This window comes from Paramisgurnus dabryanus, chromosome 14 (genome assembly GCF_030506205.2).
Source record: "Paramisgurnus dabryanus chromosome 14, PD_genome_1.1, whole genome shotgun sequence".
NCBI classification, from domain to species: Eukaryota; Metazoa; Chordata; class Actinopteri; order Cypriniformes; family Cobitidae; genus Paramisgurnus; species Paramisgurnus dabryanus.
Window position 1 is genome coordinate 27,401,459 of NC_133350.1, and position 131,489 is coordinate 27,532,947.

A 131,489-nucleotide genomic window follows, 5' to 3' on the forward strand; every position below is an offset into this window, starting at 1 on the left:
CGTACTGGCGACCGATGAAGAAGATCTAGACGATATCGCGCTGCAGATTCACTTCACGCTCTTGCAAGCCTTCTGCTGCGATAACGACATCAACATCCTGCGGGTGTCCGGTCTAGGGCGCCTCGCGCAGGTGCTCGGCGAGTCCAGCACAGTTGACAACAGCGAGCCGAGAGACTTCCACTGCATCCTGGTCACTGTAAGTACAGACTCTTGTGATCATTTGCACGATGCATTCAAAGTCGCGATCTAAATACGACAGTGACTAACGTTTCATTTCTTGTGTTACGCAGAATTCTCAATGCCAACCACTGAAATGCCAGGCGTTGAAAGACGTGGGCAACTACTGCGTAGAGAGCCGCTGCAAAAACCAATGGATCCCTTATCTGTCCCTGCAAGAGCGCTGAACAATCTGCACAGCTGTCATGAAAGGATGAACGAGTCTTTCACTGAGAAAGAAAAGAATAGAATACGGGCTCGGCACCGGCCGCCGTTGACTAATACGTCACGTAACGGGGCTGAGAGAGAGAGAGATAGTGGATCTCTTGCTGTGCTAACGGTACATTCCACCCTGCCTCGTGTCCTCCGTGGGGGAAAAGTGGTCGTTTCGGTAGCGGAGGAACCCGAGCTGTAGGAACATGAACTGTACACGACAGCCCGTCGGCGCAAGCTGTGATGGAGAACTTGCATGCGGGTGGCGTGGGCGCGCGCGCCCCCCGGTTTCATACGTGCAATGGGATGGAAAGCGAGTGCACGTCAGTGTGTAAATCTACCTATGGTTCAATATCGCTGAGTGTGGGACTAACGTGCTTTGGAAATGAATGTTCCGTTTACGTACTGGACAACTATGAACTGCAGTAGCAATATGTTTATATATGCTACACGTGGACTTTATTGCACTGAGATATATACAGTGTTTGCAGAACACAATGAATTCAGCTATTGTTATGCATAGGCCTACTATTTCATTGTTTTAAGTTATTTACAGTAATTTAAATATAGAGTAATATATGCATTCATGCTCTTGTCAAATGCAACATTGTTTCAATAAATTATTGATTGAGAATTGGATACATCTGTCTGCTGTTTTGCTTGGGTTGGGGGGTGTACAGTTGGTGACAATGCCAAAAAAATGTATTTTATGGATCACATCAAAATTACACTCTGGTTTAGGTTATGCTAGTCAAAGTTGTAACATTTTATTCTGGACTGCGTGCAAGTGCATTGAAGATGTGGCAAGCAGGGTAAACGGATCACATAGTTTGCCAAAGGATAGTCTTAATATCCTCTTCTACTGGAATCGGCGTCATGTCCTTACAGATATACGACTGATTACGACAGCACTGATAGAAAACCAGAAGTTATTCATGTTCAGTTCTGTCTGTTTTGGCAAGCTCTACCCCTTCATAAACACACTAAAGACTAGAGCTGAGATAACCTCCGGAAAAACATACAAAATTCTCTGATTACATAATCCTTATAGTAACTTTTCAGCGAGTTATTATGGGTTATATTACAGGTGTCTCAATATTGCAACGGAATGTCCTGTACTTTGTTTATGCAACACAATCTATTATATAGCAGAAACATTGTGACCTACAATACACATATGGGCACAGTTTCTCTTGAGCAACCATGGGCTGTGTCTTGTTCAAGGACATGCACGTCATGAAAGGGCTTGAACCTCCAGGGCCTGGGTTACTAGCCCAAGGCTTTAACCATTAAGAAATCACTCCATTACAAAACCTTCACCACTGAGCTGTGTTTTTAGATATCTAGCTGCTGGTCAGGTTAGTATTGTATGGGCTACTCTGGTGCTCCTGTATAGCTTAGTGGTAGAGCATTGCGTTAACAGTGCAAAAGGTCATGGTTTGAACCCAGGGAACACATTGATAAAATGTATACTTTATAATCCACTGTAAGTCACTTTGGACAAAAGTGTGTGCCAAATGGGTAAATCTACTTTATGAGTCCGCATTAACATGTTATCAATAAAGTAAAGAGATAAGGCATATTTGGCGTGCTGGCGAAGGGGAGGTCTCCAGCCTGATCTCACGAGAATTCGTATATATTTTACGAGTTGGCTGATTCATATGAATTCATATGAAGTTTATCGTGCAAAAATGTAAATTCTCATAAAAAAACAACAACGAAACCCAACCCCTAACCCTGCACCTAACCCTAACGTCACAGGGGTCAAGGCAAATCATACAAAAACTTACGAATGTGGTTGTATGAATTAATACGAATTAGCCAACTCGTAAAATATGTACGAATTGTCGTGAGATAGCACTGGAGTGCTCCAAGCTCAGAATATTAGCTCGAACCCAGAGTACTCCCCCTCTTTAACTAAGATAGATACCAGCAGAGAGTGAGGCGATGGGGTGGAGGAGGGATGCTGCAAAAACTGTCACAGGACAGAGTTGTGGGACGGCCATAGATAAGACCTCTTCACGCTGATTGGTTGGATTACAAGACCATGCTTCTTCCAGAGTTGCTTTTAGTAAAAGCATGAAAACCTGACTTTTTCCATGTTTAAGTGCTATATTGGGTCCCCAGTGTTTCTATCAACCTAGAAAACGTGAAAAAACATCCCAGTAACTTTGTTTTGGTAAACCATTCTCTGCAGGCATGTGAAAAATTAGGTCATGTAGATTTTCGCTTGTTTTGTGAGGTAGGTAGCAAGTCGAATTACAATATAATACAGCCCCTTAATCTGCACTATACAACAACGGCACTACCTTTTAGTGCAGAGAGAAAGAGAAGAGAAAATAATTTACAGCACAATTGTGTTTCAATTTCAATAAACCACCATCATTGCAATCAGTGTTTGCATTTCATCTTATTTGCATTTTAAAGGACACACCCCAAAACCCCACATTTTTGGTTGCACCTACAAAATTATCTGTGGGGTATTTTGAGCTAAAAATTCACATACACACTCTTGGGAAACCAAAGACGTATTTTGCATCTTAAAAAAAAATTCATAATATGACCCCTTTAAATTACGTGCATTCAGAGAGGTGATGAACAGTTAATACAATATAACATAGGCATCTAAAACAAACATAGGTTTTAAAGTGAAGACCTCCATTTTACACTCGAATTTAATGAAAAATAAGTGAAAATATTAATTGCTTTGACATATCCTTTAAACATTTTTCTACATTTGCTGATATAACCAAACAGTGGAGCATTTAAAAATCTGAATTTTCTTTCTTGATCTGTGTGTGTATGAGAGATGACTACAGTCACTACAGCTCTAACAAAACATAACAGGTCGTATTGTACCAGCAACAGTCGATATGTAACTGTGAAACTCTATATTAAGGTAGACTTTTTTTCCTACAGCTAATAATAGACAGGAGTAGCCTAGATTAGTCTCCTTTGAGATAAAAGCGCTTTCTTGGGCATTCCCTGTGTTGATTGTGCGTCTGACGTAGGCCGTCTCCGATTACGCACTGGTATCCCGGAAACGTCATTGACCATTTTAGGGCAAATCTCACACGGTCGCGAGAACCCCGAGCAACGTATTCTCGCGAAACTTGCGGTAAATTTAATAAATTGTAATGTGATATAAACTCAATTACCATTGGTTCTAACCAAACCATGACATTAAATACCTGCTGAGTCGTGCCCAGCGCTCGCGCCGCCGGTATGCGTGGAATGCGGAAGTAGAAGCTCTGCTTCCATAGAAGTGCACGAGCTGTTTCCCACAAGCTGCTAGAATAGGTCAAGCTGTTGAGTCCTCGTCGTGATCAGGTATTTATACACAATAATGTGACATGCAGCTCTGTAATGTAAATCGGTACCGTGACATATACAAAACGTATGTGACAACTTGCCCCAACTATTTGGACACAAAATGAAATTGTTAACATCCTTAAAATATTTTGTAAAAGTTAAGATGATCAGAGGTGACATTGACACAATTGACAACATTGCAACGTATACTTTTTTGTATGTGTTATCTGCGGATTGATTTATGCAATGCTAATGCAACACTCTATAAAAAAAATAGCTTAAGAGTTGATCTTTGTGTGTGTGTGTTTACTAGTTTAACAACAAAAAATATGCTAAATATAAGTTTTTGGTTTATTAAAATAAAGGTAATGGTAATAAAAAGCAATGCAATTGATTATGAAACTATAGCTCTAAACTTTAGATATAGCACATTGGATAATATGCCCATGAGACAACTAGCCCCCACGTCCCACATTTAGAACAAAATATAACTTATAACCAAGCATGCAGTGCAAATTGCAGATGAGACAACAATGCACCCTATACAATAAATAACAGTAACTATAAATAAGAAGCATACACATTGTGCACATACAGTAAAAACTGTAGGTACCAAGATACACATCAAAAGGGCAGGGTTATACAACTCTGTAAGTTTGTCTTTGGTCATGCATCTCAAAACTGTTTCATCATGACCAATAGAGGACAATCTACACAGCAATGTACTTGAAACACCTACACAAATGGGCAGAAAAAGAAACTAGGTAGCTATTTAAAAAGCATTCATAGGCAGGGACTCCAGGCCCCTGCTGAAGTTTTCCCTTCCCATAAAGCCTTGATCTGTGTGAGCTGTTATGACTGTGTACCACCCAGTCTGTTTCTGTTTGACTCTGGTCTCTGAGGTCGTCAGGTACATTCAGCTTGGCAGTAGCAGCACTGCTCTCCACCCCCAACCACATAACCAGCCTGAGCACGACAAAAAAGCCTGGCAAGACGTGACTCTGACCAACTTTATGACCCATCCCACAGAGTAGACCAAATGAAACAGACAGTAAAACAGTAGCTTGTGAATTCTCGTGTTTTCATTGGACTGTAAGAGTCTTTAATCAGCACTTTATCTCACCACTATAAACACATTGCTCATGCTTAATTAAAGCTACCAATTACTAAGTTATAGCAGATGCTGACAGCGTGTTTTAAGAGGCTGTTTATACCTGGTATTAAGAGGCGTTTTGGTCGATTGTATCGCAAGTGGATGAGAGAGACCCATTTACATTTACACCTGGAATTTGTATCCAAATCAACTTTTGACCATTTCTTTCCTGATTTTCGGAGGGGGTGGTCTGAGGGCGAGTTCCCTTTGCTTATGAAGTTTATTTAACTAAGTTCGTGAGGAACATGGTCATCTAATCCAACCAGTCAATGCAAAGAAGTGTCTGTCCAGGACGGTCTCTGTCCCATGACTGTTATCGCAACATCCCTCCTCCACCCCATTACCTCACTCTCAGTTAGTTCATCTATCCCAGTTAAAGGACAAGTTGGGTTTTTTACACTTAAAGCCCTGTTTTCAGATTGTTTATGATGAAATAGAACGGTTTTGACTAAAATTTGGACATATGCGGCTGCCCCGAGAATTTTCGGGTGTTTGTTTTTCACCTCCCACCTCTATAATGGCTATATAGGTGCACAGGATCAATCCTTCCTAAAATGCATTAAACTTTCGTTTACAAAGATGTGAAACTCACAGAGTGGTCAGGGGTGTTCACTGATATGCTCACACAAAAATCGCTGCAAAAGAAGATATACAACAGCTGTTTTAGCATTCGTTGTAAACTTGTGGACCTATTTTTTCAAACGCCTTACACTCGTACATTCTTCCGCTTAGAGCTTGAATAATAAACACTCCAGCCCAGTTGGTGGCAATAATCCACCTTTGCCAATTGCAGGAATACAAACAAAGTTCCCGGCGCAGAGTATAGCGTACCTCACAGGACATCTAATACAAGTCAATGGAGTTGGAAAAAACTACGATAAAACCTGTTGGAAGCATCTTTTGCAGCGATTTTTGTGTGAGCATATCAGTGAACACCCCTGACCACTCGGTGAGTTTCACGTCTTTGTACACGAAAGTTTAATGCATTTTAGTGGGTTCTATTTCATCATAAACAATCTGAAAACAGGGCTTTAAGTGTAAAATACCGAACTTGTCCTTTAAAGAGGGGGGAGTATTCATGGTTTGTTTTAAAATTCTTCCCTCAGACAGCACACCAAATATGCTTTATCTGATTCCCTATTGATTACATGTTAATGCAAACTTGTGAATCGTTTAAACGCGAGCTGGAGAAATGATGGGTTTAAATTGATGCAAACTAGAGTTGCTGCTTGTGTTGCTAGTAATTAAACATGCTGCACAGAGTTTTGTACATTTATATGTAAGAGCTTTCTCAGATATTTCAGAGCTATTGATGAAATAAGCTTGAGTAACTTTAAATGCTTGCAAATAGAAAAAGTAAAGCATAAAGATCACGCTTAACACAGTGGGCTCGCACAAGAAGTGATGTCTGTTGGAAAAACATTGTGCTCGGTATATCACATTAGATCAATAGACGGGGAGTTGGTTGTCTTTTGTGGCTGCTCAATCACATTCGACCACATGCGCGTTTACACCACAAAAGCAATCCGGTCAAATGCATTTTCGAATGTGGTCTAAAGTGGAAGAGCTCAAAACATTTTACACCCCGTTTACACCTGTATTTAGTGTCGTCCACTTGTAATCCAATTAACCAAAACGCATCTTAATGCCTGGTGTAAAGTAACAAGGATATTGCTAAAAACTCATCAGGGTCAGTGACAAATATTGGTGTCCAAAAAAAGTTTGACAAATGCATGTGTCCAGTGCTAGTTTTGTTTAAGTCAGTAACTTATTCTTCATACATCGTAATTACATGTGGATCCTGATTTAAAGCATTATCAAATTTTTTTTTAAAGGTAAAACATATTCTTAAAAATGATGATGAATTTTCTTAAAGGTCACGTTCTTTATGATTCCATTTTTTTTAAACCATAGTTAGTGTGTAATGTTGCTATAATAGTGTAAATAATACCTGTAAAATGATAAAGCTTAAAGTTCACTGCAAGGCGATATATTTTCTTTAACACAGAACGGCCGGTTTAGACTACAGCCCTCTACTTCCTGCTTTAATGACGTCACTAGAACAGTTTTTTTTTTTACTTAACTCCGCCCACAGGAATACAGCAGTCACCAGCTAAGCTAACAGCAAGCTAAGCTGCCATCGAATCACAACACACTAAACAAGCTACACAATCAGAACTCGATACGTATTTCTGAAGGAGGGACTTTATAGAATAAGGAAGACATCAGTCCGTTTTTAGGACAGTGAAAACACAGTTAAAGGTATAGCGGAAGATTTTCTTTTTCCGGGTGGATCATCACGACTATGGGTCATCCCAGTTGTCAGTCATTCTGATGATATGTTGTTTTAAAGCCGTCGTATGTGCTCGTCCCTAGGTTCACTTACTGCGCATGCGCACTTTCAGGTGTATATGTGTGGTGGGCTACGGTTTCAGTCATTCATTGACGCTCGCGTTCTCATCGTGTGTTTTAAAAATGTCTGAGGGTCACAAGAGAAAAGTGTCTACGAATTGGATGACAAGAAGAGAAAGACCTATGAAGAAAGAAACAAGACCAGAGTGTTTTAGGGAGATTATTTCACAAACTGGCGTGCACTAAAAAGCACAAGTTGGGCTTCCCACACAAAGTTTTTACTCGACAGGTAAAGTTTGGCATGATATTTGAAGAAATCTGTTTAAAATCACTGCAAGTAAAAGTTGATGTAAGCTATGATTAGCGATGCTAGCCATAGCACAAGTCATGAACAATGTATGAGCCACAGACCACCCCCTCACAGTATTAAGGACAGAAGCGGTCGAAAGTGGACAAAAGAGACGGATTTAAATACCAGGTGTAAACGTAATGTGTCTCTCTCGTCCACTTGTGATCCGATCGATTAAAACACATCTTAATACCAAGTGTAAACAGCCCCCTTGTGACATAATTGCTTGTTTTTGTATTTTTGTCACATGACAACAAAAATCTTCAAATCATTCTTGTGATGTCATATGCTGATTAGTCTGCGCAGAGCCAGTTGAAGTCCAACACACCTAATGGCTTTGCACACGCCCGATATTTGTGACACTGTCTGTGAAATCCAGGCTAAAGAGATGAGATTATGAGCACCAAAAGACTAATTTCGAAAACATTTATCACAAATAAAATGACTTCTGGGAAAAAACCCAATAAAAATTGGATTTGGTAAAAAAACTTAAACTTTTGAAACATGTAAAACTGCATTTTTACAGGAAAAAGTCATCTTTTAAATTAAATGGATTTAAATAAAGAGATAAAAAATGTATGTTACATGCATTTACTTAACAGTATCTTGCTGTTGCTTCAACAACAAAGACCCTCCTGACTGGTTCTCGAAGGGTCTGGTGCAGGTCTCACAAGGAGTGAACTTGAATGCTTAAGGGCTTAACTGGCTAAGTGGTGTCTTTAAGGTCACTTTCTTCAGTCACGTTTAAACAGGGAGTGGGTAAGCTGTGGGAATACGTGCAATTGTGCAGCACAGCTGACCAGACAATAGCTAGCTGTGTGTCACTCGCAGCCTGGTGGAAAAACTGCGAGCGCCGTGCCCTATAGGCGTCAGACTGTAGCACAATAGCAGCGCACGTAAGTGGCTTTAAAGACTAAATACGCCTGACCGAGACTGTTGAGTGCAGTCGAAAGTACTGGTAAGTGTTGACGTCAAGCCAGAGAGAGAGAGAGAGAGAGCGGGGAGGGGGGCAGTAACAGAAACAGAGAGTCTTTTCTTCCCCCTGGCAATAGCCCTGCCTTATTTAAAGTTGCTGACTGTATTTAGTTTAGACAGAAAGGCTATTAATAGAACGGCCTGACGGAGTATTTTTAGCACAACGGGGCTATATTTATATCACGGGGAGTGGTGGCCTTGTAGATAAAATAAGGGGCTTCTTGATTCTGCAACGGACATAAAAACCCAAAACGGATTCTCTTGCCCCTCCTGTGGTTTTCCTGGATTGGCTCGTGACTTTTTGCCTTGATGCCGAGCCCGACAGAGTCTGTCTTTATTAAATTGTGTGCAGCGCTGGACAGCTGGAGCAGCGGTCGGGATAGACGGTAGACCGTGCGGGATGGCCACAATTATAGACTCGTTTTAAGCCCCCTACCACCCGGTTTACCCCCACTGTAACCACCCACTCCGCCCACACCCCTCTGCTCACCATATGAATCCATATTGGAGGGTTTCTTTATGTCTTTGATTCAGCAACTGCAGCTGTTGGCCAAGTGTATTCTTCTCAAAAAAAATTCATAAAATGAATGCACATATTTTTTTAGATTATTATTTTCAGATTATTTAAATTGAATCCTTCTGACATCTAAACGAAGCTTAATAGTGGAATTTTATGAGTGCAGAGGAGAGACGTACTGTATCAGTACAGAAGATGTTTCACATGTTTAAAATGCATGCAAGCAAAGTCTATTTTAGGGGCTGTTTACACTTGGTATTTAGATGTGTTTTCATCGATCGGATCACAAGTGGACGAGAGAGACACATCATGTTTACACCTTGTATTTAAATCTGTTTCTTTTGTCCACTTTCGACCGCTTCTGTCCTGAATACTGTGAGGGGATGGTCTGTGAGACGATGGGCGAGTCTCTCTGCTGTCATTCAAACGAGACCGGGAGTAATTATGAGTTTATATGGACGCAAACTAATAGTATGTCGGAGTCCACTGCTTGTTTAGCAAGTATACATGCTGCACAGAGTTTTGTACGTGTGTATGTAAGAGCTTTCTCTGAATTTTCAGCGCAATTGATGAAATAAGATCGCGCAGCTTTCACACGCTTTCAAAACGAAACTACGGAGATCAGCCTCTTTAGTTTTATCAATGAAAGGCTAAAAATAGCGCTGTTCACCGTGTGTTCACGCCAGAAGTCAAAAAAGACGTAAAACTTGTGTTTAATACCTCAGATTAGATAAATGGGCGGAGAGAAGGCATTCGTGTGTGGCTGTTCGAACGCATTCAACCACATTAGCGTTCCGCAACTCCAAAGCGATCCGATCGAAAGTGGTTTTGACTACCTCTGAATGTGGTTGAAAGTGGTTGAAAGTGGACGCGTTCAAAACGTTTTGAACACCGTTTACACCTGGCATTAACGTCATCCACTTGTGATCCGATCGACAAGTGTAAACAGCCTCATAGTAGATGAACTGTCAGAAAAAGTGGTCCAAAATATTCTCAAACTGTCACTGGGGCAGTACCCTATCAAAAACTAAACCTTTGCACAAATATAAGTACCTCAGAGTTACATATTGGTACCAAAAAGAGTGCTTACTAGTACATCAAAGGTACATATTAATATATACTAAATGTATGTCTGTACCTAAATATTAGGACCATTTGCCCCAGTGACAGCTTTGGACCATTTCTGACCATTTCTCTTAACAGTGTATAAAGTATATATATTATTTAGCAGTTGCTTTTCTCCGCACCACCTTAACTCGGTAGCGCATTGTGTTAGCAACGCAAAGATTATGGGTTTAAACCCAGGGATCACACATGCAGTAATGTTAAAAAATCTGTATAGCTTGAATTATAGGTTTTCACGGGTCCACTTAGATCTGAAAACCAGAGGTGCGATCTGAGGTCCAAGCGGGTTTGGGTGTTAAAGTTTCATGTGTGCTTCGGACACAGGTCGGGGACAATATTAGCGGCATCAGGTCTCCAGTAATTTAAATGTATGTGTTTTTACCGAATGGACCCGAGAAGACCCAAATTATCTTGCGTGTGTGCATCAAGTCCTTTTCTGCCCAGCTTGAGACCCATTGTCTGGCTGGCGGTAGGTAGTCAATCAATTTTGAATGCACATTTTTAGGGCTGCAACAACGAATTGATTAAATCTATAAAAATCGATTACTAAAGGAGTTGGCAACGAATTTCATAATCGATTCGTTGTGTTGCGTGACGCAGAGACGTTAATATATATATATATAAATTTTTCGCGGGAGTAGAAGACGCATTTTCTGTTTTCACAAGACGCATTTATGTGGCCAAATGTAAATGGAACAGTTTTAACAAATGAGATAGCTATCCGATCTGAGAAAACACATGAAGTCAAAAATAAAGGTACAAAGCTGTCACTGGGGCAGTACCCTTTATTAAAGTTCCTAATATGTGCCATTTAGGTACAAATATGTATCTTTGAACTGCCAATATGTACTTTTGAAGTACTAATATGCACTTTTGGGGTACAAAGGTGTACCTTTTTGAAAGGGTACTGTCCAGTGACAACTTTTGTACCTTTATTTCTGAGAGTGTACTCGTGTACTATCTTTTTGATCCCATCAGGAGAGGCTTCTTGATGGGAAATGCATCATAAAAAAGTATATTTGGCAGATGTAAAGCCTACATTTGTATTTTTTTGTGTTAGTCTTTTTATTTTATTTTATTATTATTTTAACAGTTCAGGTATGTTCAAGGAGCAACATGTTTGTGCAATTTCTAAAGATTTTAGTTCTGTTTTGAAGGGGTTGGAAATGAATGCTTTTCTTGTTTTTTGTTTTTTTATCTGATTCATCGATTAATCGAAAAATAATCGACATATTAATCGATTATTAAAATAATTGTTAGTTGCAGCCCTACACATTTTATTGGTTACCTTGTCGTCGTCAGATAACAAAGGAAAATAAATGGAGCACTGGGACCAAATTGGATGCGAGTCCAATGGGGTTTCTTTCCATGTGCAAACTGCACACATGTTGGTGCCATTTACATCCGGGTTCAAAAAATTGCTAATGGTTGGGGTCGGACTCAGGTCTACACTTAAAAAAATGCTGGGTTGTTTTTAACCCAGGGCTGGGTAACTATTGGACAGAACACATTGCTGGGTTAAAATGACCCAAATAATGGCCCAGCATTTCTTAAGTGTAATTTTCTCAGGTTTAGCTTGGGTCGGATCTTTAAAAAAAATTATTCATGCACATCGGGTTCGGATAAAAAGTGATTCGGGTCATTTCGGTTTGGGTACATTCCTTTGGCCCCGAGAAGACATCTAGCTTGAATGCAGAATAAGTTGCTTTGGAACAAAAGCATCTGCCAAAGGCATAACTGTAATGTACTTATAGTGCATTCAACTTTTTCATTTGATCAGTTGTGTTCCTGTGAACCAAATCCTTGACCTTGTTTTGCCAATGAATTTAAGCTATTTCTATTGACGATGCTGCAGGTTAAATCAGGCCAAACGTAATCTTCTGTTCCACTGACATTGATAATGTTGCCGTAAAGCCTCCTGTTTTAACCCTGCACTTCTGAGATCTTCTGAGGGCTGCTGCTAATTTGGGCCTTAATCTAAAAAGATCGGCCAGACGTGAACGCAAGCACTACCCAATCCTCATGACTCATCATGACCTCCTCCAGAGCTCAGTAACGCACTGCTGTTTGAAGTGCTAGACGATCCCAAGAGGAGACAAAATGATGCATCAGGTGTTGCGAAAGATGGCCTTTTCCAGAATCACTACCAAAATGGGCAACCACATCCGACTGAGATATTTATAGATAATAAACAGAATCGAATCTAAGCCAAGATTTTTTGCACGGTGTGCACTGACTCAGGAAAGAAATATTATAATATCTGGCACGGTTTCTGGATATTACAGTCAGGAAGGTTACTACTAAGTGTGAATCAGAGCGCATTAACATGGTAACAATTAAAGGAACCCTGGATCATGGGTGGTCTCATTTAGTCTTATGGGCACGGCCGAACCCGGAAAAATTAATTCTATTCTGTTTCAAGTCATTTACAGTGGGGAGATCAAGGGCAAGATTTCTCTCCTGGCAGAGCTTTTATTCAAAGCTTTAACAAGCACAACATGGCAACATTTTCTACTGGTAATTGAATTGTCTTTTATGACTTCACACTTCAGTCAGCCTTAAATATTTAGTATGTGTCTACGGTACTGCTACAGTTTAAGCTTTCAAGTATTTTTATGCAACAGACACCAAGTTTCCATGCATTTTATTTATTGTAAGAGTATTGCTATATTTTAAAGCGTATAGTATTTGCAAAATGCAGCATGAAGTTAAAGTTTTGACTTAAAAAACGTTTACATATAAAAATAAGTTAAAATTGATTAAAGTAAAATCAAAGTATATGTTGATATGACAAAAATGCTGCATTTTTACAATGCATGATCATTAAGAATACTGATCACATGCAGTATATTCTTCACACAATAAATAAACTTCAAGCTGTTCATATGCATGCAAGCATTTTATTCAGTATGTGGTTTCAGTATGTTTGAAGTTTGCAATGCTTCAGTGCTTACACAAAATGCACACTGTAAATGTGCATGCTGTCGTTTATGCATTGCATGCATGCATTTCCTCAGATATGGCATTAATATTTGCTATTGATGGGAAAAAGACAAAGACTACCAACAAATGCCCCACAACCCTTCTAATAAGCTATATGCATGCATCTTATGCATGTAAAAGAAAACGTACATTTGTCTACTATATATATATGAACTCTTTTGAAGTAACCCTAACCCTATCGCGCAAACACAGCATGCCTTCGTTCAGATAAACGACACAAATGTCGCGCAACCCAGGCGTCCTCTCTCGGCCCTCTCGTATGCTGAGATCTTTCTCACTTGACTGAAATTAACCAACAGTGGAATTTCACCTCAGGCTTCACTTGCACAACAGAAGCCATTGTTTGCCCCCATGTGCACGAGTCTTTGTTCGAGGTGGCAGTTAATTGAAAGGTACATGCAAAGCGGCAGGAAGCCTTTAATGACACAAGGCCTTCATGTGGACGTTTCAGAGTGAGGTTTACGCTCACGCCAACCGGTCTGACTGACCCGCGGAGTTGAAAGGAATTTTTAAATGCAGCTCATTTGAACTTCACCCGTCACAAACTGCAGCCACAGCAGAGAGCTGGTTGGAGGGGTTGGGTGGGCTGTGGAATGGGGCGAGAGAAGGAGACTGTGGGAGTTACAGGGTGTGGTGGTTAAAGTTGAACTGCAGAAACGAGTCTTTGTAAAGGGAGGACACAGAGACGGTTTCTGTTTGCTGTACCGATGCATAGCAAAGTGTTATTCATGATGCTTTTCAGATTAACTGTGCAGATTGAAAAAGAGACTGGATGTTAATGCATGGTGAAATGATAATTTTTTTAGTTAATAAATAATTAGTTTAGAAAAATCCAGTTACTTGAATGTAAAAAATATTTTATTCTTAAGCCCTCGGTATAGTCATTTTTTTATGCATACGTAAGCGTGCGCGCACAGTCGAATGCACAGCCTAGCAAAGCATAGTTCATTTGACTCATACACGTTCGACGCATGCGCATTGGGACAATTTGCAATATCGCTCGTGGCCTATACTACATACTCCTGTACACGCATGTGCGGTGTACACGTACAGTGTACGCAGAGTTTACAAAATCCGATGGTGTGCAGACAGCATGCGCGCATTCTTTAGATTACGAAAATTACGTCAAATGTGGACACTCGCCTACTCGTAAAAAATGGACCATACTTTGGCCTTTACATTCATTTACCTTTTTAACACACTAACACATTAAAGAAATGTATACTGGTTTTATACTGCCGTTGTGTTAAGGGCGGGACTGACTTTTGGACGATGCGGTGTTTAGGAAACCTGCTTGAAAGGTGTAATTATTTTTGAAATCTTGTTAGGTTACTCAAGTGACAGAAATTATACACGTCGTCTTCTGTGCATGTAAAATTTTCTTTGCAAATGAGTGCTGTGGATCAAAAAAGTGTCATGTTAGAGAGTTGGAGCTTTTCTCCTTGTGTCCAGTTGCATTCACACCATCCAGCTTACTTGACCTCAGCAAAGGTCATGCAATTGTGAAATATTCAGCTAATATTCAATAAAACTCTGAGTTGGAACTTCACATGCTAATCTTTTCTCAGAACTAGAAGCGTCTATACAGTTACTGTAAATGCCCGGCACAAAACGAACCACTAAATGCAGGATAAGCTTTTCTTTCAGAGAAAGAAGATGTCAGAATGACAAAACTGCAGCAAAGACAATTTATATGTTGCATTTCAATTGGTAGCTCGATGTGTCCAGAGTTTGTGAGTTATAATTACGATCAAAGAGTTCGAGCCCCCGACCTCAAGTGCTGGGTTGACTTAATGCAACTTACCGACACCAAAAATAGCAGCGACCCCATTGCCACGCGCACACACCCACTTGTTATCCCTATTTTCTGACCAACAAAGAGAAGATGGGAGGGGCAGTGTGTATGGTTTCGTATGGGGGGAATGAAGTGTAGCATTGGAAAGTGAGTCATTCAGTTGCCCCACAATTGCTCCTGCTACCCGAAACTCCAGTATGCAGAAACCAGAATGTAATACTTCAGAATATATTTAGCATATTTCCAGAGTCTTACGATTGAGAGACGCTCTCTCTTTAAGGTGAAGAAAAGAAACTGCAGAGTGCCGAACATTCCAGACAGGTTTACGTACAGCGGTCACGACTGGGAACCATGTTAATCTGCTTATTTATGGACACACACAGACACGAAAAGATTCCTGGCTTACTCACTAACACCACAGGCTCGGAAAAGTGTCTGGAGAGAAATTGCTCCCACCCGCGACCATCTCAACAGTAATAACCAGCTTGCTGCTGGAAATGAATAAACTTAACACATAGACGCTGATGATTGAAATGGGTTGTGCGGTGGAACGGCCTCAACAACGCAGTCGTCACCTCAGCGGTTCTAAGTGGAGAAATGTGGTGGGAGGGTCTGTATTTAAATCATAAACTCCAACCAGTACCCATCCCACAATCCACCCCAGGAAAAGGCGACATATTCCGAAAGCAGGAGTGTGTCTCCCTCATTGTCTATTTAAAATATGTCCATGCCTACATTTTGATCCCACATAAATGTCACAGCCTTTGAAATAAGTATAGAGCCACACGCTGAAACAATCAAATCTGACATTATGTTAACTAAAATATTTCTGAGAGTGACTCAAAAAAGAAAAAACAGTAACAAAAAGAGCAGTTGCTTTATTGAGATGTATGCATTTAGGTTATATTTCATTTGCTGATTGTAGATGTTATACCAACACTTATAGGTGTGGATACAGCATGCAAATGCAAATGCACAGCATTTTGGTCTTGTGGTCTTAATATAACAGCCACTGTAAGGAATGATCACAGGGTTGCCGACTAGGCATGTGGGTCACATTTCCAGGTGCCACAGACACCCAAGAACCCAAGTAGTATTTCAGTTAGATTTTAAATACTGTTCATAGTTTAGTTTTAGGGTACGTTTACCTGACAACAGCACATCAAAAGTATACAGATGTTGTCTAAATGATCCCATTCGCACAATCTGAGATTATGCATGCCAGGCCGGTAGTCAGCAATAGTGGGATTTCCATTCAAACGTGAAGCAAATCTTTTCAAAGTCTCTCCACCAATTTGTTTACACCAACAGTAAATAAAACAAGGCATGCTTAGAAAATGAAGACAGGACTGCATTTAATTACGATTGGCAAGTTATACATTTATTAGCAGTGCAACTTGTAATTGCAAAACTGAATGCTGTGTACAGAAGAAGAAATGCAAAATTTTTGATGCAAGGGCATTGCGACGACATTGAGCCCCATATATGGTAAAAACAACATCATGTTGTTGAAACAGCTAGACGATCAATCACGTGGTTTTAATGTTCACTACGTCAAAATTTGTTCGGCAAATACATGTCTGTCTCCCATTATTCGCATTTTACTCTTTTTCGCATAAGTCAAAAACCACCTCAAGTGAGCGTAAAAACTGTTTTGTGAATGAAATTTGGCGTTCCCATCACTCGTATCTTATGCAATACTAAAAAATGTGCATGAAATCGGGGTGATGAAAACCCAGCTAGTGTCACATGTAATATGCATACGCATACATGGTTTCACCGGTTTCATGAATTTGCATTTTTTGAGTTTACACAGGGGCCAGGCGGTATCGTTTTTAAACACTTGGACTATGAAACCAGTGTCCAATAGTTTCCATTTTCAGGCCCCTAAAACACAGTTGTGGTGTAAATAAAAAGCCAAAACAAGTTGTTTGTTCATTCTTCATTTGTTTTGTTTTTAGGATTATATTGGTACTTTGAAGTGTAATTAAGTCCATTCTGGGTTTAAATGAGAAAAGAAGTGTTTTCACAGACATGGGAACTAAATTCAAATCGAAAGACCTTTAAATGTATTCAGCGGTATTACTGCAAGTAACTGTGCATTTTCACATGAATGAGTTTCTTGCTTCCACAGAAAACAGAACTGAGACAGAAAATCCTTTGAACATCTGCACTGCAGTAACACTGATGGTCACTACCGTTTCACTCTCATCACCCAAAAGGGAGCTCATCACTTTCTGCGCTGATGTTTTGATCATTTACCAGCATGTAAAGGATTTTATCTTAAAAATCTTGCATGCACTTAGAGGGTTTTGCAGCAAGAGAGTCAAATTTGTTAAATACCATAAAGTGGCTGGTGAAAATAAGGCATTTCAGTAACTAACTAATAACCTTTTCATTGCCATCAAAGTGAAATTACTGAAACTAAACACGAGCCTGATAAAAAAGCGCTCATTTACAAGAAAACGTCAGGTGCACTTAGAGGGTTTTGCATTTGAACTCCTCAAATATAAATGCTCATGTCATGGTATAGCTGTACAAGCGGACCTGAACAGCCAGGTGTGACCAAATCTCTGCCCTCCCATTATTTAAAGAAGACATGCAGCTGTTGTCGTTTAACAGTGTCACTTTGCAATCACACCTGCTGCTGACCACACACATTCTCCAACACACACTCATCTCATAATGCAGCTCAGCAGAAACCCCACCAATGATCCACCATTACATAACCATGCATATACCAGACGTCAGCTTTCTCAAGTCTGCAGCATGTTTCCCACTGCAGCAGCACGCGTCACTTTAGGCAAAACGCGTTGCCATGCCAAGATGTTTTACATAGTAATCCTCATACACTTCCTTGGAATGAAAATGTAGCTTTTATAAGTGAATCATTATCAGGAACTGTTGCTCTTGTAAAACTCTTCAATTTTAAATATTGACTGATTCAGATCTTCCCGTGTGATTATTAACCATGGTTAATTTTCATAAGTTTTTTTTTTTAAAATCCATCTAGGAGCAGCAGAAAGTGCTTTGAATCAGAGTAGTACAGTACTGAATGCTCAGCAGCTTTGCTCCAGAGAGGGAATGACTCCTTATTACTTTCTTCCTCAGTTTGCCTTCCTGTCAGAGTTCTGCAAAGGTCACTAATCGGTTGGCTTGTGTGTGAATTTCCTTCCTGTCTTGAGAGTCTACTTGGCTGTGAGCACATACACCATCCCAGCAGCTGGCTTTTACTCATCCGATATCCCCCGATTTTCACCCAGACAACCACAGTGGCATCTGTTGTAGTGTGTTTGTTTGGTTTAACATGAACATTGTGTAGTACAAGCAAGGACAGCACTCGCAGTTCACTTGTTGGTGATTAAAAAACCTAGATTGTAAGTGATCTGCGAGTGCTGTCCTTGCTAATGCTACACAATATCACCATATTTGAGGGATTCGGCACCCAGTTCAAGCTAAAAGCTACTAAATTAGTAAGTTTGAGCGTGTTGTTTCATATATTAACATGAACATTAACATGAGCTAAACACTCTGGACTCATGAATTTCATGTGACATCATACAATGTGATTCGTACAAAACTGTGATTATTAGAAAAATTAATGAAGCTCAATGCCTAAATATAACATAACAAAAAGTAAATTGTACTAATGCTGCACACACACCAAATCACGTTCTTTGCTCTAGATTACTCGTAGGATTCAACTTCGTGTCACACTAATTTAAATATTTTCACCGAATATAGGTGAATATAGCGCGCGTTCGCAGCAATTGCGCCACCCAATACGGGTCATTTGCATCGCCCTGCGTGAATTCACATTTATTCGTGACTTTGCATTCAGTTTGTACCTACGTGCAGAAATAGTTACATTTCTTGTGTATGAACGAGATCGTATAAATTCATACGAATTAGCCACCTCATTAAACAGTAACGAATTTCTATGCAATTTTGTTATGCACCATCCTACACACCATTCTTGATAAAACTGATCCTCAAAGTTCACTGATATAACAACTGTTATGTTACATACAGTATATAAGCAGCAACTTCATTTGTCTCATGCTAATCACATTGGACATAACAACCAAATCCCTTTAGGGAAGTTGCGACAATATGCAGCCATGTTTGCAACGCCTCAGGGCAGTTATTTCAGTCATGCAAAATAATGTCCTATCTACTTTGTATGAGTAAGACAAATCTCTAAAATCACAATTAAACAACATGTTTCTAATCAACAATTAAACCTGAAAAATTTCTAACTAACAAATAAACTTAACAAATTAAGTTAAACAATTTATACTTGTTTTTATAAGTTATGTCAACTTATCACAAGTGAAAACTTAAAAAACTTGGTTGGATTTGCTTGCATAACCAAGTTGCTTGAACCTCAGGCTGCATTTTTTTTTTTTTTTACAGATCTCTGTCGCCATTGGGGCCATGTGGAGTGTTGCATTGTCCCCTATATAGTAATAGCACTGCTCAATGTTGTTATATCTTTGATGCGAAGTTTTTTGACCAAAGCTGAGAAAGTGGTACACTAATATGTATACTAAACGCAAAGATATACAAATATTATGAAAACAGATTGAATATTTTATAGATTTTTTAAAAATTGAACCGCAGTATACTTATAATCAGCATTGCTCCTGCTTTGTCCTTTATCTAATGCTACGTACACACCAACGCAGGTCATCGCGTTACTCGCTCTAGATTACTTAACTGTGTGTTTACACCAGACGCTAGTTCAGACGCTAGATTTGCCCGGGTAGATTACATACAAAGTCAATGCAAAGACGCGATCAGACGCGTCCTCGCGTGGGCCGATGCAAATGATGCGATATGGGCTGCGCGTTTGCCGCGAAAACACACGCTATTCGCCTCAAACGCGTTGAAAATATTCAACTCGAGCGAAAAATTCGCATTACATGAAGTTAAATCCCGCGAGTAATCTAGAGCAAGTAACGTGACGCCCCACGTTTGGTGTGTACGTAGCATAAGGCATTTAACTTTTTAAAATTTTTCGCTCGAGTTAAATATTTTATAGTGCGTGTGTTCGCGGCAAACACGCCACCCATATCACCTCATTCACATCGTCCCACGCGAGGACGTGTCTGATCGCGTCTTTGCATTGACTTTGTATGTAATCTACTCGCGCAAATCGTTGAACTCGCATCTGGTGTGAACCCACAGTTAGACGAATGCCGTTTAGCCTGCAGTGAATTCACAGCCAATGATAAACGCAAACAGACAGTTTTTTAGACATGCAAATGTTTAAATACAGTTTTCACAGCAGAAGTGTGCCTGTACGGCTTTACGGCTATGAATGCTGTCCAAGTATAGGCATCTCACAATGGACAAAGCCAATGTTGTAAACTGATTTGCTATATTTACTATACAAATTCCTCAAATTTCTTTTAAGGTACACAATAAAAACAGAAGATACAGTACACGGTGCATGTTTATTCAGATCGGTTCACAGATCCTGCCAAAACATTTCACAACAGATCATATTCCCAAAGATAATCATTCTGCCAGGAGAAACACAGCATTCCCACTGCATGCTGCAGAGTTACAAACATTCTGTTCTTGGTCCATGCTGTTATACACAATCTCCGAAAACAAACATTTAGGGCTGTTGTGAACTCCGAGCATTGACTCAATATTGGGTGTTAACTACAAAAACATCGAGACGTGCAGGAGGGAACTGACGCTCTGTCTGTCTGTTTGTTCATCCAGACGGGTGTGTATGAGTATAGGATGTTTCAGGCACAATGATAAAGAATGAAACATATTGAGATAATAACAGATAACTGAAGTGTCTAACTGGAACCTATTAACATTTTAGGGTGTTTCTTCAATTTAAGCCCCAGTTTTAGCAGATTCTTTAATGCAAACTTTTTGGCGTGCACCCCCCCCCCCCCAACCCGTGTAAGGTGCATCCCTTCATGCCCCATCCCCAACAAAGAAAATTCATGACATAAAACGAACTCAAACTTAGAATTTGAATAAAACAAAACATACAAAATGATACAATGTAGTGCTGTTGGTAAGTAGCCTTATTTTTCTGAGGTTTAATTACACAGAATTTATGATGAATTGTGTTACTTATTTTGTGACCCCCAAGGGCGGCCCCCCAGTTTGAGAACCATTTTTTAATGCAACACTAACTACATGCATGCTTCTGGTATTTAAACAAAAAAAAACATTTTTTGAAATGTGGTGGAGGTGATGTTTTGTATACTGAAAAAAAAGGTTGACATGTAAAGGTAAAGCATGGCTAATTTTTTCATTTTAATGCGAGTTTTATAAACCAAAAAAGCAACCCCATAGCACAACTGTTCTTTAGTGAAGCACCCCACTGTTTAGCCTGAGGGTAACTATTACATTTCGCAATAAATATGTATTTGCAAAATATTTGCATGTGTTTGCATGGATTTGCACGCTTCAGACAGTCAGACAACAGCCCGCCCATGTGCGTGTGTGACTCTCTCTGTCCGTCTGTCTGTCTCCTCCCAGTCTCCCAGACTTCAGCTCAGCCCTGCGACTCACTTTAGTGTCTGTCTCTTTCTCTTCCTTGTCGGCACACCCTGGTCTGCTGAGAAATTGGGCGAGAGAGAGAGAGAGAGAGAGAAAGGCGGAAGGAGAATAAGTGTTAAACATCACAAGGGTAGAGGGGAGAAAGAAAGTTTATCAGTCAGCCGGTGACTCACTACGGGAAAACCCAGGCACGCGTGCCAGGACTGCTAAGGGGCAAGACTTTCCAGACGGTGTAAACAGAATTTAGACAGTCCCGGTAAAAATAGACGACCCGTTATGATGGCCGTCTGATCCGTCTCATATAGTCTCGACACTGTTAATTACTTTCAGACATGATTTCCTGTGCTACAGACATCAGATCAGCATCCCGACTGGCTTGTATCGATTTCTCAAGTCTGTCTCAGTGAAAGTCCCCGACTAATATTTTGTAATGGTTCAACTCGGAAATCCCTGACAAATGTTTTCATGTTTCATTTGTGATGAGTCAAGGGCAAATTCACCAAACATTTATGGCACTTTTGCATGCTGTGTTCAGGCTTTATTAAAAAAACACCTGAATTTCTTTTTGACACACTTTATCTTTGCATGTGGTGTATTTAAGCAAATGTGTCTCATATTTATGCAAGTGCTACTTAATACATATACATTATTTAATTAAATTAATGATATCATGTTTAAAATACCACAAAATAAGAAGTCTGTGTACATTTTCTAGCTATCATGGCAGAATTATTTAATCAAATTTTGATGAAGAGCTTAATACCTGGGAATACTGGGTGGGAACTCTGGGCAATTGCTTCTTACAATGTGGCCGTTTGCAAGACACTTGGCGACAGGAACAATGAAAAACAACATAATTATGTCTTTATCTAGAAAAGCCTTCTGTGTGGTGTCCCCTTCCTGTAGAGCCCAAAAACTCTGCTTGGAATTTTGCCCAAGGGCTCCCCGTTTCTCAATACTTTGGCTGGCATTGGGATTAGGTGTGGGGCGGGCTTTATAGATAGAGACCAATCAGATAGCATGCTCCCCAGTGTATAAACCAATCAGATCAATATCTCACATGGAGACACAGAAAATTACTTGGTAGTCTTAAATTTTTTATTTAATCAAATTGGACATACAAGTCATATAAAGTGGAGTTCACCCACAAATGAAAAATCTGTCATTATTTACTTACCCTCAAGTTGTTGCAAGCATGTATAACTTTCTTTGTTCATGTCAGATCTGGGGGCACCATTCACTTCCATAGTATTATTTTCTTTCTCCTGCTTGATTACAAACAACTTAAGGGTAAGTAAATAATGACAGAATTTTCATTATTCGGTAGGGTGGCCATTCGTGCTAGTTCCGCCGGACACGTCCTGAACATGTTTTCTAGTGCGTTCTCCGGAAGTCGCGCTGGTCGACCGCATACGTCATCAAGGTTTAATATTTCGGGTTTAATTTCAGAAAAGCAACTGTTACATTTCAAGGTAAGAATGAAACTACAATGATTGTTTGTCTTAAAATAAATAAATCTTAATTTTCGAATGTATTTTAACTGAAATGTGAGAACCTCGATGACGTATGCGGTCGAGCAACGCGACTTCCGGAGAACGCACCCGAAAACATGTTCGGGAGGTGTCAGGCGAACTGGCACGAATGGCCACCCTATTATTCAGGAACTATCCCTTTAAAGGAAAACACCACAACCACAATTTTTTCAATATTTTACTATGTTCTTACCTCAGCTTAGATGAATGAATACATCCCTATCTTTTTTCAATGCATGCACTTTGTACAGCATGTCATGAATGTGTTAGCATTTAGCCTAGCCCCATTCATTCCTTAGGATCCAAACAGGGATGAATTTAGAAGCCACCAAACACTTCCATGTTTTCCCTATTTAAAGACTGTTACATGAGTAGGTACACGAGTAAGTATGGTGGCACAAAATAAAACTTTTGTTTGGAGCCATAGGAATGAATGGGGCTAGGCTAAATGCTAACACATTTAAGAAACGCTGTACAAAGATTAAAAGTGCACGCATTAAAAAAAAATAGGTATGTATTAATTCATCTATGTTTCCGGATCACATCATTTTTTATAGTGTGGACGTCTGCATCCACCATAGCAAACTCTTAACACTTAAAACAACTGCAGACTGCAAATTGAATTTAGCACCAATTTTAAGGGGTTTGCGCTCTTATTAATTATTTAGGACTCACTGTAAAAGAAAAATTAAACATGACGTTTAAACAACTTATTTATGCAAGTCAATTCAACCTACTGTTTTAAGTTTTGACTTGTGATAAGTTGACATAACTTAGAAAAACAAGTTGAAATTGTTCAACTTAATTTGTTATGGTCCAATTCACGTTTTTACATTTTCTTTGGTGTTTAAGTGTGTATTAGTACATGTTAACGATATGCAAAAGGTACACACCCCAAAGTAAACAATGACGCGAGATATCGTCTCCAACGTAAATCTCTTTTCTTGGACTACAACAAATACACGGATTGTAGGCAACAGTTTACTTCCTGGGATTGGTGATGTAGTAAAGACCGACATTATCATAATTCCTCCCACTTCTGACTCAGCCTGTAAGTTAACTCCTGTTAGCATTGCATTGTGACCGAATCTTTCAAACACTGTAAGGAGCGTCACATTTCCGGCTGACGTCAGAGGTATTCAGGCCAATCACAACGTTCAGATTAGCCGGCCAATCAGGGACACAGCGCTTTTCAAATTTAATTAGTTTAGTACAAAATCAGAGCGTTTGAGGATATCTGGAGCTACAAAATTTTACGGCATGTGGAAAGTAATGTTTTTAACCATAAACCACACGAACACATTTTAGCAATGAAATAGGTGCCCTTTAAGTTAAAATAACGATAAAATATATGTTGATATGATTTTACAGTATCATATAGAAATAATACAGATGCAACGTGCAATGCTATCAGTAGGCATAATTTATTTTTAGTGCATTGTCCCCTTAGTTAGTACCTAGATTCAAGATCATCTTGTCTTAGCTAAACACTGCAATTTCAGCAGTAATCTTGGATTGAAACTGACTGCAGCAGTGTCGTATTTCACAAGAGGCTCATCACCTCCCACAAACAACACCGGAGGCTTATGCAAGGAGCCAGTGACTAATGATTCATCAGCTTGTATTGGAGCTATTTTCACCAAAGAAGCACGCAAGCCTTAGCTGCATTGCTATCTAATTGGTCAAATAAATATATATCACAGGCCCTAATAATAGATGTGATGCTCACGTATGCTTTGACATAAGGCGATGCAAACTCATCAGACACATACAAAGAAAGAGAGAGAGAGAATGTCATTTATTCAGACTAATTATCTTTAATCATTTGGAAACCACAGTCACAAAGTAAAACACATTTCTTTAAAGATTTATGATTTCACAAAGGCCTTTGAGATCCTATATCTCTAAGAGATCAGACTTCTGGGTTTTGAGGTCAAGTTCTTTCCTAATGAATTTTCATCCTAATGGAGGGAAATGTTTGTGGAGATTTTGAAAACATTCCTTCCAGCTTCACGTTATTTTCCAGGATCCTTTGCTGATTTGTGTAGATCTTCTGCCTAAATAAACAAATGGGAGATATTCCAACAGGAGATTCAATGCATTTAATCTTTCTTCATTATACATTAGATGATCATCCAATATTTGCACCACCCATCCATCAGTAGTGACTCACGATCTTCTGATCCCTGTGATTGATTTCTAATCTCATTTCAGTGAGACTCTTCTGATATTCTGATGTGGTTAAAGATGAATAAGGTGAGTTATCTGGTGGTGGAGTTTTTTGCAATTTGCGACAATGAAAATTTCTTCCAGAGGACAAAAAAGTTCCGATTATCTTATTAACTCCTTCCAACTAAAACAAGATCCAACTTTAAGACTTTGTTCTTTTGCTGTTGCGGTGAAAAAAGTTACAAAACAAATACCAACAAACAGCCGCTGAGGAGATCCAAACCCTTGCATACCTCTTAGAGATAGTAATTTAAAAATGAGTCAGTTTAATAGGAATAGAAAGCTCATAAAGCCAATAAAAAAGCCCTCAATGATCTGAATTGTGAAATGGTCTGACTAATGTTGTTCACACGAGGTTCCTAGCTCTTATCAAATTGAATCTGCTAACATCAAGCCATGATGCGCAGCCAGAGTGCTCGCAACTACAAATTACTTACCAGCATGGGCTGGATTGTTGGCACAAAAAAAGTCTGATTTTCTCAGTTCTGGCCCCAAGGACAGATCACAAGAACCCTTTGAAATGTCTGAAGTGTCAGATAGAAGTTGTCACTGAGTCATGTTTATGAATATATTCAATGCAGCTGCTGGTGCATGAGTAAATGTGTGTGCAGTATATGGGGAGTGTATGTTCAAAGAAACATGAAAGAGAGACCCCTGTACGTTTCCCTCTGGTTTCCTGTAAGTCGCAGGTGTGAGTCACGTGAGAGTCAGATGTCTGATTTAGAGTTCGTGTAGACCGACTGTTAAGATCACAAAGGCAGGATAACTGCTTACAACCCGCCAGAGAAATGAGTTGTAAATAATCATCCTGCTTCTTTATGATAATCATTTAGTAAAAATAGTTTTTGTTTTTACATGTCAGCTATCCTGGGGTGTTGACAGTGCATGATGCCGCTGGTGTACTGAGTGTCAGCATATTTTTTATGTAGTTGCAGAGGTGTTTTGGGTGGTTGAAAGTAAACTACTAGGTAGATACTAAGCTGCTCTGAGTCATTATAGGGTGTTGCTATGTGGTTGCTAATGTGTTCTGGTTGGTCCTAAGGTCTTGCTGTGTTTGCTAAGAGTTCTGGGTGGTCCTAGGGTGTTACTTTGTGGTTGCTAGGGTGTTGCTATGTGGTTGCTAAGCTGTTCTGGTTGGTCCTAAGGTCTTGCTGTGTTTGCTAAGAGTTCTGGGTGGTCCTAGGGTTTAACTTTGTGTGTTGCTATGTGGTTGCTAAGGTGATCTGTCTGGTTCTAAGATATTGTGTTGCAAAGGTGTTCTGGCTGATTGTAGGGCGTTTCTATGTGGTTGCTAAGGTGTTCTGAGCGCTCCTAGGGTATTGTTGTTTTTGCTAAATGTTCTGGGTTGTTCTAAGGTGTTGCTATGTGGTTGCTAAGCTGTTCTGGTTGATCCTAAGGTCTTGCTGTGTTTGCTAAGAGTTCTGGGTGGTCCTAGGGTGTTACTATGTGGTTGCTAGGGTGTTGCTATGAGGTTGCCAAGGTGATCTGTCTGGTTCTAAGATATTGTTAGATCTTGCTAATGTGTTGCTATGTGGTTGCTAAGGTGTTCTGAGTGGTCCTAGGGTCTTGCTGTGTTTGCTAAGAGTTCTGGGTGGTCCTAGGGTGTTACTATGTGGTTGCTAGGGTGTTGCTATGAGGTTGCTAAGGTGATCTGTCTGGTTCTAAGATATTGTTAGATCTTGCTAATGTGTTGCTATGTGGTTGCTAAGGTGTTCTGAGTGGTCCTAGGGTCCACTAGTTTTTGCTAAATGTTCTGGGTTGTTCTAGGGTGTTGCTATGTGGTTGCTAAGCTGTTCTGGTTGATCCTAAGGTCTTGCTGTGTTTGCTACGAGTTCTGGGTGGTCCTAGGGTGTTACTATGTGGTTGCTAGGGTGTTGCTATGTGATCTGTCTGGTTCTAAGATATTGTTAGATCTTGCTAATGTGTTCCAAAGGTGTTCTGGCTGATTGTAGGGCGTTTCTATGTGGTTGCTAAGGTGTTCTGAGTAGTCCTGTGGTCTTGCTGTGTTCTTGGTCATTCTAGGGTGTTGCTATGTGGTTACTTAGGTGTTGTGGGTGGTTGCAAGGGTGCTGCTATGTGGTTCTAGGGTGTTACTATGTTGTTGCTAAGGTGATCTGTCTGGTTCTAAGGTGTTGTTAGATCTTGCTAGTGTATTGCAAAGATGTTCTGTTTTATGTGGTTGCTAAGGTGTTCTGAGTAGTCCTAGGGTCTTGCTGTGTTTGCTAAATGTTCTTGGTCATTCTAGGGGGTTTCTATGTTGTTACTTAGGTGTTCTGGGTGGATGCTGAGTGGTCCTTGCTGTGTTTGCTAAATGTTCTGGGCCATCAAGGGTGTTGCTATGTGGTTGCTTAGGTGTTCTGGATGGTTCTAGGGTGTTGCTATGTGGTTGCTATGGTGCTACTATGTGGTTGCTAGGGTGTTGCTATGTGGTTGCTAAGGTGATCTGTCTGGTTCTAAGATATTGTTAGATCTTGCTAATGTGTTGCAAAGGTGTTCTGGCTAATTGTAGGGCGTTTCTATGTGGTTGCTAAGGTGTTCTGAGTAGTCCTATGGTCTTGCTGTGTTTGCTAAATGTTCGTAGTCATTCTAGGGTGTTGCTATGTGGTTGCTAGGGTGCTGCTATGTGGTTCTAGGGTGTTATTATGTGGTTGCTAAGGTGATCTGTCTGGTTCTAAGGTGTTGTTAGATCTTGCTAGTGTGTTGCAAATATGTTCTGTTGTATGTGGTTGCTAAGGTGTTCTGAGTGGTCCTTGCTGTGTTTACTAAATGTTCTGGGCCATCAAGGGTGTTGCTATGTGGTTGCTATGGTGCTACTATGTGGTTGCTAAGGTGATCTGTCTGGTTCTAAGGTGTTGTTAGATCTTGCTAGTGTGTTGCAAAGATGTTCTGTTGTATGTGGTTGCTAAGGTGTTCTGAGTAGTCCTAGGGTCTTGCTGTGTTTGCTAAATGTTCTTGGTCATTCTAGGGTGTTTCTATGTGGTTACTTAGGTGTTCTGGATGGTTCTAGGGTGTTGCTATGTGGTTGCTATGGTACTACTATGTGGTTGCTAGGGTGTTGCTATGTGGTTGCTAAGGTGATCTGTCTGGTTCTAAGGTGTTGTTAGATCTTGCTAGTGTTTTGCAAAGATGTTCTGTTGTATGTGGTTGCTGAGGTGTTCTGAGTGGTCCTAGGGTCTTGCTGTGTTTGCTAAATGTTCTGGGCCAACAAGGGTGTTGCTAAGTGGTTGCATAGGTGTTCTGGATGGTTCTAGGGTGTTGCTATGTGGTTGCTATGGTACTACTATGTGGTTGCTATGTGGTTGCTTAGGTGATCTGTCTGGTTCTAAGGTGTTGTTAGATCTTGCTAGTGTATTGCAAAGATGTTCTGTTGTATGTGGTTGCTAAGGTGTTCTGAGTGGTTCTAAGGTGTTGTTAGATCTTGCTAGTGTGTTCCAAAGATGTTCTGTTGTATGTGGTTGCTAAGGTTTTCTGAGTGGTTCTAAGGTGTTGTTAGATCTTGCTAGTGTGTTCCAAAGATGTTCTGTTGTATGTGGTTGCTAAGGTGTTCTGAGTGGTTCTAAGGTGTTGTTAGATCTTGCTAGTGTGTTCCAAAGATGTTCTGTTGTATGTGGTTGCTAAGGTGTTCTGAGTGGTTCTAAGGTGTTGTTAGATCTTGCTAGTGTGTTCCAAAGATGTTCTGTTGTATGTGGTTGCTAAGGTGTTCTGAGTGGTCCTAGGGTCTTGCTGTTTTTGCTAAATGTTCTGGGTTGTTCTAGGGTGTTGCTTTGTAGTTGCTAAGGTGTTCTGGGTGGTTCTAGAGCAGTGGCTCTCAACTCCAGTCCTCGAGCCCCCCCTCCCAGAACATTTTAGGTCTCTCCATATATAAAACACCTGATGCAGTTCATCAGCTTGTTAGTGTGTTAATTAAGGAAACATTTCAAACATTCTGGCAGGAGCCTGATGAGTGGATTCAGGTGTTTCATATAAGGAGCCCGAGGACTGGAGTTGAGAACCAGTGTTCTAGAGTGTTACTATGTGGTTGCTAGGGTGTTGCTACGTGGTAGCAAATATGTTCTGGCTAATTGTAGAGTGTTTCTATGTGGTTTCCAATGTGTTCTGGGTGGTCCTAGGGTGTTGTTTTGTTGTTGCGATGGCATTCTTAACATGTTGTCAGCTCTTGTTAGGATGTTTTGAGTGGTCTGGTTGCTAAGATGTTTTGAGTGGTCCTAGCATGTTGTTATTTGTTTGCTAAGGTGAACTGGGTAAATCCAGGGTGTTGCTAGCTCCTGCCAGGATGTTTCAGGTGGTTGCCAGGACAATGCAGTTTCTAGGGTTTTCTTAGTTATTTTCTGGGTGCTTAACGGGGTTGCTAAGATGCTCGAAATGGTTGTAAGCACATTGCTAGGCACCTGCTATAGCAGTGGCTCCTAAACGTTTTAGCGTGGATTCCCCCCCGTGTAGGGTGCATTCCTTGGCGGACCCTCCCAAAAAAACTTACTGACATAAAACAATCTTAAACTTAATGAATTTAAATTCAACAAAACATATTAAATGATACAATGTATGATACTCCCCAGTTTGAGATCCATTTTGTTAACAGTATTCTGGGTGGTTGCAAGGTGAATACGCCCATCCCTGTCTCTATGATACCCTGGTCTTTAGATATGTCTACATTCTCTCCTTCATTGTTACAGTTTTTCTACAGGTGCTCTAAAAATTAACAGCACTCATTTGTTTGATGTCATTGATGTCTGTTGCACAAACAGTTTGTGTTACACACCAAAGTTAAACACTTGAGGATTGTACAAATCCCTAGCCCAGCATACAAGCAACACTAATGGCTACCTTAGCAAACAAAAGACAAAAAGACAAAGCATACTATACGAAAAGCCTACAATCATCAGTATTTATCATTATAAGATAACTACTGATGACTGAGTTGATGTACAGTATAAATATAGCTGCAATTTTGACTTTGACTGATGTCTGATTAATGTGTGTTAAAGGTCAAACTCTTTGAGCTCAGCTGCTCACGATGTACTCTGTAATTGGCAGTACAATCTCATTAGTAACGTTTATACGACAGGTATTCAGGTGTGGTAAGAGGGAGTGTTCGGGTAAGGTAGATTCATTTATATATATATCTAGAACCTTGCGTGGATAAAGACACGCCAGAGGCTCGCGTTCCTTTTGGGCAATAGCAACAAGGCAACATTCTCTTTGCAAAACCTGTTCATAAACAGCAGATTTTGACACTTGAGAACAGCTGCAGGTCATGAAAGGTGAGAAGTCACACTACAGTACGCTGTTGTTTTCTCTCATCTCCACTGTGAATCTTGGAAAAAGATGTAGTGACGGGCAGCTGCAGTAGAAAAACAGAGGAATTACTTAATACTGTATTGGTCAGATATTAGGTACTGTTAGCTTAGGAGACCTATATGGTATTAACTTTATCACGATTGTTTCCCCAAAAACACAGAAGGAAAATAGAAACAAACTGTAGCATATGGTATGAGTACAAAGTTATAAATTTAATGTGCATGGCATGAAGAATTTCTTAAGAAATGTTTGCATATTTTTGGGTTTTGGCAAATCTGAAAACACGCAGTTGGTTGCAATTCTTAAACTCTTGAAACGTGTCTATTTGCCATCCATTTAATTTATTAGTGTCTATGAGACACAATTGATTCTTTTATGTACCATAGTTTCTATTTGCACTCCTTTGAACAGACCTTTATCCATTCAAAACATCAATGATGGAGTGCCTCTTAAATGTCTGGCTGCGTTTGAATCAGAGTAATAATTTGGCGGAGCTGTCAAGCACTGCAAACTAACATTCATGATCAATCTATAACCAAATTAATCTGCAACCGAAACCTGTTTATATAAAGAAAGTACATTCCTGTTCCCGAGCCCAGGATCCTGGTACAAATGTTGAGTCACCATGGCGATCCGCTAAAGTACACCTGTAGGAGGATCCCGAGGCCAAACCCATGCACGCAAAAAGGAGATTTGTAAGCTTCACACATACACACCTTCATTTATAACTGTCATCCGTCGAGAATGCTGAGCACGCGATCTGTGTTTTGATCAAAGCGTTTGGCTAATAGGACTGAAGAATAAACGTCAGTATAATACGCTTAAACAAACAATACTGCCACAGGTGCTTCTTAATGAATGAGAGCTTGACTGACTCACAGGCTACACGATCCCAATGCAATCCAAAAGTTCTTCAGTCACAAAACCCAGATCAGAGGGTCTCTGCCCACACCTCTGCTAACCACAGACTGCTCGCTGAGAAGATGAAAAAGTTTTCCTGAAAAGTTTTTATTCATGCATACAAAAGTTTGGTAAATGCTCACCTGGCAATGAGTAAATCTGGCTTTGAATCAAATGAAAGGACATTTGAAGATCTAGCCAACAGAAGATCTAAGTAACCATCACAGATCGACCTCCTGGCTGAAAATCAAACCACGCTTGAGAAATACCACCTGTGACATTATAGTAAAAACTTAAAAGATACAAAATGTGTTTATTACCAAAATGTATCGGTCTATATGCGCTTTCTATTTTAGATGTTGGAAATAAACTTGCATTATGGATGTGACAAGAACACAAGTTTCTGGGAAACAACACACTTTGTAGAAAATCTTTTTAAAAGGCACAAACCAGAAGCAATAATACCCAACAAATGGTCTTTAAAGAACATACAATATTCATTCTTGTGCTAATGTATGAGAAAGAAACAACTATATCTGAGATATTAGTGTGGTTAAAACTTTAAAAACGTATTTTTTTCATAGTATTTAAATTTTGCACGGAACTGCCATCTTATTTAAATGGCTTCACATGGTATAAACTTGGGGTCATTTGCACGACACCATTTTAGACTAAACATGAAAATGTGTAATGCGGATTTGTCCCTAATACAACACAATGACATTTTTGGGGACCTGAAAATGCAACCCAATCTCAAGGAAATTCGTGGTAGAGTCACAAAGTATTTGATTTATTTATTCGTATTCATGGACACGATTTTCCTCTTCTTTTTTCGTGTCATTCTTGAGCAAGAATATATTTTTCGTGTCACTTAGCACAAATTTCTATAAATTGTTTTTCGTGTAATTTTATATATTGGTTTCTCTTTTTCATCTTTTTTTAACATTGGGGTTAGAACGTTACATTTCAGACATCCTAACCCAAACCTCTAACTGAATAGCCTGGCTCCGCCCTCCTACGTGCTTCCGCTTAATTTTGATTTCGCTTCAGTACTACGTCTGGGTCTGCTGTGTAGAGTTTCGCAAAAATCTGCAGGTCCAATCAGCGAACAGATGGGGGTGGATAAGAAGAATGACGTTGAGGTCGTGCGTCAGTTTGAGTTGTAGTTCAGTAATGGCAGCAGAGAAAGACGTGAGAAAAGCTATTCGGTCCGTTGTTGCAAAACTGCCGAATATACAGAAGTTAAAGCCGGAGCAAGAACAATGTTTGCTAAGTTTTGTTTGTCTGATCATTTGGACTTGTTGTTTCTGGCCGGTTTTGGCGCATGATATACGTCACGACCACACGTTAGCGATTGGCTATGGCAGATCCTGAGTGACTCTGGGCAGATCCAATAGTTTTAAACTTCAACAATGGACCCTCCTTAACGGAAGTAACGCTTTGCAATGGAGCGTGGCCAGACTCTCTGTAGAAATGAAATGAATGTACGAGAGTCTGGTTGGACCAGGCTACTAACTGTAACCCAAAGCGACAATAGTTTAAAACTACTGGAAAAACTTAGTGCGAAAGACACTTTTTTTAGAAACCAATATAAAAATGACATCCTAACCCCAAATCCAAATGGGGTAGCACACCGGACGAGAAGCGCCGCGTATAGGACAACTCAGAGGTATCGTGGTCCCCTGCTGATATTTTGTCTTCATTTACGGCAGCTTTATAAACTATTTTTTTTTTTTTTAAGTGTTCTATGTATTGTTATTTTGAAACTGAAACATAGCAAATTTTGACATTGACACTTCTCTTATCCAAAAATAGACAAAATATGTTTGCTGTAATCCAGTAATGAAGTTACAAAAGAAAAAATAACAATTTTGACTTTACTAGCAGAACAAATTCCCATCTGCCATATGGAAGCGATCTCTCTCTCTCTCTCTCTCTCTCTCTCGCTCTCTCTTTCTGTCTTTGCACTGACAATTATCACACATAAGCATATTGTAATGCAAGAGATTAAGGATTCACATTTTATGTGACTATCAATGAATTTCTGATGTGAATTTTCAGTGAAATACATATAAGCAAAACATAAGCAGCCTATATACTTAGTAACTAACCATATACATTCTCAACTTTTTTTCTGAGATCCTTAAAAAATTTGAAATCCATCTATAAAAAAGGGATATGTGCAAAGACTAGTTTAATAGTTTTAATTCACTGTTATTAAATGTACTTTAAATACAACGTTACCAAGGACAGTGTGCAGCAGAGCAGGCAGACTAGATCAGAGCGCTAACAGTAGCCGTTAGCCATGCAGATAATATATCAGTACTCAGTTAACGCTATTTAACAGTATTTACATCACATAACTACAAATATAAACTATTACAGTTATAACGAAGGCACTGTAATAATAAACATTTGAAAAATGCTTTTACTGTGGGGAGAGCCTGCATATTAAGGCCCTGTGGACATTTTGGTCTCATGGCCTCAAATTGCGCGTGCTTGCTTAGTCTGAGAGTCCGTAGGGTGTCCCATCGGTCATTTTTACACTCCAAAGTGTGCTCATCAGCCCCCCCTTTGAACCAGTAATGCGGTCTTCAGCAAAGCCAGCACTGCAGCAGACTTTGTGCACTTTACCAACCCAGAAGTCCTAGCGAAAGATAAATCAGACCAATCAGACGACGGAAGGGAGGAGTTCACACTGATTGGCAACTTCTCTTCCTACTTCCGGCTTGACGTTCGAGTCTGTCCCAAAATACAACTTCGGTGCACCCTCTTGGACTCGTGCCAAGGGTCCCTAGGGTCTGCACTACTTGATGTCATCAAAGTGTGGACTCTGAGGGGGACCACAAGTCCGGAGTGTGCCATTTGGGACAGTGCATAATTTGCCTTCAGTTTCAATCTCTCAATCGTTTTCACTTGAGTGGGGGACGGGAGAGTTTAAAGCTGATTGCGCCACCTAGTGTACTGGATGAATTCATTTTACAGATCTGAAAAGATTCGGGGCTTTTGACAAAACAGTCAGGCTTGAGCCCCAGAAGCCACCTCCTCGCTCTGCCCTGCTCTGTGGCATGACAGGAATTCACAGGTGCCACCGGTGTGTGTACATTCATAGAAAATAATGTGTTTTGTTTTTTGATTCTTGGTACTACTCGGCGCTGTGCTTCTCGTACGGTTTAAAAACCTATGCATAAAATTTTTTGAAATGCCTTGAGGTAGGGTTAGAAAATGTTTACACCCTCATCATCTCTGTGTAAATGACAAAAACACGAATTAGTCAAAACTGTGATGTCGTGTGCATGCGTATTACGTGATCATACAAAATGTGACATCGGCAAATGCGGAAAATGCTAAGAAAAACTTGCCTGCTTTTAGTACATATATAATGTGAAGTGCAAGTGCGTTATTCACTGACGCTACCCAAGCTGGCTATGTACTCCGGTAAGAGAGTTGCTGCAATCTTGGTATTAATTTAACAGATTTATTGACCTCCCATTCTAGCAAACAAATTCAGTGCTTTGTGTTTGTGTGAGTGTGGTTTTGTTCTCAATAATGCACAAAGCAACACAACAGAATGCTATACAAATAACATGCAACTTAGGACCAGCTGTAATTGTTTTGCAGCAAACTACAGTATAAAGTAAAATGGCGAAGTTGCTTATGTGCGCAAATGCGTGAGTCTAAGGAGTGACGTCAGCTCATCAGTCCAGCAGGGAGTTTTCCACATATAACATACATTTTGCCATTGCATTGGACACTATGGCACTGTTTGTATCTGGTATTAAGACACTGGCGGATCTGGCGAAATCTGTTGGTCCCCTGAAGGGCCCCTGTCTTGTCAGTCATTGCTGATTTACATCAAAGCACTCCATTTCCTGCGGCGGGTTCGTCGTTTGAAAATCAACCTGCAATGGTTTCTGTCTCAGAGAATGTGCCAGAGAATTGCACATCATACTTGCACATCAACCCTAACCTCTCTTTGTTCAAAAATCCTAGATCCGCCACTGATTTAAGATCTGATTACAAGTGATGTGACCCGCACATAAAAAAAAAAACATTCTGACTGCTTGTGATTAGATCTTAAGGGGAACTTTCTATGTCACACTTTTACCAAACTTAACCTCAACACAAACCTGTTTGGTTTATACTTGAAGTGTTTCATTAATTATAATTAGGGTGATTTGGATTGGCAGCATTTGTTTATTTTGAGTAGCTGTGGTTTGCAAAACAATACTTGAACAGTGTCTCCCAGACAGTGACATCAGCCATTTCAGGTCCAAGGCCTGGTCCCATTAAGCCCACCTTTACTTCAGTGGAAGCTTGTGGAACCAGGCCAGATTGTCCATCAGCTCCAGCAGCATCATGGTGTCTGTGGAAAAGGGATTACAGGGAAGAGACAGCTGAGAGCAGGTGATCAAGGCCTGCAGCAATGACTTGTGTATGTGTGAGGACAGGAATGAGAGACACACAGGAACTGAGCTGGGGGGAGATTTGATTCTCTCTCCTGTGATCTGTTCTCCTCCCACTTGATCTCCTTCACGTCCTGTGCTTTAATAAGAAGGAACAGGAAGTGAGTGCCGACACTGGGGGCTATGAGGGTCACAGAGCAGATCTGCTCACCTCCTCCTGACCTCCAAACACATACAGGACACACAAGAGAATCTGCAGCCTTCACACTGCACTGTGACACAGAAAACTCACAGATGGGATCATTACTTTTCTTAGACATCAATGAAAGTAAATGGAAAGCAAATGAAAACGTTTGCTCAAGCATCTAAGATTTTTCTTCTGAGAAAAAGACCTAGACCTAGAAATCTTGCAAACGTCTTTATTTCAGAGGAGATCTCTGAACTCAGATGTGCAAAGTCTGCAATCGAAAGTCAATATTGTTGAAGATTTCAATGTCAAACTTTTCTCATCAAATTCTGATTATTTTACCTATGCAATCTATATAATTTTTACAGCTCCATATTCTTAATACATTTTCTCATTTGTTTCTATTTTCTTCTAAGCAATTTCAGAAGAAACATCTGAGACTAAAGGCCGAAGTATAGTTTATTTTTATGTGTCGGGGACCAGTGTCCGCGTACAGTGCGCGTTGGGTAATTTTTGTCATCAGAAGAACAGTGTACAGTGTACAGAAATACAGTGAACGCTGACAAAAATTGATGAAAATTGCCGCAATTTAAAAATTAAAACATTTTTATACCACACGTACATTGCAAGTGTGGGTCACACATGCACCAACAGGAGACTGTATTTTGTAACCCAGGGGATGCATTGCATTTTGTCACAATGCGCATGCGTCAAACCTCTGTGGAAACGTACAAGTCAAATAAACTATACTTTCCAAGGCTGCATGTTGCAAGACATACAAAAAAAAAAACATACAAAGACTCAGGGTTTTCCACAGCACTTTGCAGTTCAGGCGGCCCGCCTAAGCTGGGGAACCCTACCGCCTTAAAGGGATAATTCAGCCAAAAATGATATTAAACCCATGATTTAATCATCCCCAAGCTGTTCGAGATGCATATGTCCATCGTTTTTCAGACAAACACATTTTCAGTTATTTTAGAAAATGTTTGAGATCTTTCAGTTAATTAAATGTGAAGTTACTGGGTCCACGACCTTCAAGTCCAAAAAATGTGCATCCATCCTTCACAAAATAAATCCAAACGGCTCCAGGATGAAGGAAATATCCATAGGATGTAGAAATATCCATATTTAAAACTCTATAAACCAAAATAACTCCTTCCAGTAGCGCCGCCATCTTAGACTCCTCTGTATTCAGGAGAGAGTATTAGCGTAGTGTACGCACTTTTCTTAGTGACGTATGACAAATTCAGAGAGCAGCAGCAGAGAAACCTTCGTACGCTGCGTAAAGCTCTGATCTTGAATGCGGACGTGACTAAGATGGCTGCATGACCGGATGTGAGTTATTTTCGTTTATAAAGTTTTAAATGTGGATATTTCTACAACGAAACTGCGCGGATTACCCTCAGCAGGCCTTTGTTTATCATACTAGAGCCGTTTGGATTTATTCTGTGAAGGATGGATGCACATTTTTTGGACTTGAAGGTCGTGGACCCCATAAATTCACATTTGATTAACTGAAAGATCTAAAACATTTTCTAAAATAACTGAAAATGTCATTGTCTGAAAAATTATGGACATATGTATCTCGGACGGCTTCGGGGTGAGTAAATCATGGGTTTAATATCATTTTTGGCCGAACTATACCTTTAACTAAGTCGTCCAAAAAAAAATGTGTGCACAAAAGGCCATCAAGTGCATCTCGGAGAATAGCGCAGGCGCGCTTAACACCGCGAGCGGGCATGTGTGCTACACAACTGAAACGAGAGAAAGAAAGAGACGTGGTCCACCGTCGCTGTCTGAAGAAGGTCATGTGCGTATTGACCATCTGGCAATTCTGGCAAATGCCAGATGGGCCGGGCCATTTTTTGAGATTTTTTCTACATATAGAGAGGTTACGCAGACAGTAGTGAACTGGTCATCTGGAGCACCGAGAGTTTTCCCGGTGGGCCGCATGGCAATGTGGGCCGGTTTGCTTTAACGCACGTATAGAGTTATAGATTAATGACAATAACGATTACAACACTGTGTTTTTTATTTAGACCCACTTGTAACTCGCTGCTGTCATTGCCGCCTCCTTCAAAACACACAGTCGCTTAGTTTAATCGATCTAACAGCACACATCAGTGTCAAAAAGTTGACAAATCAAAATTAAAGTTTTTGATCACATAGGCCGCATTAAACGACTCCCAGCCAATCGAATTACACGACCTAGCAAGAAGTCGGTGTTTCTTAAGACAAACGCATATTCCAGCCAATCACATTATAGAGCTGAGAAGATTTCCAACCAAATAAATGAAAGAAGGCGGGAGTTTATGTTCACTATGTTTGAGCGTTTGTATAGTGCTTTACACATGAATACATATTGTTTCAAAGCTATTTTAAAGAAAATGTGTCCTTATATTAAAAAAATACAGATAATTAGCAAACCCAGAGATGCAAACTACTTAACTTTAGGTGAATTTTGCAATTTTAATAATAAAAAAATGAAATTTAGATTATTTGCCATGTAATGCTAATATCGCAAAAATACTTCAAATAAGGATGGGAGAATTTACGAGAGGCCAGAACTGTTATCACATATAATAAAATGGCTTAACTTGTTTGTTAATACAATGTATATTTTATATTTAGTATTTAATAAATAATTGTTAAATGTAGTACAGAGTCTGTAGTCTATCGCACAAAGAAGCGGAAAGGCAAACCCTACCATCTTAACTAACACATTTTCTGCGGGAAACCCTGAAGATTATACTCCAGGCTTAAGACTATGTTTACACAACAACCATGTACTAAAAATAGAAATGTTTTTTTCACCTACTGACTACAACGTTATCAAAATGATCAGTGGAAACGACTAAAAACGTTGTGTTATGCTAGTAGTTGCCGATGCCACACGATAAAATGTCAGCATTTTCACAAATTTGCTTTTTAGTAGTTTACACAAAAATGATAATAGTGTCGTTTTAAAAAACATGCACTTCGAAACCTGTTTACAAAAGTGTGTTTTCATGCCCACAAAATGCCATTGAGTAAATAAATGGACTAAACAAAAAAAGTTTTCTTTATTGATACTCAATGAAACAAAATGTAAGAACTCCTAGAAAAACATGACAAATAAAGTTTTTTGTGGAGTGTACAGAGCATTGTGTTTGAATCGACATCCACGCATGTATTAGAGTGCATTCGCGGTACATTACATCAGTATGTGTGTTTTCTAGGAATTTAACCGATGACCTTTGCACTTGTAACGTAATGAAGCTAAAGGAATTAACTTTATCTAATAACGCAACTGGGCAGATAATGCATCAGGCGTTAGGCACCAGAAAACCCTTGTAAATGGCACTGATTAAGATTCCACAGGTGTGCCAAAAACGTGTCCACCTAGCGACGCATGCAAACACAGCTAAGACAGGTGAACACAGTGTAATATTAATTGCAACATTATTAAGACCAAAACTAGCCCATTGCGAAACCAGCACATGGACAGCAGCACATGCAAACCACTTTCACAAGGATAAAGTAGCCTGCTGTGATTGCAGGGTGTGGGAATAGTGTGCAGTAGGGAAGGGGTGGAAGCAGTACATACTTTTCTCTTGAGTATCACATGCTGATCTCTGTTGCGAGTTTGGCTTGATTTATAAAGACAATGGTTTGCATTATGTGAACAACAAGACGTAAATGTACAGATCATCGACTTTCCCATTGCACATGCCATCAATTTCAGCGGACACACGCAGGACTCTGTTTCACACACGCTCACTTTTCCAGCTGTTGTGAGCAATGGTGAAGAACCAAAGGAAGGGTTTCCCAGGGCTGTCAGCAGTTTTTCTTCAGCTGATATAAATCACCCTCCTAACTACAGTATGTCCCTTATCACACACCACACACACACTGACACGTGAGAAAGTACAGGGACAAAGGTACTGCAAGGATACACACTCATCATTATGGGCAGCAATAAAGGGAACATTTACTTCTTTTTACAACAGTGAAGTTACCACAGATATAAATTGTGACCCTGAATGTGAAATCCAGGTTAAAGTCTCATGAACTAATAATGGATTTGGAGCATCAAAGTTTGATTCCAATCTTTGACATGACCTTACTCAGTCACTATAAAAGATATCAAGGTTATATTTACACAGAATGGGTTTAACATTATGTAGCATGATTTTATGTAGAAAACAATAAATTAGGAAAAATAAATTTAGCTGGGTTTTCACAGGAAGAGTCACATTTGTGATACTTTTCCATACGGCCCGGTACGACTCAGTATAGCTCACTTTTGGGGGGGTTTCTGTGTACAGTACCTAGTACCAGATACCTTTTTTTTACTTTGAAGCAACACTGAATTGTTGTGGAAAAGCAAACCAAGCCAAAGTAAAGCGAGCCGAGCCGCATGGTACAGAGCCGAGTCATACCATGCAATGGAAAAGCAACTTTAGTTACACTAAAGCCGCCTTTCCACTGCACACGACATACGGAAACGACAGTCGGAGTTCTCCCCCTAGTGGCAGTCGTAATGAAGTTTCAGTTTAAACGTATATGGGAGGGAAGCTCATTCCAGCGCAAGAGGCTTCATTCTAATATTTTTACCATGGTGGAATAAATAAATGAATGCAAATGAATGAAACAATAAACAGCTATGCATATATGACAAAGATTGCCAATATTTTTTTGAGAGAACATATAAAGACAAGATTAAAATAATTACATACACAAATTAAATTAATAATGTATTTATTATCAGTAATCAATAGTGTTTTTTTAAGGATTCAAGTGTAACTAATAAAGTTAAACCAAAAGGATTAATCATTTTCACCTCACACACAGTTTGTGATTGGAATACAATGAAATACCTCACTTCCGGTCGGCATATCGCATGCGGTTTAGTCGCACAAGTTCAAATTTTTTAACGCATCTAACCGTCAAAACGGATCCGATATTTACGCATCCGCAGATGGTCGGCACCTCACGCATCCGCTTTGCGACTCTCCATAGGAAATGAATGACTTCCGGCTTATCGGCCGTCGTTTGTCGTGTGCAGTGGAAAGGCGGCTAAAGACCTGGTTTCACAGACAAGGCTTAGCTAAAGCCAGGACTACGCCTTAGTTAAATTAAGAGGTTTAAGCATCTTTATTAAACAAGCCTTAAAAAAAGACGTTACTGGTGTGTTTTGATCAGTAAGTCCTTATCAATCTGAAATCACTGTTAGTTTGAGTCGTTTATAGCAGTGGTTCTTAACGTTATTCCTGGAGGCCCACTGCCCTGCACATTTTGTATGTCTCCCTTATTTAACACACCTGATTCAAATCATCAGCTCATTAGAAGAGATCTCTATGAACTGAACTGAGTCTGTCAGACAAAAGAGACATACAAAATTTGCAGGGCAGTGGGCCTCCAGGAATAACGTTAAGAACCACTGGTTTATAACATGCATTTGAAAAAGCAACACTCGTCAAACATAAACTTACATATTACACATACTATACATATTTTTAATTATCATGAAAACACCTGAAAAGGTTTGAAGAAAAGCGATATAAATATATCTTTAAGCAATTTCCTGGAGCTGCATGTCATGGCTTTTGGATGTAGCGGCATCTCACTAGTAGACATGACTATCTACAGTAAAAGCAGTCCAGTGCAAAGATTTAATGTACTTTAAACTGTGGTTTAAAGTGTCTGTCGGACATTCACGTAACCCTGCTGTGCACATCAGAAGGTTTTTACAAAGGCAGATGAGTGGTCGCGCAATTGACGTCTCTCCTTTTAAAGCCAAGTGAACCGCGCTCCAGCCCACATCTGCAAGCCGGCCAGGGCACGGTTCAGAACGATCACACTAGTCAAATGATCCAGGCTTTGGGGGTCAAACGCGCCCGACGCGCGGTTTGGATAATGAGAGTGCACCTTAAAGGATTCGTTATAGTTGTGCGTAGGTCATAGGGCGTAGCCGCAACAGCTTAGGCTACGCGTTAGGGTTGCAGCGGTGAAAGAATTTTCCCACCGGTTAATCAGCGCGTCACAAACCCGGTGATCCCGGTATCACTGGGTGGGAGGGGCTTATAAAATGCACATGCAGACGTGCACATTTTACTTTCACTTTTGAATTACGCAACTGTTTAAATGCAGTGCTTGCGTATGCTGCGTTAAATTGCATATGAATTTGCGTGCAATGCGAGTGCAACAGCTAGTTTAATTAAGTGCTTGAGTCAATGTGCGCAGGTAATTCTCACAGAACCCGCCAGTCCCAAGCAGAGCAACCGGCTACTTCTCCATAAAGCGCTGCTTGAATGATGGGTTTATTATTTTCTTGATGAAAAACACAACAACAAAACGATCTCGCTTATATTAACTCTTTCACCGCCAGCGTTTGTAAAAAAAGTTGCCAGCCAGCGCCAGCGTTTTTCATGATTTTCACAAAAGTTTAATGTCTTCCAGAAAATGTTCTTCTTCAAATATATAAACATACAATATACCAAATGAAAGAACAGACTCTCTGCTTTCAAACAAAAAAAAATGTTTCATCCTACCTTCAGTAGTTCTTTTCAGCTTTTGAATATGGGTAGGTTTCTGCAAAAACACCACATTTTGAGCAAAAAGCAGAGATAATTCCATTTTTGTGACGGACATAGGGCAATATTTCCGGGTTTAAAAAGTTGCGGAAGGGCGCCACCTAGTGGATAATAGCGGTATTGCGGAAAGACGGAAAAACTCGTCATTGGCGGGGAAGCGTTTTCTCTTGATTGACGAGATATCTCGTCAATGGCGGGGAAAGAGTTAAACATCATATATGTACATTATAACAAAAACGATTGAGCACGCGGCTTCTGACATCGTCTGGTCGGTTGGCTCGTCTCGTACACACTGACAGAAATAAATGAAATCTGACACCTGCGGCTGCTCTGTGACGTGACGCACGTTCAGCTCCGCTGAATTCAGGCAGCAGACACATCAGTTGTTAGTGTTTGCTCTCTCTAACGAAACTAAATGATTTAATTACACGAAAATATCAAAACGACGATGAAAGACGGTGTCGCGGTGGGCAAGTAATCTAACCGGTTAGAGGCTGAAGCACCGGTAATCACCGTTTCACGGACTATCGCGGCAAGCCTACTACGCGTCAATATATATATATATATATATACTTCTGCGTCGTGTTGACATGCAAACACACATGCAGACCGCTGGTAGACAGTATCCACATGTGTAACCCACAGTAGCAGCGCAACCGCCAAAGAAGCAGCAGCTTGACCAATAAACCCACAAATGAAGCAGCAGCTTGTTGTGTATGATGGAAGACAGCAGTGATGGAGGTAAATAAACAGCGACTTTTGTTTGAGTTAAATCACTCCTCAACTTGACTCATCTTATGCATAACCTATGGTGTAACTCCGCGTAAAACCTACGCACGACTATAAATCGCACTTAAAAAATGCAACCCATGAGTGAGTAAAATATGAACAAACCCAACTATTGGTTTTGATTAACCTAGAAAATTTCTACGTTTTACTCAACATAGCTTGTGTACTTCGTCAATGGAAGTCTTTAAAGTATTTTTTTCACGTGTTTCCCTGCTAGGCTAAAAAATGTCTGATCGTCAATCATGCATGTAAAAATAATGATGCTTGACATGGTATGTGTCAAATTTTAATATTTAAGAGTTAGGACTTAGTTAAAAAAATATTATCGGTAATTTTGCATTAGTAGACATGGCTATCTACAGTAAAAGCAGTCCAGTGCAAAGAGTTAATGTACTTTAAACTGTGCAGCAATTATGAACACTTGTCAGTCATTTACTCAAATATCTGAACAAGCCTTCTGCTATAAATAGAAGGGAGGGATTCCCTTACAGCGTGAGCAAACTGACGCCTTGTTCCACCCTCGTTGACAGAGAGTGAGTGTATTAACGCAAGCAACAGCTTAAAGTCTGACGCCCAGCGTCAATGACATTACCTTGAACAAACAGAGCATCACGGCAGAATTTATTTCACATCTGAGATCCGGTGTGACTCATTAGTAAAATATTTGGAGAATTTCAAAACGGTTAAGGCTTGGAAATATGGACGCAATCTGGGTCCACAACATGATTTACATTCTTGAACATTTATTGTTCTGCATTTGCATCAAAACTATACTTTGCAACCAAAAGCATAATTAAATTAGGTTAAATATTTTTTAAACACCCATGGGGAACTTTTCAAACTTCATGCTGGGCTTCGAATTTTGCGAAAGGTTTTTTTGGAGTCATGCAAGTTCATTGTGGGGCTTCACACCATCAACATGATATAAAGGAAACTGCCTTCAGTTTTGGTTTCAGTTCAAGCCATTCAGTTCTACTTTCATTTGGCACTCTGTCTTTGTTTATAACACACAGTGCCGTTTCAGCAACCAATCAGGCCTTTTGAAACATTTAGAAAAATCCCAACAGAATTCTAGGGGTTTTAAGGATGTTTTATTTGTGTTAGGTCCTCTTTAATGCCTCAAGCTCTCTGCAGACCAAGATCTGCCAAACACATTTCTGCCTCTGAGTCTTGTTTCTCATCTAATCTTTTTCGTTTACGTCTCATACGCCCTCATTTCCCACTCTTTTCCCACACACCCCTGTTGACGGTGAACCCACGGTACGATGTGGGCTGTGAGAGAGCCATGAGTCTCTGGGCTCTGCAAATGATATTTTGAGGGAAGTTCGAGGAGAAATTCCCACGGACAAGAACTGACACATCAGCATTGAAAATATACTTACTAAAGGGCATATCTTATAAACAGCTACACCCTCTTGACCAACAACCCACACATGAAAAAGCTGAGTTTGTCTGTTTATATTCTGATCTGATGATACTCTGTAAAAGTTATCTGATGTTTGGATTTTATATTTCACCTTAAAAGTGCTTTCAGGAGCATAAAATGTCCTGACTTTGATAAACAGAAGAACCACTATTAGTCAGATCTACAGTATCTAACTGTGGTTTAGAATTCTTGAATCTGATTGGTTGACAGATGCCCAGTATTTTTTTCATTGATGATTAATTTCACGCCACAAACATCATTTTAGAAATTTAGTAATCGACAAGCAGTAATCATTGTACAAGTGGAATAATCAATCAATTGAAAAAATATTTTTCTTAAAATGACCAGCCTGCCCACAATTAGAATTGTAATTATTTTTATTTATTGTTATTAAACTAGAAGTTACTTTGTAATTTTAGAACTAAATTTAGACTACTGCCGTGACATCATCGTAAAAATGCGACACAAACAAATTCACAACACAGAAGCATTGCAGAATATCAATGGTGTACTTGATTCTCGGCTTTTGGATGTTTTTCACTGCTAAAAGGGAAGTTTGGGAACAATGCGCAGACAACTCCATCACTTGGTTTGTTCGAGGGCGCACAATTGTAAGCTAATCTTTTATTTAGCAATGATGCTGGTAGTGACGATTCTCTCTGACCAATCAGTGATCTGCAGTGTCACACGTCACGTTTTAGTATTAGTACGTCTTGCTTGGAACCTCAATTAAGGTCGTACTTAAAGCTGCAGTGCGTAACTCTGGTCTCTATATCGCCATCTCTGATTGAAATATGAAATTGCATATATTTGCGAAGTAATGTTCTGCTTCGTCCCGCTACTCTGCGTGGTTGAATCTCATGTCTGTGATCAATGCATCTGTCATTATACATCCAAAAGACATCCTAGTACATCCGCATTCGAAACGACTGATCTAAACCAATATTAGTTATATTTTTTCACCCATCCAATAATAATACAATATATCTGCCGCGTTTGTTCCGACTAAATGATAACAGATTCCTTACTGTTCAGAGGAAGCTGTCTCTGCTCCAGTATTTCATCCCTTTAGATGTTAAAAAGTTTGGCTGATATTAACTCTTGTTTAAGCATGAGCTTACAGATTGAGCTTTTTTAACAGATGATTCCATAGATGTAATAATTGGACATTTACATGACGTTCCCCGGATGATCGACTTTAAAACTTTTCGGATTGAACGCAGCCATCTAGAAGACACACTTAGTGTGGGTTCACACCAAACGCGTTTCAGGCATCAAATTCGCGTCTACTGCTTCTAGTTTGCCGCTTGAACATTTTGAGTTTACTCGCTTCATTTGCGCATGACAGCCGCCTGTGAAATTCCAGTCATCGAGACATTCACGCGGAAATTTGCATCATGGGAGGAGCTTCTGCGACTCCGCTTCCTGTTATAATGTCAATACTAGAGCAAGCTCCTGATTGGTTAACACGGAGCGTTTTTCTGCCAAAGTTTAAAATTTTTAACTCGCGCGTTTGCCACGGCCTACGCTCAATTCGCGCCGCAAGACCTCAAGACGCGCGTCAACAGGTCTTTACATTTACTTAACATTGAAAAAAATCACTCACGGTTGACGCCTCTATCGCGGCTGGTCTGAATGCAGCATTAAACTCTTATGCTACATACACACCAAACGCGGGGTATCGCGTTACTCGCTCTAGATTACTCGCAGGATTTAATTTTGTGTCATGCAAATTTTTCACTCAAGTTGAATATTTTCAACTTGTGCGAAGACGTGTTTGGGGGGAAAAGCGCGTGTTTTTGCGGCAAACGCGGCGGCCATATGGCATCATTTGCATCGCCCCACTCGAGGACGCGTCTGATTGCATCTTTGCATTGACTTTGTATGTAATCTACTCGCGTAAATCGTTGAACCCGCATCTGGTGTGAACCCACAGTTAGCAACTTTTTTCTACACAAGCGACATACATAAATCCAAAACACATGCGATGAAGCTGGCCAGCACCTCTTCTTTGTTTACGGACGTGACATCATCACAAGAAGACGGATTATGTTTTCAAACTATTTTCCAGGAAAACTGATGCTACAGCTTGATAAATGATAAATTATCATAAGCTTACCATTGTCAATTGGGGCAAGGTAAGCAGACAGATTTTATCTACATATTCAATAACTGATTTTTAGGTTAGGGTTAATTAAGTCACAGTAGTAATGATAAAGTTACCAGCACTTTTGCATTTGGCATTTTTAATTTTGCCCACTTTCTACATCGCTTAGCAAAGTCAGCATGCAACTGCATTCCCAGATGTGCTCTGAGAAGCTTTGATAAGTCAGATCAAGCCGTTTGTCTGACATGAGTCGTAAACAGGCCCTTATCTTTCTCTAAACAGGATCCTGGTCCCTTTCTATGCACAGCGTGTTGAGTGAAAGAGCAAAGTACCAAATGACCCTTGTTTCCCGGAGGGCGGGCATAAGAGAAAGGACATTAGAGAACGTTCTAACAGCACAAGATCCTTGTGCTCACATAGATAAATCAACCTCTAACCTTACTTGGTAACATGACCTGCTACTAGGTAGAGATAAATCTAATGCAACAATCTTGGACCTGTAGTAACTCGAGGAATCTGTTATTTGGTTCTTCTTAGCAATGATTCAGAACTGGAAATACAGCAGAAGTTCTTCAGAAGACAACACTCCCAACCTCAAGTGATTAAACGCTATTGACTTTAGCTTAACTGTCTCCTGTTATTAGCTTCCCCTAGCGTTACTAGTTGGCTCCACAAGCTCTAAAAATCCAGTCACAGAGGGGAAGTGTGTGTGAACCGAGCTTCAGACAAATGCTTGATGGTGTCGCCTGTGCTAATAAAATAGAGACAGTTAAAATCCCCATGTGTTAATCTATTGTGCACTTCGTGTCCATTTTAATGCCATTGTTAAGTGGAAGCTATGAGACATTTTTCACATGGGAATAATTCGTCTTTGCTCTTGTCCAGCAGAGAGTCTGCAGAGCAGGAAGTGAACATGGCTCAGATGACAAAGGCATATTGTCCCGGTACAGAGCCCACAGCAGAGGGCAAGACCTGAGAACAAACCGGCCAGCCAGCACACAGCATTGACCGGCATGACAATGAGATGCAGAGAGCCCACATAGGCCGGATAAAGAATAGGGAGCGGAGGCACATCCAAGGCCAGCGCACGACCTCTCTCCCCATCGCTACGAGTCTCTCATCCTACAGGAAAGAGGCACTGGTTGTTCTCAAAGCCACAGGGAGGGAGGAAGGAGAGAGTAATGTTCCCTCAGAAAGCTGATCCAGCAGGCGGGCGGCAATAAATTTAAAAGCATAAAGGAGCTGTAAGGTGTGAATTTCCCACATGACCTTGATTTCTGCTTCGAAACAGAGATTAAAGGACTGCTTTGGGTTCAAGTTAAGAACTATCAATGGCAAACCAGAGACAAGGGTTACAGTTTATCCCTTGGCTGGTAAAAACAAATAAATAGTGCATCTGTAGTAATGCAAAGTAAAGTAAAAATTAAGTTTGTGGACACTTTGTGAATATACATGCACTTCAGTTTTGACATCACATCAGCAGACTGTGCTTTACCTGCACAGGTAGCGAGGGATTTTTTCACTCTAATGTTACAATTATGATTGTTGAAGGTTATACTAATAAAACAGAACATATTTTAATGCCTATACTGGTGCATTGTGTCATTTTATTGACAGAGATACAGTAGCAAAGATGATGAAAGGTAAAGGGGACTGGGGGGTATATATAAATAATCCAAACTAGATTTAAACCTGGCATGTGCACTACTCACCAAGCAGTCTCATATTAAACATAATATCATTTTATTTTCATAAACTAAGGGACAAGTTAAAGGCGGGGTGCGTGATTTTTGAAAAACACTTTGGAAAAGGGAGGCAGACCGAGTACCAAACACACTTGTAACCAATCAGCAGTAAGGGGCGTGTCTACTAACCGACATCATTGCCTGGGTTGCATATGTGTTGAGCCGGTCCATCAAAAGAAGGTCCAGATTCTATTGGGGTAGGGGCGTAGGTTTATTTAGGTGATTTCAAATGTCAACATTGTCTTTCAGAGATCATGCACCCCGCCTTTAAAATTCTTGTGGTGGCTTAAATTAAATTGAGTTAAAACATTCCTATAATATGCAGGTCTTGTGCCAGTCTCATGACAGCATTATTTAAAGCTTGTACATACTGTATGCAACATTAAATTTAATTTTAATTTGTCACTATTCTTGGACTTGTTTATTAAAGAGGCAATAAAAGATCAAATTTCTCACAAGCCTTACATAACCAAAACACGCCAGTGACTTTTCACAGAGATAAATGTCAACCTCTCATCTAATTGGATAAGTGCGGCTCTCACTTCAAGCTGGAAAGTCACGAGCTGAAAGGAAAATTCACAAAGAGCTGACCGGACACTTAAAGAAATAGTCCATTACATTTTTTTATTTTTATTCTCACAGTGGCACAAAGATAACGTCAATCTGATTGGTTCATTGGTGTCTTGTGATTTTCATGTTTTTTCCCCGAGTCATGAGTGAAGCAAGAACCAATGGGATTCGACTTTAGTGCCACCATTTTTGAACTTGGGGAGAGCGAGGGCGAAAGTACCATTTTTCAGAAAAAGGTCATTTTAAAAGATAATGTTTTAGACAGATATTTTTGCTGTTGTCAATAACTCACAAGTGTGGTCTATCAATACCAGGTGGAATATTGAACAAAAAAAACAACTTCTGTAAAATGTAACTTTAAACATAAGTAGTGAATTGTTACTTTTAACCCTGACAGCATGGACGAAAGTAACACACAGGTGGGTCAAAAGTAACACAACAAAACAAGATAGATTTTTGTGTTACACTGGTTTTTATTAAATATACATGACTATGACCTATTTAATATGTAACTGCAAACATATTTTGTCATTTATCTTTGTAAAAAAATTATAAAATTAAATTTTGATTTTAAATTTTAGTTTTATTTAAAAGCAACCAACAGTACAAACTTAAATTGTTGAGAATAAAAAAAATTTCAACAGTTTGAACACTATGAAAATGAAATTAAATCAAATTAAAATAATATCAATTTTCACATATACAACAGTATTAGCAGCGGGACAAAAGTAACGAGTGTTTTATTTTGAAAAACTCTGAGAAGTCAAACTTCAGGATGTGTTAGAGCACTAAATAACCTGTAGATTGATCAGTATTGTAACACATAAACACAACGCGTTATAAGAAAAAATATCTCTTTAGGAATTTACTTATGGTCAAAAACAGCTTTCTGGATCTACACGCATAAAACGGTGATTAAATAACGCGATATTTGTCAGCTCTGCCAAGGCTTTGTGTGCTAAAGATATTGTCATAGTTTGGGATGCAAATTTTTGGAGAAAACTGAAAAGCTAGGAAATACTGCATTTATAATCGCAGGCGATTTCATAACCAGCTTTACAGACGAGATGCGCTTGACAATGGCACACGATAAATCGTGCAGCCCTACTTGATTCTTATTGACTACAATGTTCTGACCGACATTCCAAGGTGTGTTATTCCGAGATAACAACCGTCAAAACTAATAACACATGGCTGCAAATCATTTTGACAGGTACAATTTAATATTACTCAAAAATTATATATAAATAAGCATACAATAACATATATGACATTTGATTTTCAAATGATTGAACCAAATAGTATGTTTGTTACATTTGAACGTTTTGTCTTATATTAAAACCAAAAGTAAACGGGTTTTCCTCACAGAAGATCTGCATTTATTAAAAATTAGAAAAAATAAAATATTTAAAATCAATATTTAATGTTCTTTACCCTACTTATGAAGTAAATAGCCGTGTATTAAGCGAGATATGTACAGGCAGCCGGTTGTTATCACGAATAAATAAGCTCCTTCAGTGTAATACAAGACCATCCGGCTGATTTCTGCGATAACAACAAGTTGCCTACACATTCCCTTACTAAAATTAACCATGGTTTAAAAAAACATAGTTACTGTAGTAAAATCATAGTTTTGTTTATAGTAAACAATACACCAAAAAACATGGTTACTACACTAAAAAAAAAACATGGTTAATTTCCGCAAGGGTTGCCCCTAACTTATATCTAACGAAGCTATTAAATTAATAAATAAAATAGTATTTAAAGCTTTAATATAAACTTTTAACTATTCTGCATAGCTCATGTTGGTAAATGGACGATGTAAAAAGAGCAATATGTGTTTTGAGTGCTTGGTTACTAATTTGTTTATTTAAAATGTTGCAGTGCAAACGAAAAACACTTACATGACCACAGCTTTGAAAGTCTCTAAGGAGTGATAGTACGGAGATCAGAAGGGGTTAAGATGTGGGAATTGATCTCCAGTCACGACTCACTGGGTACATCACGATGTGTGGGAGTCTGATCTCAGACCAACAGTGGGGTCACGCAACGCCCAACCCCCCCAAAACCCCGCGGTTAAAACAGACTGACTGACAGTGACTGCATCATGCCTCACTCTTATTACGAGCTGTCAAAGCGTTATTGTTGAGGATTAACCGACACTGTATTGTACTGAACTGAGACCAGTACTTATATTTGGGCGTCGTTGCTTTAATCCGTGCGGGTGCACTCGTTTCCACAGCTGTGAACGCGCTGCTCGACGCCGCAGACAGATGGACGACACCGCTGCGTTCCCATGATCCACCCCGCGTCAGCTGCTGTCATGTGACTCATTCTCTCACGCGCCTAAACCACGCACTGTAATAACTTGAATAAGAGCTTTTCGTATTTTTTTTGTCTTCATTTATTGCTATTTATTTATTATACATTTCATAAAATTATCATATTACTGCAAAATCTTAATAAAACGTAAGGAATTGTTGCATGAAGCCCCTATATTTATTTATCTATCAACAATTTATATGTCATAACCGTAGTGGCATCTATCTCTATCTATTTTGCTTTTAGTCTGTTATATGACCCATGTTTTTGTTGATACACTTTTAGAGTACATTTGTGCAACAGTTGCATAAGGGTCTAGATCAGAAGCATGCCCATACAGAGCATTTCACCTACATAAATCCATCAGGGTTAAACAGGGAAAGAGAAGCTCCTAGTGTTTCTATTTTTAGTCTAAAGACGCAACACTGATCTGAGTCCAGTCTGTGAAATCAGTGCACACATGTATGATAGGCTGAACTGTGACCAGTCATAAGAGGCGTTTTGGCGTCTGGAATGCCGTGACAGAACAGCAGAGGAATGCTGGAGCGCTGGAGCGAGTGATCTCACCGGCACATTCTGATCAAGGTCCGATGCCTGGCAGCTGACTTCAGCGTTCCCCGGACAGACTGATCCGTACTGCAGAAATTCCAGCTCATTCGCGCCGACCTCTATATAATACAGTCTGTACAAAGGTCATTATGACAACAGTTTAACTGTGGCACATGCAGCATGTTCACATTAAAAGTTATAATGACCTGGGTTTGTGTTTAGTGAAGGATACAGTCAAGGCCTTTTGAACACAGTGTACTGCATTAAAGAAAAAATTTACCTTGCATAAATTGCATTGCATAAGACTTGTTTTCGATTAGTTATACGCTAGCACTACAGTATCCCGTCCTAAAGGGCCACTATCACATCAAACACACTTGTAATTTGCAAGTAACCATGAAGACCCCGATAAGCTTGTTTAGGTGTGTTTGATCAGGAGCTGATCTCTGCAGGACGGTGGCCATACAGGACCAGAGGTGCAAATATCTTAGAAAACATGTTTTCCATCTTTGCATTTACAAATGTGTGCATACCACAAAGGCTGTTGTGTAATCATTAAAATGAGAGGTCAAAGTTAACTTGTTTTCTTGTATGTGAACCCTGCAAATGTGCAAGCGCTGATCGATCTGCAGTGCAGAAAATACAATGCATAGCTAAACAAACACACACAGTCTGTCCTTTTGCTATCCCTAAATAACTTATGCATTTAATGCACTAAATACATGATACAGAATCAAATCACTTACTTTAATGCCAGCATAAGAGAGCACTTATTAGACAACATGATTTATGCATAAATGTGGAAATTGAATAGTCGTTGTGAACAGCAGAACACTTTGTATGTCTGGAACCGTTGCAAAAACATCTGATGTGAATGACTGGCTGGTTAGACTACAGATGCATGACCACAACAAGAACACTGTCGCTCTAATGTGCACTTCTCTCTCTGTCCTTTTGCTCAGAGCCTGCGTGTCCTCCCCACCCGGCAAGACCTAATAAATAAAGTTCAGTGTATCCTGGAACGTTCTGTCTTTTTCCCCTTTCCACTGTGTTCCATTTAAAAGGCATGAGGTTACAATCATCCAGTCCCAGCAAGTCACAGGCCAGGTATCAGCCAAAACAACATGGAAGGGAGGGCTTTTCCGACCACCGAAGTCTGTACATAGGCCACAGATATTGTGCAATGTTTTCGAGAGGAGGAAGTGTGCATATTTAATGAGAGATTATTGATGTACGCTGTGTTTTGTTTTAAGAAACTACATTATTTACACAGTGCATGTGCAACCATGCATGTGCAAAATGTGCACCTGTGCATGCATATAACATGCATTTTTGCAACTGTGCATGTTACACTTAATCTTATACCTAAATGTAAAGGTGAAACATGAATGTGAGAAATAGTGATGCTTGGAAGCTAAAAGAGCCCATCAGCTTTTTGATAGAGACATGTTAGCACGACTGTTTGTGTTAAATAAGCAAATGAGCTGAATAAGCACAAATATATTTTTGGCTCATTTGAAAGGGGTGAAAAATAGCTTCTGGGTATGTTCCCTTGACTCAAGAGCACTGTAGAGCATTGCATTAGCAAAACATAGGTCAAAGAAAGCACATGATTGGAGAAATGTATAGATTGAACGCACTGTAAGTTGCTTTGGATAAAACCATCTGCCAAATGCATAAATGTAAATTGACTTAAAAGAGCTTTTATAGGATTTTTTAGTTTGACCTCCTAAAAAGTGTTTGCTCCACTGTGTCATCTCTGCAACATTGCTTTATTTGTTTAGGCAATCTGACCAGTCCCGCAATGCAAAATTGGTACAACCAGTGCAGGGAATATAAGGGTGCGTCTACCTGTTTAACTTACCAACTCCAGATGCTCAGAATGCCAATTGATTCGGTGACACCAGCGCTGCAGAAATAGCACACATCAAGTTAAACTTGTCCTTGGAAACCTTAGCCTGGCATGACATATTGTTCTGAAATGAAGGGACCTTGGGAGTCGCTTTGTGTGTGTGAACAACAGATTCAAATCATCCAAGAAAATCTGTCTTCAGGGAAAATAAGCATGTGTGCCTCATGCTATGCGTGTGATGGGATCATGTTTTGTTGTCGGTTTCATCTTAATGTACTTCCAGTTTCAGGTGATGCCCTACAAACAATTTGATTTTGTGGGTAGTGCATGCAATTCCAAAGCAATGCATAGTTCATTCAATCTATACGTGTTTTGGATGATGTATGCAAGTCCATAACAGCACAGAGGAAAAGAATAGCAAAGTATCAGAACAAACAACACCAGCAACAGAGATACAGACAGGAAAATGTGTGTGAGAGCTGGGGAAAAATGTGAAGGGAGGGCTAGGAAACTGCTGTTATTTTTCTACTGCTTTCCTTTATCCCAGATATGGTTCAGCATATGGGACTTTGTTTTTGAAGCTGAGTGGAAAAACAGGGCATAGCGTGTTTCTGCCTGTGGTGTTTGATTTTGTATCAGATACACACACACACACACACACACACACACACACACACACACACACACACACACACACACACACACACACACACACACACACACACACACACACACACACACACACACACACACACACATACAAAGAGAAGAACATCAAAGCACTCGCTGTGCCTTTTTGTACTTTTTATTATGAGTAATGTACCAATCCTACCATTCGAGAATACTTACCCGAGACATTCCATTCCTTCATCAGGAATTCACTCGCGGCATGCATGCATCTCATAAAGAACATACCGCGGGCTGTCTGATTAGTATGTCTGGCGTCAGAATGAATTGGAAGGTTCTTAATATTTCTGCATGTTTTTGGGTGTGGTGGGTGTCTTCCTGCAGGTGAATGATGAGAAGAACGCTTAGCTGATAGATCTTGGCTGATGTATAATGCAAAAAAAATAACGTGTTTATGTGAAGAGCTGAACTGTCAAATAAGGTTTAACATCTCAAAAGATGATGTGCAAAGAAATTAAATCAATTGCAATACAACCCAGCCTTGCTGATAGTTTGCCAGGCTGTTAAAGCGATACTCCAGCCAAATATTAAAATTACCCCATGATGTTCTCACCCTCAAGCAATCCGAGATCACATGTCCATCATCTTTCACATTTGGAGTTATTTAAGTAAATGTCCTTGCTTTTCCAAGCTTATAATGGAAGAAAACAGGGATCAACAACTTCTGACTTTGAAGACCCAAAAAATGCATTCATCCTTTAAAAAAGTAATCCACACGGCTCCGAGTGAGTCTTAGATGTCGCGCGTGATTCCAAGAGGGTGTTGTCACCGGAAGTTAGTTATTATAGTTAATAAAGTTTGAAATATAGATTTTTTTCCATACAAAATCGCATGGATTACATGCAGAAGACCTTTATTAAACCATTGGAGCCATGTGGATTACTTCTGTGGAGGATGAATGCACTTTTTTGGGGTTTAAAATCAGAAGTTGTTCCCTGATCTCTGTTTTCTATCATTATAAAGCTTGGAAGAGCAACGACATATACTAAAATATCCAACATATCCTCCAACTCATACAATTGCTTCGGTTATTTGTCCATTTCACCAAATACGACCAATATATGCATTTACTAAGTTAGCGCCTCTACCGGCAGCAGGTGAAACTTAACACATAACGGCGCATTCACACGGGGCGTCAGCGGTGACGCTTCCCATTCACTTTTAATGGGTGACATCAATTGTTGGCGAACTGAATTGTGGATCCGTCGGCGCCGCGTCAGTGCCGTTGCTCGCGGCAGAAGTTGAACATTTCTCAACTTTTCAAGCGGCAACGCGTGCGTCAGCCAATCATATCGCCTTATGCAAATAACCTAGGCAGAGCCAGCCAATTACGTTTATGGAAGACCGGAGCTTGTGTTGCGGCCACAGTGATTGGCTGTTGGCCACGCTTCAGACAAGCCTTTCAGTTAAGCGTTAACGCTTACGCCCTGTGTGAATGTACCGTAAGGGTATGAAATGATATGGGGGGTCATTTTGCTGTGATGACATGTACAGGGATAACATTTTCAATTTAAACCGACAGGATTAATTGTATTTTATTACACATTATCATTCAGGCATTTAACAGACTCATTTATTTATTATATGATATAAATACAGCATACAAAAAGTCACAACTTTTTAAAAAATAAACTTTAAATATTCCAATTGTACCGAGGTCAAACGATTGATTTATTTGAAGAAAAGATGCAAAAGTGATGACAATCCCCTGTAAATATCAGATCCGGATGTACACTGATTCAAAAACTGCCGCTAGAAGTAGCGATGATATGTAATTTATGATTGTGAAAAGGCATTGGCTTTCCTGTGTCTCGTGACCGATCGCATCATTACGTCAGCTAAGAATGTGAAGCGCTATTGGCTCTTGTGACCGACTACGTCATGCTGGTTTATGTTTGAATGAGATCAGACTGTGCGTTCTTCATATAAGGTAATCGTATGGCTTCAGTTCGCAAGGTTTGCAACGTGAATGGTTTGTAATACTTTTATACTGTTTTATGCAATAAATACCTGATTGTACTTTTACTTGCGTGTTGTTTTTTATATGGTTAAGAAGTGGTTGGGTTTAGGGTAAGGGTGAGGAAGGGGTTAGATGCTCCAAAATATCTTTAAAACCATAAATGTTTATAAAACCGTTTCTGCATTTACAAATTCATAAAATTAACTGTGTCTAATCTGATATATAATGCAAAAACCTTAAAACGTAACAACAGGTTGTATTTATAAGCTACTGCCGCTACAATACACTAATACGTTAATACGTCACTTTACGTCGTAATAAGGTGCTTGCACAAACAACATATGAGGCCGTTATTATTTGGAGGACAGTCTCAAAATATCTTCAAATGTGTTTGTCTGAAAGACGATGGACATGTGTATCTGGGATTGCTTGAGGGTGAGTAAATCATGGATTAATTTTGATATTTGCCCGGAGTATCCCTTTAATTGCAGGATAAACACTGTGTTTGATCAGCGGGTGTACGATAATTTACTGTTTTGCACGCTTGACTACGCAAACATTTATGTGTTAACTTTGACTCATTGATGTATTTCATTTGATTAAAAGACAATATTTATTAATTGCACAATGTCCCCGCGTGTAACATTCGCGTACACGGCATCACGTACACTGCATCTCTGCAACATAATGATTTCCGTTTCTCTTGCAGATCACCATCAAAAAACACCATACAGTTATATACGGTGCACGATGAACGACCTCAGACAGTTCAGCCAGGCGTAATATTATTAGCACTTAATGTACTAAAGTGATCTCCCAATCTCTCAGAAGCCAGCTCACTAGAAGTCTGGCCAATCCACTAGGGAATTAGTGGAAAACAGAGCTACTTTCTAGTGATTTCTATCGATTGAATGCATGCATGCCAAGTGCAGATATAAGTTGCGAAATGGTGTAGGAACAATAAATATATACTTTCGATCGATCCTCTATTTGAGAAATGCGTGCAAATGCGTGCATGATATTAGCAACTGCGTACAATCGCCCAGGGACACCCGGAGGGAACACAGAAGTATCTAGCAACATATAAACAAACACGCCCTCTTCTAAAAACACTGCAGTCGCCATTATGCCGTTCTTCTGGTTGATATTTATAGCTGTTTCCTGACGGCAAGACATACTGTACTGTACTGCACAGGCTACTGGCAACAACCCAACCCAACTGTTGGGGACAAAACATGCTCTTTATTGCTCTCTCTCTCTTTCTTTCACACACACGCTGCTAAATATATCTATGTGAACTACCTGCTGCAGTGTTAGATCTAAACCAATCTGGTTATTTTAAGAAAGCAATGTTTATTTTTTTTTTGCAAAGTTTACACTACAGGACTTTTTTTAGCAGGGAAGTTATGTAGTTTTGGAAACCATTCAGCTGCTCAAGGTTTCTTTTGAATAAAACAATTCCAGCTAAGAGACTTGCAACTTGGATGAACTTGGTAATTTTTTTCATCCCTAACAATCCTCTGTACCCATGAGTAACATTTTATTGCGAACTTCACTGGAACTGGAATGTTTATGCATTGCAGAAAGCTCATGTAAATACATTACAAAACAAATTTCGGCGCTAACCTGGTAAAGCTTTCAGAGGGCTCGGCAGGCCACTGCGTGTCTATCCTTTTAAAAATATTATCACGAAAAACAGGTCGTACGCACTTGATATTGCTTCACGTAATACTACGTTATCTTGTTTCATGATTCATGCTGTTCATACCTGGGGTTACAATTCGGTCTGGTTGTTCAGGTTTCGCCATTCGACATTTCTCTCAGCTGCTTAAGTTTCTGAGGGTCATGAATATTTAATGAGCTGAGCACGGAGGCCGTTTATGATTGGTTGTCTGTTGCTAAACAACTTGGGGTTACATTTTAACATCGCATTGTTATATACTTTTGGGACCATGAACTGCTAATCCCCTTTCCAAATTACTTAAAAGTGGAAAACTAAAAAGGTAACATTCAGACACATCAAGAAAAGCCGAAAAGAGATTAACGGCAAAAGGAATTTATTAATTTTTAAAGTAAAATTTTTGGAAATGGTCTCTCTCTTCATGTAATCCAATATTGTGCACCAAGCGGTGTTTGTTATCAGATATCCACGCACAGGGGTTGCTATGGCAAGTGAGATGGCTGTGGCAACAGTATTGTTTTGGGATGGGTGTTTGGCTCGCAATCACTGAGTTACTTTCACTACAGTGGGGTTCCCTCTTGGCACAGTCTGCAGGCTATTATGGTCACGGTTTCTAGCTGTGGAGTTGTGTTTACCCTGAGGGGAACAGGACTGTAAACTGGGTCTTTGGGAGATCTGACTCAGCACTTTCCCCTGACTGGACCTCCATCTCAACACTGTGACCGGCCAATAACAACAAAAACCATAAACAAAAACAGACAGCCACAACTCAGACTGACACCCACAGTTTCCAAGGAAATTTCCAAGGAAATGATGAATAAAATAATGTACTGTGAACTCTCCCTCGTGGATCTTTCTGAAACAAATCCTCAGCAGATGTTTATCTCCAGAGGTCAGAAAGCTCCAGCACGGGACTCACTGTGACATTCTCATACAATCATGATCACAAGAGCATGAGTCGAGGTCATCAACAAAGAGCTTTACACAGAACTCGGCTGGCTGCTTACGTTATGTTTTTGTGAGTAACTGCTGTGTGACGTTTAAACGCTGGACCCACACATTATTCCAAAGGTCACTGTCGGTCGGTCCAGTGTACCCCTGCCAGATAGCATGCAAACCATTGAAACAATGTTAAAAACAGTTGATTTGTCAATGTTAACTTCATTGAATCAATAGCAGGTTTGCACCCTCCATTAATATTGAAAAAATATTGAGATTTCAACAAATCACCTGATGTTGTGATCAGTGTTTGCTTTAGTTGGGTCCTTGACTCTTGTTATTCACGAAGTTAAATCTTTCTTTTCTATTTTTTAGTGTTTGTTTGTGTTTATGTAGAAACACATCTGCACTGGAAAAGAAAGATGTGTTTCAAAGTTAAGTTGAACTTGAAACTGATTGCTTTTAATGAAGAATTCAAGGTTATATAAAATTAAGCTACTTTACATGATTATGTTGATCCATTTTTGACATTTATAATTGTTTTGGTTTGTAAATACACTGTGACAAGACAAACAGAGAAATTGCTAACACATTCAGACATCATTACTCATCCTACAAATCTCGATAATGGTGACAATCATCAAACAAATTCATATAAAACAATCAACTGCAATGCATGCTGGGAGTTATAAATTAGTTTAGTACTACGATGATACCCAGCATGCATTGCAGCATGAAGCTTTCTTTTGTTAATCGTCACCATTGATGAGATTCATAGACCGATTCATGATATCAGAGATAGATTCAGTAGTTTAACTTTTTAAATGTGTTTTTGTAATCCTCAAAATAACAGACCTGACACTGTTTCCAACTAGTACTGTAAAATAATTTTTTTGCATAACTTTAACAGTATTTCATTAATATTATTTAGGTATATCTACAAGAATTTAAAACTACTTGATAACATTAGATCTTTGTTTTCTTTGCAATAGCAGATGTATTTTAAAACACTGCTTCAGCAGCCAAAGAAAACTTACCATTAAAACCCAAGAGTAAAGGGCCCAACTAAAGCAAACACTGATCACGATAATGGTGATTTGTTGAAATTTCAATATTTTTTCAATATTAATGGAGGGTGCAAACGTGATATTGATTCAATGGTATTAACATTGACAAATCAACGATTTTTAACATTGTTTCAATGGTTGCATGCTATCTGGGCTGCCATTTGCAGGGCACTGCTGTATCCCTCATTTCAGGATCCATAACCAATCACTGAATCACAGAATGAGAAATCACTGCACTTTTGAATGCCAACACCTTATTGAAATCACAAACTTCCAGCTTTCCTAATTTGTGTTCGTGCAAATTTTGACCAACTTGATGCGATTACGTTCACTCTTAAATAAAAATGTAATTCACCATTGTGAGCAAACATTTATTCACCATTATGAGCAAAACGTATCACTTTTTCTTCTGGAACACAAAAGAAGATATTTTGAGAAATATTTCAGTGGTTTTGTGTCCACATAGTTGAAGTCAATGGGGGTCAGTGTTGTTTTTTTACCAATGGTCATCAAAAAACCTTTTTTGTGTTCTGCAGAGGAAAGAAAGTCATAGAGGAAAGACATGAATGTGAGTAAATAATGAAAGATTTTTCATTTTTGGTTGAACTATGCCTTTAAACACTGCCCCTTAAACCTTGTTCACACTGTCAGTCCATATCTGATTTTGGTGCACATCTGATTTGATAAGACTCACTGTCCATATTGTGTATCACAACTGTTCAGATCTGATCTGTGCGTCATGTAGCGTTCTGCTGGTTCCGGTTTATCTGCCCTGTTTCTATGGCAATGATGTCATATCTACCTTGACGTCTGACGTTGTAGAAACTATAGGCCCCAATACATGGACTTGCCCAAACACCTCTTATCATTTCATCAGAAATGAACTGTTCCAAAGTTTGCGCGTTTTACGTGACAGCATGACGTTACCAAAAAGCTACACAAATGCATCAGGGCGGTCAGACTGAAATGGATTTCTGGAAATGCGATTTAAGACGGAATTCAAACAACCTCTGGATGTAGCCTGAAATGGAACTAAAAAAAAAAACGGATTTTGTGCGGTTTTTGGCCATTCACACATTCTAAATGTGATTGGATTCCAAACGGATATGCACAAAAATCGGATTTGGACTGACAGTGTGAACAAGGTCTTAGTTTAAATTAAATACTGTAAACAAAAAAATAATAGTAAATCATTTTAAATTAGACCAACAATGACACAAGGCCTCAGAGTTTGAGTTCAAGACATCACTTTTTTAACTTGTTTCCTATTTAAATTCGTTTAATTTTTTAAGATTCTTAAAGTACACTGTACACATTTCTAGTTGCATTAAAGGTGCAGTGTGTAACTTTTAGAAGGATCTAATGACAGAAATGTAATATAATATACATAACTATATTATCAGTGGTGTAAAGACCTTACATAGTGAACTATTATGTGTTTATTACCTTAGAATGAGCCGTTTTATCTACATACACCGCAGGTCCCCTTACATGGAAGTCGCCATTTGCGCCCCCATGTTTCTGCAGTAGCCCTAAATGGTCAAACTTCTCTACAGAGCGCATTTTATCATTACTATCTTTTGTACATAATTTCATCTATTATGTAAGAGAACATATTTGTCCTGTGGCGGCCACCGTAGCTTCCCAATGCTTTCGGTGAACTGTGGACTGAGCCGTTGGTTGCAATTTGCCAGATGCTGCTAAAATCTACACACTGCACCTTAAATTTTTTAAGTTTCATCAATTTGAAATCACAATTCATTTCAACTTTCTTGACAAATGATGAGTTAAGGGCTCGTTATAGTTGTGGGTAGGCCCTATGGCGACGGCTTAGGTTACGCGTCAGTTTTCATTTATACTTTTGCGTTGTCGTCCGCATCGACATGCAAACACACATGCAGACCGCTGGTAGGAAGTATCCTCGCATGTTACCACAAAAAATGAATAATTTTCAATGTTACCAATGAAAAATGAAAAGCAGCTTAGTAAGTTTAACCCATAAGCGAAAAGAAACAGCAACTTGTGTATGTTTTGAGATGACCAGCAGTGATGGAAGTACATGAACAGTGACTTATGTCGCAAACGGAAATACCTATGACGCAGTCTTTTTTAGCTGACGGCAAGGGTTCTAGTGGACCAATCACAGTGCTTGTGGTCCAAGTAGAACTGACACAGCGTAAAAAAATTGGCAAAAAGGTATGTCAGGCTACGCTGAGCTATGCACAGGCTACGGATAACCAACGGCGTAGACCTTACGCACAACTACAAAAATACTCATATTACTCAAGAAAAACAGTAAGTTGAAATTACTTGTAAATTCAAGTTGATTAAACTTACATATTTAGGTGCAATTTAAAGTGTAAAAAATACTCATTCCCTAAAAATTACCAAGAAAAACATATAATTTTAATATACATTTCAATTCAGTTTTTAATTTTCCATCATTGAAGAAAGACTGTGTTTAGTTAACCAAACCCATAGGAACCACTGTTACCCAGAATACAGTGACGCCCCTCGCAACAGAAGTACAGTGTCATCCAATGCCTGTGACAACGATGCAGGTGAAACATTCACCTGTTTCACGAATGAAAGTAACCCAGAGTGACCCACAAACAACAACAAGGCAACAGGTAGCATGGAGACTATCACCTCTGATACCCATCAAAACATATATAGATTAATGCAGACAGTGTTAAAATGTTGATAACCAATAAAGTTTGTGCAAAGTGCATGTAACAGATGGGGCCAACAGGTGGGCAATAGGGTGTGATCATGGATAAGCTAAAATACGGTGTTTAAAAGTATATAATTATATCAGTTAATTTTCAACGGTCTGATTGTACAGTACAAAACCAATTTAATATTCCATTTAAACTTTACCTTCAAAAGACTGATAAAAGATCTAAGGATAAATGTGTGCAGGTTTCTATTTGAGGTAAAAGGTATGCAGACAAAATACACCCAAAATCCTATTATGAATATTACAGAATTAAATGATATGGTTAAGCTATTGTCACTTTGGGGTGAGATCAAAGTGGCCCTGGCAGAAGGAAATGTCCTCATTTTGACATACTGTACTTGGAAAGTAGTCGCTCCCATCTTTGTATCTCTCTGTACTGGGTGTACCAGGCAATTAGCAGCACATACTGAGAAGTACCCTCTCGTGCCCTTCCCCAGTGTGTTTCAGGAGAACAGCTGGAGATTAAACCAGCGTCCTGCCTGCAGGGAAAAAGAGAGAGACGTTGATGGCAGATGGAGCACCGCTGTGCAAATCATAAAAACCAGATGCCTCCATGTGACGAGTGCAGAAGCTAAAGGGCATTCTGGATCAACCCTCACTCGGTCCTGCAGGATTACTCCTGAGTTTGAGGTGATTTCAGTGCAAGAATCAAATGATGCCTGAGACATCTGAGGGCAAAGTTTTTAGCGTTGGCGTTTTAGTAGTAGTGCATGTCTGTACATGTCTGTTCCTGCGTAGACAGACCTTCGACCAAAAGGCGAAAGTCTGGTCCACACTGCAGTCCATTATGTCCACAAACTGTCCAATCGGATAGCAGGATATTGTTGACTGACGTGTAAAGCACTCAATCATGGTTGTTTTTGTTTTAACAGGCAGGATTATCTGACATATACTGTATATGTTCCTGTATAGCTCAGTTCATTGCATTACCAGTGCAAAAGGTCATGGGTTTGAAACCAGGGAACACACATACTGACACACTGGTGTGACATCATCGTAAACATGTTACAAACAAACGCTAAAATACATTCAGCGCTAAAATGTGGAAGCAGAGACAGGCCATTTACTATTATTATTTTTGCTTGCTTGTTTTCTCATGATCACAACTTAATCTCTCATGATTTCAACATAACAGAGGTTGATGAAAAGAATTTTCTGATGATCTCGAGATAACCAAAAGTTGTTTTCTCGTTATTCTGACATAATCCAAATTTCATTACGTAATTTCCTGTCCATAATATTTCGTGTTTTTTGAAGTGGACTGTGGATGCATATGAGTTGGGTCTTCGCCGTTAAAGTTAAAATGTACACGTTTCTATTTTCAATAGCATTTAACAGTTTAGTTTAATAAATATCAAAAGTCTAAAAAGTGTGCATTATAGCTGACAACATGAACACTGTACAGTTGGTTTTGTGACTGTTTGTTGACTATAAGTCATCCATTTAAATGTAGAAAAATGTATATTAAGGTGTAACTTTAGAGAAGGTCCCAAAATGCATGACTATCAAAAGCTGCGATTTAATTACAGGTTTGCGCAAAACTTTAGCTTTATTTTCTAAAAGTCAAACAAAAAACGATTACAAAATGATGGCGTTTCCATTTACTGATGATATGCGTCTAAAACGTAGTTTTTCCTCTTGTGACAAGTTATTCAAAACATCACATCGACTGATGTTGGTAGGTTTACTATCACATCCACCGCAATAGGCATTATTTTTAACCAAAGGAGATGTACGAGTATTATCCAAACATTAATGCCAAGGAAAGCCCCTTATACTTAGGAGCGGCAGATATAAGGTGTTTTTAAATAATTTTAAATCAAAAGAGATGTAGGAGTGTTATCCAAACATTATTGGCAAGGAAAGCCTCTTACGGTGGGTTTACACCAGATGCGAGTTCAACGATTTGCGTGAGAAGATAACATACAAAGTCAATATAAAGACGCGATCAGAAGCGTCCTCGCGTGGGGCGATGCAAATGACGCGATATGGGCAGCGCGTTTGCTGCAAAAACACGCGCTATTCATCTCAAACGCGTCTCCGCCCAAGTTGAAGATATTCAACTCGAGGGAAAAATTCGCATGACACGAAGTTAAATCCCGCGAGTAATCTAGAGCGAGTAACGCGATGCCCCGCATTCGGTGTGTACGTAGCATTATGCTGCATTTACACCAGACGCGGCAAGCGCGAGTGATTTAAATGTTAAGTCAATGCAAAGACGCGATTAGGCATCCACGTTCCGCGCAAATTGAGCGTTGCCATGGGAAACATGCAAGTTAAAAAATCTGAACTTCGGCGGATGGCCGCATTAACCATTCAGGACCTTGCTGTAGTAGTGATGTGATTACAGGAAGCGAGTGGAGTAGCGGAGTCTCAGCGGAGTCACAGAAGCCCCTCCCATGACGCAAATTTCCGTGTGAAAGTCTTAAATGACTAGAATTTCACGCAATGAAGCAAGTGAACTCAAATGTTCAAGCGTACAACTACGCGCGAATAGCACTTTTTGCCGCCTCTACCGCGGCTGATGGGAATGCACCATTAAACTTGGGAGCAGACACTTATTGAGGTGTTTCTGGTAGCTTTTAGTACATAGCGCTTCATCTTCAAATAATATTGATATTACTTATTTACATCAGGTGACCTGAAAATGCGAATAAACTGTTTCCACTGCCGTTTTGCAAAATCCACGAATTGCCTAAAACACCGCCTAATGTTATCGTAAAAACTTTTTTGCGATTAAATGGGAGTTTTTGCAAAATTTACATGTTTCCATTGGCCGTATTTTCAATACGCAATGTCAATTTGCGCAATTTATAGGGTAATGGAAATGCAGCAAATTTTAGCTTAAGCGAATCCCTGATTAAAAAAAAATAAGTTGTGATCACAAGAAAACAAGCAAGCAAAAATAATAATAGTGCACAACCTCTCGGCGTTCGTACTAAAGGGGAGTTTGGGATGAATAACAAAGCGCAAATGACAACATAATTTGGTTTGACGAAGCACAAGGCTGGCATTTAGCAGTGACTCAGTTAGTGACGATTCTCTCTGACCAATCAGTGATCTTCTGTGTTACAAATCACGTTTTAGTGTCAGTACGGCTCGCTTGGAACCTCAACCAAGATGGTAATACCGTACACAGTGGAAACCCCAAAACTGAGCTGTACTGAACTAACACAGTCTCACCCCATTTCGTCAATATTTGACGACACTTGACCATTCGTCATATGTTGCCGTGAAGGGTATACCTTTCGCGTCATTTTTTGACGAACTGGGGACTTCAATACTATTACGTCCGTTGCATTCTCTTTCCTATTTTGTTACCATTTGCGCGTCGGTTTAGGGTTAGATTACGCAAAATTAAACAGTGTACGCGAAATTAAACAGTGTACGCGAAATTAAACAGTTGTCACCTGGCGTTGGGGTTAGAAACAGTTGTCACCTGGCGTTGGGGTTAGAGTTAGGTTTGGGTAGGGATGTCATTATGTAAATCTAACCCTAAACCGACGCGCAAATGGTAATAAAATAGGAAAGAGAATGCAACGGACGTAATAGTATTGAAGTCCCCAGTTCGTCAAAAAATGACGCGAAAGGTATACCCTTCACGTCAACATATGACGAATGGTCAAGTGTCGTCAAATATTGACGAAATGGGGTGAGACTGGGTTGACTGAACCGTACCGGGTTGTACTATGCATTGGAAAAGCGCAGTATTGTTCCCATAGCTCACCTGTGAGAGTATTGTGTAAGGAACGCAAAAGAGATAGGTTTGATCCCAAGCAACACAGATACTAATGAAAAAATGTGTACCTTGAAATCACTTTAGATAAAATCAAATGCATGAGAAATATAAATTATACTTTCATGTTATCTTATCACAATTAAGCAATTGTATTATCAGGCATTATAAAGCAAGTAATGTGCGAGAGCTTAATACTTCGAATTTGATATATAGTTTGGTAGTTACTATGTAATAGGTGATATATGAGATCCTGTAACATGTTACACTCAGAAGTTACCCTACATATAATCATTCTCCAGGAGTTTCCATCGCAGTAACTAGTTTCACCCAAAGGGGAGATTAACTCTCTTGACCTAATTAACATGTTGGATAAATGCAGACAGCAGAACTAAACCTCCAGTATCACACCTAAACCCTGGTGCAGTCACATGCCAGTGCCCTTATCTTAACCTCTGTAGGCAACATGTCAGAACAGGTCTCGAAATATAATACAATCCTTGCCCACTCCAGGAACTGAGCAGCACACTGTGTCTACATATGTATACTACTATTATGTCTTTCTCTCAGAATCCTTTTCCAGGTAAAATGCTATGGGGCAAGGTTTCACAGTATTCCTAAAGGGATTCCTAGAAATCCCCCTATCAGGAAACGGCACTCATTCACACATATAAACACACATCCATAAAACGCTCAGTCAAACGGATACCAATGCTGCAAGACAACTTGTATATCTGTACTTGATCTGTACTCTAAACAAATGCCAGCACATGGACGTTTGGAGAGGAACCAAGCTGCATGTGTTTCTAATAGCCTGAAATAAACTGTGTGCACTCCATTCACTAATACAGTTTTAGATTAGAGTAAACATTTCTTGTAGTACCGACTTCTACGTAGTACATATTGTGCGAACATATTGTTGGTTTTGTCCTTGAATGAACTGTTGAGCTTTGATCAGACTTCGCCTCCGGCGGATCTTCTACAATAAGTGACAAAACAACACATTATCTTTTAAAAGAACCATAATGAAAGAAGGACATGTGCTTGTACTGGTGCAGAATGGCATGCAAGGAACTGTCGGGTAGGACGGGATTGCATACTACCTACCCGAAGTGCACCATGAAACTTTATCACCTTTGCAAACTAAAAGCTGTTTACGGTTGCTATGCTTATTACGTATTAACAATTACAGGTGTCACAAACTACTCCCAAACATTGTGGTGTATAGGTGGCCGGTTTGTGTGTGAAGAGGGAAGAACAGAGGTGACCAGGACCCCAGGAAAACGAGATTAGGGGCCACCCGGGAGAGGACAGACTGACCCCCGATTCACAGTTCGGTTTCAGCCACACCTGTTTGTCAATGGGGTTTAACGCGTTTGTGCCAATGAATCCCTGTGGTTTCCTGTGAGCCTTACTACCCAGAAGCTGAGAAAATCAGCACCTGGAAAATGGAAAAAGATGGTAATTCACTGAAGAACCCCCGGATAAGATAAAACTCCTGTTCTTGGTAAAGCTGTACACAGAGGCGTAAACTGCAGAATTAATGCCATGGGAGTGTTTACATGTACACTAAGTATGTATATTGTCAATGGAACAAGGGTCTTTACGATGAGATAAATATTTGTTTCCGTTATGCCGAATCTTATCAAATTTTCCTAACGTGGACTTTGTTCTGCGCTCACATAAAGGCAGACAGGTGATTCTTGCCTAAGGTTTAAGAATAAATTCAACAGAAAGGCTAGGTGGAAAAAGAGGTACACCTGATAAGAGTCTGATATTATGAAACAACTAAGCAGTAGTAAAAGATTTAGCAATAAACTTGACTTGGATATATGAGAGCTATTTCCGTTGAAGATTTGCGCAAAACTTTCGTTTTTTTTCTAAATGTTGAAAAAAACAATTGTGAAATTTCGCCATTTCCATTAACCGATGTTATGCGACTAAAACGTTATATTTTGGCTTTCCAAAAACCATAAGTGTGTTTGATTTTATACAGCGCTGCACAGACCGACATGCGAATAGCAAACAGAGCAGTCAACTCCCGAATCGCTCTTGCTGTATTTTCATGCGCTTTTTGGTTCTCGTGATGCCACATAAAGTCGAACACACGTCTTCTGTCTTGTCCTTCAACCAAACATACCACATCATTTCAAAAGAATGATCATGTGACTTCTAAACACAACAGGTGACCTATAAATGCCAAAAAAACCTGTGTCCATTGCAGTTATGTGATTTATTCCTTTCAGCGATTTGCCTGAAAAACTACCTTACCTGAGCATCATTTTTTACGACATGCAAAGTTATGCGAAATGCCAGAGTTTCCATTGCACTGTAAAAAATACTTTGCACCCTTAAAATTTTTTGTTGAAACAACTTGAAAAGTCATTTCAACTTACTATTATTTATATTGACTACAGGTGAGTTTTTATAACTTATAAAATTAAGTTGACTTTTCTCAACTATATTTTATAAGTTGTGACAACTCATCTCTGTTGACATGACTTGTAAATCTGAGTTGATTTAACAACATTTTTTAAGGCAATTTGCTATTTAAATTTGTGCAATTTGAAGGGTAATGGAAGCCCAGCTAGTGTAAAGCTTGCACAGCAAATCTTTGTAAGTAAAAAAACTAAAAGTACAATTAACAGTAAATTTTAGGTAGCTATTATTTTTTATATTTTAGATAAATAAATATACATCTTGGTGCAATAGTGGTCACGTATAAGGTGCAATCTTATGACCAATTTTATGTCCAAATTCAGGTGTCTTTTACACACTTACATGCTTTTGCATCAACATTGATTTTGCATCACATTAAATCATCGTTACTGCATGGCCAAATATTACTCAAAGAGTATTAGATGTGAAGAGGCTTTACAAATAATGCAAATAATACAGATCTTGTTTTTTTAATAAGATATAGTGATACATGAACTCTTGATGTTTAATATTAATCCATTTTTGAAGCAAATGATTCACATTCAGTCCCAGAACTTTTGTCTGGTGTGTTTGCACATCACATACTAGGTACTGTACATTACTTGGTTTATTCATGACTGGATGTTTGTGAAGGGACTGGATGTATTCAAAGAGATTCAGCTAACAACAGGTGCTCGGTTTGTCTCTACTGAATAAATTATTCCAGCACAAGACTGCATGTGATTTGTGACTATCGCACACAGACAGGCGCAATGTGACACTGCACACACAGTGTGTGTGTATGTGTGTGTGTCCTGGGACTATCTTAGATTTGCAAGGTCACTATGACCAGTAATGCTTCTCTTGTGACACTACCAACACAGGAAGCCTTGACACTTTCCAATACAGGAAGCAGTGAATGTGTATGTTTGTGTAATGCCACGTGTCCATCACGGGTAGAAACAGGAAATGGAAGGGGAGAATACTCATTTCTGACATATTTCCAAGAAAGCGGATCACTGATTTCATCAGCAGTTCATGTAATGTCTACAATCTAACGAATAGTAAGCATGACTGCCTAAAGGTGTGCAGTTTCTGTGCCCTTAATGGCATCAAATAGAATCGCAAAAAATAATCTAATGTTTACATTTTCTGAGAGTAGGAAATGAAGAGAACGAATGCAAAACCATCTAAGTGTATCTGACATGTTTTCTGGTAAATTAACATTTTTCAGTAATTTCACTTTAATGGCAAAGAAAAGATTATTAGTCAGTAATTGAAATGCTTTATTTTTTACAAATGTCACCTTAAAGGTGCCAAAGAATGGATTAATACAATATGTTAAATTGTTCTCTGATATCTACATAGAAGGTATATGACTTTATTTAGTGCACAAATGATCCAGAAGCAGTTTTACATGTCCATTTACAACCCTAGGGATTTCTCCTTAGAATTAAATGGTTATTACCTTATTTGGAAGGGTCATGAATAATAATGTTGAGCTCTGCTCTGATTGGTTTAACAAATTCTGCCAGCAAAGCAGTATTTCTGGCCTAAGGTTGGCACTAGGCGGATTTGAATTGAAAGTATCCTATTTGATGAACGTATAATACGTATCAAGTGCATGCAGTCAATATCATTATTTATTTTTTGACAGAGGTGGCATTTAGCGGCGATTGAATCTTAGCTCTTTAAATAGAGAATAAAAACGTGCCAGAACGATTCTAATGTTTTGCCAGGGCGTTGCTATGTTTTCAATGGCTATCATGCACTGATTGGTTGCTAGCAGTTTGCTTTGCAGTTCCTAGGCCAGGGGTGGGCATTCCCGGACCTTGAGGGCCACTGTCCTGCACAGTTTAGCTCCAACCCTAATCAAACACACCTGATGGTCCTCCAGGACCAGGAATGCCCACCCCTGTCCTAGGGAGTTGTTGTTAGGTGGTTGCTTATTGGCCCAAGTCAAAAAAGACCACTGCCATGTCTTGACACAGCACAAAAAAAAAAGAAAATGTTATGGTTGAGTAAAATATGGAACAATCCTTCCTAAAATGCATTAAACTTTCATTTACAAAGATGTGAAACTCACCGAGTGGTCAGGGGTGTTCACTGATATGCTCACACAAAAATCGCTGCAAAAGATGCTTTCCAACAGGTGTTTTAGCATTCGTTGTAAACTTGTGGACCTATTTTTTCAAACGCCTCACACCCATACATTCTTCCGCTTAGAGCTTGAATAATAGACACTCCAGCCCAGTTGGTGGCGATAATCCACCTTTGCCAAATTTCTAAGAATACAAACAACGTTCCCGGCGCGGAGTAATACCGCACTTCACAGCACATCTAATACAAGTCAATGGAGTTGGACAAAACTACGATAAAACCTTTTGGAAAGCATCTTTTGCAGCGATTTTTGTGAGAGCATATCAGTGAACACCCCTGACCACTTGTTGAGTTTCACGTCTTTGTAAATGAAAATTTTATGCATTTTAGGAAGGATTGTTCCAGTGCACCATTAAACCCATTATAGAGGTGGGAGGTGATACAAGAAACACCCGAATATTCTCGGGCCAGCCGCATATGTTGAAATTTCAGTCAAAACCGTTCTATTTCATCATAAACAATCTGAAAACAGGGCTTTAAGTCTAAAATACGGAACTTGTCCTTTAAACCCAACAATCTAGTGCGGAGTTGGGTCACTATTGGACAAAACACACTACTGGGTTATTGTCAATCAACCATAAGTTGAAACAACTCTGCGGTTGGTTTAAAACAACCCAGCAGTGTGTTCTGTCCAATAGTGACCCAACCCTGGGAAAAACAACTCAGCATTTTTTATAGTAAAAGGTCAGGTTTGTCTGTTTTTTACCCAACAATGGGTTTAAACATCCCAGCATAGATTAATTTAAACCCAAAAGTTGGGTTTGTCCATATTTGACCCAAACATGGGTTGAAACAACCCTGCATAGATACATTTGAACCCAAAGGTTGGGTTTGTCCATATTTGACCCAAAATGGGTCCAAACAACCCTGCATAGATACATTTGAACCCAAAGGTTGGGTTTGTCCATATTTGACCCAAAATGTGTCGAAACAACCCTGCATAGATACATTTGAACCCAAAGGTTGGGTTTGTCCATATTTGACCCAAAATGGGTCGAAACAACCCTGCATAGATAAATTTGAACCCAAAGGTTGGGTTTGTCCATATTTGACCCAAAAATGGGTCGAAACAACCCTGCATAGATACATTTGAACCCAAAAGTTGGGATTGTCCATATTTGACCCAAAACTGGGCCGAAACAACCCTGCATAGATACATTTGAACCCAAAAGTTGGGATTGTCCATATTTGACCCAAAAATGGGTCGAAACAACCCTGCATAGATACATTTGAACCCAAAAGTTGGGATTGTCCATATTTGACCCAAAAATGGGTCGAAACAACCCTGCATAGATACATTTGAACCCAAAGCTTGGGTTTGTCCATATTTGACCCAAAAATGGGTCGACACAACCCTGCATAGATACATTTTAACCCAAAGGTTGGAATTTTCCATATTTGACCCAAAAATGGGTCGAAAAAACCATCCATAGATACATTTTAACCCAAAGGTTGGAATTTTCCATATTTGACCCAAAAATGGGTTGAAACAACCCTGCATAGATACATTTGAACCCAAAAGTTGGGATTGTCCATATATGACACAAACATGGGTTGAAATAAATAACCCTACATTTCTTTTAAATGTATGCCACTCTGTAGTAATATATATTTAAATGGTCTCTCCTTCAATGCACTTTTATAAGATTTTATGCCCATGTTTAATTGTAATTGTTAGTTTAATGATTTCCTCAACAACCTGCATAATATGTGATATCGTTCCATATAATGATGTGGGTTCGTATACCCACAACACAATACTTGCCGAATAAAGCGAGGGATTTACAGCAGCCATTTCAAGGCCAAATAAGATCTGCAAGCAATCTAAAGTTAAAGCTGAAACCTCTTCCCGTAAATCACATCAGCATAAATGTGATAAACCCCTCGGGCTAAAACATCTGGAGAGAGGGAGCATGCATGTCAGGTGCTTTGGTTTTCATGAGCTCATAATGAGTCAGCACCTCATGACAGCAGAGCCTGTCAGATCTTCTGATGTCACACTGTTAACTGTGCCTCAGCAGCTCATGTGAGCCTGCAGCAGACTCTTTGTGTTTGTTGCCGGAAAGCCCCTCCGTTTGGCTTTATGTGTGATTTTTCATGTAAACGCTTGACAATGACTGACCATAAATGGACAGCAAGTGCACGAACAAGTGTAAGTGTTATAGCAGCAGCCAGGCAAAGACAATGAAGTCTCTTCAGAGATGCACACCCTCACCCTTTGACTCAGTTGGCTCATGCCACCAACTTTTCCAGTGCTGACTGAGATCAGCAACGCAAAATTTAATCTGACCTCATCAAGGAAAAAAGAGGAATTGACGCTCTTGCACACACACAAACACTCTCTCAGCTTCTCTCTTCTTTTCCCGGAAGACCATGCGCTGTGTTATTGGAAATGGAGAAGGCAAAGCAAAAGCAGGAAAGGGAGGGTCAGCAAGAGATGAGGGGCTCCTGTTAAATCATGTGACCGGTGACTCAGTGCATGAGCTCAGGCAAGCACAAGATCACCTGTGATTGGTGGATGGTGATATGCTGATCGGATCAGCATAGGGGAGGTCAGAAGTGGAGTGATGCTACAGTAAGATGTGTGTATGGGTAATACTGTAATACTGTAACTGCAGGAAAAAGAGCTCACTTGTGCATTTCTTTATAAGAAAAGAGCCTCACTCATTAAATACTGAAGCTTTGTGCCCATTTTAGGTTGGCCCAATCGTTTAGAAATGTAACAACACATCTTTCTTCAAGATTATTAAATAAAAATAAAATAATTAATTATTTTAAATTATTATGCCAGAAAAAAAAATCAATTAATAAATAAATATAATAAGTTTTATGTAATTTTCACAAGAAGAACATGCCTTCATGTTCTATAATGTCTTATTTCCTTAGCAATATAATTTAATAAAAAAAATAGCTGACCATGGAATTATGATATTTTTTTAAAATAATTGTATGGGACGGGAGTATTTAAATAAATCATGGAACATGATTTACTAAGGTTTGCGCTTATAATTTTTTTTTTGATATTTGTGCCATTATTTAATACCTAAAAAGCATATCTTACTTTCCGTTATTCAATATGGAAATGAGATGTTGCATTACAACATTCGCATTATTACAACAACATTTAGGCAGGGAGTATACGGGGGTTGGCATCCCCCTTGTTAAGAAAAACGACATCATGTTAATATATCATGCAAATAACAATAACAATTCTCTAGGTATAAATAACGAAAACAGTGCTGTTTTCTGTATGCACATAAAAAATGCTGAGCAGAAGTTTTTCTAACAAATTCCAGCCAATCAAAAAAAAAAAAAAAAAACTATGACAGAAAATGAACACATACTAGATTATTAATGAATTAAATGTTTTATCAACTGGCTAGTTATCCTCCAGACAATGACAGACCATGTCTTTCTCTCATTTTGGCCATGTGGTGCGCGTGCCCTGTTCGCTATTCTCCGAGATGCACTTGACGGCCTCTTGTGCAGCGAAATTTTTTTGGACGACCTAGTTAAGGTGGTAGGGTTTCCCAGCTTAGGTGGGCCGCCCGAACTGAAAAGTGCTGCGGGAAACCCTGGTATATATATATATATATATATATATATATATATATATATATATATATATATATATATATATTTTTTTTTTTTCAAAAGTATATGTTTTTTCTCTTTTCTTTGAGAAGAAATTTGTTGAGTAAATTCCATTTTTTCCTTTTTGTAATACTTAACATTATTTTTAACTTAACATTACGATTCCTCATGTGCATTTTTTCCAAGATGTCGTTAGCACCACATTCTTGGATCTGCTAATAACAATGCGTTGCGGAAAACAAATTTCTGAAACATCTAAAATTAGGCATCTGTAGATATCTAAAGAGAAACACATTCCAAGTATAGAAATTGGAAAAGTGCCTACAACAACAAGATTGCAGAAACGCTTACACATATGCATGCATGCTTTTGCATAATATGTGTACGACGTGCATTGGAATTTTGTAACGGAAATCCGATTCCCAGTTTTTCCTTCACTGTTAACTCTGAATTCCGCACACGTCACGTTCAATCCGATGTTTTCACAACAGACTCTCAACATGTTACCCCTTCAACGGACGTCACAAACCAAACAAAAACACGGCCAGCGGCCTGCGCAAGCTCTCCACCATGGGAGAAGAGTTGAAAACAAAAGCATGCGGCATCATAATCAATATTTCAGCTCGCTTACACAAGGGCACTGATCTCACCATATAAAAGCTCTCTGAAGTGCTGTGTCATTAGTGGCTCGGCCTGGATGATATTTCAGCTGTGTACGACTACACCGTCACTCCTTTAAAATAAACAATCTTTGTGATTCAGCTGGATGCACATGAAAAACTTTCCAAAGGAAATGCAAATAGGATTGGCACATAAACACATCAAAGTGCTATGGGCAGAGACGTTATTAACCTTGTAATGCAGTAAATTCTTCATAATTCATCATTAATAAAAAATGAATGGTGCACAAATCTGTTTGGTGAATAAAAAAAATGTGTCTAATGTTTTAAATTTTACAAACAGAGCATAGTTGTAAATGATTTTAAATTGCACCTAGCAGAAGCATGCAATTAGAAATTAGGTCAACAAGATGATTTAAGATAAAGCCGGCTGTAAATTTCTTGACATGGATACATATCAGAATCTTATCAGATTTAGGTAAATGCAAAATGTTTACTACTCCAAAATTTAAGAGTCACCTAAGGACTTTTTTTGCCACATCAAAGCTGACTATGAAGAGAGATGAGATGTGATTACTCTGTGTTGAGCGCTGAGTCTCCTGTGGAGATTATTAACAACTGAAGAGCAAGGTTGAATACGATAAAAAGACTTGGATTAAACCAGGACAAACGTACAGGTGGTACAGGCCTTAAGGGCAAACTAGGTTACAGTTAAAATGTTTCTTTAGCTCACCAGGTTAACCAAGAGGTCAAACGACTGAGAGGCCTGACTCAGATCAAAGCCTCCTCTGACCCTATATCGGTCTGCAGCACACCTAGAGCTCTTCTTGTGGATTTAATGATAAGGTCACACTTAAGTTTATCCTGATCCCAGGAGAACCTTCTTAACCTGAGTATCTGTCAGTGAACGAGGAGTGGTGCATTATGGCTTATTCCCATTTAATTCCCTGTAAATACAGAGAGAGAAGATTCATCACATTAAAATGAGGAGTGAACGTGGGCAAATACTGTAATCCTACATGCCTGCCAAGGGTGAACATTTCTTTCACTGGAACTGATCATAAAAGTGCTCATTTCAAGAGAAAGGGTTGTGACGAAAACAGTGGCATGAAAGGACAGCTTGTAGCCAAATAACAGTTGACGTTAGTCTCATAAACGTTTGAAAAATAAAGGGAACTGGGCCACACAGCTGTGTCTGTTAGCTATGAACGTTAGAAAGCCCGTCAGCTCTACTCCATGCTTACGTAATGACCCTAACTTTGCTCTTGGCCTGTGGGAACAGCAAATAGTTTGTGATTTTTTGGCTGCCGGTGGGCCTTGGTAGCAACCGATAAGCCCAGATGGAAGTTCAACTTACAGTATGTGCACACTACAAGACAGAAGCTGAACCTTTATGTTTTAAGTCTACAATAAAAGTCCTATTTGTGAGAATTTGTGCAACATGCAGTGGGTAGAAAGATGCAACTCTGTGTCTCATAAGCATGACAGCAGCAATGCACAACAGCCAATGAAAGTACAACATGCAAGTGAGTTTCAAAAAAGTGCCAGATGTCTGCTGCCCACATCTTCCTAACCACTATTAATTTTCTTCTTTTTTCAGGTTTTTTCCCCATTTTGTATATCAATGTAAAAACAAGCAAAAAGACCTGCCACTGTGATTTTATTGGATAATTTTTATGCATTTGGACAGAACATATGCAATGTTAATGTACAGGATACAGGAAAACTTGTGGGACAAATTTGGGATCCTTAGATCCTTACATCAGTGATGGAGAATTAATCTAACATAAGTGTTAAAGGCGCTCTAAGGGAATTCACGCGTTTTAGGCCATTAAACATTTTTTGTTTCATACAGTAAACATCTCCTCACTATCTGCTAGCGTCCTGTCCCCTGAACACACTGTAAAAAAACACGGTCTCTGTAGACAGCCCAGGCTCCACAAATGGCAACAAAAACAAAGTGGCGCAGACTGCAACCACGAAATATAACAAACGTGTTCCAGCCAATAAACGAAAATAAAGATTTGGGGGTGGGGTTTGGGGGGTTAGTGCGCATGAGGAAGCACGGAAGGGAGAGGGAGGGGCAAGGGGGAGAGTGAGATAGAGGGGAAAGGGAGGGGAAGGAGTTAGCTACTCTCCGTTTTGTTTGACAACACTTCGAACATCAACAAGAAGTGCCGTCACACAAATTCGCTTAGAGCGAATATATATATGGTTTAAACTGCTTAAAAAATATTTTTAAAGTGAGGTTATTTGAGGTGTAAATCTTAATTGATACTTCTGCATCAAGTGTATGGCATAGCCTAATGCTGCGTTTACACCAACCGCGGAAGAGGCGTTAAGCGCGAGTGATTTCAATGTTAAGTCAATGTGAAGACGCGTCTGGAGGTCTCGTGGCACAAATGGTGCTTTTTGTGCATTTTGCGTTTGACGCGAATTTGCGGCTGACGCCCGAGTTGAAAAATGTGAACTTTGGCGGAATTTTGCGCTGTGTTAACCAATCAGGAGCCTGCTTGCTTCTGTGGCGGCAGCCCCGCCCGGAGTCACTCATTCAACATGAAGGAAAGCTTGATATTGTCCGTAAACAGTCAGCCGGAGCTATACGACACAAGTTCTTATTTCTATAGAGACAGGAATAAAAAGGATCTCGCTTGGAAGTGTGTCAGTGAGGACATTGGGCAATCTGGTAAGTTGTAAATACACATTTCACTTTTGAGTCACGTGACGTTTATTGACCTGCGCTGTTTCTTTTCCCCCTATAGTAAGGTGACTAAATACAAACTCTCTCGATAAATGCACAATCAACATCAGCCATATTGCAAACAGACAAGTGCATAGCACTTGCCCTTCCCACAAGAAGCGGATTTTGCCCCTGACGCGCGTCAAATGCTTGCTTTTTCCACGCATCTACTTCGCTCTAGGCGCGCGAATACATTTAAAACTGTTCAAGCGGCAAACTAGGCGCGGTAGACGCGATTTTGAGGCCTCAAGCGTGGTTGGTGTAAACGCAGAATAAGATGAGAAGGCTGACGCGCACCTCCCCAAAAATGAAACAACACTTCAATTCTACGTGGACCCCAAGGGGTCTGATTGGTCTGCTAGAACTCCTCCCTCTGGTCAAAATTTAGTCCTCATACGTTACATGCATGTTGACACTTCCTATTAGGGCGCACTCACATTATCCAAACCAAACCAAACCAAGCCCCAGCACGATTGTCACCCCTCCCTACTCCCCCAGATGCACGCACTCACACTGTACTTCTTATCGATCCGAGTCCGGGCGCGCTTTCGTCATTAAGATGCGATTGTTTTGAAAAAAGCAGGAAGTAAAGCTCTCTCTTAACACTGGAACCCACCGTAATGATAAGTCTGTGTTTTTCATTCGGAGTCGTTTGGTGCGCAATTACAGACAGCCCTCTCACATGTCATCATATTGCTTAGTTCATCTGTCACGTGCGCAGCTCAGACATTCACGTAACCCCGCTGCGCGAATCAAAAGGTTTTTACGGAGGCAGATGAAGGTGAGTGGTCGCGCAGGTGACGTCTTCACCTTTTGAATCGCGCTCAGGCGCGATTGCGCTCACACCACAGCCTTCCGCGCCTGATCCCAAGTGAACCGCGCTCCGGCCCACCTCTGCAACCCGGCCGTGGCGCGAATAACCAATCCGCGCTCGGGCGCGGAACAGAGCGATCACACTAGTCAAACAAACCAGGCTTTGGGGGTCAAACGCGCCCGAGCGCGGTTTGGTTTGGACAGTGTGAGTGCGCCCTTAGAGGTCTTCACGGGTCCACTTAGATCCGAAATTGAGGAGTGAACGTGGGTAAATACTGTAATCCTACATGCCTGCCAAGGGTGAACATTCCCAATCAGGTTCGGGTCTAAAAGTGTGCTCAATAATATAATAATAGCAACATCGGGTCTCGGGTCATTTAAAATGAATGTGCTTTTGCCCAACGGGCAACGGACCTGAAGACCCGAACTCAAATTTTCTCAGGTTTGTCTAGGTTATTATTTATGCACGTCAGGGCCGTGCACAGACATTTTGAGGGGCAGTGGCCCAAACCAAAAAGGGGGCAAGGGGGGCACAATTTATATGGTTTTACCAATATGATGTGTTATAGATTAGTATCAGAAAAAGAGAAGTGATTATAATGGAAAATAGACTTTATAACAAGATTTAGAGTGTGACAAAACTTCTTAATTTTCTATATGATTTACATGCTGAAGCTTTGAATCCATGTTTGCAATTTTGAACAGCTTTTGCAGCCTCCCTTCCAAGTTCCAACTCTGACTCTTTTTTTAAAAAAACATTTTTTTTTTTTTGTCGACAAAGTGTGCCAACAACAGCAAAGTTGGTGCTATTTATATTAGATCTCATCGGGTACATTACTCATTAGACAATCACTGTAATTCTAAAAATGTTTGCTAAGTTGTTAGCACTTTAAGAAGACAGAGAGCAAATCATCCACAGAAATACAAAAACATAGGAAAGCCGAGAGAGGTCATCCATATTTTTATTTTTGCTGCTTGTTTTCTCATGATCTCGAGATAACAAAAGTTGTTTTCTCGCTATCCAGACATAATAATCCAAATGCCATAATGTAATTTCCTGTCCATAATATTTCATTTATTTTGAAGTGGACTGCTGATGCATAAGTCTTCGCCGTTACCACGCGTAGCTAATGTCGATAGACTTTATAAATAAATAAAGTTTGATGTTCGTGAATTTAGGGACCATCTCTAAAGTGCACTGTACACGTTTCTAACTTCAATAGTATTTAACCGTTTTTTTTTTTATAAATATAAAACATCTAAAAAAGTGTGCATTATAGTTGACAACCACGAACACTTTACAGTTGGTTTTGTGACTGTTTGTTGACTTTAAGTTATTCAATTTTAATGCTGTTTAAAGTAGAAACATATATGGAGTACTTTATAGACGGTCCCTAAATTCACTGCGCTATCAAATGGTCAATTATTGGCAAATCTGTTTCATCTTAAGCGAATCCCTAAAGTAAAATCTCATTTGTTCATCCATGCTAATTTGCTAAATATGCTTTTGCTGTCTAAAAATGATGTTCTATTGAGTACACGTAAGCTTTAATCACATCACAAGAATACAACTTTTGTTATGTCGAGATCACGAGAAAACGGCAGCTTGTTTTCTCGTGATCTCGACATAACAAAAGTTGTATTCTTGTGGTGTGATTAAAGCTAAAAGATAACGAATTAAGTAGTGATCACGAGAACACAAGCAAGCAAAAATAAATATAGAACACGACCTCTCTCGGCTTCAAACTACCAAATTACTAATTAAGCAGCTTAACAACTGAGGTAATGTAATGAATCTACCTGTTAATACAACAAACTGTCGTCTCCGCCCTTCAAAGAGTGGACACAGAATGTGAGAGATGCTGCGGAGCGGGCGGGAAAACACAAAGTGGATTACCAGAAACAGTGGATCTTTAGACGAGCGGTAACAGAACACTTTGACTGGGGTTGGCGAGAGGGGCACCTCAGCCGATTAGGGCAGAAGGGCAGTTGCTCTAGCCACCGGGCCACCCCCCTGTGCACGGCCCTGATGCACGTCATACAAAGTGATTTGTGTCATTTTAGGTCGGGTACATTTCTTTGGACCCAGGAAGACCTCTACTTCCTACCAGCAGTCTGCATGTCAACGCAGTAAAGGACACAGAAGTATAAATGAAAACTGATGTGTGGCCTACGGCATAGAGGATGCAATGTAGATCAGGTGAAGAGGTATAAATCAGGCTTCTGGTCTTTTAGGTGCAGATCTGTTTGGTGATGTGTATATGAGTGAAACTGAAACGCAAGCCTTTAATCAGTTTGACCTTTTATATTTTTGTATCTTACTTCTGTAAAGTCCCAGTAAATTGATAATATTTATTAATTAATGCTTGTTTTGGAACCTTGAATGTTGTTTTTAGTTTCTTTTTCATTTTCATGTTTACTAAATTGTTTTTGCTTTAGCTTTTGTTAACTATAAAAACATTGATCCAAGGTCAGTGTTTAAGAAAACCACTAGATTCAGGGATTGTGGAAGCATCATGCCATCTCAAGTCTGTGTCTCACTCCCTACAGCCCACTGTCAATCTTGAGTCATGTGACCTCGGGAATAATTTCACCTCTCAGTGGCTGACAGCTGGTCTTAAAGACCAACAGTCCCAGGAAAGAACCCAAAAAGCTCTCAGCCTGTATATTTGTGTTTGGCCCTGGGCTTTAAGTTTATTTCATTGTTCTTCTACAGGCTTCAGCAGATGTTTTTGCTTCTGCAGTGTTTTCTGAGGGGCAAAAAGTGGGCGTGAGAGAGGAAGATGAACGTGAAATTTCCCACCACCTGCATATGTCTTACTCAAAACAGGAAACGCAGATGAAAGAAAATATTTCAGAAAACAGCAGCTTGGACAACACCTAAATTGAACGGGCACAAAGCTTAAACTTAAGGGGTCCTCAAAAGGAAACTGACAAAAAGGAAACCGGTTTTCAAATATAAGTTTTAGCTGCTGTTGATATTCAATGGGAAACAATTTGCTACATGCTGCCTGTGAGGAAAAAGGCCATTTACTATTTTCTCTTTTTCAGTCATGAGGCCAGATTTTTTCCTACTGTAAGTGATACCTTGAACATACCTTAGACTCCAATTCAGCAAGGTTGAAAAAAGTCTCAATAATGCCAAACAAATCCAGAGTTTCTCAAAACTCCATACTTACATTTAAAATCCATATTTGGAAGCAAAATATCATTGAAACTCAAGGGTGGGCACTTTTGACATAGGCCAGACAACCACAAAGCAGCACCCTGGTATCCACCCAAAACAGCCTAGCATTTTCTTCTCCTCTCTACAAAACCAAAGAGTGAAATATTTACAGAAACTTCACCTGAACTAAGTCATTGTGTGCAGGGAAGAGCCGTGAATACCAAGCATATCTTCAGATTAATAACCATTATATAATGAATCACTACAGGGTCACAGAACAGGCCTGCTCAGTTAAACATACGCAACACTTTCTATCTGTCACAGCAGGAATCTCTCTCACGCACACACGAATCCTACGCTCCTCACGGTCAGACCCGCATTCAGGAACAGGAACCAGTTCCTCCGGGATTACAGCCGGAGAAACAGGTCAAGCAAGCCAGGCAGAGAGAGAAAACTGCTCTGCTTGAAGAAGAACTCTCGCCTGCAGGCAGAAACTAGATGTCCCTGCCCAGAAAAAGAATAGTGGGATTCAGGGAAAACTTTGTTCCCAATGGAAAAAACATTGTGTGTGAAAATGTGCTTGCAAAAAAAGGTGTGAGAACAGGGACTGGAAGAACATGCCGGTACATGCAAATACAGCTTGAACTTTATGGGATTAGGTCCATCGGATATGTGAATAAATAAAAAGCGCCTCTAATAAAATGCTATTGGGAGTAAAAATGTGTGAGCAAATATTTAATACAGCAAATATAAATTAGTCGCGACTAATCGTTTGCAGAATAAAAGTTTTTGTTTATATAATAAATGTGGGTGTACTGTGTATAATAATTATGTATATATAAATACACACACATACATGTATAATTTTAAGAAAAAATATATTTATATAATAAATATATATATTTATAAATAATATAAATTATATATAAATATAAACATGTATATACACATGCAAATGTTTCTTAATTATATATATGCATGTGTGTGTGTGTGTGTGTGTGTGTGTGTGTGTGTGTGTGTGTGTGTGTGTGTGTGTGTATTTATACATAATTATTATACACAGTACACCCACATTTATTATATAAACAAAAACTTTTATTCTGCAAACGATTAGTCACAACTAATCGTGAGGCAGCACTAAAACGGAAAACGTCACAAATTGCATATTGTATTAAATTATGTTTATAGATTGCTGCAGAGATGATGTATTTTTGTAGTCTAACTGTGCATTCAGACCGCCACCGGCGAGAACGTCAATAAAAGCTCTGGCTGCCCTGACAACGACGCTAAAGAAAAGTTGTAGTGGACGCTCTGACGCTCGAATGCATTCTCTGAACTCCTCTCAGGCGGAGGTTTCCGCCTTCCGATTGGTTGCCGGTGAACATTTCCGCCTTCCGATTGGTTGCCGCCGAACCGCGTCATATCTCATTACCATAAAGTTGAGCTGATTTCAACTCTCCTCGACGCTCACGCTGTACATGACGCGCCGCTGCTCGCCGCCGGCTCTCATTGAAAATGAATGACTTCCGGCCACTTTGACGCTCTCGCCGGTGGCGGTCTGAATGCCCAGTAACCCGGAAGTTAGCGGGGTACTGGTTCCCTCGCAAAAAGTCAATTTATTTTTTATTTATTTACATAGACTTTTGGATTATCGCAAAAAATAAGCTGTTTTTAACAAACGTTTATGTCACTAACATGTTTTGACCAGGAAGGTAGTCTTCACAGATGGACTTTTAAAATTTTAAATTCATCTTTTTATGTTTCTAGTAAATGTATTTAAACCTCAAAATTCATAAAGGTTGTGTTTATCTGTGAAGACTTATTTGTTGGACAAAACGTGTCATAAACTTTTGTGGAGCTTTTTTTTGCAATAATCCAAAAGTCTATGGAAAAAATGAATGGGTTTCTTTGTGAGGGAAGTATCCCGCTAACTTTCGGGTTATCCTACAAAAATCATCATCCCTGCAGCATTCTATTTCTTTTTCTTTGGCGTGTACAACTCTAAAAGACCCTCTTACAGATTCTTTATGCAAATACCAATCCCACATTTTTATGCAAATATGAATGCTCCGGGCCAAACTTCTGTGACTTCTTTTACGGAAGAAAACGTTCCCTTAAGCAAGAAATTTGCATATAGGCACTTTGTGTGCAGAACTATGTACATACATACACACACGAACTCTCGCTTTAGTGAAGAGTGAACCATTTCCAAAAGCACAATGTTTTCAGTTTGTTGTCAGGTAAACCTTCACAAAATATCAAGAAGAACCTCAAGTCCAGTGCAATAGAACACCTAATCCTTTAAACAGGCTCATGCGAACAGATAATCTGTTCCAACAGTATGGGCACATTACTCAGTATTCAGTAATTTTGCAAAGTGTTAAACCGGGCATAGTGCCCAGGGTTCTTGGAAGACTCCAAACACTTAGTGCAGGTGGATTGGGGGAAGTGAGAGACTCCAGCTGAGAACTGGAGATGTCAGCAGGGTTCACGACTTCACAAGCTATATGGCTACCATGAAAGTGTATAAAGATGCTCTGTCACCACTCAAATAAGACAGAATAGGCTGTGCTTGTGCTAAAACTTTACAGTAAATTTAAATAGTATAAACAATGTAAAACATAACGAGAAGCATTAAAATAAAGGTAATAAACACATCTAAAGTAGATCACAGTCATGTGCGTGCATGTGCATACACTAGTGCTTGTAACCATGCATAATTGTCCTGTCATTTTATTTTATTGTTATCATTGGCTGTGCTCCAAAAGGTCAGCTGGTAAAGGGGTCAAAGTTACAAAAGCTTGAACTTTACTAAATGCATTGCTTCATAAAGTTCAGTGCACTGGGGAATGTTGACGTCAGTCTGGTGAAAGGTATTTAATGCTAAAACGTATGCAAACTAGATGTCTCTTTTATAGCAACGTTTATGGGGTCGCAGGCGGCGGTTGAAGGTCAGAGGTGAACACAGACTGTTAAGTACGGAGGAAAAACCTTTTAAGCTCATGCATCATTAATGCCCCCTTCCTCTTTTATCTCATTTACATACCCTTTCGAGTAATCTCTCCTATCTCATTTGAATAAGAAAGCAAACATTTGGCGTACAAACAAGAGGCCTGAAATCCCAGCATGTGGGTTTTCAAAGGTCTCTCATAGCTGAACCATGAAAACCAACCTATGCCCACTCAGTCTGTGGGCGATACTGATGGACAGTACGTGAGTGTTTACAAGCAGGTTTACGCAAAAACAGGACCAATGTGATTGACTGGCAACAACACATATAACGAAAATCCGTTGACACAGTCAGCAGCATGAATACGAAGATAAGTAGACTTTCACTAGATGACTAGATTTTAGAGTCACTCTCGTACCAAGAGACAGGAGAAAGCTGCTAATGGAAAACACCAGATTACAGAAATCAAGTAATGCACTTGTATTAGTCATCTCTTTATGATTTGCACATTTCATTTTGCAATAAAGATCATGCCTCGTGTTCCTATTGCAATGACAATATTTTAAAAAGATGCTACGCAATATGCAAATCCATAACCTATGCATTGTATTTCTGTTCTGCAAGGGCTATGCATTGTAATGCATGGCCCCAGGGTCTTTAACTACTGTGTACTTACATAAGAAAAGAGCATTTCGGTCTTTGTAGTTATTGTGTACATGTGTGTTGTTCAGTGTAGGTTTAGGGGTGGGTTTGGGTGTAGGGATAGGCTCAAGAGAGTAACTATATGCCTTTAAAGGGGCTGAATGTAAGTTATTACTTAAGAAAATCTTTAAGATAGAGTTTTCATTTGTATATTTATGAGGCAACCATAATGTAATAGAAAGAATGACACCTTGAGTGTCCTCCACGGTTGTCTCTATCAGCCTGTAGGCTCTTTTCTGTGTGGAGAAGTCGGGTCCGAATTGGCGCGAAATTCAAAATGTGACGTCATGCGCGTGCTCGTCTACCTGGGCGTTCCATATAGACGCACGGCAGTCATTAGTAAACAGCGGCAATCGCTAGCATGTTTCAAATGGACTCTGTAGACGGAAAGAAGCGCCCAACTTCCAGCACAATCCAGACACTCACGGAAACTCCTCGTAAGTTTAAAAAAAATCCTTATCTAGTGCGGCCAAAATAGTGCGTGACCGGGGTCGGGGAAAAGACAAGAGTAAACATCGGATTGGCATTTGATTCTTGGAGGGAGCTCCGGTCAGCGCTGGGTATGAAAACAGACCTTGAGCAGGTTTCCTTTTTACTGCAAAGGTAAGACATAGTTACAGGGCATCTGTAATATATTATGTTATTGTTTTTGTGGTGTAATGCTAACGATAGCATTTATTTTGTGGTGTAATGTTAACGATAGCATGTAGCACAGGACCGTTTCAAAAGTTACTTTCTTATATGAATTATCTTTATTCAGAGCACGAGTGCATTAAGATTGTGAGTGTCGGGAGTGTGTTTTACAGTGTCGTGTTACAAAACTTTTAGAAGTAGACTTCTGTTGAAAATAAAGTAGCACTGCAACATTTTGCTAAAATATGGTCTGTCAAACAATAACCTTACAGTACTGTAACTTTTCTTACATTTGTAAACATGCTGGTGAATCTCAATGAGCTGTCTGTGGTTGCTACGGCAACTCTGGTTGTTGTGGTCGTGCTCGTACGAGTGTGCCCACCGAGAACGAGCATGAGACTGGCTGCAGTTTCTATAACGGCCACTGGTGTCAGTGACGGTTAGAAATTTCTCAACTTACGGAGAGCCCCTTTAAATCTACATTTTTATGTAAGTACATAGCGGTAAATAAAGTGTGCCCCAATGTATTGATGCATTTTAAAAATGCATCTCTATTTGGGATTATGCATTTCTTTACTTGCATCCAACATTTTACACATGTACTGTGTACCAATGCTTCTGTGAACCTATTGAGCAAGGAAACTTGATATTAATGCAGTCAGCTATTACTCAATTGCCTGTGAACAACAACGTTATTGTCCTTATTCCCTTGCACATTATTTCCTTACCCCCCTGCATGGACAATGATTGATACATTAATACTGTGATGCTTTTTAATTAGATAAAACATTGATGTTTCAAGCAACAGCACTTTATACAATGTGTTAGTAATAAAAAGGGCAGAAGTCAGGACTGGCAGTACAAAAGAACAAGCAGTTGTTTAAGATAATACATAGAGGCACAGCCAAGTGCTCAAAGAACAAAAACAGACATTGGACGCATGGGGGCTGAGAGAGAGCGAGCGAGCAAGAGAGAGAGAGAGAGCAACCACACAATTTTATAGTGATGCAACATGTATTCTACTCTCAACAGTGACCATATAAGGGCAGGGGTGGGGCTTTAGCATACACTAGGAAACCGGGGGTCCTCTAGTGGAAGTACCACGTGACTTCCAGTACAATATTGAAATATCTCCCTTCCACCCCCCCCTCCCTTTCAGATCTCTGTTTATATCTCTCTAACCGAATGCACTACTATTCTGTGTCATTAGGGCTGTATTTATTGATCGGTTAAAATGTGAAGCAAGCAAAAGTAACATGAGGTGCTCTACAAATCACTATGCTAACAAACACCATAATCCGATTACTGGCATTTGACTTGAGCAAGCTAATGCAATCATGCACCTTTGCATAAGACACATTCTGGTAAATGACACTGTTGAAGAAACACGTGGTTGGGGGCAATCGTTTGGTGTAAAGTTGTTAAAAAGCCACTTCTGTATATTTGTTTGTAACAGATCACATTATAATGTAAATCTATGCCAATTATATTCAATGATCACTGTAATTGAACAGCCTTAGGAATAGGTCATAGTAGAGTGTCAACGAGCATCTCACGTCTTATAAGGTCACTAATGTATAGACTTGATGTTTATGAAGCAGTTTTAGGTTATACCTCCAAAATTAATAATGCTTTTGTAGATAACTTGAGTAAATTTAGGCCTTTAGGTAGTTTCATACTGGACTTAAGGCCCTAACCCTGAGATCTTTCAACAAAACGTGGCACTTTCTAACGGTACGTGTATTCGTACCGGACCGTTTTGGTACAGGACTTTCGGCACGGTGAATGGCCGAATGCAATCTTTTTTGTGCAGAACATACTCAGCTGTTACTCAGCTGCGGAGGAGTTTGTTAGTTTAAGTCACAGATTACATTGGCGACACAAGCAAAGATTAGAAGAAACGTGCAAAAGATAAAAGATGGCTATGTATGCAACTCACTCAATCTCAATATGAGTGTATAATAAGTAAATCATCACGTTGCTTGCTATGCAGTTACACATAGAGCAGTAATATTATTTTTATACAGAGATGGTACATAACCAATTTTAATTCAAACAAATCAAACAAATCAAAACAGAAACATTTTTTGGTGGCAAAAATGTAAGGTAATAGTTCACAAATGTATTCAGGAATTGAATTTGTTAGTTTAGTGCAAGGTTTTAGTAGAAAAATTTTAAGAGAAGGTTAAGAAAAGATTTACCTACTGTTATAAAATAATGTAAAAAAGTATGTTATTTAGTGGAGAACTTTGCAGCAGTATTTTATTTATTATTCTTTTTTATTTTATATATATTTTATTTATTATATTTTAATAAAAAGTGATTAAAAAAGTGTAAACAAGTTGTTAAAAAAGTTTATAGTAATAAACAACCTGCAGTTTAATGTTTGCATTTTTCCCTTACTGTACCAAAAATTAACCGAACCATGGCTTCAAAACCGAGGTACGCACCCAGCCATGATTTTTGCATACAGTTACACCCCTACTATGTAATAGCAACAACGGCAAACTACATGCTTGTAAAACTGACATATTTGTCAAGTATGGAACCCACTATCGAAATTTGACCTCTGCATTTAACCCCTCACAGTGAGTAGTGGTAAACACACGCAATGCAAATTATGAACACACACACAGGGAGCAGGGCAGCTATTACTGCAGTGCCCAGGGAGCAATTTGGGTTAATAAAGGTGCCTTGCTCAAGGGCCACAAGAGCACGTAACCTGGCAAAATGTAATATTGTCTGTCCTACTGATATTGTATTAACAATTTCTGCACTTTGATATAGTACCCACATAAAAAATACCATGGTAAATATTGAAGTATATTACAGTATTTACTACAGTTTCGCTGTTAGAAAAACCAGCATACCAGCAAGACCAACATATGTTTTGCTTTGGTACTAGTTTGCTGGTGACCACCAGCTAAACCAGCAGCAGCACCAGCTAAACCAGCACCAAACCAGCATGGAAATTGTTCTGGTATAAGATGTTTTTCAACTACAGTTAATAGCCTACAATGCTATAATATAAATTAACAATGAGTAGTAATAACTAGCATAATAAAGTATACAACAATTCCCTATACTTTACTATAATAAATACTACAGTATTTATTTAACGAGTTAAGAGGTAAGACACAACTCAACTGTTCAGTTGTATATAATGAAGCCCACAAACATGACAACTGAACAGTCATGGGGTCATTACTTACTAGCAAGCATCATGTCTCTCACAACAATCCAGACCGAGTCCTTTGACACGGTCCTCGTGTATTAAACATATAGATCACCAGACTGTGGTTTATGAGTAGGAGAATGACAACATCCACCCTCGCACCCACAACAGAGACTCGCTCAAACCTCTGAATCCCTCCATTTACCTCAAACAAATACCAAACTGGAGGTCAGTTTCGCGCACCAGGGCGGGATTCACCCGCGCTCGGCGTCATGGTAACCGCAGCAGAACGTTCCGCCACTGCGCGCGCCTTGTTTTTCGCGCTCTCGCTCTTCCGCCCACTCGCGAGGCAATCCCCCTCAGCAACGACTACACGTCACTCTTACAGCCACGCCCAGATTACAGCTCGCAATGCGATTCTCCGCTACGCACACAGTGGGCGTGGGCTGCAATGTACTTGACGCTTGTACGTGCTGGCGTTGTTGTGCTGCTGCGTCTGTATGGAACCGTGTGAATGGAAACGACTTGTCCGTTATACGCAGTAGATGCCAAACATGACAAGCTTAATAAAACGAATACCCTACACAGCTGGTTTATGAGTTGAAATAGACTGCTTTATTATGATTGCTATTTTGTATCTTTTCTATTACGTTTTATCACAGTCTAAGAAAGTTGTATCCAGTGTTAAATTTAATTAAAATAAATTAAATAAAACACTATAATGTGAACCAGAAATGCCACAGACATCTACAGGCATTTGAATTATTTTGTGCTTGTTTGTAAAAATATTTTTACTCCAAAATATATTGTCTACAGAACAAATTGATTGAAACTTGCATTTCAGAATACATTTGTAATTGGGAAATTCCCCTTCTGTGCAAAACCTGTTGTTATATTCAAAACATAAACCCTCTATATCATCTTGTGTGCTACATTGGAAGCAAAATTATCATATCTTTAGTACAACGTTAAAGTTAACATTTAGATCATATTTCTTTCTGTTTTATATTTTCTTAACATTTTTGGTAATTTACAAATTTAAATGAAATAATACTTTATAGTCTGACTTTTGGACTCCATATGTGTAGACATCCCAAGAAGCAAATACCGAGACAATGAAATGACGGCTAACTATAGACCAAATATAGTCTGGCTATAAGTAACCCATTTCTAATCTAAATATCCTTAAATTTGGTTACATGCCATTTTGCCAAAAAATATCTACGTGTTCAAAAAGTATATGCATCATCTTGCATAGACCTTATGGTCTTATGAAACATTTTTATGTATGGAGAATATATACTTATATTTGTGTGCACAGTACAGTATCTCCACTGACTTCAATATACTGCTATCCTGTTTCCCCTGCACAGTATCAATAAAACACAAGGAGGGCAGTTGCCATGGACACAACTCCAGTCTTTGTTCTCTTTCATAAAATAGGTTACTGTCTCTTATCACAGCCCAGTCAGCTGCACCATTAACACACCAATTAAAGCCCATTTACCACCAATATGGCAAATCACAGGAGCCACTTGACAGAATTGAGGGACTAGGACCATATGCCAAAGTCCCAATCATTATTGTGCTGCTGTTGTAATTTGCATAATTGCCATGCCAGTGGCAATTTGTGACTTTGGCTGCAAGAGCAGTGGTCTTCTGCCATACCCACATTACACTCGGAGATTTGAGATAACAAGATTTATATCAACAAACTGTCATGTCTTTAGGCAGCTCTCAAACCTCATGTGAAGTCCTCTATTGCCTCAGAATCCCCGAAGCCCCCGGGTGGAGGAGTGGGTGGGGGTCTACATCCACCCTCTTATTTCATTGTGAGGCTACAGACACACACCCACCTCCCCTTGAGACCCATGCTTATGATGTCAAAAGGCCAGCTCTGATGTCATCAGTGCATGTGTGATTGTGGTGTATTGTTGGCCTGCACTATGACTCACTTCAGGGAGACCACTTGTACACCCTTAAACGAATGCAAATGTAAGACAGTAACAAGACTAAGGAATATTGATGTTTTTATTTTGGAGTGAAAAGAAAATTTGCTTGTGGAAGTATCTGCAAAATGACAAAATGTTAATGAAGTCAACAGACCTGGAATTACGTCATAGCCATGCATCAGTGGAAAATATTATATGTCAGCCAATCGGAATAAAACATTTAACAGCGTGACTCTATGCTTTTAGATGACTTTTAATTGGCTACTTCTGTTAAATGTAGCGTTTACCTGAGATGATTGCTCAGAGGACACAATTCATTATGACATCAATATGCAAATGCTTCTCAGATCGCAGCGATCATTAAGCTGATACCGCAAGGATAAGATTCATTAATTCCCACATCGAGCGCTGGTCCTCTCGCACTGCTCTTTTACACACTGAATCATCACTATAATGCCTCTGGAAAGACGTCAGCGAGGGACCGAAAAGTTATGTTAGCAATAATATAGCTGTGAATCATCAATGACACCCCTTTGCCTAGCGCACCTGCTGTGATAAATTGAGTTTACTATTATTGTCACCCTGCAAGGATTTGTTGTTTCAAATTTAATCAAATAAATGTCAACAGGGGAAAAAAATCACAATTGAGATCTCTGTTTATAAAACAAAATTAAGATTAAATAGAGAGATTAAATAGGGCTTGCAGTCTTTCTAAGGTGTTCATCCTAAGAGCAAATATTCGTATTTATATCTCCTCTAAATGATGCAAAAGTAAATCATACAAAAAATACACGAATGTCATTGTACGTAATAATAAGAATAAGTCACCTCGAAAATTAGGTATGAATTGCAATGAGATTGTGTTGGCCAAACACCAACATCTGGACTCAAAAGTCAGAGTCATTTCTATATGAACATTTCACACCAATTACTTCTCAAACCGAACGATCTAAGATAAGTTATCCATATTGTTATAGCTTTCTTACTGTATGTCAATAAATGACTCATCTATTTCACTTCAGACATTAAAAAAAAGATTTGTTGTTTCAACTTTAAAAAGTGTTTCAACTTAAAATATTAGTTGACTTTAATATTAATTTACAGTGGCGGCCGGTGACTTCTTCTCAGAGGGGCGCAAATTCAAAATATGTGTTCGTTGCGTCATGTGAACCCTGTGCATCATATGTCTTATCAAAATATGTTCCTGCTGCACACACGTCAAAAGGGTTTATGACAAAAGTTAACACTTAACAGTAAACTCTGATTATACATGAGATTAAGTGAGTCCAGTATGCGTCAGTCCTGTGGGCGAAAATGCCTTGTTGATGCTAGAGGTCAGAGGAGAATGGGCCGACTGATTCAAGCTGATAGAAGAGCAACTTTGACTGAAATAACCACTCATTACAACCGAGGTATGCAGCAAAGCATTTGTGAAGCCACAACACGCACAACCTTGAGGCGGATGGGCAGCAGAAGACCCCACCGGGGTCTCCACTACAAATAGGAAAAAGAGGCTACAATTTGCACAAGCTCACCAAAATTGGACAGTTGAAGACTGGAAAAATGTTGCCTGGTCTGTTGAGTCTCGATTTCTGTTGAGACATTCAGATGGTAGAGTCAGAATTTGGCGTAAACAGAATGAAAACATGGATCCATCATGCCTTGTTACCACTGTGCAGGCTGGTGGTGGTGGTATAATGTTGGGGGTGGATGTTTTCTTGGCACACTTTAGGCCCCTTAGTGCCAATTGGGCATCATTTAAATGCCACGGCCTACCTGAGCATTGTTTCTGACCATGTCCATCCTTTAATGACCACCATGTACCCATCCTCTGATAATGCACCATGTCACAAAACTTGAATCATTTTAAATTGGTTTCTTGAACATGACAATGAGTTCACTGTACTAAAATGGCCCCCACAGTCACCAGATCTCAACCCAATAGAGCATCTTTGGGATGTGGTGGAACGGGAGCTTCGTACCCTGGATGTGCATCCCACAAATCTCCATCAACTGCAAGATGCTATCCTATCAATATGGGCCAACATTTCTAAAGAATGCTTTCAGCACATTGTTGAATCAATGCCACATAGAATTAAGGCAGTTCTGAAAGCGAAAGGGGGTCAAACAGAGAATTTGTGTGGTGTTCCTAATAATCCTTTAGGTGAGTGTATTTTGACATGATGAGCCACACACATGATTGTGACAAGCTTTACATCATGCACCCTCGAAAAAGAGGTCACCGGCCGCCACTGTAAATGTAATTTAATTAAATTATTAAGGCAAAACGAACACTTACCTTTTTAAGTTAAAACAACTAATATTTTTTTACAGTGCACAATGAAGTGAATGCTAAATGCAAAAGCCTGATAGATCATAAACTCGACCGGTAACCTGAACTTTGTCTTGGAGGGAAAGAGAGAAAAATAGAGGGAAGCATAGAAGGAGGGGTGCATGCACTCCATAGCCTTTAAAGCCATTATGAGTTGGCAGGTGGTATGAATAAGTCCAAACAATGAGGAAGAAAGTGAATATTAGCAGTTAGCCTGCAAAATTGAGGACAAAAGATTATCTGTCTGTCGACTTTGCCACCTTTTAAGGTACTTAGCAACCAGCGATAAAACACTATAAACTTAACAGTAATCCAAGCATGACAACTATCAAGCGTTGAGATACACAGCTGTAGATGTGGAGCAGTGGGTCAGAGGTTTGTATTGTGTGAACAGGTGCCTGTTGTTTTTTCATCTCTTATTTTTACTTGAACTTATAACATCTTACTGCGAAGTGTTTACACTGTGAACGCTGCTGCTGGTGATCCGAGAAGCTAAAAGATAAAAATTGTTTGAGATTGCTTTCATATATTTTTTATTACTATGCGATTATTCTTTTCGAGTTCAATTCGACCCCCTTTTCCTGCAAGCATCTACCTACATTGTACTTTCATGTTTTAATGTTACAAGTTCGGGTCTAAACTTGACTTAGTAGTCAAGTTTGTTTTATTGAATTTATAACCAAAATTTAACATGCAAAGAGCAGTGCTTGTCTGCAGTACATGCATTGCAAGAGAACTAAAGAGCTGCTCTTTAAGGTCAATTACTTTGGAGACATATCTGTGTATCAGTTGCATATATTTGCTTTAATATTCACATTGTGCTGTAACCTTTTTATCAAAGCAATAATGCACTCGAATTTAACGTGAATAAGTCGTGGCTGAATAGGGCGCGTCGTCCCTAACAATGCCCTTTTAGTCGTGACTTATTTTTGACCTTACTGCTTACATAGATTCACCGATGCACATCCAAGTTCACAAAAAATGTCACAGATCAAACGAACCAAACAACATCCAAAGGGTAAAAAACTAACTCTGACTCAGGTCCGCACCAGGAACTTTCGCATGGAACCACATGCCGCCCTAAATGCATACTGTATAGATCACATGCAGCAATAGACCAAAAAGTTACCACAGGTGAAATAAAAGATTAAATGGTTAATGTGATGTTTAATCATCCACATTTAATGGAAGATCCCTTTACAAACTTACTGACTAATGTAGAGAGATTCTGAATAAAAACTTGTTGATAATGTCCCTGAGTACAGGACTGAATTTTTGTCATCAGGTTTTTTGATGTGTAAGACTGAAAATTCAATGACTCTTAATCTTTCAAAAGCTGTGATATTCCGTCTCAGTTATACATTCAGATTTGCTCTTGATATTAGCCGTTTCGTTTCAATAGGCCGCCTAGATTCTAGTAAAAGTATAAAGGTCACGTGTGCTGTGAATTTTAGGGGAAAACAAGGTGCTTAACCAAACATGATTTGACCAAAATGAGTAAAATAATGATGTGTTGTGTTGAGCTTCAATCATTCAATGACATTTCAGATACAACCACATTTTGTTTCACAAAAAATAATATACATACATTAAATATTTTCATGCATGCATGCAGAACTTTCCAGATATGCGGAGGAGCCTTTTATCAGATGCACGGCATCATAAGGGTCTTTTTTAAAGTGTAGGGCATGAACTGAAAGTGATTGAAGGGGGAAATTTCAAGCAGGTCAGGTGGGTTTGTAGCGTCTTGCACCCGTGTGGGTGCAGAAAGGAGGGCTTTGAGTGTGCATGCAGGCGACATTGTGTGAGTGTGTCACACTGGTTGGTTGAGTCACCGTGGAGACCGCAGCAATGGAGATGAGTGTACAAGCAGATCAGTGCATTGTTTTCACACTCTTACTGTACACATACGGCATGCCCACTTACACCCCTGCTCACGCTCACATACATCTGCCCACATGCCCTCTGTCCGTACCTCTCTCTCTCTCTCTCTCTCAATCCCTCTTTAATACTTTTGCTGTATGACCTATCCCCCAGGTTTGGTGCAGATCAGTTCTGTGAGGCTTATTGATTGAAAGCATGTGCAGTAAACCTCAGTGTTTGTTCAAATAAAATGGCAACTATGTTTTTTAATAAAGGCTAATCTTGCTTCTTTTCAGTGAACTAGAATTACATTTGCCCATTCAAAACATCATAATGCCAGCAAGTTCTGGATGACTGCCAGGGCATTGTTAAGAAATTGTTAAGATGTTCTGAGTGACTGCTTACAAAAGATCCCACACCCAATATTCTGTCACATTCTGGTTCCTCCAGCAATGCAAGTCGATTGAAATTTCTTGCTAGTTTCATATTCCGAGTACAGTAGTACTACTAGTAGGAATGTATGCTGAAAGGTTTTAAAGTCCCCATACCTATGTATATATGCAAATACTGTATATGGAGTCTATAAATAAGTGTTTTGAAAGGATTCTCTGCAGCGATGCTTTGGTTCTCCAAAGAACATTTTAAGTGAAAGGATATTAAGAGAATCATTTATTTCTTACCGTATACTAGTCCATAGTACATTTGTCCGCTACAATGAGTGTTTGAAGAATAGAAAGGTTCTTTATGGAACCACACAGCCTGACAAAGATCCTTTTAGGAACCTTTAGGAGCTCATTATAGTTGTGCATAGGTCCTACAGCATAGCCTAAATGCCATATGCTAGGCGTCGGTTTTCATATGAAGAGTTTGGTTCCAAAACGCGATAAACGCCAGTCCTCCTTCTTTGGAGAATGCAAAAATCCGCTCAACAAATCACAACGCCCCATTCCACGCACTTTAAACAATAATGGTGGCGTTTTGAATACACACATAATCCTAGTTTTCCTCATCTACTTTGTACTTCGTGATCAACAAACAAAAACAAAATAATACTTTTGATGGCATAGATAAACCTGTGGTGGTTGTTTTCTGTGGCGTGGAAAAAAAAACGTAAGAAATGTAAGCCATGGGCACTCGGGCGACAGAAAAATGCCGGTTGTTGCTTGTTCTCACACGACAGAATCAAGCTTCTGTCATGCTAACGCATTGATCCCAGAGGATCTTATGAAAAACTTTGCATTATTTTACTCCGTCAACGAAAATCAAAAAGCAGGACCAAAACATTTTACAGCTGATCTCTGTCAAAAAAAAGTTCTGCAACAACGTCGGAAGGATGACAGCCGCAATGACAGTGTTCTTAATATGACAAAGTAAGTGTTTTGATTAATGCCATTAATGTTTAATTTTTAATCAGTGTACACCACTAGTCAACTAAATGAATATAACATGATAAATTTATGTATTGATTCAATAGATTTATAGCATTTTTTTTTTAAGTTTTTATAATAAATCTTTGAAAATCAAATTATGGATTTGAATTTTTAATGTTATTATAACCTAAAGATGCTATGTGAAGGTTTGCGTTTTGGAACCAAACTCTTCATATATGCATCTATGTTGTTGTTTGCGTCAACGTGCAATTACACGCAGACCACTAGAAGGCAGTATACCCGCATGTAACCCACATTAGCAGTGCAACAGCCAAAGAAGAAGCAGCTTGGCCAGTAAACTCACAAACGAAGAAGTAGCAGCAGCTTGTTGTGTATAATTTGAGAAGACCGGCAGTGATAGAGGTAAATAGACAGGCAGTTAAATCACTCCTCAACTTGGCCCATCTTTGTTATTACTGTCGAAATGCCTTAAGTGGAAATGCCTATGAAGAAATGCTGCACAGATGTTTAAACCTGACCGGAGGGGTTCTAGTGGACCAATCACAGCGCTTGCAGTCCGTGTAGAATGAATGCGTTGTTAAAATGTTGGTGAGATGCACATCAGGTTACTCACAGCCTACGCATAACTTACAGCATAGCTATGGCGTAGAACCTACCCACGACTATTAAATTGCACTTAAGGCCACTTTACACAACAACGTTTTTTCATCCAAAACAGGAAAACATTTTATATTTTTTGGCTGCCGCTTAAGGGTGATTTATAGTTGTGAGTAGGTCCTACGGCGTAGCCGCGACAGCATAGGTTCCGCGTCGGTTTTCATTTATACTTGTGCGTCGTCGTCCGTGTCAATGTGCAAACACACCCGCAGACCGCTGGTAGGCAGTAATCACGCGTGTAACCACAGTAGCAGCAAAAGAAGTTACAGAAGAAGAAGCTAAGCAAGTTAACCCGCAAACGAAGAAGAAACAGTAACTTGTTGTGTATAATTTGAGAAGAGCAGCAATGATGGAAGTAAATAAACAGCGACTTTTGATGCAGTTTGGGTTAAATCACTCCTCAATTGGCTCATCTTTGTTTTCACCATCACAAACGGAAATACCTATGACGCAGTTTTTTTTACCTGACGGGAGGGGTTCTGGTGGACCAATCACAGCGCTTGCGGTCCGCGTAGATCTGACGCGCTGTTAAAAATTTGTTGAGGTGCGCGTCAGGCTACGCGTAGGACCTAAGCACGACTATAAATCGGCCTTTATGCTTATATGACAAAAAAATTTTAGGTCCTGAAAAAGCAAACTTTTGGAAATGGGTTTCAAGGTGCAAGTTTTTGAAAATGATGCCGTTATCATTTTTGTGTAAATTACAAAAATGAAAATCCTGGCATTATTCACATCTATCACTGTAAAACGTTAAAGTTAGATATATTTAAAAAAAGATTCAATTGCTAACACCTCAAAAATAAGTTTTCCAAATTACATTTTCTTTTTTTACTTTAAGTAAAAAATGTAAAAAATTACTTCAAATGGTAGCACCTATTTTTTTTTTACTTTTTCAACTTAAAATGTTCACTTAAAGTGAGACAATTTAAGTTGAATTATTTTTATTTTAGTTGTTACCACTAAAGTATTTTTTTAAGTCAATCCAACTTTACTTTTTACAGTGTACATGTTCAGTCTATATGCATGCACGAGTACTTGACAACCTTTACAAGTATAGTCTATTTTTTTACATGTACATGAACATATGTGCACGGTCGAACCCACAGCCTTGCAAAGTTTTTTTTTTTTACTTGTACAGTACATGTACGCAGATGTTCGATGCATGCGCATTGCATCAAAATGTAATGCATCTCCTGGGCTACATACTACATTCTCCTGTACGCGCATGCATGACCTACGCGTACAATGCAAGCAGGGTTTCAAAAATCCGGTGGTGCAGTATGTGCGCATTCTAAGGATGGAAATTGTGCCCTCATGTAAGCGTAAAAACTCAAGAAATTATTGACGCATCTCAAACACAATTTTGAGTGTACAAAATTTAGCCGCTTTATGGTTCAGGATCAGTATCAAACCAACCTCATAGTCTGGTCAAACAAAATTGCTTAAAACTTGTTTGTTGTCTTTCTGTAGAAGAATGTGCTGTACATGCTCAGGTACGTAGTGCATCACCTGACATGCATAATAGGCCTACTGCAATTGGATCCATGTTAATTGGTATTGTTTTGACAATGTTGTTGTGTGTATGTACATTTTTTTTTGTATAATCGTTGTTATGTAAACGTATACCCTAATACAGAAAAACAGCTCCAAGCTTCTCACCTAAACCAACAGTTCTCCTCAGCATGCCGGTCATTTCGATTTACTCTCCCACACCATCAGACGTTTATTTGACTGTCATTAGTGGACCTCTTGACCTCTTGCCCCCTGCAGGTCATTCAGCTGCAGAAGTGTGAAGTTTCTTCTCCCACGGTGCACAACTCCTCATACCAGCCTTAGAGAAAATACACCAACATTCTCACCTCTATACCAAATCAGAAAAGTGTTTTAAAATAGAAAAATATAATATATCCAGGAATCTCTGTCTGGCGTCATCACAGCCAATACTTCTCATGTTGAGTCATTAAAAACATGATGTGCAAAAAAGCTAATGCTTTTTACAGTGCATAAATGAAAGAGTTAACGTGGAAACCTTTCTGAAATACATGTTTCTGATTGATCAATTGGTCAGATTATCTCAAACATACAGTACGCTCATGGCAAACAAAGAAATGATGCATTCTGATGCAGGAAATCTTTATGGTAAATGTATCATGAAAAGCCCCCAAGTCCTGTCTTAAGGAAAATCAAAGATAAGAATCAGAAGGAAAAACACTATTGGCATCTTGATGATAATGGTGATTGTAACATTAAATATTAACACCTCCAAACTGCATTTTACAGGAAGGCTTGTGAAACTTCAATGCTTTATTCAAGCTAAAAAGACTACAGTAAATCGAAAGCTTTGTTGCGAATGATCTCACCTCTTGCTCCCTTGAAGGACAGCCGTATGTCACCTCTTACATGTTTATAGATTAGCAGACAGGCTCAGATGGTGTTTATTTCAACACAGCCACACACGGGTTGTGGCATTTGACACTTGTACCCATTAAATTTGGCATGAAGTTATACAGATAAAATATCGCACCTGGATTCCTGCTGTCAGGCTGTTAATTGAGAGTCTGATGAGTCACTTAATGCTCAGTCTTGGATTTCACGCTCCTTAACTTTTCCGATTGTGAAATGTGTGGACTAAAACTCCAGTGACCCTGCTGAAAAAACCAGCATACCAGCGAGACCAGCATATGTTGTGTTTTGGTGCTGGTTTGCTAGTGAACACCAGCTAAACCAGCATCAAACCAGCATCAGCACCAGCATTAGCACCAGCTAAACCAGCACCAAACCAGCATTAGCACCAGCTAAACCAGCATTAACACCAGCATCCCATGATGGTCATACCAGCATATGTTGTGTTTTGGTGCTGGTATGCTGGTGACCACCAGCTAAACCAGCATAGACCAGCATAATTCCCATGCTGGTCCATGCTGGTTTAATGCTGTTTTTTTTCAGCAGGGGAGTGAATACTGGTCACGATTGACCGGGTTGTTTGCACCGCAGGAACAATAATATCAAGCTGGGTTCATGCATGTACTTTATTTAAACTTTATGGCTGTAATCTGTTCAAGGCAAAGCACATAAAGCAGATTGTTTGATAAAGCTCAAATCAGTATTGCTAACAAGTAATTGCTAAGAATGTGATGGCTGGTGACTTCTCTTCCGAGGGGCGTGAATTCAAAATAAGTGTTCGGAGTGTCATGAGTGTTGCTCGTCATTTCAAAATATGTGCTCGTTGCATCATGTGAACCAAGTGCATCATGCCTCTTGTCAAAATAATCGCGTCAAAAGACACTCCCTTAACACTAAACTCTGATTACGCATGAGATTATGTGAGTATCTGGCAAACACGAGCGTCTCTTTTATCATAAACAAAAAGCGTCTGCAGCAGGCACTTATTTTGACAAGACACGTGATGCACATAGGTTCACATGACGCGCCGAACACATATTTCGAAATGACGAACCACACACATGACGGGCTACATACATGTTGTTACGAGCTTCGCATCGTGCACCCTCGAAAAAATGTCACCAGCCCTCACTGACAAACAAATAAACAAACAGGATACTTCAAAACGTATGTTGTTATGTTTTATTAAACGGGACTTTAAAATACTTGATTCTGATTGGACAGTCATGAGTTACGAGACATTCCAAGTTATGTTATTCCACGCGATACATGGATGCTTCAAATCATTTTAACAGGTACAGTTTAATATTACACAAAATTAAATATAAATATGTCTTATAGTGTGTTTGTGACTTTACATTATAGCTAAGTCAATTGGAACTTACAATTTTTACTTGGTGGATGATCAAACAGACCAAAACTCTTACAAAGTTGAATGAGGAACCGAACTGGCAATGAGCTCCTTTGACTTGGGCCAGTAAAAAATCACCCAGAACACCCTAACAGCATAGCTAGACAACTGGAGCCTCATTTATAAAATGTTGCATAGAAACCATCCTACATTTGATCTTACGATCATCTATCAAAATGCGTACGTGTGATTCATAGAACGAACGTTTCTTTCAGATGGGAAATCTATAAATCGCAAGTAACTTGTGCGCAGCTGAGCAGTTTCAGATCTCCGCCTTTTAACGATCCCTAATTAATGTCATTGACATATAAAAGAGCGTCCGTGACGTCAATGTTTAAATTATTTTCAAGCAGCAAGAATGGCTTATATTTCCAAAAAACCTGCAGCAATCGGACAAGCAAAAGTGTGTACGTCTGCTCAGACCCTGACGTGGCACTTTTTCATATTAAAAACTGTTTTTATGAATTTGCTGTGGATTTTTGAATACGCACACTTTACGATTAAATTTGTGCGTACGCACTCTTAATAAATGAGGCCCCTGAACCGGACACCTTAAGCCTAAAGTATAATTCAGTTTGTATACGCGAGCGTCCCGCTGTACGCGAACATGAATATTTTGTAACCGTGTGTACTTTGTGCGTACAGGAGAATGTAGTATGTTGCCTAGAAAATCCATTGCATTTTTTTTTAATGCGCATGCGTCAATCGTCTGCAAATAAACTATGCTTTACAAGGCTGTGCATAAAAAAATATATTTTTAAAAATAATATTTTAAACTCTATTCTATTCTAAAAAACTATACTCAAGGTAGGGTGATCACCTGTCTCGGTTTGCGTATACCACACGTCGTATATTAGGGAAAATGTCCCACATTTTTATGTGTGTTGGTTTTATTGTGATGTTTACATTTATGCATTTGGCATCATGTTTTTATCCAAGGCGACTTACACTGCATTCCTATAGCTATAAGAGGTATTTTTTTCAGTTTATGTGTTCTCTGGGTTCAAACCGATGACCTTTTGTGCTGCTGCTAATGCAATGCTCTACACTGAGCTACACATGAATTCATGCATGTTAAGAAAACATGCATGTGTTCTTTCAAATATTATAGCCATTTAGGATATAACCATACAAGAGCAATAGCGAGTTTGTTGCGTCAGGTGAGCCATGTGCATCACGTGTTTTGTCAAAATAAGTGCCTGCTACACACGCGTCAAAACTATTTATGATAAAAGAGACACTCACGTTCACAAAATACACGCAAGACACTCCCTTAACCGTTGATTATGCATAAGATTATGTGAGTATCTGGCAAACGCGAGCGTCTCTTTTATCATAAACCCTTTAGACCAGTGGTTCTCAAACTTTTTTGGCATGTGGCCCTTGTGCACGGTGCATCCTTTTGTGGACCCCCCAAAGAAAATTCATGACATTAAACATTACAAAACTTAATATTTGAATTAACTCTTTCCCCGCCATTGACGAGATATCTTGTCAATTAAGAGAAAACGCTTCCCCGCCAATGACGAGATTTTCCATCTTTCCGCAATACCCAGTGGCGTCAGTGGCGTGTTTACCCACCACGCAAACCACGCAATTGCGTGGGGCCTCGCGGGCTTGGGGGGCCCCCTACTGGCCACAAGGTGTGCGAAAGTATGTCACGTTTATTCAGACCCCGAATCTAAGGTACGGACAAAGCACGCGCGAGCGAGAGACGTGCGAGTATGCACGTAGAATAATATTTGCGCTCATCCTCGCGAGGGCACATATAGGCTACTTCATGAGCGAAACTCTATGGGAAAGCGCACCTCTGCTCATCGCGCACAAATGCAGCCACACAAGTGCTGGAATGAGCGCTCGCTCGACTCTCTCTGTGCTCTCGTAACTGCACAACATTCACTCGATGGTCAAGTTTACTTTAAAGACTTTGGGCTTCACCCTTGTGATTGGTGGTTTGGTTTGATGACACGCATCTTTTGTTCCACACTCGCACAGGTATAAACATGATAAAGACACCACACAGGGGTTTAAATCACGTCGAAAATACATAAATCATATTCTATATCTCATCATTGTCATTAAAATATCATCTTTAGTGTATGTGTAGTCTATATGCTTGTTGTATCTCACAGTAAGTTTGTTTTTGCAATATGAACATAAGAGTTATATGTGATTCCCATCCATAAATTCAAGCAATAACCAACTTACAATGTTGTTTGCTGGTGTTTGTTAGTTCAGTTTGTTAGATCAGTATGAATCTTAATCTAATGCTTCCTCTTTTTCCTCATTTATTTTTTTTTTGTAAGATTTCAGACACTGAAGTTACAGTTTTAATTACATTGTTTTAAATACATCCTATAATACATTTGCAAGCAAAAGATATATCTGAGAGGGGCGTGAAACATTTTTTTAAACCAAGAATTTTTGTCCTACCAAACTAACAATTTAGTGTTCTTGTAAAAAAATAAACCAGGTTTATATATCTCACTTAAGTCTATATACTGAATATTATTGTTGTGCAATTCAAATGAAAACCCTTGGGCAATTCTGGGGCATGGGGGGCCCCGGTTCTTGGACTTTGCAAAGGGCCACCAAAATGGTAAACACGCCACTGGCAATACCGCTATTATCCACCAGGTTCCGCAACTTTTTAAACCCGGAAGTATTGCCCTATGGCAAGCGGCTGCATGTCCGTGTCTGTTTTAAAGATCGCTCTGAATGGGATCTCATGAAAAACAATGGCGCTGGCTGGCAACTTTTTTTAAAAACGCTGGCGGTGAAAGAGTTAAACAAAACATTTAAAATTATACAATGCAGTGCTGTTGGTTAGTAGCCTTATTTTTCTGAGGTATAAATAGACAGAATTTATGATGAAATGTATTTTATAAAGTGCCATTAAACTGGGGGCCCCCTGGCACCATCTCAGGGCCCCTCAAGGGGGCATGGCCCCCAGTTTGAGAACCACTGCTTTAGACGCGTCTGCAGCAGGTACTTATTTTGACATGACACGTGATGCACACAGGATCTCTTGATGCGCAGAACACATATTTTGAAAAAAGGAACCACACACATGACGGGCTACATACATGTTGTGACGAACTTTGCATCGAGCGCCCTCAAAAAAAAAAAAAAAGAAGTCACCGGCTACTCCTGAAATCATAGATTAAGGTGACGTAATAGCTGTTTTCTGAAAAACTTAAATGTTAAAAAAACATAATGTTAAGTCATAACATTGCTTGTCTGCATAGCAGATTTGCCATCATGATGTTTGGACAGCTTTGAGACAAATCTAAAACGTTTGATGTTATTGATGTCCATTGTCCACCATAGGCACCATTTGATTTGAGATTTGCAGTAAAGGGGAAGAAAAACAGTCCATTACATGCTATCTGTTCCTTATACTGGCACACAAATCATACTGGCCTACTTTTATGATGCTTTTGGTGAATTTTGGGTCACTGTGAAATATAAGTCTGTGTAAATATTCCTTTATAAGAATTTAAATGTCTGTTTTGTTGAAAAGTTGCATGTTTTAATATAAGAAATGGCTTCCAAATCATACGTTTCAAATGTAAATTGCTGCAGCAGGTCACAAAGACTACAAACCCCTTACAACATCAGAGAGCAAATAATAATGTAGTACAGATGCTTGTATAACATGAGAAGCAGTAGGTGTAGCTTCTTTATCTTTCTCCACAGGGATTTTTATCGTTTAGAGTCGGCGGAGAGAAGCTTCTAGTCATTAAGGAGTTCACACCTCAACAAACGCGTCTTGTCGCTCTTAACACCGTGGCCCAGTCTCAGATGAAGTGTATTGGCGGTGGGTGGGTGTGTGTGGAGGGGTGTTACATCTATCAGTCTGTCTAAGGGGGAAGAAGCTGACTCAGTATGGATCCAGACCCCCGGGGTTCTGACACCTCCACTTCAGGTCATGGGAGAACAGAAGTGAAGGACATTGAATTAAAATCTGCAGTAAAGAAAGATGCCACATGAAGGCCTTTGTTACCTGTAAGAGCTGTACATTCATTCATTTGAAACACTATACCCATTCACACAGCACTTTGGTTCCAGATAATTTCTGTAAAATTGACAGAAAGGCTTCTGTGTGAAAACAAACACGTCTCGTAAATGTTATGGGATCGCTCCCGTAAAGAGGACCAACCGCAGCAGGGTTACGCGAATGTCTGAGCTGCACACGCGACAGATCATTTAAGCGATATGATGGCATGTGAGAGGGCTGTGTGTCATCGCACCAAACAATTCAGAATAAAAACACGGACTTAACATTATGATGTGTTCCAGTGGGAGCCCGGATAAGTGAAAGTACAGTGCGAGTGCGCGCCAGTAGGGAGGGGGGACAACCGCACGTTGGAGCATGGTTTGGTTGGGTTAGGTATGATCATTGCACGAGCATATTTGTAGCAAGAGTCAACTATACACTGGTCAAAATGATCTATTTTCCTTTTATGTCAAAAAATCATTAAGATGATGTTTCATTAATATATTTTGTAAACTTCCTAACATTCAAAAAAAAAACATTTTTTTTGAGTGGATGCAGTTGCTAAGGTATTAATTTGTACAACTTTAAAGGCGAATTTATAATTTTGCACCCAGATTTCAGATTTTCAAATAGTTTAAAAATAGTATCTCGGCCAATTATTGTCCTATTCTAACAAACCATACATTAATGTAAAGCTTTCAGATGATGTATGAATTGTAATCGCAAATGGATTTGTTATGACTGGTTTTGTGGTCCAGGGTCACAAATATGATCTCACATTCAATGAGACACTGGAATTGTTAATAAAGTAAATTTCTGCAAATGTTTACCTTAAATCTTTGTGCAAAAAGCTCATTTTATGCATGACATGTAATGCGTCAACAGTCCAATGCATATACTGTATATGTATATTCTATACATTTTTTATCTTTTATTTGCATTATTTGGTAAAAGTAAGTTTAAAACTGTTATTTTTTAGAGAGAGAGAGAGAGAGAGAGAGAGAGAGAGAGAGGTGACAGGTTCAGTAGAGGTGTGGGAATGTTTATCTTGACTGTGGTCTGAAATAAAGTGAACAGACACAGCTGAAAGACTTTGAATTTATGAGGGCGTTTCTGTCTGTGATGGTCAAACCAGAGCCACTGACCCAAATATGAGCTCTCAGAGAAAAGGGGACAGCAAAACTGAAGCTGTGGGAACTGTTTCTGTTTGAATTTACATTACATGCCTGCTTGTGATAGAGGAAGATACTGACATTCGTGAGACATCTAGCAAAATCTGAACTAGATTTTTTTCCAGTGTTACCAAATATTTTCAATGTAAAGTAGCTAAAGCTTGCTTGGAAAGTCGCTAAATGTCGCTAGATTACGTCATTGCGTCATTAGTATAACAGTGATGTCATCATGTCGTATTTGCATTCTTACTACACTGCAAAAAATGATATTCGAGAAAAAGAATTCTTAGTATTTTTGTCTTGTTTTCAGTAAAAATATCTAAAAAATCTTAAATATAGATGCTTCTTGATGAGCAAAACGACACAAGAAAATAATTCTAGTTTTTAGACCAAACAAATCAAATTTAAGTGATTTTGAGCATAAAACAAGCACATTTTTCTTGAATTTTTCTTGAATTTAGTGTGTAAGAAAAATGTTCAAGATTTTTTTGCTTACCCCACTGGCAGATTTTTTTGCTTGTTTCATGCGTAAAATCACTTAAATTTGATATTTTTGCTCTAAAAAATAGACTTATTTTCTTGTGTCGTTAAGCTCATCAAGAAAATCATCTTAATTAAAAAAATTTTTAGAAATTTTTACTGAAAACAAGACAAAAATACTAAGAACTTTTTTTTTTAAATAATTTATTGCCGTGTACAGTGCAAAAAATGACTTTCTTACTTAGTATTTTTGTCTTATTTTCAGTAGAAAATTTAAGTGAATTTGTGCTTAAAACAAGCAAAAATATCTGCCAATGGGGTGAGAAAAAAATATTGAAATAAGTTTTCTTTTTTCTTAAATTCAGGCAAAATTTTCTCACCCCATTGGCAGATAATTTGGCATGTTTTAAGCACAAATTCACTTAAATTATATATTTTTTGTCTAAAACTAGACTTATTTTCTTAAGTCATTTTTCATCAAGAAAATACATCTTAATTTAAGAATGTTTAGATATTTCTACTGAAAACAAGACAAAAATACTAAATAAGAAAGTCATTTTTTTGCAGTATACATTGGCTGTTACACGTTTCTCTTTCTCTCTGATCTGTCACAAATTGAATTTTAATACACCTGAATATTTTTAATGCAAAAGGTGTAAAAATTACTTTTCTAGATTAGAAAGGTGAACTTTCCTTTCGGTGCTTGCATCATGTTAAGGTTACAGTAGATGTTTTGCACTCTTGGTGGGAGATCATTGTGCAAGTTTTTTTCTGGTGAAACATCTTACACCATAGACTTCCATTGTATATGCATTATTGATAATTCAGTCATATTATTACATTAATGTATTGTGGAAACAAACAGATAGACCGTAGTCAGTTTCATGCTGATGTAGTTGTTTCTAAGTAATGGAAAGTGAAAGTCCTGCTATTAACTTATGGGAAACCACATGTACATTGTTTTGTAACTGTATTTTTATGGTAGCTTACTTCAGAATTCACATTTCCTTGTCAATGAGGAACCACATACACTGAAGCAGTCTACAGTACACAATAAAAAAAATTAAAACTTAACTGATCTCAAGTTTAATAGTTAAAAAGATACAAAGTTGTTTTCTCCTTTGATCATGTCTTATTTTGCCTAGGGCAGATCAAGTGAGCCAGGATGACCCCTATGAAACTTACTGTAAATGCATGTGTACACAAATCATGCTTCCAGCTTTCTCTTTAATCCTGGACCACCTCGCAGTGTAAAACTCCAAATAACATTCTTTGAATTGAGATCCAAGTTTTATTTCCTTGTTTCTGCTCGCGTCATCATTCAAGGGAAGCGACATTTTCACAAGAAACAGGATGGACCGGAAGGCGGGGGCCCAAATCCAAGCCCAGCCTAATGAGAGTCACTGTACGCATGGACACACACACACACTAACATGAAAGCCAGATGTTGGCAGATCCCACCCATTGTGTGCGTGATTGTACTAAGACCAGACCAGACCAGACATGATGACAGTGTAACGGACAAACTGTCTCAGTATTGTTGCTGGTTCATCAGATTAATTTAATTTCCTGGATGTTCCTGAAAACATTCCCGACTGAAATCTCAAAGGTGTCTTACTGACCCCAACCATGCAAATTCCAAAACTGTATTTGTTTCTTTCCACCATTGGCTCCGTCCGTCTCTGCCACACGCTAGATTCCATTCATTCCTTCCATAAATATTTCAAAGGGGAATTTTTCCGCTTTTCCAAAATCACATTTCTTAGGGGGAGTATGAAGCATTCCCAAACTATTAGTCTACATTTCCAGAACAAACAAAAGCCCGGTGGGTGTAATGGGAGTGGAGCAGAGCATACTGAACGTTGGGAGAGTTGAGCGGGAAGATCGGATTGTTCTCAGTTATTATGAAGAGGAATTTCAGATATGTTCACGTGGCTTCCTCAGGCTTTGTTGTACATACAGGTACACCACCCTGCATGCACAAGTTGACTTGTCATCAGAAGTAGGCAATGTTCAGCGTGTTGATACAAAAATCGAAATAGTTGTATTTAGGCTTGCTTACCGGACCTGCATACATGCCAATTTAAATGCGGTTTTCGAGCATTATGGGTCAGATGACACCATTACACCAATGATCAAATTTAAAGTTGACTACTTTCTGTAATAAAGATTGCATGTGAATCAGGAACATCATTCCCGTTCTTTCCATCTTGGTTTTTCCATGATTTCTGCAAAGGGCCTCTTCGGATGAGCGACTTTGATGAACTATCAATTAGGGCATGCCAAAGTATAAATGATCAAAATAATTTAATTAAAAGGGGACATGAAGCAACCCTGTAGAAGAGAGGAGAGCAGCTCCAGAGTAACGTATCAAAATGATGACTCGCACGCTGTCAGTAATGAAAGGTCAGGCGAGTAATCCCCCTGTAGAGAGAGAGAGAGACCTCGCTAAAGGTTACACCACAAACATCAATCTCTCTCTCTCTCTCTCTCTCTCTCTTACACACACGTGGGTTGGGAGTGTGGGAGGGGGAGCACATGTGTACAAGAGAGTGTGATGTAGACATGTGAAAGTGTGAGGACAGATCACTCCTACCTCACATTTCTGGAGAAAAATACAGCATCTAATCAAACGATGTTCAGTTTCTCTTTGCATGTCTTACTGTACACAATTCATTATTGCAAAGAGAGTTTTATTTAATCTGTTGTTTAAACCCTAAATATCCGTTATTGGTCCATAAGTTACCTTTGATAAAAATGATTAACACAACAATAGCAAATAGCAGTCATTTTTGATTAACTACCATTGCATTTGGGATTTGTTGGGATGCTTCTAGTCTTATATAAAAAGCTTGTTGCACTCTAGGTGTACAGTATATGCAGGGTGCACAACTTTAAAGGCTTAATATGGTTGGGAGGGTCACCATTTAAGATTGAAAATTATTAAGATAAAAGATAAAAAAATAGTCCCTAGCTGTCATTGGGGTGCAAAACTTATCACGGGGTTTGTCAAAATAAGTGCCTGCTGCACACGCATCAAAAGCCTTTATGATAAAAGAGACGCTCACGTTCACAAAATACACACAAGACAATCCCTTAACAGTAAACATTGATTACGCATGAGGTAATACACTCACCTAAAGGATTATTAGGAACACCATACTAATACTGTGTTTGACCCCCTTTCGCCTTCAGAACTGTCTTAATTCTACGTGGCATTGATTCAACAAGGTGTTGAAAGCATTCTTTAGAAATGTTGGCCCATATTGATAGGATAGCATCTTGCAGTTGATGGAGATTTGTGGGATGCACATCCAGGGCACGAAGCTCCCATTCCACCACATCCCAAAGATGCTCTATTGGGTTGAGGTCTGGTGACTGTGGGGCCTTTTAGTTCAGTGAACTCATTGTCATGTTTAAGAAACCAATTTGAAATGATTCGAGCTTTGTGAAATGGTGCATTATCCTGCTGGAAGTAGCCATCAGAGGATGAGCACATGGTGGTCATAAAGGGATGGACATGGTCAGAAACAATGCTCAGGAAGGCCGTGGCATTCAAACAATGACCAATTGGCACTAAGGGGCCTAAAGTGTGCCAAGAAAACATCCCCCACACCATTACACCACCACCACCAGCCTGCACAGTGGTAACAAGGCATGATGGATCCATGTTCTCATTCTGTTTATGTCAAATTCTGACTCTACCATCTGAACGTCTCAACAGAAATCGAGACTCATCCGACCAGGCAACATTTTTTCAGTCTTCTTTTGGTGAGCTTGTGTAAATTGAAGCCTCTTTATCCTATTTGTAGTAGAGATGAGTGGTACCCGGTGGGGTCTTCTGCTGTTGTAGCCCATCCGCCTCAAGGTTGTGCGTGTTGTGGCTTCACAAATGCTTTGCTGCATACCTCGATTGTAACGATTGGTTATATCTTTCAAAGTTGCTCTTCTATCAGCTTGAATCAGTCGGCCCATTCTCCTCTGACCTCTAGCATCAACAAGGCATTTTCGCCCACAGGACTGCTGCATACTGGATGTTTTCCCTTTTCACACCATTCTTTGTAAACCCTAGAAATGGTTGTTCTTGAAAATCCCAGTAACTGAGCAGATTGTGAAATACTCAGACCGGCTCGTCTGGCACCAACAACCATGCCACGCTCAAAATTACTTAAATCACCTTTCTTTCCCATTCTAACATTCAGTTTGGAGTTCACAAGATTGTCTTGACCAGGACCACACCCCTAAATGCATTGAAGCAACTGCCATGTGATTGGTTGATTAGATAATTGCATTAATGAGAAATTGAACACGTGTTCCTAATAATCCTTTAGGTGAGTGTACGAGTATCTGGCAAACGCGAGCGTCTCTTTTATCATAAACCCTTTAGACGCATCTGCAGCAGGCAATTATTTTGACAACACACGTGATGCACATAGGTTCACTCGACGCGCCAAACACATATTTTGAAATTACAAACCTCACACATGAAGGGCTACATACATCTATACATACACAGTGCTATGAATATAATAATCTGACTGCTGTTGAAATAATACCAAATTTTCAAAATATGATTTTTATATTACAGGTACAGCATTTATTTACTGTAAAAGCTACTTTGGTACAATGCAAAATTTGGAAGTGCTATAGAAATCATTTAGATATTTGAATATATGAGGAAACACTTTTTGTCATACCATGTGTCCCTTTGTTAGCTAACTAACAAGACTAAAGTTGTTGTTAATTACAAAGAAAAGAATGAAAACAGGTGCATGACACGAGGACAGGTGCATGTTTCTGGACATACATGTCCTGATCGATTCTGTGGAAACAATGCACACTGATATCACACAGTGTTTATTGTGGTCTGAGGTCACTGGTTTGGCTAAAGTAGAGCAATACCCAGCACTGAGCAGGTGACAGGTGACAGATTGTGCTGGGAAATCACCACATGAAGCAACCGCTCTGCAATCCTCCTCGTGTTTACAGACAAACATCACCCTGCAAAACAACTCGGCCATTTCTCCCAAATATTATTGTCCTACACCTCCCATCCTCTCACTGGCCGCTGTTGTACAGATTGTTTTTGAGTGGTCCACACGTGATCTGATAGGAGGGGGTCCACATGTGTGTTGCAAACAGGAACGGCTTCCCAACTCCGGTACAACGGCATCAAAACATGTTCAGCTCATCAAAACATGATCTCACTCTTATTTAACTTTCGAAGAAATGATGTGGGGGGGCAGTGGATGTTGTTTTAGGGTTTTTGTCCTCGTGTTTTTAGCTGAAAGGTTGTTTCTCAACACGAGGTGGTAAAGGGCATGCTGTTATACGCATGTACAATGGAGGAGAGGAACGCTGAGTCATTCAAATGCAGTATCAGGAGAAACAATGACTCAGTGATCGCTTTCGCTCTTCCAACGTGGAAGTAAATGGATGGAAGTTTAAAAAGAGGCACGCATGTGATGTCACAGGAAGGAGGTCAACGTGATGAAATCTGAATATTTATATAGAAATATAGTATGTGCCTACTTGCATCACCCAAAGCATGACTTTTAGATTGAAACTTTTTGTTTTAATATTTATTTGATTTAATCAGTTTTTTTTTATTTAGTATAAACATATATGTATGCTTTTGGCACACACTTTATTTTAAGTAACTTACATGACATTTTAACTATAAACTTTATTATTGTACTAAATGGGATTCAAACCCATCATATTTGCATTTCTAACAAGATGCTTTTCCAATTAAACTACATGTACACATTTTATTCATTCATATTCTGGGTTTGTGTGCTTTATGTCTGTCTGTTATTTTTGTTGATTCTGGCATATTATCAGGACGATATGCAATGCTAAAGAAATTGTTTTGGGCACTTCATTCCCACTTTTCATATCAATACAGCCCGTTCCTTCACATATTGTACAGCACCAATGGTGACTAAAAACCCCCCACAACATCCAAAACCTCAGTCATCCTCAGTTATTGTTGCCTGTAATAAAAATAGACTCTGAAACTCCTTATACTAACAGGGATGTTTTATCAGAGTTAAGGAAAAAGCTGTGTACATCAGCATGCGGGGAATCTAGACAGTAGCCAGCCGTCTGGCCAGCCAAGCCTGTCGGTTTCCTGCAGAGGCTCATAGACGAGACCCTGAAAGTGTCAGACCACTTTTATGATTTTATGAAGGCTAGTGGCGACCTGATGTAATGCCAGAGGAATTTACCTCAACCACTGCTGGCTGTCTGCCTGCTCTACACACTGCTAGACTAAACAATACTGAGAGAGTATAGTGTTAAAACTGGTCTAATGTCGACACCTGCCGGTGCGTAATGGTAATGCACTATTAATTCGCGTTTGATAAAGCCCTCCAAGTGGAGACCTTCAGACAATTTAACAGGTTAATGATAAGAAACGTAATCTTAACAATAAAATAATTTAGACACATGACTACCTTTATGAAAATTAACCGTGGTTTTATTAGACTACAGTAAACGTGTATTATGGTTAGGTGTATTACTATTTGTAAGACGATGGTTTTACAAAAAAAAAAAAAAAAACTTTGAAACTATGGTTACTAAAAAGCATAACCATGGCAAGTTTGTACTAAACATGTTTTATTGGTTGAAGTTTATTCATACTAAAAGTCCTGTAAAATCAAACAAAAGTCATGCTTACGCAAGACATTTATTGCACATTTTAAATACAAAAATGTAAATAGTGTAAAATATGTTAATAAGAGCTTATATTAGATCGTTTATACAAATATGTGTGGTATGTTACGATTATTTTTGTAAGGGCAATCTATTTATGTGCTACTAACAGATGTAAAACGCTTTCCAGTCTCTTTACACATATTGGTTAATTTGAATTTACATAACAGTTAAAAATGCCTTAAAGGCTTTTTATCCCTGTGCATGTCTTGCAGTATGCCTGCAGTATTAGCAATACGGCAGAAACGTGCTGCAAAGTACATTACAGTATACAGCTAGTGCAAACTAATAGATTGATAACGTAGTCAACACAACACTTGGTCATTTCGTGTCAGGAACAAAATCCAGCAAAATGTTTATTATAGCGATGCCACAGGAAATATACAGTAGGTGGACTCATGATTGTTCTGGAAACCTCCCGGGTTCCCAGCAGTGTTGAGCAAACCGGACAGACCATAAGGAGAGCGCATACTCTCAGCCAATCACAACAATTAAGCTGTTTCACACAGCCAATCAGAGGATTCATCTCTTACAGCCAATCAGAGAGCTGCTTTGATCCGCGATTGGAAAACAGGAGCTGTGGAAAAATATTGAAGGGATGTAAACACAGTCGTGTTTCATGTCCAAACTGTACAGAGTGTTCTGTTGATGCTCGCGCAACATTTGATCAATATTGGGTGTGTATAAGCGTGCGAGGAGAGAGATGTCCATGGATCTCATCCAAGATTGACAGTGTGTGCTGCTTTGATGTTTGCTGTTATTGCTTGGGGCTTTTTTGAAGTGCCAACAAGTGACAAAGTGGATTATTTAATTTGAGATGAGTCAAAATGTCCCGATTTCTGCAAAGTACTTATTTTTGAAACACAATGAAATGATCAATAAAATGTAAACAAACATTTTAAGAAAAAGTTGAAATAAACATATCCACATCTAAATTTAACAAGACCACTCAAAGGAAAATGATACTTGTTGATGTTTTGGTCTCTAAATATAGCTTGGGTGCCTAAATCAATGCAATTAAAGGTTGATGGCATTCCTTGGCTACTACAATCGATGCAAAGGTTACTACACTATAAAAAAATCCCTTATTGCACTTGAATTTACAATTAATTTAAACTTTTTTTACTTATAAAAAATAATAAATTTAATAAATTTTAAAAATAAAGTACATTTTAGCTAAAGTTACTCCAACTTTATTTTTATTTTTCATGTCAAAATATGTGTTCAGCATGTCATGTGTTGCTCGTCATGGCAAAATATGTGTTCAGAGTGTAATATGTGTTGCTTCATCATGTCAAAATATGTGTTCGGAGTGTCATGTGTGCATGTCATGTGTTGCTTGTCATGTCAAAATATGTGTTCAGAGTGTAATATGTGTTGCTTCATCATGTCAAAATATGTGTTCAGAGTGTCATGTGTGCATGTCATGTGTTGCTTGTCATGGCAAAATATGTGTTCAGAGTGTAATATGTGTTGCTTCATCATGTCAAAATATGTGTTCTGCATGTCATGTGTGTTGCACGTCATGTCAAAATATGTGTTCGGCATGTCATGTCTGTTGCTCGTCATGTCAAAATATGTGTTCGGCATGTCATGTCTGTTGCTCGTCATATAAAAAAATGTGTTCGGAGTGTCATGTGTGGCCCGTCATGTCAAAAAATGTGTTCGGAGTGTAATATGTGTTGCTTCATCATGTCAAAATATGTGTTCAGAGTGTAATATGTGTTGCTTCATCATGTCAGAATATGTTCTGCATGTCATGTGTGTTGCACGTCATGTCAAAATATGTGTTCGGCATGTCATGTCTGTTGCTCGTCATATAAAAAAATGTGTTCGGAGTGTCATGTGTTGCCCGTCATGTCAAAAAATGTGTTCGGAGTGTAATATGTGTTGCTTCATCATGTCAAAATATGTGTTTGGAGTGTCATGTGTGCATGTCATGGGGCGCTTTTCATGTCAAAATATGTGTTCGGCATGTCACTTATGTTGCTCTTTATGTTCAAATATGTGTTTGGAGTGTCATGTGTATTGCTCTTCATGTCACACTATGTGTTCGTTGCGTCATGTGAACCATGTGCATCATGCGTCATGTCAACAGAAAACATCTGCTTACAAAAAAATGCATGTTTATTGTATATAACAACACACTTGACAAATACTGTAAAAATCTCTATTACTGTAATCACAAGTTTAGTTCAGTAAGTATAATGAATACTTTACTGTAAGTACTGTAAGTAATAGTAAGTTTTCAATATTACTGTAAGCAGCCCCTTTTTTGTAAAAAGTCAGAAATCCAACTGAAACTTTTGCCAATTGCATCATCTCTGCTGTCCTGTTCTTACTCATACTCTTCATCTGCCTCTCAGACTGTTTCCAATCCACAAATTCGTAAAAAAAAGTGCATACAATTTTGAGATGTTTGTTTGCTTGAGACAACGGTGTTGTAGTTGTGTTCAACTTTTGCCCACCTGTATTTAGCATTTATAAAACAAGTGCATTGCAGTAAAAAAGGTTTGTTTAAGTGAGAATTTTGTGTTAAGAGTTTTGCAAAAAGAGTGCATAATTTAACAAATGGGTTGAATTTGGTTCAGAGATTGGGGTTCAGTGTTTTAGCAATTCAGAAAAACTGTAACAGTAAACTCTGATTACACATGAGATTAAGCGAGTATCGTGGATGTCTCTTTTTATCATAAACCCCTTTGAAGCATCTGCAGCACATATTTTGTTTACAAGTTTACATGACGCGCCAAATACATATTTTGACATGAAGAGCCACACACATGATGGGCTAAATGCATGTTGTGATGAGATTCGCATCATGCCCCCTCGAAAAAAACATTCACCGGATGCCAATGCTCACTAGTCAAGAAAGTTGAAATTAATTGTAATTTCAAATTGATTCAACTTAAAAGTGCATCAAGTCACATTTACAGTATTGGTTAAATGTAACTTACGCAATAATTTAATAGACCTATTTGGTGTTTAGCAATAATGTTAATTCCAGTCATGTTGGGATTTTCCATATGAGCCTATTGTTTTGAAAGCCAATGGAAACTTGCATTTGTGTTATAAAATCAAACGCATAAAGTTTAGAGGTGGAATAAAGAGCAGTGACTTTAGCAGCAGTTTCCAGGTGGGGCTGTCCAGTGTCTGCCCTAAAACACTGCATGTCTGACAGTAGGGCAGCACACAGCAGACATAGTGGAGTTTCCTTCATGCAGGCAAAGTGATTGTTGTGTGGAAAAGAATAAAAGTTCAAAAGATTTTCCAGTTAGGGTGGGCCTTTCCAGACCAAGTTTCGAACCCATTGTCAGTTGGACACTGTCCAAGCTATTCCTGCCAGGAAAACAATTAGGATAATATGCAGCCCAAGGTTATATTGTTAACCGAATCTATTGTTAACTTGAAAACAATAATTAGTCCACAATAGGAGCAGAATTTTGCAAATATAAGTGTGCATTTTTATGCATTCAGCATTTTATACACTGGGAGTGAACCCATGACTCTTTGTGCTGCCAATGCAACACTTTACCAGAGCACAAAATATGTACTAATGTGCACTGAAATATAAACAAAACTTTGAACAAAATTATTTTGATTAATCTTCTAAACCTGGCTTTAAGTTTGGACAATACTTTATTTATATATAACCCACCAAAACATTCCTGAATTAGGTCATTCAATAAGCATGCTTGAAATTGGCAATACATTTTATGCATCCTTAAAATAGTGTCTCAGTGGGTAGCAGTGTGGCCTCACAGCAAGAAGGTCTCTGGTTCTACTTGGGTTAAAACCCCACAGTCCAAAGACATGCTGGTTAGGTAAAATGTAGATGCCAAATCGTCCACTTAAGTAAACAAGGTCTAAATAGTAATAAATAAACATCAAACACTTCAGTTCTTCCAGGATTTATAACACTTTAATGACCATGTGAAGGTCGCTGGGTGTTTTCCAGTCTGACAATAAACAGAAATCAAAGCCAAGACCAAGTGCCGAATATTTGTGGGTACACTATGTTTGACCAACATTTGGTTTGTGATGCATAAAAGCATCCCGAACGGAAGTTAAGTCAAGGTTTATCTAGAATTCTTCTGACGTCCACAGAGCTCTCCAGGGAAAAAGAAAAACAAATCACATGACCAACGGTCAATGCTCCTGACCTTCTCATCAAACAGTGACGACTTGACAGTATAAAAAATGAAATGGATGGACGTGCAGAGTTTGTTTGGCCTGCACATGTATAAGTAAAGTTCTCAGACGTTTCTCGACAGACACATGACCAGAGCCCCTTGAGAAGTAGGCCATGGGATTACAGACAAATCTGGACAGCGCAGGCTGCACGCAGTATGCAGCGTTTTACGTTTATATTTTATTGCATTCAAAGGGACTACAGTGCATTTAAGTTATGTGTGTACCCAAGACCTCCAATGCAATGCTTTACTAACAGAAACCACACGCACGCGAACAAGGCACGAATCCAATAGGATCCGATCACACGGATGAGCCGTTCCACTACAGTGGAAGAATAACTGCATTTCCAGGCATCATTAATAAAACATCTGTTTATATGTCCAGTTGGATTATTCAGAGAAATCAGCTGGAACTTACATGCACACCACTTACATCAGCAGTATGCATTGCTGCCGTCTTATTAGTGGTTTGTGCACTTAAGGGAAAATGACAAATAACAGTGCCTGAAGTGATGAAAAGCGTTGAATGCTTGAATCTGATTGGCTGATGAACGTTCTGAGGTGTGCAATTATTTTCTTGGAAATGCGTGGCGTGTAGTTCCAGGCAGCTCCCTCTCTCTCTCTTTGTCTCTGTCGCTCTCTTTCTAATAACTTCATTAATAACTGCATTAGAATGCTATCAGCGGCTCAAGCCTCCATTGCCAGCTTTAAAATGACGTTTTGGGAACAAGCAAAAGAGTCGTTGGATGAGACGTGGAAGAAATAGTCCTACTCACAATAGCGATAACCAATACATAGTAAAATTTTTACAATTACATTTTACAATAGTAAAAACCGAACGAATCCCTTTAAAAATATCATGTGATCGATGTCTTAATGTGTGGTAACTGTAGTATAAGCTGAATAATTGACTCCGGGCCGTTGAATTATTGAAAAATAATGCACATCTGAGGCGTAACAGGCAACAGCCACTCCGCTTTGCGTCGTGGCCGCATCACCACCTCGGGTGTGCATTATTTTTCTAATAATTCAATGGCCCGTTGTAAATTATTCCTTACTTAAAATTACTTGTTGAACTGATTAAAGTTATTTAAGAAAAATATTTTTAAGAAAACTTAAGTCATGTGGAACCGGAGATTTTTTTCAGTGTAGTTAGAACTTCCTTGGTTTACTTTAAATAAAATTGTAATGGGTTGCTTTAAAGAAAGCGAATGAGAGATGAATCCATGTGCGAAAAGGTTTTATTGAAGTAAATCCCAAAAAGGGCCAGCAAACATATCCAAAGGGCAAATCCAACAAACGTAATCCAAAAACAGGCAAAGTGTCAGGGCAGGCGGCAAAACAGGCAAAATCCAAAAACAGGCACAGGTCAGAAACAGGAACAGATACAGATTAACAGGTAACAGATAACAGAATGCAGGTAAACAGGTACAGAGAGGTAACAGGCTAACTTACAAATGTATTAATCAGCAGAGAACTGTGGCCGGTTGCATAAACATAGCCATGACATTAAGACTGCGTCTTAAGAATGATTCTAACTAACTAGCAATTAGTTAGGGCTAATCAGTCTTATTTTTGGATTTAAATTAGACCAATCTACCTTTCTATGTAACATACTTAAAACGGTTATGATCAGTCTTGAAGAAAAAAATTCATGACTAACTTTTAAGACTAGTCTTAAAGTTTTATGCAACCGGCCACTGGTGTACAAGAAGTGGCTTAAAATACAAAACAGACAGGAAGTGTGAAGCGTGACATGGCAAGATGAATGTCAAAATAAAAGTCAGAACAGAGCAGGATATAAAAATAAAAGTCCAAAACACAAAACACAACATAACAAAGATCAAACCTTACAGAAATGAGTTTGAAGTCTACTTCATTCATCTGCATTAGGCCAACGTAAACAATTTTGGTTGACTAAGTGAAACTACACTGTAAAACAAGATTTGTTGTTTATTTTTTATTTATTTTTTATTTATTTATTGCCAAAGATTTATTCCTTGGAATTTTCTTGGTGAGCTCATCCACAATTGTGTCAAACATTGGAGAGCAACACCATGTCGCCATGGAACGGCGCCATCTTGGATTTAACTTAAATAAGTGTTTGTGCCACCTTAAAATGTTGAGTAAATTCAACTTTACAATTAGTTGACTCAATATTTGAGTTGACTAATTTTTTTAAGTTGAATAAACTTATCATTTTAAAACAGCTCAATTACTTACCTTTTTAAGTTGAAACATTAAATATTTTTTACAGCGCACACAGAGGATTGAGTTCCCAGCATGCTTTGCTCTCATGACTGAATAAAGACAGTAAATGTTGAAATTCAAAGGTTTTCTGTTATTCATGTATTTTTGGAGATTACCTCAGTGGCGAGTATATGCTTTCACTTAAGTTCAGGAAAAGCTTGTTATTGCCATTCTGGCACGTATGCAGCTTTACTCAGTAAGTAAAGAGGAAATGCTGTGTAAATGCTCATGCAGTAAACTCTCAGACACTTCCTGCCAGCTCTGCATTCGTTACATATGGGAAAAATAAAGATATTATTTGAAAAATATGTCCAACTGAAGTGTATAAAGTTAACTGCACTGAAAAAAATGATTCATTGAATTTGATCAATTTTTTTAAGGTAAGTGGTTGCAATCAATTTATTTAAGCTACATTTAAACAAAAGTTGTATATTTTATTTTACTTTACTAATCTTTTTGTTTAAATGTAGCTTAAATAAATTGATTGCAACCACTTACCTTAAAAAAAATGATTAAATTCAATGAATCATTTTTTTCAGTGTGGTGCATCACAAATTATTTTCTGGTGAAATTAAACAAAACAAGTTGATAAAATTCATATTAAAATTCATCCAGTTTATGTTCAGATACTTTTATTCATTTACGTTAACAAACAAACAAACAACCTATTATTGAGTGAATTCTGAAAAATAAATAAAAAGTTTCATTACATAAGCTGCGTTTTATAATAATAATGTTTTATTTGTTATTCTTTTTATTAAATCAATAGTTCAATGTCATTGACCCTTGAATTTCACCGTGAGAACACACAACAGCTTATTGCATTCTATTCATCATTAAATTCATTTAATCACAGTTATTTATGTTTTAAATGTTTTCATTTGGCTGAAGGTAGACCAGCTTTAGGTCTTGTTCACATGACGTCATCTCTGCATCACGAAGTTTCAGATCAGCACGTACCATAAGAACAAACAGCTGCTCACAGGCTTTACAGTTTATCAATGACTTACATCTGGACAACATGTTTACCACCTCATGTTGAAAAACAGCCTTCCAGCAAAAACATGAGGGCATAAACACTTAACCAACATCCATAGAGAGAGATTTATTTGCAGTAACACTGAATGAAAAACCCTGCTGAGATTTCTTTATTCTCTTCATTAAAAGATCATTATAATAAAAATATTTGAATTAAAATTGAAAATGCTCCTCTTGTCATGGGTTACTAAACACGTAAGAACACTCCCCTGTCTTTCATTGGTTGGACATACAAATAGTCCCGCCCCAAATTCATGCCATTGGTCTTGCAAATGTTGTACATTATTAACACTTCAGCAAAACTGACCTACAAACTAATTGTTGACCTGGCACATTAAACTGGAATAGGAACAATTTAAAAATATATACATTTATATATGTGTAGCATAAACAGATACTTTTGTGTCACTAGTCTGACACATCCAGTCCTGTTACATAAAACTCTGAAGACTGAACACAGATCTGCAGGACAGATTGGATGCAGTGATGTAAAGTAAGAGGCTTTATCATAGATCCCTGCATCATCAAATAGGAAATAGGATGATAAGAATGCACTTGTCTTTTTCTCTCTATCAGAGTCAGAAAAGCAGATGGACTCTATTATTTTATACACACGAGTCAATCAAGGCCTTGAGAGACCAGTGTACAACCTGCTGAATTGTACTGATATGCGGATTGGCTGAAGGGATAACAGGAAATAAACATGGACTAGTGACTTTTTTAAGCTGTGAGGTCAAATATAGTGTAATACCCAGATAGCATGCAACCATTGAAACAATGTTAAAAATCATTGATTTGTCAATGTTAATACCATTGAATTAATATCAGGTTTGCACCCTCCATAAATATTGAAAAAATATTGAAATTTCAACAAATCACCATTATCGTGATCAGTGTTTGCTTTAGTTGGGCCCTTTCTCTTGTGTTTTAATGTTAAGTTTTCTTTAGCTCTTGAAGCAGTGCTTTAAAATACGTCTGCTATTGCAAAGAAAACAAAGATCTAATGTTATCAAGTAGTTTAATTCTTGTAGATATACATAAATAATATTAATGAAATGCTGTTTAAGCTGTGCAAGAAATGGATATCATAGTACTACTTGGAAACAGTGGCAGGTCTAAACCCAACTAAAGCAAACACTGATCACAATAATGGTGGTTTGTTGACATTTCTATATTTTTTCCATATTATTGGAGGGTGCAAACCTGATATTAATTCAATGCAGTTAACATTGACAAATCAACTGTTTTTAACATTGTTTCAATGGTTTGCATGCTATCTGGGATACTTTCCTAATAAATCTGGAAGGATCTTTTAATTATTATGTAGTATCTGCAGTGTAATGCTAATCAGTAAAACATCATCATTTGTATAATAGAGAAAATTCATGCTGGTCTAACCTAGTATTTTTTGCAGGTATTTCACGATCTTCTCTCGGGCTCTCAGTGAGTGAACCAGAGATGTGACCCATTTAAAAGCTTTAAGATGAAGCGTGTAAACAGGCAATCAAATAAACAAAAATTTCCAGTGTTGCTGTAACAATATTTACTGCATTCCCACTTTGTAGTCTACAAAATTAGCCTAAACCGGAGATAATAGATGCCCTCTGGTCTTTAACAAACCTATATACTGAAAAAATGTGAAAATTGAGTAAATTAAATGAATAATGTTTTTTCAGTGTATTTTTCTGTGATTGAAAATAACTTAAATGGTTCACTAAATTTTATTCATTACAATATCGTCTTCCGTTTTAATGAAAAATATTATTTCTAGGCATATCACGTGTGTTTTAAATCAACCTATGTAAACATGACTCATTTAAGTTGGAACTAAATAATTTGTGTTGTATTAAAGCAATATTCCTAAAGCTGGGCAGGGATTTCCAGTTCCCAGATTGTTTTGCATGAGACTGAATAATGTAAATATTAAAATAAAGGTTTATTTTATGCACTTTTGATTATGATAAGAAAAGAAATGGACTTATTATTGTTTAGTATGTTGTTATATTAGTATTTAAAAGAGTTTTGTTGTTGGGTTTTTAAATCATTACTATTGTGCAGACGAGATGTGTAAAGCATTTGCTTAGGATGAGAACTGTCTCATTGACATCTATCAGTTACTGTATAGGGTTGTTTTGATCAGAAAGCATTGTAATGTAAATGCCTTGATTTGAAAGCATTTACATTAAAAATGTTTATGCCACAATCAGTTTCTGTTTCAGTTGAGTGTTAGTTATGGTTAGCTTGCAAATGTGTGCTGTTGCTGTAGTATAATAACTTTAGATTTTGAAATTTTACTAACAGTATTAGATAATAGTAGCATTGCTGAATTTTACTTATTTTTACTCAGATCAACTCGATTTAATTGTGCTAATGTAACTAAAAAACATGTATGTTTATCCAAATGCATGTATGTAAAACCACTCACCTTAATAAAAATAAAGCAAATTTAATGTTTTTGTTCTGTGTTTATAGCAACTTTTCCAATGTTATTTAAATATTAAGCAGTAGAATATAATATACATTATGTAAAAGTTGTTTATTGTTAATAGTAATTGTAACAACTAGTTAATCATCTAGCATAAATAAATGTCAGCTTGTTTAAGAAAAAAGTGTGCCACCTTGTGGTGACTGTGTAAATTATTTTGTAATTTTTATAATTGAATAATGTTGTCACGCATGGAAAACTATAAACCAAGCTGATTTGCTGGTGTTAACTGGTTAAGCTGGTCTTCCAGCCTGGCCAAGCTGGTTTGACTAACAAATTAACAAAAATGTAAGAATGAGTAACAAATTAAACTGTACAAACAGCCTGGGTTTTATCATCATAATTCGCTCATTTTTGTCATTTGAAATACACATCTTTGTATTTGAGTCTTTGTATTGTTTATTTGATTTTATTGTTTTAGTTTATTTCTGAACCACATTCATTTATTATTTCTAATTCATAATTATTTCAGGAAATTACTACTGTGACTTTATAGTGTTTGCTGAATTAATTTGGCCATTCACGTTACGTCAGCTCAGCAACATTGGGTTGAGAGCATTAGATATGAAATATTTAAGACCTCACTCTAAAGGAGCCCCTGTCCTGTGTGTGTCTCACCAGCTGAAGAGGGTGCACATTTTTCTGTCTTAACCTGTGAGCATAAAGCTGATGGTCCCACAAAGAGGCCTATGAGTTAGGAAACTAGCAAATGTAATGGTGAGCACCTCAAAGCGACTTTAGGATTTTAAGGGCACTAAGTGCAAACTAATTCAGGGTGAGCTAATTTTTAAAATGTTTATCTTTGTGGGTTTGATCTCCAAATATGTTAGGGATGTTTAAAGATTTAAATATTTCATGGTAAGTAAATAGAGGGTCCTGCCCTGTGGTCCATGCACACATCCACATCACAGAGCATGCTGTAGTATGCAAGGAAATGCCAAATGCTCTAAGCACTTAAAACATCTTCAGCTTCCTCTGTAGCTGCATGCCCCACAAATACACATTTTTGTTTTTGTTTTTTAATTACATGATGAAGTTCATAAGCAACATTGGTCCAGCATGGTCCCAGTAGAGAGTCACCGCAAGTTATTTCGTGGGTAGGTGATAGACCCTGCCTTTCTCCAGATGGATTAAAGCAATAAGCCCCAAAAACAGTGGGTTATCAGTACATTTTATAACAGCTAAGGGGTGTTGTTAGGCACGACGCGAAAAGCAATGCCTAAAATCTCCTTAGCTGTTATAAAATGAACTGTAACACCATTGCTTTAATTAAACGGTTACTTTACATTTACTTCATGCATATCAGGGTTTCATAAAATAAAACACAGCAAATAAGTTGTAAATATATTAATACAAATATTACTCTTCCGACAAAGTAGTTCCTCCGAATCATGTGTTTCTGCAATAGAACGCAGTTCACAAGCAACACAGATGCAGCAAATATGCAATGAAAATATGATTAAAGACTGAGGTGTTTATTTTCATAAATTAACATTTATGTTTTTTATACATTAACATTTATATCCTGCAACTGTTGTTGAAATATGTTTTTGGAAGCATGCTTAAATATGTGGATGTTTATTGACATTTATCTGGATAACACCATTAATTGCGAATTGTTGAAAAATAGATCAAACATGTTTGCACTTTTCTTAGCTGTAAGAGGACTCTTTGGTTCTGTACATGTGCGTTTTTTTTTTTGGGTAGTGTGTTATTTTGCTCCAGCATTTTTGCTCAGTGTAGTTTTGGCGCTATAACATTGCAGAGAAGATTCACATTTATGCCCTGTTACTGATATGATTTCTCTTGCCTCTAGGACGGCATCAGACAGTACAGCTGTGCTTCTCAAGCAGTTGTTGGTGTAGTAATGGTCCCCGTGCCAGCTGCTTTACAGATTTGTGGCAACAAAGATACAGTAAAAGGAGGTTTACCCCCATGGGATCTCTAGTATACCTAATAAAAAAAAAATGAGAACATGGATCCATCATGCCCTGTTACCACTGTGCAGGCTGCTGGTGGTGGTGTAATGGTGTGGGGGATGTTTTCTTGGCACACTTTAGGCCCCTTCGTGCCAACTGGGCATCGTTTAAATGCCATGGCCTACCTGAGCATTGTTTCTGACCATGTCCATCCCTTTATGACCACCATTTACACATCCTCTAATGGCTACTTCCAGCAGGATTATGCACCATGTCACAAAGCTCGGATCATTTCAAATTGGTTTCTTGAACATGACAATGAGTTCACTGTACTAAAATGGCCCCCACAGTCACCAGATCTCAACCCAATAGAGCATGGATGTGGTGGAACGGGAGCTTTGTGCCATATATATATATATATATATATATATATATATATATATATATATGGTACATGTATATATACATCAGAACCAATTAAATCACAGAATTCTGTTTTCTCTGAAATGCATTAAGAAAACTGTATAAGTTTATTAATGTTTACAACATAAAGCTGTATGCAATTGACTCAAAAACAATGATAAAACAAACACATATATTAACTTTTTACAGTACTATCCAATGGTATAGGGAAATTAAAGTGTATCTTATTTATACACCTTTGTTATACAGCACATTACATAATATAAAAAGTAACTGCTCTCAGTAATCTTTGGTCTGCGTTATTTCTACATAAAAATAGTATACATTGTATGCCAAATACTTTCTAAATTTAAAATATAATGTTTCTAAAAGATACCAAATAATGTATTTTAGGAATATGCTCTCAGTGCATTGTTATAATGATATTCTTTCGATATATTTAAAATTAGGTACACTTCTTTGTTAGAATTTGTAAAGTGCTATGAAATATATTTGAAATACAAAAAAGTATATTTATTTTTCACCAGGGTAGATAGGTGATATTGATCTTTTGTTATCATGTTACAATCTATGGTAGGCTATATAAAGGTTTACTTTCAGTAATCATTCAATGTGTTGTAACCTGTATTCTTGTTGAAGCTTTAGATTTCCAGATGTCTACCAGAGATCGCGTTAACAGAAAATTCCGCCTTTAACGGAATATTTGCACCAGTGACGAAAAATCTAAAGCCATCCGTCATTTTGACAGATTGCACTAACAACCTGTAAAATGTAATTCCCAGTCTTGTCCAGATGGTGGCAGGTGCGTTGCGCCGTGCAGACTGATCTCGTAAAGTTCTGCGAGAGAGCGATTCGTAATATAGAAATCCTCTCGCGATACTTTGATGTCACACGCTGATAGGTCTGCGCAAAGCTGCTTAAGTTTAACACACTCCAGTGTGGTGGAAGGACGGGAGATCAATCTCTAGAACAGGGGTCTCCAAACTTTTTGTGAGCAAGGGCTACCACAATGGCTAAAACAATCTGGGGGGCTACTTTTTCCTATAATCTACTCAAAACTTTTTTGTTTTACTTGTTCATTTTATTTTATTTATTTTTACATGTTGATATGTTTTACATACATTAAAGAAGTCAAGCTTATATAAAAATATGTAATTAATAAATATTAAAATTGAGACTATTAGTAGGATGTGATTGGCGGGCAACTCGCAGACTCTGTACGGGCAAACTTGCAGACCACTGCTCTAGAACAAAATGAAAAACTGCAGCAAGACTTCTGTCCGAGGTAAAGATATAAAATCTAGTGAAAAGTCGGCATTCATCTGCCTTGATGCATTTATTACACAAAGACTATCATTCATTCAATGCGGATGAAGATGTTTCATATACGAAAACAAAAGCTATTAATTATTATTTTTAAAATATGAAATGACGAATAATAATTAATCATGAAGGTTATTTTATGACCCTGACCTTCAAAATGACGAAGAATGAAAAAGTCTAATGCAACCTCGCTGTCTACTGTAGCCTAATCTATGAAAAGCCATTACCCTCATTTTACCACCTGGACACATTTTACAGAGGCTGTTTCTCAATTCCAAGAATGCAAAGAACAGACTTGCGGTCTTGTGAAGATTGGTCTTGCCAGGCAACCTTGTCTGGAGCTGATCTGTGATAGGTTTTACACAGATGAAGAGCAGCACGGCTTCAATGAACATTCACACAAAGCAGAAGAGAAAGTAGAAGTGAAGAGCTCCCTATATAACAGCAAACAAGTTAGTATGTTAGCCTATATTCTTGTCCTGCACAGACAATCCATAAAACCAACAAATGAAAGAAAATGTTAAAAGGCTTTCAATAAATGAATAATAAAAGTTACATAAGATCCTTTGCAACACATTGAAAGAATTTAGCTTCCACATCAATTGGATTCTCTGTTGTCCCAGCTTAAAGATTGACTACGTGTTTTTTTCAAGGTGGGAGTCAAACATTCCTTCCTAAGTACATTGTCTGTTTCTGTGACTTGTGAAAGAAAAATGGTAAACACTACTTATGGTACAACACTAAACACATTAGTTAAGTACTTAAAATTAAACACAGTGAAATATAAACTTTTAAGTTTGGATTAATTGTAATTTATAAATATTATTTACTTAAAAGTTTGCATAGGTTTACTTAAATGTTTTAGGTAATCCATTTCCACAAAAGCTTCAAGTAGGGGTGTGCAGGGCAAAAACTAACGCAGGGTTAATTGTAACACGGACTGTTGGTTGAGCATTTTGGTTTTCCGGTATTTTTTACACGCTGCCGAAAGACGATCTCCTGCAAATTATTGGAAATGTATAATGTTTTTCCAGAGAGTTATTGATGAACAAGTGTTTTTCATATGTTTTTTTTATTTCTAAGTTGGGTGTGTAAGATACCAAATCCAATGCTATGTCATTTTAATCTTGTCATATTTATTTAGTCTTGTTGACTAAAACATAGCATCGTTTTGAAATATGTCTGCAGCTATTAGCAACTTTTTTGGTGGACTTTAAAATATTTTGACCCAGAGAGGTTTATTGTAACGCTATGTTACAACTAAACCCTCAACACTTACGATATGAAAACCACTAATGTTAGCGTAATTCTTGCCATTTTTTTTAAATCGGCTACACACGTATAATTGCTGACTGCCAACAAAATAAATGTGCCTGTCTTATCAAAAATCGTGTGTCAAATGTATTTTTGTTCATATCTTTAATATTGATTGAATAAGGTCACGTCAAAGATTGAAATCATAATGAAATGAATGGCTAAAATCAGATTTTGATGCTCATTATCTCAGAATTAGATTTTGAAACTGTAGTATGATTATTACAGACTGGGTCACATTTAAAAAAATTCTTCATAATTGTGCTGCTTTTTCTCACATATTTAGACATTTGTATCCATTTATAATTGAACTATTGTTAGAAAAGGACTGTATGAATGAATACAGTGTGGATACCTGTCTATTATAGACAGATATATAACAATATCCACTTCAAGTATATAGACAAAATAGTATTGAAATATTTGTTTGCAAACTTAATTTTTAGCAAGTGTTACAACTAACCCCCCTGTACCACCTATGGGGTAAGTTGTAATGTTTGCACTTCTGTCACATTTTGCGTAATTGTCCAAGAATGGTAAGTACTAGAAACAAACTTCAAATGTTTATTTGTAGCAGAGATGTGTGTGTTGCTTGTGTAACCAAAAAGCGTTACGTTGTGCCCCGCTCTCCCCTACTCTGAACTTGAACCTGTTAAACAGCCTGTCGGCACCCCGTACAAGTTAACAGTAAAGTTATCTGTTCATATTAAAACCACATTCTTTCTCTTTCCTCCTTAAATTCAAATGCATGCTTGTACACATAAGCATACCCAGATCTAGTGCATTCCCAGATAGCATGCAACCATTGAAACAATATAAAAAATTGTTGATTTGTCAATGTTAATACAATTGAATCAATATCACGTTTGCACCCTTCAATAATATTGGAAAAAATATTGAAATTTCAACAAATCACTTTAGTTGGGCCCTTTACTCTTGTGTTTTAATGGTAAGATTTTTTTTAGCTGTTGAAGCAGTGTTTTAAAATGCATCTTCTATTGCAAAGAAAACAAAGTAGTTTAATTCTTGTAGATGTGCCAAAATAATATTAATGAGTTACTGTTAAAGTTGTGCAAGAAATGGATATTACTGTACTAGTTGGAAACAGTGGCAGGTCTGTTATTTTGAGGATTACAAAAACACATTTGAAAGGTTAAACTGTTGAATCTATCTCTGACATCATGAATCAGTCTATGAATCTCATCAATGGTGACAATCAACAAAAGAAAGCTTCATGCTGCAATGCATGCTGGGTATCATCGTAGTACTAAACTAATTTATAACTCCCAGCATGCATCGCAGTTGATCGTTTTATCTGAATTTGTTTGATGATTGTCACCATTGTTGAGATTTGTAGGATGAGTAATAATATCTGAATGTGTCAGCATTTTTTCTGCTTATCTGGTCACAGTGGATTTACAAACCAGAACAGTTATAATGGTTAAAAATGGATCAACATGATCATGTACAGCAGCTTAATTTTATACCATCTTGACATCTTCACAAAAAGCAATCAGTTTCACCTTAACTTTGAAACACATCTTTCTTTTCCAATGCACATGAGTTTCTACACAAATAAAATAAAATAAACATAGTGACATAAAGAGATTTTATTGTGAAAATAAAGATTTGACTTAGTGAAGGACCCAACTAAAGCAAACACTGACCATAACAATGGTGGTTTGTTGAAATTTCAATATTTTTTCAATATTAATGGAGAGTGCAAACCTGATATTGATTCAATGCAGTTAACATGACAAATTGTTTTTAACATTGTTTCAATGGTTGCATGCTATCTGGGTTGTTAAATCATTACAACTTAATTGAAATACACATCTTAAATTTGGGGCAACATGCAAAACTACAAAGACTTTAGATGTCACAGGAAGTGAACATAAAATCCAGAACACACAGATGCTTGACAGCAACATCATCTTCAAATCACTTAATGAATATTCATCAAAATAAGACAAATACATTATAACACATAAAATAAAGAAAAAAAACATGCAAGATAAAATTATTTCAGAAATGTGTAACAATGGCTGAAACATTTATTTAATCTACCATTGTACATCAAAACCACCACAACTCATAATTTTAAATTTCCTAAAACTGTGTTGTACCTCACACTAAATATTTAAATAGGATAATAGAGGCAATTTAATGAGAAACATAAAAGTTAATGATAACACCTCCACCCAGATAAAAATATGAATAAAACTATGGATAGCTGTAAAATATCACTCGCATGAAATTTTTATCAAAAAGAAAATATGTGACGTTTTATGGAAAGTTGCCATCCAACATCTTTTTGATTAAAATTATACAAAAAATAAGTTATTTATCATCAG

At 38.7% G+C, this 131,489-nt stretch overlaps 1 protein-coding gene and 1 long non-coding RNA gene across 2 annotated transcripts in view; one reads left to right on the forward strand and one right to left on the reverse strand.

The window, feature by feature from the left end:
• Window positions 1-1,068, forward strand: part of gadd45ba (growth arrest and DNA-damage-inducible, beta a) — a 1,604-nt gene extending 536 nt beyond the window's left edge. The window contains exons 3-4 of the mRNA XM_065241881.2: window positions 1-196; window positions 291-1,068. The exon at window positions 1-196 is cut by the window's left edge and continues 24 nt beyond it. Of these exons, the coding sequence (XP_065097953.1) occupies window positions 1-196; window positions 291-404 (310 nt within the window). The 3' untranslated portion in view covers window positions 405-1,068. The remainder of the gene's footprint in view (window positions 197-290) is intronic.
• A 19,931-nt stretch (window positions 1,069-20,999) lies between these two features.
• LOC135719270 (uncharacterized) lies at window positions 21,000-100,402 on the reverse strand. Its single transcript, XR_010521054.2, has 3 exons — window positions 100,371-100,402; window positions 99,670-99,841; window positions 21,000-21,602 (listed from the first exon to the last, which is right to left on the reverse strand). It is a non-coding gene; the product is annotated as an uncharacterized lncRNA (long non-coding RNA).
• Between the last annotated feature and the right edge of the window lie 31,087 nt (window positions 100,403-131,489).